This window comes from Hyperolius riggenbachi, chromosome 1, assembly GCF_040937935.1.
Source record: "Hyperolius riggenbachi isolate aHypRig1 chromosome 1, aHypRig1.pri, whole genome shotgun sequence".
NCBI classification, from domain to species: domain Eukaryota; kingdom Metazoa; phylum Chordata; class Amphibia; order Anura; family Hyperoliidae; genus Hyperolius; species Hyperolius riggenbachi.
The window spans coordinates 22,421,613-22,565,791 of NC_090646.1; the positions used below are offsets into that span (position 1 = coordinate 22,421,613).

The 144,179-nt window shown below is 47.7% G+C and overlaps 2 protein-coding genes across 4 annotated transcripts; one reads left to right on the forward strand and one right to left on the reverse strand.

The window, feature by feature from the left end:
* Positions 1-16,960: 16,960 nt before the first annotated feature.
* On the forward strand, positions 16,961-29,014 carry LOC137545171 (uncharacterized). Of its 2 annotated transcripts, none has more exons than XR_011026009.1 (3): positions 16,961-17,060; positions 26,530-26,710; positions 28,627-29,014. XR_011026009.1 is itself a non-coding variant. In XM_068266284.1 (3 exons), the coding sequence occupies exons 1-3, from the start codon at positions 21,104-21,106 to the stop codon at positions 28,822-28,824; spliced, it is 624 nt and encodes a 207-aa protein (XP_068122385.1). In that variant the 5' UTR covers positions 21,055-21,103; the 3' UTR covers positions 28,825-29,014. The 2 variants fall into 2 exon arrangements, 1 of the variants encoding a protein (XP_068122385.1); XM_068266284.1 differs by lacking the exon at positions 16,961-17,060 and adding an exon at positions 21,055-21,348.
* Positions 29,015-30,378: 1,364 nt separating this feature from the next.
* Positions 30,379-113,066, reverse strand: ALMS1 (ALMS1 centrosome and basal body associated protein). Of its 2 annotated transcripts, none has more exons than XM_068274149.1 (18): positions 112,968-113,066; positions 93,169-93,352; positions 90,960-91,080; positions 83,323-85,342; positions 80,796-80,955; positions 75,223-76,443; positions 71,626-71,750; positions 58,700-60,257; positions 57,222-57,338; positions 55,444-55,620; positions 48,712-49,862; positions 46,189-46,294; positions 44,537-44,695; positions 42,471-42,709; positions 37,418-37,592; positions 34,628-34,691; positions 32,721-32,820; positions 30,379-30,691 (listed from the first exon to the last, which is right to left on the reverse strand). In XM_068274149.1, the coding sequence occupies exons 1-18, from the start codon at positions 112,986-112,988 to the stop codon at positions 30,647-30,649; spliced, it is 7,743 nt and encodes a 2,580-aa protein (XP_068130250.1). In that variant the 5' UTR covers positions 112,989-113,066; the 3' UTR covers positions 30,379-30,646. The 2 variants fall into 2 exon arrangements, with proteins under 2 accessions (XP_068130250.1, XP_068130241.1); XM_068274140.1 differs by having other exon boundaries at positions 46,189-46,297.
* Between the last annotated feature and the right edge of the window lie 31,113 nt (positions 113,067-144,179).

A 144,179-nucleotide genomic window follows, 5' to 3' on the forward strand; every position in this document is an offset into this window, starting at 1 on the left:
TTTTTAAATATGTATGCATACCTCCCAACTTTTTGAGATTAGAAAAAGGGACACTTAAGCCATTCCCTTGTTACACCCCTGGCCACGCCCCACCATACCCCTACGCATACCATAAAGATTTCATTAGAAAAATATGTTGTTTTATAATTCAAACCACACTGGTCTTTTCTATCCTGGTTCATTTTCCTTCATAGTAACATTTTAAAATTAGTATTATATCAATTTAAAGGATGGGAATAAAGTTTAGAGTCAATCAAACCCATTTTTAGTATAGAAATACATATATTTACATAGAAAGAGGGACAAAATCCTGAAAGAGGGACAAATGAGCAGGAAGGAGGGACAGGGCTTCCAAAAAGGGACTGTCCCTCCGAAAGAGGGACAGTTGGGAGCTATGATATGCCAGGTGGGTGTATTCCTGTTATGTTAGGGTGTGCAAATATTGATAAGAGTACAATGAGAAAACAAAAAAACAAATAAAATGTTTTACCATACATAAATGTTGTAATAACCAGGACAAATGGGCAGTTTAAATGTGTGGGTTTTATCTTCGGAAGCACTTTTTATTTTAAAGAAAACCTGTAATGAGAAAAACATCCTCTGGGGGGTATTCACCTCGGGTGGGGGAAGCCTCCAGATCCTATTGAGGCTTCCCCCGTCCTCCTCGGTCCCACGGCAGCGGAGAAAATGCTCCCGGAATAGCGGGGATGTAAATATTTACCTCCTGGGCTCCAGTGCAGGCGCAGTATCGGCTCTCCGCCTCGGAGATAAGCGAAAATAGCCGATCGCTGTCGGGCCGCTCTACTGTGCAGGCGCAAGTCTCCTGCGCCTGCGCAGTAGAGTGGACCCGACGGAGATTGGCTATTTTCGCCTAACCCCGTGCAGAGAGCCGCAACAGCCCCCCCCCCCCCCCCCCCCCCCCCCCGGAGCCAGGGAAGTTAAATAAATCAGCGCTTGTCAGAGTTGTCGAGGGAGGATTCTGGGACACTTTGGGGGAGCCAGCGCTGGACTGCCTGCAGCTATAGTGGAAGGGGAAGCCTCATTGGGACCCTGAGGCTTACCCCTACCGAGGTGAGTACCCCCTGGGGACTTTTTTTGTTATAGGGTCTCTTTTAAGAGAGCCCGAAGTGGGCTAAAAAAATGAGAAAAAAAGTAGGCTACCTCATCTAGGGGGCTGAGCGGAACAGGTAGCCGGAAAAACTGTGCCCCCCCACTCCCGTGGGCTGCACTGGCCCACTTTCAGTTTGGTGACCTCTGGGTCACAACGATGCACAGAGAGACTGTGTGTCTCTCACAGTGTGCAGGGAGGCGGGGAGTGGCAGGAGGCGTGGCCAGGGAGAGAGAGCAGCTCTGGAGACCCTGCAGAACACCCCTGGTGGGTGTTTTGAACAGGGAATTCCTCTCTCCTGTGTTTACTTCAGAGGCCATCTGCCCCTGTAGCAGATCTGACCAGGCTCAGCTATTTCCACTGGAGCCCATTGGGAAGCCACTACTGTGCAAGCCCTTGGCGGCAAATTCTAGAAGGGTGTAGGGAGGAACGGGAGTTCCGGCACTGGAAAGGATGGACAGAGGGGGACGGGGGAAGCCTCTTGGGTCAAGTATTCCATTAAAGCGGACCTGAACTCAGTACCCCCTCTATGCTCTAAAAGATATGCAGCAGCATAATGAGAGGAGCGTGAGCTCAGAGCATGCAATGCTGCGGTAGTGCAGCGTAGTGTGCGCTGCTAACTTACTCCCGCTCCTTCTAAGTGCTCCACAGAACCACTCCACTATACCTGCCCTGAGCCCTGGTGGGTCTAGTGGCTTTAATGCACTTTGATTGGCTCAATAGGCTGCCTGTCACTTAATGAACCCAATAACCTTTAAAGAAAAAAACATTTCTTTGTTACAGCTGATACAAATCCTGCAATAAATCTGTGGCATGTCTACATCCTGCTTTAATGGAAGCAGACGTATTGTTAACTTCCAATGCTTTCAAATGAGCAAATGACACAGGGGAGAGATCAAATTACAACAAGACACAAATGAGGAGGGGATTTGGTTAAACTCTCTAAATACATACAGGGTGCATTTCTCTGTTTACCTTCTGTCCTGTGCAAGAGTTCAGCTCCACTTTAATGACCCTACAATAGTCATTGTAACTTATGTTGTCTACCATGTTTATATTATGCACCAATGGCCACAATGCAGTAAGATCATGCTGGTGATAATAAGGCAGGTGAACACTTATCACCACACATCAATCAGTATTTTAAGTGTTAATTCACTAAAGAAGCTTGCTTTATTAACATGCAGTGATAAGCTTTCACAGTAAAGGTGGCCATACACTGGTCGATTTGCCATCAGATTCGACCAACAGATAGAGCCCTCTCTGATCGAATCTGATTAGAGAGGGATCGTATGGCCACCTCACTGCAAACAGATTGTGAACCGATTTCAGCCTGAAACCGACTCACAATCTATGGTGGTGGTGGTGCTGCCGCCGCTCCCGCGCTGTCACTGCTGTCTTCTCCGCTCTGGTCTGGTCTCCGGCATGCTTCACTTCTTCCTGCCCGGCAGGAAGTTTAAACAGTAGAGGGCGCTCTACTGTTTAAACTCCCTGCCGGGCAGGAAGAAGTGAAGCATGCCGGGGCCGGAGACCAGACCAGAGCGGAGAAGACAGCAGTGACATCGGGGACTCGCGCCGGCGGAGCAGGTAATGTATACCCGCTGTATTGCGTCGGTCGTCGGACATTCGAACGCCGCTATCGACGCACTCCCGACCCGCCGGCGATCAAGAAAAATCTTCCGCACGGACGGATCGACCGGAACGATTGATTTCGGACAGAAATCGATCGTTCTGTCAGCGGTGTGCGCGGTGATTTCACAGTCGATTCGATCACTGTGATCGAATCGGCTGTATATCGGCGGGAAAATCGTTAGGTGTATGGGCCCCTTAAAGGGACCCTGAGCAGACGCTATGGGTGGCTATGCATATAAGCATATCCACGGCTATTTGGTTAAAGAGAACCCGAGGTGGGATTTAATTATGCTAGTGGGGCACAGAGGCTGGTTATGCACACTAACACCAGCCTCTGTTGCCCCATGGTGTGCCTCCAGGACCCCCCTGCCCACCGCTATACCCCCTGCAGTGCTGGCGACACACAGCGTGTCGCCAGCACAATGTTTACCTATGCTGTGTCTGTCAGCGCCGCTCCCCCGCCTCCTCCGTATCGGCGCTACCCGCCCGCGTCCCTTCCCTACGATCAACAGAAGGGAAGGGACACGGGCGGGTAGCGCCGATATGGAGGAGGCGGGGGAGCGGCGCTGACAGACACAGCATAGGTAAACATTGTGCTGGCGACACGCTGTGTGTCGCTAGCACTGCGGAGGGGATAGCGGCGCGCAGGGGGGTCCTGGAGGCACACCATGGGGCAACAGAGGCTGGGGATAGTGTGCACAACCAGCCTCTGTGCCCCACGAACATAATTAAATCCCACTTCGGGTTCTCTTTAAGAGGAGACACCAAAACCCCCATTGACAATGCATTGCATGCTGCCTCTGAAGACCCCATATCCCATCTTCGAACTATTGCTAGTGGAAAGACATTGTTACATTCTCTAAATAAAAAAGGACACCCCTGCAGGGCCGGTTTTAGCAACCATGGGGCCCCAGGGCAAAATAAACCTGGGGGCCCCCCAACAGATACCCTAGAACAAAAATCAGAATTAAGGGGCCTTTTTGCAGCTGGTATAGTCAGGGTGTGAAGCCCCAATCGGTCGGAGCTCCACATTCTTGCTATCCCAGCCTGCATGGGGGACGAGGGGTTACAAAGTTTCAGGAGGGGGGACCCCACATCATTTAAAAAAAAAACAATTTCCCACATTCTAAACAAAAAAAAAAATAATTGGGAAAATAGGAAAAAAAGCGCTGCGGCTGCGGAGGGGTTTCCAGGAGGTCCATACGTACTGCGTATGGACCCCCTGGAAACCCCGTCAGGAAATGTATTGCTCTTTCTTTTGATACATGTAAAATTACACTACCGTTAGGTTTGCTACTAAAAGTGACATTTACCGCATTTAAAAGTATACTTTTTTCCTTCGAAACTTTAAAATCGATTTTCTCAAAAACTATAAGGTCTTCTTGAAAAATAGATTTTTCCTCTTATTTCCAATGATCTCCTTAACATGTCCTACAAATTTAGGGTTTCTAGCATTTAAAGTGGATTTGCTATTAACTGTTAAAGTCGGCAGGTTTTTTAAATGTGTATTTTATTTCCTTTGAAACTTTAAAATCGATTTTCTCAAAAACTATAAGGTCTTTTTGAAAAAATGTTTTTCCTCTTGTAGCCACTGGGGTCCCCTACAGGCTCTGGGGCCCTGGGGCAATTGCCTCCTTTGCCTCTATGGTAGAGCCGGCCTGCACCCCGTTAAAGTTTTCTGCAATCTAACCACAGAACTGACACTCTTTAAAATCTACAAACACTTATTAAAGCACTCGGGGAAAAAACTTCATAAAAACTAGTTCTTAACGGAAAAGGCCCCTAAACAACGCACTAAGATATTACTTTTATTAGGTTTTTAAAAACGAAGGGGCAACAAAACGTATATAGTAGTAGAGAATTGGGTGCAACTGCCAATGGTCCCAGCAATAATACCCTCTATATTGCGTGTAGGACCCCAAGTGTACAGTCGTATGAATGGGCTATATACAGTAGAAGTAAGGAGGATGGGGACAACCGCAGTGTTAGGATCTTCACTCACAAATGTAGCCCCAACTGGCAGATTATCCATTTTTCCCTCTGCACCCTACATTACTGTTTGTACATTAAGTGGCACTATTTGCAGACATTGGGATGACACCCTTCACACATGACACCCTTCACATATACATAAAACAAAAATTCAACATGTTTCACCCGAAAAGGGCTTCATCAGAGGTACAAATCATATATATATAGGCAGTGCATGGCGTAAGAAAACAAAAATCAAAAACATCCTCCCACTAAACATATAGAGAGACTGTCAGAAAATTGCAGGATTTGTATCAGCTGTAACAAAGAAATGTTTTTCTTTAAAGGTTATTATGCTGTTGCTTATCTTTTAGAACATCGAGGATGTTCTGAGTTTAGGTCCACTTCCACTGCATGCTTGTCAGGTAGTTCAGCCCCCAGTTGCCATCCACAAGAGTCTTTCAGCTGTGATTTTGTGCATCCGCATGGCGGTGTAACGTAACAACAGAAAACCTCCAATTCACAAAAGAATCGCACGCACAGCGTGCACATAACATCTGCCACACTAAGCCTCCGCCCACACTAAGCCTCCGCCCACACTAAGCCGCCACCCACACTGAGCCGCCACCCACACTGAGCCGCCACCAACAATAAGCCATCGCCCACACTAAGCCTCCGCCCACACTAAGCCTCCGCCCACACTAAGCCTCCGCCAACACTAAGCCATCGCCCACACTAAGCCATCGCCCACACTAAGCCGCCACCCACACTAAGCCAGCGCCCACACTAAGCCAGCGCCCACACTAAGCCTCCGCCCACACTAAGCCTCCGCCCACAGGTGCATCCATGCACACTAAATTAAAAATCCTGCAGCCTGTCTGTAAAAGAAGGTTATAGTTACCTGCGCTATCTTGTCCCATGAAGCTGTCCCAAAGACCCTGCATCACCCGGCTTCTGGCGCATGGCTCCGCCTCCCTGTAAATAGTTTGGCGTCTTACTCCGGGGAGAGAAGTCGGTGATGCCGATTCTTTGGGACGGCTTTGCGGGTCAGATAGCACAGGTAACTATAACTTTCTTTTACAGAGAGGCTGCAGGATCTTTAATTTAGTGTTGCTATCCGCTCTAAGTGATACACGGACGCACCAGCAGCTGCACACAAACACTACAACTGCCGTGCAGAAGTGACCAGACCAGGAAGGACAGGCCCATCAGTTGTTAAATGAAGGCGGGATCTCCTGGCCACCGGGACACAATAAAACAAGTTGTGCCAGAGAACTGCTGCCTATCGGGAAGGATCTACGGCTGGTGAGGGATTGTTATTTGGTTCTACTATTTAGCTTTAGCATTTAGCCGGCCTCAACTCTGTCCCCCCTCCCCCGACACTTATGATAGAATAACAGCATTTATTTTAGGATAAAGGGGGAGTTTTTAATAGAAAGATTCCAGGGCCGGATTTAGGCAAAGGCCGATAGGCCATGGCCTAGGGCACCACAAGAGAAAGGGCACCAAAGCAGCAAGCTTAACTGGTGCAGCATTTGCAAGCTTGCAAATGCTGCAATGCAGGGACGAGTGCCTGACCGCGGTACTCTGCTGCTAGCCGCCTGTGCAGCAGCCACCTTGCTCTCTGTGCACGTTTGCATTGTGGCCGGTGGCTATGGACTTGGGCAGCATTGGAGACAGAAAGGAAGAGGAAGCTTCTGCACTGGAGACGAGTGGAGAAATGAGTGACACTGACGGCTGCTGCGGTGTGAAGGCGAGCTGGCTGCCTATACTGAAAGGTGAGGGGGAGGAGGGATTGAGGGAGTCATCTGGCTACCTATACTGGAGGGAAAGGGGGAGGAGTCATCTGGCTACCTATACTGGAGGCAAAGGGGGGGGGGGGTCATCTGGCTACCTATACAGGGGGGGAGGGGTCATCAGGCTACCTATACTGAAGGGGGGCGGCTGGTGACAGTGGCCTAGGGCGGTAAAGAGTACAAATGCGGCCCTGAAAGATTCTGTCTATTAGCTAACAAATTACATTCAGGATAGGTGCACGGTGGCTTAGTGGTTAGTGCTCTCCTCCTGCAGCGCTGGGTCCCTGGTTCAAATCCCAGCTATGGCACTATCTGCATAGAGGTTATATGTTCTCCCATGTCTGACAGTGAGGGTCCCCCCCCCCCCCACATCCCAAAAACATACAGATAGGTTAATTGGCTTCCCCTAAATGGGCCCTAGACTACGCACACATCAGATTTGATCTGACAGGAATGTATCTGATTGTCTCTAAGTGTTTGGCCTGCCAGTGCTGAGGGTAATTACACGGTCTCATGCTCTCTACACAATGGCGTGATGCCGGACACACCCCTCTCAGTATCCTGCAGTGGGATAATGCTGGTCATGCACTGGCTGTAGGGCGCAGTGACCTGTTGCCTCATGATAGGGGGTGTAACTTCAGTTAACTATTGCTGGTTATGTGCTAAACTGATGATGTCACTGTTGTATTTTATTACTGAACACACTTGGAGGCCAGGCTGTGTATGAGGAGCCACCCTGACAGGGGCGTTTCTAGCCTTTTCGTCACTCCAGGAAAGAAGTCCTGTGTCACTTCCCCCCCCCATCCCTCCAATAAAGAAAAAAAAAAAAAACACCCCACCCACACACTAGAGATTATAAGCCGTGTGCCATATGGGATGGATGCATAAAAAAGGGAGACCCTGAGATACAAACAACCGACCGATCTTGTCACATTTCATTGAACACCCCCCCCCCCTCCCTTCTACTCCAGTTTAGGTCATCAAGTGTGGGCCCAAAGTCGTTGGTTGCCTAGGGCACCATTTCACTTTAACCAGCTTAGCGGTATGGATGAGCTCAGCTCGGCTATGACCGCCGCGCTGGATTGCTCAGGCCCTGGTGGGCCGAATTTCACAATTTTGTTTTAAAACACGCAGCTAGCACTTTGCTAGCTGCGTGTTGTTATCGATCGCCGCCGCTCATCGCTGATGCGCCGCTACCCGCCACGTTACAGGGCCCCCCCAGAGACCCCTGCGCAGCCTGGCCAATAAGCGCCAGACATCGCTAAGGGGTGGATCGGGACTTCCTCCGACGCCAACGCCATGACATGGATGACATCATCCCGATCGTCGCCATGGCGATGGGGAAGCCAAACAGGAAATCCCGTTCTGAACGGGATTTCCTGTTTGCTCTGATCGCCGGAGGGGGAAGAGGTGGCACAGAGGAACTGAAGGTGGCACAAAGGGAGACAGAAGGAGGCACAGGGGGACAAAGGGACACATGGGGGGCAGAGGTGCCACTGGGGACTGAAGGAGGCACAAGGAGACAGAAGGAAGCACAAAGGGGGACAGAACTAGGCACAAACACTCATGTGGGTGTGGCTTCATTCGGAAGGTGGGACTTAGTTCAGGGGTGGGGCTTAATAAGGGCATGGTGCCCCCCAGGACCAATGGCACTCGAGGCAGTGGCTTGGAATGCCTATGCTTAAAAATGCCCCTGCGCCCTAAGCATATATGGAGTTCTGCTCCATCAGAGATGGACAGAGGGCTGGTGCACACCGAGCGGCTTTTTGGGCGTTTTCAGATCCGCTTGCGGCTGCGGATCTGCTTGGTCAATGTATCTCAATGGGGTGGTGCACACCAGAGCGGGAGGCGTTTTGCAGAAACGAAAAATGCCTGGGTGAGGCATTTTTTGGATTGCGGATGCGTTTCTGCCTCAATGTTAAGTATAGGAAAAACGCAAACCGCTCTGAAAAACGGCACTTCAGAGCGGTTTGCCAGGCGTTTTTGTTACAGAAGCTGTTCAGTAACAGCTTTACTGTAACAATATATGAAATCTACTATACTGAAAACAGCAGCAGCAATCCGCAAAACGCTAGCAAAACGCCTCATAAAAATAAAAAAAAGCGTTTAAAAATCTGCTAGCATTTTGCGGATCTGCTAGCGGGTTTTGGTGTGCACCAGCCCAGAGTGAGTGCAATAAGCTGAGGCTGTGATTACACTCGTCTGTCGGTTTTCTGTATGTGTTTTCTGCACACCATGTGTGTCTGTATGTGTGAAAACATGCACGTTTTATCACAGAAGCTGATGTAATTGATAGAGAAAATGTGTTCAGTGTTTCACCGCTATCTGCATGGGGGAAACACATTCAAGTGTGCATTAGCCAATTGAATAACATTGGTTCTCAGTTTACCTTCCGGTCCCCCACTGCCGAGTGCAGACCACCGCCCCATAGGAATCCGACAAGTAAGATTCCAAGCTCACAACCGCTCTCCCCTTCAAGCACCAGCGCAGCCGTACTGTGTCCGCGCAATGCACGCCAGCACCTTCGGCACAATACGCATGAGGATCCCAGCAGGGGCGGAGGTATGGAGGATGGCATGGGAAGCGACTGGAGGATCCATAGCCTTAGGTCAGTATCTGATATTTAACTTGTGGTCAGGGCCGGATTACCGACCAGGCAACAAAAGCAATCGCTTGGGGCCCCATTCAGAGTCAAAGGGGCCCCATCAGCACATAAACCAGCCCTAGCCATCCTGTCAGCGGTGGCTGGATGGTATAATGGTTAAAGGGACTCTGAGCAGTGCAGTAACTATGGAAAGATGCATATCATTTTAAAGCTCTCTTTCTCCTCTTTCCAATGATATATAAACCGCCGCCCTATGCTTTTTAGTTTTCGCTATTTTCGCGATCGAAATCGCGGCCACTGCAATTTCGATCACGAAAATAGCGAAAACTAAAAGGTGTAGGGTGGCAGTTTATCTATCATTGGAAAGAGGAGAAAGAGAGCTTCAAAATGATATGCATCTTTTCACAGTTACATTGTATTACACGGGACGACTTTTCTCCAAAGTCGGCAGCTCGATTCAGCACAATGCAATGAAATATAAGGAACCCAGGGGTGATATAATTACAAACATCATGCTGGTAGGTGTGAGGATGTAATTAATTAGTTGTGGGTATGCTTAAAGGGATACTTAAGTCAAGGGGCAAAAATGAGTTTAAAGAGAATCTGTATTGTTAAAATCGCACAAAAGTAAACATACCAGTGCGTTAGGGGACATCTCCTATTACCCTCTGTCACAATTTCGCCGCTCCCCGCCGCATTAAAAGTGGTTAAAAACAGATTTAAAAAGTTTGTTTATAAACAAACAAAATGGCCACCAAAACAGGAAGTAGGTTGATGTACAGTATGTCCACACATAGAAAATACATCCATACACAAGCAGGCTGTATACAGCTTTCCTTTTGAATCTCAAGAGATCATTTGTGTGTTTCTTTCCCCCTGCATCTCTCATGCACTGAAGTTTCAGGCTGCTCTTTTCTTCCTGCAAACAGCTTTGTCCTTGTCTGTAATTCTTCAGTATGTGAAAGCCCAGCCAGCTCAGAGGACGATTTATCCAGCTTGTAAAAGATAAGAGAGAAGAGAGAAGCTGCTCTAATCCTAAATAACACACAGGCAGTGTGCATACAGGGGCCTGGAAGGGGGAGTTCATAGCAGAACCACAACACTGAAGAACTTGGCAGCCTTCCAGACACAGGCTGACAAGTCTGACAGGGGAAAGATACATTGATTTATTACAGAGACTGTGATAGCAGAAAGTGCTGCAGTAAGTCAGAACACATTAGAATAGCTTTGGGAACTTGTAGGATGATAAAAAACCGGATGCAATTTTTGTTACGGAGTCTCTTTAACTCACCTGGGGCTTTCCTCAGCCCCCTGCAGCCGATCGGTGCCCTCGCAGCCCCGCTCTGATGCTCCTGGACCCGTCGGCGGCGACTTCCGGTTTCGCCGTCACCGGCCGACAGGCATGGGAACGCGAGTGATTTTCCGCGTTCCCAGCCATAATATCGCCCCCTATGCTGCTATTGCGGCCTCCTGCTACTTTGCGCTCTGCCGCTGCCCACTCCTCCCTCCCTTCCCACAGAGAACCACAGCTGCAGCAAGAATTATAGCAGCAGATGGCAAACGCTCACTCACCTATCCATGATCCAAGCGATAGAGATCCCGTCATCTGAAACCCATCTGTCTCTTCTACAGTGCAGCCGCTCGCTCTGAACTTCCTGATTCTCAGATCAGACAGGAAGTAGGAAGTAGTAATAGTAGTAGTAACAGAGTGGCAGCACTCCAGAGGAGACAGATGGGCTCCGGATGACGGGACCTCTATTGCTTGGATCGCAATAGGTGAATGTGAGTCATCTGGTGCTGTCATTCTCTCCCGCTGCGGCTGCCTTCTCTGCTGGACTATCGTATTCACTGGGATGGAGGCTGCATGGTGGCTGTCTAGTTTGGGAGGAAATCAGTTGTTCGGTGGTGGGGGTGGTTATGTAATTCTGTCTGGGGAACGGCTTCCGGTTTGGCGGTGTCCAGAGCTTTCTGCTATTGCCAGGCTGGAGAAGCAGGAGGAAAGTGCTGCTGCTGTGATTTCAGGCGCCCTCTTCACAGGGGTGCCCCAGCCCCTGAGTGCAAATGTCCCAGCCATTCATCTCTCACTCTGCATTTTGCCGCTGCTATTCCCTGCATTGTGCACCCACAGAGGAAAGCGGGCTGTTGTCCATAGCAACCAGTAGCTCGGCTCCCCTGGTGTGTGCGGCATGTTGCTGTGCAGCTGCATCTTCTGATTCTATTACGACAGGATAGGGGGGCACAAATCAGTTACTTTGCTTAGGGCCCCATTTAGCCTTAACCACTTCCCGACCGTCGTATATACAATTGGCGGCCGGGAAGTGGACCCCGCAAGGACCGCCGTATTGACAAATGGCGGCGGTCCTTGTAGGGGCATGGGCGGAGCGATCGCGTCATCAGTGACGCGAACCTCCGCCTCGCGCCGCTCACCTGCCGCAACATCCCGCCGGCCATACGGAAGCGCCGGCGGGATGTTAACCCGACGATCGCCGCATACAAAGTGTATAATACACTTTGTAATGTTTACAAAGTGTATTATACAGGCTGCCTCCTGCCCTGGTGGTCCCAGTGTCCGAGGGACCACCAGGGCAGGCTGCAGCCACCCTAGTCTGCACCAAGCACACTGATTTTCCCCCCCCCCTGCCCCAGATCGCCCACAGCACCCATCAGACCCCCCCTGCCCACCCCCCAGACCCCAGTTTGCACCCAATCACCCCCCTAATCACCCATCAATCACTCCCTGTCACTATCTGTCAACGCTATTTTTTTTATCCCCCCCCTGCCCCCTCCTGATCACCCCCCACCCCTCAGATTCTCCCCAGACCCCCCCCTAGACCTTCCCACCCCATGTACTGTATGCATCTATCCCCCCTGATCACCTGTCAATCACCTGTCAATCACCCATCAATCACCCCCTGTCACTGCCACCCATCAATCAGCCCCTAACCTGCCCCTTGCGGGCAATCTGATCACCCACCCACACCAATAGATCGCCCGCATCGTCCGACATCAGATCACCACCCAAGCGCAGCGTTTACATCTATTCTCTCCTCTAAACACCCACTAATTACCCATTAATCACCCATCAATCACCCCCTATCACCACCTGTCACTGTTACCCATCAGATCAGACCCTAATCTGCCCCTTGCGGGCACCCAATCACCCGCCTACACGCTCAGATTGCCCTCAGACCCCCCCTTATCAATTCGCCAGGGCATTATTTACATCTGTCCTTCCCTGTAATAATCCACTGATCACCTGTCAATCACCCATCAATCACCCCCTGTCACTGCCACCCATCAATCACCCCCTGTCACTGCCACCCATCAATCAGCCCCTAACCTGCCCCTTGCGGGCAATCTGATCACCCACCCACACCAATAGATCGCCCGCAGATCCGACATCAGATCACCACCCAAGCGCAGCGTTTACATCTATTCTCTCCTCTAAACACCCACTAATTACCCATTAATCACCCATCAATCACCCCCTATCACCACCTGTCACTGTTACCCATCAGATCAGACCCTAATCTGCCCCTTGCGGGCACCCAATCACCCGCCTACACGCTCAGATTGCCCTCAGACCCCCCCTTATCAATTCGCCAGGGCATTATTTACATCTGTCCTTCCCTGTAATAATCCACTGATCACCTGTCAATCACCCATCAATCACCCCCTGTCACTGCCACCCATCAATCACCCCCTGTCACTGCCACCCATCAATCAGCCCCTAACCTGCCCCTTGCGGGCAATCTGATCACCCACCCACACCAATAGATCGCCCGCAGATCCGACATCAGATCACCACCCAAGCGCAGCGTTTACATCTATTCTCTCCTCTAAACACCCACTAATTACCCATCAATCACCCATCAATCACCACCTGTCACTGTTACCCATCAGATCCTGATCCCCCCCCACCCCTCAGATTCTCCCCAGACCCCCCCCCCCCCCCAAGAACCCCCTTGTGTACTGTATGCATCTATCCCCCCTGATCAACTGTCAGTCACCTGTCAATCACCCATCAATCACCCCCTGTCACTGCCACCCATCAATCAGCCCCTAACCTGCCCCTTGCGGGCAATCTGATCACCCACCCACACCAATAGATCGCCCGCAGATCCGACGTCCGATCACCTCCCAAGTGCAGTGTTTACATCTGTTCTCTACCCTAAACACCCACTAATTACCCATCAATCACCCCCTGTCACTGCTACCTATCCGATTAGACCCCTATCTGCCCCTAGGGCACTCAATTTCCCGTCCACACCCTCAGAATGCTCTCAGACCCCAGCCCTGATCACCTCGCCAGTGCATTGCTTGCATCTATTCCCCCCTCTAATCACACCTTAAGACACCCATCAATCACCTCCTGTCACCCCCTAACACACCTACCCATCAGATCAGGCCCTAATTTTCCCCGTGTGGGCTCCTGATCACTCGGCCAAACCCTCAGATTCCCCTCAGACCCCCTTCCGATCACCTCCCCAGTGCATTGATTGCATCTATTTTCCCCTCTAACCACCCCCTGAGACACCCATCAATCACCTCCTGTCACCCCCCTAGCACTCCTATCCATCAGATCAGGCCCAATACAACCTGTCATCTAAAAGGCCACCCTGCTTATGACCGGTTCCACAAAATTCGCCCCCTCATAGACCACCTGTCATCAAAATTTGCAGATGTTTATACCCCTGAACAGTCATTTTGAGACATTTGGTTTCCAGACTACTCACGGTTTTGGGCCCATAAAATGCCAGGGCGGTATAGGAACCCCACAAGTGACCCCATTTTAGAAAAAAAGACACCCCAAGGTATTCTGTTAGGTGTATGACGAGTTCATAGAAGATTTTATTTTATTGTCAAAAGTTAGCGGATATTGATTTTTATTGATTTTTTTTCACAAAGTGTCATTTTTCACTAACTTGTGACAAAAAATAAAATCTTCTATGAACTCGCCATACACCTAACGGAATACCTTGGGGTGTCTTCTTTCTAAAATGGGGTCACTTGTGGGGTTCCTATACTGCCCTGGCATTTTAGGGGCCCTAAACCGTGAGGAGTAGTCTAGAAAACAAATGCCTCAAAATGACCTGTGAATAGGACGTTGGGCCCCTTAGCGCACCTAGGCTGCAAAAAAGTGTCACACATGTGGTACCGTCGTACTCAGGAAAAGTAGTATAATGTGTTTTGGGGTGTATTTTTACACATACCCATGCTGGGTGGGAGAAATTTCTATGTAAATGGACAATTGAGTGTAAAAAACATCAAACAATTGTCATTTACAGAGATATTTCTCCCACTTAGCATGGGTATGTGTAAAAATACACCCCAAAACACATTATACTACTTCTCCTGAGTACGGCGGTACCACATGTGAGGCACTTTTTTACACCCTAAGTACGCTAAGGGGCCCAAAGTCCAATGAGTACCTTTAGGATTTCACAGGTCATTTTGCAACATTTGGTTTTAAAGACTACTCCTCACGGTTTAGGGCCCCTACAATGCCAGGGCAGTATAGGAACCCCACAAATGACCCCATTCTAGAAAGAAGACACCCAAAGGTATTTCGTTAGGAGTATGGTGAGTTCATAGAAGATTTTATTTTTTGTCCCAAGTTAGCGGAAAATGACACTTTGTGAAAAAACACAATTAAAATCAATTTCCGCTAACTTGTGACAAAAAAATAAAAACTTCTATGAACTCACCATACTCCTAACGGAATACCTTGGGGTGTCTTCTTTCGAAAATGGGGTCATTAGTGGGATTCCTATACTGCCCTGGCATTTTAGGGGCCCTAAACCGTGAGGAGTAGTCTTGAAACAAAAATGACCTGTGAAATCCTAAAGGTACTCATTGGACTTTGGGCCCCTTAGCGCAGTTAAGGTGCAAAAAAGTGCCACACATGTGGTATCGCCGTACTCGGGAGAAGTAGTACAATGTGTTTTGGGGTGTATTTTTAGACATACCCATGCTGGATGGGAGAAATACCGCTGTAAATGGACAATTGTGTGTAAAAAAATCAAAAGATTGTCATTCACAGAGGTATTTCTCCCACCCAGCATGGGTATGTGTAAAAATACACCCCAAAACACGTTGTACTACTTCTCCCGAGTATGGCGATACCACATGTGTGGCACTTTTTTGCACCCTAACTGCGCTAAAGGGCCCAAAGTCCAATGAGTACCTTTAGGATTTCACAGGTCATTTTGAGAAATTTCGTTTCAAGACTACTCCTCACGGTTTAGGGCCCCTAAAATGCCAGGACAGTATAGGAACCCCACAAATGACCCCATTTTAGAAAGAAGACACCCCAAGGTATTCCGTTAGGAGTATGGCGAGTTCATAGAAGATTTTATTTTTTGTCACAAGTTAGCGGAAATTGATTTTAATTGTGTTTTTTCACAAAGTGTCATTTTCCGCTAACTTTTGACAAAAAATAAAATCTTCTATGAACTCACCATACTCCTAACGGAATACCTTGGGGTGTCTTCTTTCTAAAATGGGATCATTTGTGGGGTTCCTATACTGCCCTGGCATTTTAGGGGCCCTAAACCGTGAGGAGTAGTCTTGAAACGAAATTTCTCAAAATGACCTGTGAAATCCTAAAGGTACTCATTGGACTTTGGGCCCTTTAGCGCAGTTAGGGTGCAAAAAAGTGCCACACATGTGGTATCCCCGTACTCAGGAGAAGTAGTATAATGTGTTTTGGGGTGTATTTTTACACATACCCATGCTGAGTGGGAGAAAGATCTGTGTGTAAAAAAAATTAACAATTTGTCATTTACAGAGATATTTCTCCCACCCAGCATGGGTATGTGTAAAAATACACCCCAAAACACATTATACTACTTCTCCTGAGTACGGCAATACCACATGTGTGGCATTTTTTTGCAGCCTAACTGCGCTAAGGGGTCCAAAGTCCAATGAGCACCTTTAGGCTTTACAGGGGTGCTTACAATTTAACACCCCCCAAAATGTCAGGACAGTAAACAAACCCCACAAATAACCTCATTTTGGAAAGTAGACCCTTCAAGGTATTCAGAGAGGGGCATAGTGAGTCCGTGGCAGATTTCATTTTTTTTTGTCGCAAGTTAGAAGAAATGGAAACTTTTTTTTTTCTCACAAAGTGTCATTTTCCGCTTACTTGTGATAAAAAATAATATCTTCTATGAACTCATTATGCCTCTCAGTGAATACTTTGGGATGTCTTCTTTCCAAAATGGGGTCATTTGGGGGGTATTTATACTATCCTGGAATTCTAGCCCCTCATGAAACATGACAGGGGGTCAGAAAAGTCATAGATGCTTGAAAATGAGAAAATTCACTTTTTGCACCATAGTTTGTAAACGCTATAACTTTTACCCAAACCAATAAATATACACTGAATGGATTTTTTTTATCAAAAACATGTTTGTCCACATTTTTCGCGCTGCATGTATACAGAAATTTTACTTTATTTGAAAAATGTCAGCACAGAAAGTTAAAAAAATCATTTTTTTGCCAAAATTCATGTCTTTTTTGATGAATATAATAAAAAGTAAAAATCGCAGGAGCAATCAAATAGCACCAAAAGAAAGTTTTATTAGTGACAAGAAAAGGAGCCAAAATTCATTTAGGTGGTAGGTTGTATGAGCGAGCAATAAACCGTGAAAGCTGCAGTGGTCTGAATGGAAAAAAAGTGGCCGGTCCTTATGGGGTAGAAAACCCTAGGTCCTCAAGTGGTTAATCCGGCTCTGCTTGAGGTCCACCTTGGATTCTCTTTAAACATAAAACAACCAAAAACTTTGTTTGGGTTTGGGAAACTTTTGTATTAATGCTCTCCAATTTCCTTCTATTTAGTGAGGTGAGGAAAACATTGAGCAGCAGACATTCCGGTGTCATCATCTGCCTACAGGAGAGACTCTCTGCAGCCGCAGGAGACACCGAACCCGCCTGACCATGTCTAGTAAGTACTGCAGCATTCTGCCTCTTCTCCTCATCAGCCTCAGTGCTTCTGTCACCATCATTTCCTGCTGGGCTCTTGTTTCTTGTTCCTGGGCCCATGATATGTCAGAGGCCGCTTGTTGCTTCTGTGCGCAGCAATGTACTCACCTCACAACTTTTTCAGATGAGAAAGATGCATACTTTAAGACACGCCCCTGTCACACCTCAAATCACGCCCCCGACCACACCCCTAGGCTCACCTAACACAAGAAATTAATTAGCAAAACGTAATTTTAGATTTTAAACCACACTGGTCCTATCTACTGTATAATCACTAGTTTTTCTTCATATTAACATTTGAAATTAAAAAATATATCAGTTTAAAGGGAAGGTTCAGGGAGGGGATTCAAAAAATAAAAATAAATTTCCACTTACCTGGGGCTTCCTCCAGCCCGTGGCAGGCAGGAGGTGCCCTCGCCGCCGCTCCGCAGGCTCCCGGTGGTCTCCGGTGCCCGACCCGACCTGGCCAGGCCGGCTGCCAGGTCGGGCTCCTCTGCGCTCCATTTCCTGGGACTTCTGCGTCCCACGACGGCGCGCTGACGTCATCGGACGTCCGCCAGGCTGTACTGCGCATGCGCAGTAGTTCTGCGCATGCGCAGTACAGCCCGGCGGACGTCCGGACGTCCGCCAGGCTGTACTGCGCATGCGCAGTAGTTCTGCGCATGCGCAGTACAGCCCGGCGGACGTCCGATGACGTCAGCGCGCCGTCGTGGGACGCAGAAGTCCCAGGAAATGGAGCGCAGAGGAGCCCGACCTGGCAGCCGGCCTGGCCAGGTCGGGTCGGGCACCGGAGACCACCGGGAGCCTGCGGAGCGGCGGCGAGGGCACCTCCTGCCTGCCACGGGCTGGAGGAAGCCCCAGGTAAGTGGAAATTTATTTTTATTTTTTGAATCCCCTCCCTGAACCTTCCCTTTAAATGATGGGTATAAGGTCTCTCTCAGCCCCGCTCAATATAATAATACGGTAGGACATCAGACTATGACTATGGTAGGATTAGATTGTGAGCTCCTTTGAGGACAGTCAATGACTGACTACATAGTCATGTCATTGACTGTCCTCAAAGGAGCTCACAATCTCTGTAAAGTGCTGCAGAGGATGGCAGTGCTGTATAAGTCCTATACTACTAATCCTACTATACTAATATTATAAATGGGAACGTTCGGATGTTTGTTACTCGATCACGCAAAAATGGCTGAACGGATTTGAATGAAATTTGGCACACACATAGTACATTACCTGGAATAACATATACGATACTTTTTATTCCCATAATCAAAAAGTGGGCGGAGACAAATACTAATTTAACTGGGAAAATGCAAACTGCAGCCATTTTTACACTGTTAATGGTAGGGTTCTCAAACTTAGCACAGTTGGTCGCTGGGTGACTGGGATTAATATTCAGAAAATTGGGTGGAGCCTACAAAAGCCAATCAAAATTCACCTATTGATTTTCAAGGGGAATATGTAATTGCTGCTATTCTTGCACTGTTAATAACACAAGCCTCAAACTTGGTACAGTTGGTCTTTGGGTGACTAGAGTTCAAAATCAGAAAAGGAGGTGGAGCCACAAACAGCCAATCAGATTTGTTTCATTTCAATGAAAATTATTGATGCCAAAGACTGCAAAGCTGCCAAACTCGGTCATTGAGTAATTGTGTGTTAGGGTTAGAAAAAGCGGACGCAGCCAACACCAGCCAAATACATAAGCGGGCAATGGCGGGTCATCAGTGGGCGGAGACAAATACAAATTTCACTGGGAAAATGTAAACTGCAGCCATTCTTACACTGTTAATGGTAGGGTTCTCAAACTTTGCACAGCTGGTCACTGGGTGACTGGGATTAGTATTTCAGGAAAGTGGGTGGAGCCTACAAAAGCCATTCAAAATTCACTTATTGATTTTGAAGGGGAAAATGTCATTGCTGCCATTTTTTCACTGTAAATGGCACAAGCCCCAAACCTGGTACAGTTGGTCATTGGGTGACTAGAGTTCAAATTCAGAAAAGGGGGTGGAGCCACAAACAGCCAATCAGATTTGTTTCATTGCAATGCAAATTATTGATGCTAAAGACCGCCAAGCTCACAAACTAGGTCATTGAGTAATTGTGTGTTAGGGTTACAAAAAGTAGGCGCAGCCAACACCAGCCAAATAAAACGTTTATTCAACATGGCAACCGCAAACACAGAAAAGCAGCTTTGGCCACAGAATACAAGGCAACACGTCTCCACAGGATTGTCTACTTCCAAACAGCGTCAGCGTACCTCCAGGGGCTGCCCCAGAATGAGTAACAATGTGACGAAACATGTAGGAGGGGCCTGGAGGTCCAGAAGTAGGCAAGCCTGTGGAAACGTGTTGCTCTGCGTTCCGTGGCCAGGGCTGCCATTCTGCGTAAAGCCCATAACCACGATTTTCCCAACGATTTTTCCAAAGACCGGTGATTTTTTGAGCGAAAAGCGGTCGTTTCTGCGATCTTGCAATGTGGGTATAGGCGCACGATCACGCAAACAACATTTAGCGACGCATGCCGATAATGACCGTCACGGTGGAATGGATCTTTAAGATCCCCAACGACTCCTCACAAAGTAACACGATCGCTTGACTTCCCATTTGCGCCTGTTGTGTCGTCGTGTAACTTTGTGTGACGTTGTGAGCAGGAAGGGTAATTGCTGAGCGCTCTTCGTCAAGGAGGCGTCACTGGACCCGTTGGTGGTTGGTGAGCATTCAGCTTAATCGGTTGCCGTGGTGAAATGTTGAGAGGAGTCATTTCCATCTGCAGGAACTTTTACATACAAACAAGCTGTTTTTGACTAATTAAATGTAAAAATAATATCAATAAACTTGAGACAATTAGCACTAAACATGTTACATTTTTAAGAGACTAGTGATTATAGCCGGAATGTGGTTTATGAATGGGGGAGGAAGGAGTCCTTTCATTGGTCACCCAAGTCTATGCTTAAAGGATACATCCGAGCTAAAAAAACCAAGATCTACTTACTTTCCTCCAGCCCCTGGCAGCATATCTATCCCTCTCCGCAGCTCCCGGGATCTCCTCTGTTACAGATGGTCCTGACAGTTCTTCTGTCTGTGAACCTCGTTGCATTGTGGGAAATAATGACTTTTTCCAACAGCCATGCAATCAATATCTACCTCTGTGCATAGATCTCTCAGTAACAAACATTCTGTACAGATCACCTGGCAGAACTAAAGTGGTTGTGATGCCCCACCATACAATCATCTGCAGAGGAGACACACTTTACCCTCTTCTGCTTTCCTCCCTCTGCTCTGGTGACTGTGCCACTTACAGCTGGATATGATACAACAGGATGTTTGTGTGTGTGAGTGTGTGTGTCTGTGACGAGAAAGAGATTACACACCCACCATCTTCTGATATATGATGAAATTGATTTTTTTTTCTAGACTTCCTACTGTTGGTCATTTTTAATGGTCAAATTCTCGTTGGATTGCCTCCTTCCAATTCTTCTGATAACTTTCATGCCCGATCTATGAGACTTGGGAGGATTGACAATGCAAAGCTTGTGGCCTACAGCCCAGACGGGCTGCTCTACCTCGTACGTGGTGCTGATCTCTACCGAGGACCTGTGCCTGCAAGCTTTAAGCAGAACTGGTTTGATGAAGCTCAACAAGTCTGACAAAATGACTGGAATAAGTTCAAATCTATCTTTTTCCACCCAAATGGTCATCTCTATGCTGTGACCTTGCAGGGGGAATTGTACGAAGGCCCACCGCCAACCAACAAGAAAGAACCCTGGAACACCCAAAAAATTGGTGCTGCTGCATGGGAAACATTTAGCGCTTTGTTTTTTGATGGGAACGGGATCCTCTATGCGGCCGATGAAAGTTACTTTGTGAAAAAAGAGCCACCTAAGACAGCAGATGAGCCATGGACCCAAACCAGCACCACCATAGGCTCTGGGAACTGGAGAGTCATTTCATGGCATTTGATCCTGATGGCAACCTCTGGTGTGTCTCCAAAGAGGGTGGAAGGATGTATATGGGCCGCCCCCCAATGAATACCACCGTTAATACCTGGATTCAGGGAGTGAAGAGCCTGGGGGTAGACTACCACAACTATGCAGCGTTGATGTTTATTCAGGACCGCACAATTCAGAGAATTGCCAGTCTGGAGTTCCTGGCTGACCGCGGCAGAGTTCTATTAGCCAGCAATGAGGTGGCGGCAGAGAGGGCCTACAATAACAAGGGGAGCAGCAGTGACCTGAAGACCACCTATGTGTAAGTAGACAGACAATGCCAAAACCTTCAGTACTGTCCGTAGACAGAGAGCCCTGAGGGTGGATAAATCACCACTGGACACCATGGAACTGTATATTGGTGGCAGGGAGGCACCTGCTAGATTTGGTGATGGGTAAAGTTGTGGCAGTGGACAGGCTTAAAGAGACTCTGTAACATGAAAAAGATCCCCTGGGGGGTACTCACCTCGGGTGGGGGAAGCCTCCGGATCCTAATGAGGCTTCCCACGCCGTCCTCTGTCCCACGGGGGTCTCGCTGCAGCCCTCTGAACAGCCGGCGACAGGCCCAACTGTAATTTCAATATTTACCTTTGCTGGCTCCAGCGGGGGCGCTGTGGCTGCTTTCCTCTCCAAACTACACGGATATACCCGATCTCAGTCGGGTCCGCTCTACTGCGCAGGCGCCGGAAACTTGCGCCTGCGCAGTAGAGCAGACCCGACGGCGATCGGGTATTTCCGTGTAGTTCGGAGCCGACAGCCGTCAGAGCGCCTGCGCAGGAGCCAGGAAGGTAAATATTACGTCACGGCTGCACGGAGGGCTGCAGCGAGACCCCCGTGGGACAGAGGACGGCGTGGGAAGCCTCATTAGGATCCGGAGGCTTCCCCCACCCGAGGTGAGTACCCCCCAGGGGATTTTTTGAGGTTACAGATCCTCTTTAAGGGGCCCATACACTCAGCCGATTTTCTGGCCGACCGATCGATCCCGATCGATTGAAAATCGGTTGGCCAATCGACCGATCGATGGCCGATTTCGATCGATTTTGATGGATTTCCATCGAACTGGCAGGGTGGAAAATTTAGGTCGATCTGATGAGATTGCTTATCAGTTTGCATTGGCCTTAATGGAAATCTGATGGCAAAAAAATGCCAACAGATCGAATTTCAATAGACTGAAATCTATTGGAATTCGATCCTGGTAAAAAAATGTTCTAAAACGCATCAGATAGATCATCAGATGCATTTCTTATCTATCTGCTGCCAATCTGACGAGTGTATGGGCACCTTTAGTGTCCCTTTTTCCTGGCTTTAAAAGTTGGGAGGTACGGCAATCATAAATCCAGGAGAGTGAACAAGACCTTTATTATTATTTTTATGCAGTATTTATATAGCGCCAACATGTTCCGCAGCGCGGTACAGAGTATATTATATTGCCACTAACTGTTCCTCAGAGGGGCTCACAATCCCTACCATAGTCATATGTCTATGTATGTATTGTGTAGTGTATAGGTAGCCATACATCTAGCGATTTTGCTGTGTGATCGAGCATTCAATTTGATCATTTTATCGAGAGTGTTCCAGAATTCCCAATCGATGAAAAGAGGCTGAGATCATGTCGAATCGACCAGCTTAGTTGATCAAGCAAGATGCAAGATATCAGTCGATCGCACAGGAATCAGCTACTGTTTACGCATCATTTGATCGACTCAAAATCGATTTTTGCAATCTGAGCATGGAGACACAACATCAGCAGAACCACGTCATCTGCGCAATCATACAAAATGCGCACCAAATATGATCTGGAGTACCCCTTTAAATTCCTTAGCCTGCTTTTAGAAGAATCAGTGCTCTTCCAGCTCACCACCCCTGCACTGGGGGATGTGGGTGTTTCTTACTCTTCCTGAGAGCCCCAATAAAATCCTAAAACCAGAGCCATTCGCATAGTTTTGCTATCTCTAGCGAGGTTGTCAAATTAACCTTTTTTGGTTAATGTGGCACTGAGTCTGGCACCCTATGCTTATCGGGAGCCCTGGGCGCTAAAATTACCCCTCAATGCTGCTATTTAAATGGGTGCCTATGGTACTGCTCGAGAAATTAGGTTTTGGGAGGATTTTTTGTGATGATTGGTAGCGGGGGGGGGGGGCAGCAATTAGGTCCAGGTGGTGGTTTAAGTTAGGTGTGTGTGTGTGTGTGTGTGTGTGTGGGGGGGGGGGGGGGTGGTTAGGGATATCGATGAAAAAAATTGAGACGTGTATGCTCCACATCAGGAATCACCGATGCTCCGGCCCCGCCTCTGGTTCACCTCTGGAATTTTAGACTTTAAAGTCTGAAAACCACTGTGCCTGCGTTGCTGTGTCCTCCATCCCGCTGATGTCACCAGGAGCGTACTGCGCAGGCACAGACCATACTGGGCTTGTGCTATACACTCCAGGTGACATCAGCGGGAGCGAGGACACGGAAACGCAGGCGCAGTGGTTTTCAGACTTTAAAGTCTAAAATTCCAGAAGTGAGCCAGAGGCGGGGCCGGAGCATTGGTAAGCGGCTGCGCGGGCACAGGATGTCTGCAGGGGACATTAGAAACCCTGGGTAACTTCAACTCATTTTCCCCCGACCCCCCTACAGTGTCCCTTTAATGCCTGCTTTACTGTTGTAGACCCCACAAAAATGATTAATATTTTTATCTGAGGGTCTGAAGGCCACCACTGGTTAAAAGTTTAAGAACTACTGGATTAGAGCAGCAGTGGACTAAAATACATGAGTTGCTCTTTTCCACCACTGGTTATGGGACTCTGGAAGGTCCAGCGCACACCAAATCCGCTAGCAGATGTGCAAAACGCCAGAGGTTTTTGAAGCAGTTCACTGCCTTGCTGAACAGGCGCCCCCCATGGAGTTCCATCTGAGTACAGTGGTTGCCATGCTTAGATGCATCATGAAACACCTTTTCACTGCCGGGTGCCACACGTGACACATGCGTTGTTACCAAATGCTTCTATCCAGCTGCATGTAATTGCACCTGAATGGCACTTGTGGCCGACAGCCAGGCAGCTAAACTGATCTACAAACTATCAATTACCTGGAAAAGAGGCCTGACTGTTGTGATTAGAGATGTTGCGAACCTCCGATTTTTGGTTCGCGAACTTTCACGGAAAGTTCGGTTCATGCGAACTTTCCTGAACCGCAATAGACTTCAATGGGGAGGCGAACTTAAAAATTTTGAAAAATTTCTGCTGACTTGAAAAATGATAGAAAATATGTTTTAAGGGTCTAATACCTGGAGGAAGACATGGTTGAGTGAAATACACATCAAATGTCCCAGAAAAAATCTCATTGAATGTTCAATTGCAGGCCTACACTGCTTTACAACATCAGGAAGTTTATTCCTTCCCTCTCCTTCCCTTGTCTTCCAGGGAATTGTAGTATTTCAAAAGCCAGCTTACATACCTTGGCCGGGAATTGAACCCAGGTCTGAGTGCGTGGTAGGTAGCTCACTTCACCACTATACCAACACTACATGCTGAAGCCAGCCTAGCATGTACCATTATGATATATCCAAGAGAAAAATGAGCTTGCTTAAGGATTTGTAGTATGTCAAAAGCCAGCTTGCATACCTTGGCCAGGAATTGAACCCAGGTCTGAGTGTGTGGTAGGTAGCTCACTTCACCACTATACCACCACCAACACTACATGCTGAAGCCAGCCTAGCATGTACCATTATGATATATCCAAGAGAAAAATGAGCTTGCTTAAGGATTTGTAGTATGTCAAAAGCAAGCTTGCATTGGCCAGGAATATAACCCAGGCCTATTGCGTGGTAGGCTTCTATCCTAACCATTATACCACCAACACAACACACTACAATACTACATGCTGAAGCCAGCCTAGCATGCACCATTATGATATATCCAAGAGAAAACTGCTTGAGGATTTGTAGTATGTCAAAAGCCAACTCACATTGGCCAGGAATCGAACCCAGGCCTACCGCGTGGTAGGCTGCTATCCTAAACCAATTATACCACCAACACAACACACTACAATGCTACATGCTGAAGCCAGCCTAGCATGTACCATTGTGATATACCCAAGAGAAAAATGAGCTCTCTCTCTCTCTCTAGGACTTGATGCCATTGAAGTGAATTTTCAGCTTAAAACCATCAACGGATACCAGCAGAATTTCACAGGCAATTTTGGAATTCTGCCGGATTGAAAAAGCAATTCCGTTCCGACCAAACAGAATGGAATGACTAATTCCCGCCCCAAATTGCGGAAAATACAATTCCGCGGAAAGCGGTGACGATCCCTACTAGAGAGAGAGAGAGAGAGAAGAATCTACATGACTATCTGGGGTTCTCTTCGGACAACTGTTGAACACAAAAGGCAAGGCCATGCCTAGGTGGGCTTGAACGACCAACCTTTCAGTTAACAGCCAAACACGCTAACCAACTGTGCCACAGAGACTGTGTACCACAAAGACTGTGCATGCAGTTGCTGTTGAATGATTTTATGGGGATGTAGGTGTGTCTTATGGAGGGAGGAAGTAAGTCTGCTCCAAGAAGTTTCAGCATGTAGTGTTGGTGGTATAATGTTTAGGATAGCAGCCTACAGAGCGGTAGGCCTGGGTTCTATTCCTGGCCAATGTGAGTTGGCTTTTGACATACTACAAATCCTTAAGCAAGCTCATTTTTCTCTTGGATATATCATAATGGTACATGCTAGGCTGGCTTCAGCATGTAGTGTTGGTGGTGTTATAGTGGTGAAATGAGCTACCTACCACGCACTCAGACCTGGGTTCTATTCCTGGCCAAGGTATGTAAGCTGGCTTTTGACATACTACAAATCCTTAAGCAAGTTCATTTTTCTTTTGGATATATCATAATGGTACATGCTAGGCTGGCTTCAGCATGTAGTGTTGGTGGTGTTATAGTGGTGAAGTGAGCTACCTACCACACACTCAGACCTGGGTTCAATTCCCGGCCAAGGTATGTAAGCTGGCTTTTGAAATACTACAATTACCTGGAAGACAAGACCCTCCTCCCTCCGGGAGGGGAGTAATATAAGGAATAACAATCAGCTAGAAACAAGCTTACAAGAGCTTAACTAAACCCTCCCTAGCCGAGTCTATCAGCAGCTGTACCTTAACTAATTACTGTAGGCAGACGAGTGAGTAAAACGACAGGAGAACCTTGCCTTTTATAAGGGGGGTGGGGCTCCAGGAGTGAGTGTAGTTTGATTGGCGACAATGTGCCTGCTGACTGTGATGTAGAGGGTCAAAGTTCTGCTCAATCGAGCATTATGAGGGTGAATCGAACTTCCGGGAAAGTTTGCCTTCGCCGGCGAAGGCGAACCAGCCAAAGTTCGCCTGGAACCGTTCGGACCATCTCTAGTTGTGCTTTGTAAGGCCGATCAATCATTAGCATTGTTGTTTTGATCAGAGTCGCTCTTTCTCCAGGGTGAAGAAGACATACGAGGTCACCAGCTCCTTCTCTTTAGATGACAACTTCATATTTGATGCGGGAGCCGTGGCAGTTGTAAAAGGTGCAGTTCCAGTTATCACCTCCAGATCTAAGGAGTTTGGTATTGACCGCAGCACCACTTACACCTGGGATCTGACCAAGACCAATACACACAAGGTATCGTGTCTCAATGCTGGGAGTCCTGTGCTTGTGTCCCCGGCTCTGCCATGAGGGTGGTAACAGATCGAGAACTATGATGGGGAGATGTCACAGCTGGAGGCCACATAGAATAATCATGCTGGTGGATTCTCAGAGGTGGAACTCAAAACTATGGTGTCCCCTAGCAAGATGTTTATCCTCGCCACTCTTCCTATACAAATAATCACATCCCCACCTGTTTTACCATGGAAGAAGATGAGGATACAAGGACTAGACTAGACTGTGCTACTTATGTATCATTTCATGTGTAGGGCAGCAAAGCTGGAGGTTAAATTATGGTGCCTGCTATTTATCGGATGCTATAATTTAACCTCCATGCCATTTTTATAGACGCTTGTCCTGCACCATTTTTATCTGCAACCGCAATGTTTCATAGTGGAAAAGGACCGGTAGGTGGGGCAGCGCAGCACAGCATACCCCTGAACAGCTATTGCTCTTAAAGGATACATTAGGTGACCTAAAAAGAAACATTTTACTCACCCCGGTCTTCTTCCAGCCCTTAGAAGTCTATTGAGTGCCACGCTGAAGTTCTGCTCTTCTGCAGGCCACTGCTGTCCCCATCGTAAGATCGCAGCCAGGCACACGGCTCTCGAGGTCATGTGCTCTTCAGGCCTGTGTGCACTGTGCAAACCCAGAGCGCTCCCAGCCAGGCAGGAGAGTGTGATCATGAGTGGAGCGCATGTGCGACCACAACCTGGACACAATCTCACAGAGAGGCCTTGACAAAGGGGACCCTGTGTGGCCCCGAAACGATCACTGGCAATACGGTTAGAATGCTGTGTGCAATTCTTTGTAATTATTTACGGTGGGGACAGTGGCGGCCTGGAGCAAAGCGGAACTAAAGAAAGGGCCTAAATAGACTTCTAGGGGATGGGAGAAGCCCCAGGAGAGTAAATAGTTTCTTTTTTTAGATCACCTCATATATCCTCTAAAGCATAGTTCCCCAACCGTCCTCAAGGTCCACCAACAGTACGTTTTGCAGGAAATCGCACACAATCACAGGTGAGGTAATTAGTGCCTCAGCAGAGCTGATTAACTACCTCTGTGGATTTCCACAAAACATGCACTGTTGGTGGGCCTTGAGGACAGGGTTGGGGAACACTGCTCTAAAGGACAACTGTAGTGAGAGGGATATGGAGGCTGCCATATTTATTTCCTTTTAAGCAATCCCAGTTGCCTGGCTATACTGTTGATCCTCTGCCTCTAATACTTTTAGTCATAGACCCTATAATTACTGTCAGATCTGACAAGATTAGCTGCATGCTAGTTTCTGGTGTTATTCAGACACTTCTGAGTCTAAATAGATCAGCAGGGCCGCCAGGCAACTGGTATTGTTTAAAACGGAATAAATACGGCAGCCTCCCTTTATTTCTTACTACAATTGTCCTTTAAGCATTCAGACTTTTTCCTAGATTCTGAGCTAGAAGTGGCGCTGTATCTAATCCATATTATGCAGCAGGTTTGGATAATCGGGGCTGAGCGGTATTTGTCTCTCTAAAAGTGCGCTTTCCTACAAAACCCACCTGCTCATTTGGACTTCAACACAGGGAAGGGTTGGGAGGCAAGTATGGAGCCTGCCTGGGATTATAATCCTCCTTCAGTTCACTCTAATGGGCCAATTAGAATCCTAAGTGGCAAATTTAAAGATGAGGAACAAGAATAACCAATACAGGAGATCAGTGGGGGCATTTTATGGCTATTGGCACTCTTACTTTATGTTAAAAATCTAGTAATTATAATTACATCATAAAAATAAATAATAATTACGTACTCTAGAGATGTATATGTATTGAAAACTTACAGTAGCTATTTTTACTGTTCTATCCTGACTCTGTCTTGCAGTGGCCCTTAATTATCGCTTTCTGGTGTTCCAGGTGGAATTGTCCAAACAGTTCTCGATACAGGTTCCCCCTCGAAAATCGGTGAAGGAAACGTTTATTGTGCAGAAAGCCGTGGTGGAGGTTCCTTATCGTGCCAATGTCACCACACACTTCAATTTCACCACTACGATATCCGGGGTGTGGAAAGGGGTTTGCTATTTTGACCTACATGTGGAAACGGTTGATGTCTGATTGGATGGAGCTGTCCAGTCCCCTGGCTCCTCCCCCATGAGGCATACTGGATTTACCAGTTAGGGGACACGAGCGCCTGATGGTCTGACTGCGAGATGGGACCTCAGGATGAATATTTGACTTGTGCCCTTTGTTTTTGCTTTAGTTTATGGCGTTTGTTTGCATTATCCTAAATGTGGTAAAGTTATTTTAATTATGGTGCTCCTTGCTTTCCTTCTGTATTCCATTTAAGATTTGCTGCGTTAATCTTCCTTATTTTCCTCCTGTGTTTAACTCCTTTATTTTATTGTATTGCAAGAGGCACATTCTTCCTTTATGTTAGACCCTCCCTTTTAGGGCGTGTGTATGAGCCCCTTGTCAGTGGGGGTGTGGCTGTTTGCTTTATGTAGAACACACTCTGCACAGCCCACCCCATACCTACCAACTTTTTGAGATGAGAAAGAGGGACACTTAAGACACACCCCTGATCACGCATACCATACAGATTTTATAAGACAAATATGTTGTTCAAACCACACTGGTCCTCTTTATCCTGGTTCATTTTTCTTTATATTAACATTTTAAAAATAGTAATATATCAATTTAAAGGATGGGAATAAAGTTTAGAGTCAACCAAACACATCTTGTAGTAGAGAAATATATACATTTACATAGAAAGAGGGGCAAAGTCCTGAAAGAGTGACACATGAGGAGGAAAGAGGGACAGGGCTTCCAAAGAGGGGCTGTCCCTCTTAAACAGGGACAGTTGGGAGCTATGCACACCCTACACCATTGTGCGTCCAAAACATGTCAGCATGATGGGGTTTTAGACCTTATTCAATAAAGAATATTTGATATTTAGGTCAGTTTCTAGGCTAAAAAGCTTTCAGGGTGTGTGTGAGTGTAAATTACTCCAACTCCACCACGCCTGAGGTAGGTAGCCCCCCTGTAGTTGGTAGCCAAAGGGGCCTCCATTATAAGTAGCCAGAAGTGCCCCCAGTACTATGTAGCAGCCAGTATAGGTAGCCAGAGGTACTCCCAGTACTATGTAGTAGCCATTTTATATCTGTGGTGATTTCCCCGAGGGTGCTTGCAGTCCACTCTTGTCATGGTAAGTTGGAAGGCACATTCCTAGCCTATCCACTTGGCCTTTATAATATCAAACCACTAGGGAGGGGTCTTGAGGCAGAGGAAATATCATATGCTAATTTTTTTTGTACGTTGAGCGTAGTCAGGGACAACCTGTACATCACTGATTACACGTGTTTGTCAACCACAGCGGTTGTTGGTTCGGAAAAATGCATGCACGTCTATTCCGGGGGTCAGCACCAAGTGCATGCTGAACGAATGTGGTTGCACGCTACGGCATCGCGGCTGATGGCATTTGCGAAGAGTTTACCTCTGCCCCACCCCTGTAGACAGACACTTCACACAACTGCATGATGGGAACGAGGCGGTCAGCGACTGATTGGAGGCAGCTGAGCAGCAGTAATTGCTGCCGACCGACCATCTAAACAGGGCCGTACTGGGATAACGTGCCAATTACCTAACATACAGCTTACACAATGAAAAAAGTAAAAAAAAATTGTTTATTAAAACAAAGTTTGTAATAATTATTTCAATAAATGTGAATTAAATCTGAAACGTTAAAAAGGTACAAAAAAATAACTTCCTCTATTTCTTAGAAAAGAAACACACAGCGTATTAAATACATGTACAAGCTACGCAGGAATAAGTTACACAGACACACCACAGACAAGGGATGAGGATGACGGGGAGAAGATTGTGCTGACGGGATTCACATAAGTGGGATTAAGGCTGCGATTTCCGGAGCGCGGCTGCGTCAGTTCCAGGGCGTCTTCCTGCCCAGAATGTGATTGGTCACTTTCTGTAAAGGAAGGAGGAGACGTAAGACGAAGCTGATAACATGGAGATCCATGTATTATATCCCCTTATCCCGCACCCTTCCTAACATCTAACTATTCTACTACTTCCCCTCAATGGCCTCAATTCACAAAGCAGGTGGGTAATATACGGCATTCAGTATTTTAGATTATTATCGAATCGGATGAAAATCTGTGCAGCCAAGCGCATGCCTGATCAACGATGTGACCAATTTCGGGCCGAGCACATGGGTCAGACATGCTGCAAGATGACGGGCTGCATACATGAGCCCCAGTGCGCATTTATCCCACCCGCTGAAGTCACTCCATTCTTCCCCTTGCTGTCATCCTCTCTCCCCTCTTTATAAGCAAAGCAACACGTCTGTACAACCCTGGCCTCCCGCAGTGCTGTACCCTGGATCCTGATGGGTGACACTGATGGTTATTGTGTACACATATCGTTTATCCTAACCTTACCTAAAGCTAATCTTCAGCTATATCGCCTAACCTTGATCCTTCCAACGGGTGTCTGACAATAAACGATAGTTATAACGTTCTCTTGTCCTCCTTGACTTTAGTCTCTAATCCACAATTCTCCTGCCAGTAGCGGTTTCCGTGAATACGCAGAAAGGTTTGCGCACTGGGGCCCACATGCAATTCACTTTTTCTCCTAGGAGATTATTTATCACCTATTTAAAATAACTTTCTTGCACTTTCCAACTGAGAAAGTAACAAGTTTAAAAATATCACCAAGGAGAAAACGCAGGAGAAAAAGTTGCATATGGGCCGAGGCGTCTAAATGTTATACTTAATCTCACTGTGATCATTTAATCTGCCATCACATCATCAGTAACTGTCTGGTTCAGCTCATGCTCTGTACAGGAGGGGGTGAGGCTGCAGCGCATCATCATCATCTGATCGGCAGAATGAATCACTGGCTGCAGCTCACCTTCCCTGCAGGATCTTTATGCTAGCAGGTGCAGAAAGAGAGCGACTAAGATTGCCTCTGACACCTCTCACTCTATCTTCATTTGGGGCCATCGGCATAGTTCCAGTCCTCTCCGGAGTCCTGCCGGCAGCCTGTAAGGATCGCCGACCCCGCGCAAGTACGCCCCCTGGTCACCAGGAGTGTACTGCGAAGACACAGTAGTACTGCCGGCACAGTACTCTGCTGATAACATGGACACATTTATGCCCGCATGCGCAGAAGGCACTGACCCATCGGGCTGCCAGCGGGACACCAGGGAGGACTGGAGCTACACTTATCTTTTTTTGGCTTCGTGAGTCCTTTAAAGAGACTCTGTAACAAGAAAAAGTTCCCCTGGGGGGTACTCACCTCGGGAGGGGGAAGCCCCAGGGTTCCAATGAGGTTTCCCCCTCCCCTACAGCTGCAGGCAATCCAGCGCTGGCTCCCCCCGAACCATCCCGCAATCCTCCCTCGACAAGCTTGACAAGCGCTGATTTACTTATCTCTCCTGGCTCCAGCGGAGGCACTGTTGCGGATTTCCGCACGGAGATAGGCGAAAATATCCGATCTCTGTCGGGTCCACTCTACTGCTCAGGAGACTTGCGCCTGCCCAGTAGAGCGGCCCGACAGCGATCGGCTATTTCCGCCTATCTCCGAGCGGAGAGCCGATACTGCACCTGCGCTGGAGCCCGGGAGGTAAATATTTGGATTTTCGCCGCCGCCGTGGGACCGAGGAGGACGGGGGAAGCCTCAATAGAATCCGGAGGCTTCCCCCATCCGAGGTGAGTACCCCCCAGGGGAGGTTTTCTTCCTTACAGGGTTTCTTTAATGCAGAACCAGGCTAATTCTGAAACTGTTAGGACATTATTGTCCTGGACTGGAAAATGAACGCTCCATTCTGTTTTCCAATGATTTTAATTTCTATACTGTCCTTATCTGTGATTATCTACTCTATAGTGCCTGTCCTTGTTTCAGATTGTCTGTGTCTTTCTTCTTTATTAACCAAGAGGGGGAGAAACACTGCCATCTAGTGCTGTGTTCGGATATTACATGACACTGGAACACACCTTTCGGAAGAGCTGTGCTTTCAGGCGGTATGCTTCATACTCCTCCCTCCTCTTCTCTTCCTCCCGCCTCTTCCTTATTTCTGGAAGCTGCTCGTATATCCTGTATGACAGAGAGAGAATAATCAGCATCACCTGAAGGAATGACAGAAATGCACCTTCTTACAACAGAAGGTATTTGCAATAATTAAGATTGGAGTGAGCATATGATGTCTCCACAATGCTTCACTGCTGAGTATGCAAATCATCATTTGTTGTCCCTGTAAGCTAGCCACACCTCCAGAAGTGCTGGAATGCAATGATGTGTCAGCGTGTTATTTGTACAGAGCCATAATAATCCAACATGCATACAGACTGTTTCAGATTGGTTGATCCTCATCAGTGCATGGCATGGATTAATGTGGCTCTGTACAGTTAACAAGCAGACACATCACTGCATTCCAGCGGTTCTGAGGTGTGTTTAACTTTCAGGGACAACAAAGGGACGATTTGCATTATTATTTATATAGCGCTGATATCTTCCGCAGTGCTGTACAGAGTATATTGTCTTGTCACTAACTGTCCCTCAGAGGAGCTCACAATCTAGTCCCTATCGTAGTCCTATGTCTATGTATGTATTGTGTAGTGTATGTATTGTGTAGTGCAAGTATCATAGTCTAGGGCCAATTTAGGGGGAAGCCAATTAACTTATCTGTATGTTTTTGGGATGTGGGAGGAAACCAGAGTGCCCGGAGGAAACCCACACAAGGAGAACATACAAACTCTGCGCAGAGATCGCTAACCACTACACCACTGTGCTGTCCATATTCAGCAGTGATGCATTGTGGAAGACATCATATACACTCCAACCTGACTATTTGCAAATACCTTCTGTTTAAGAAGGCACACTTTTGTTTTCCATGGCATTTTAGTAAGAGGGCTTTTTGGTCCATTGAAGCCCCTCACACACTCCTGGGAGTTCCGGTCCACCATGAGCTTGCTGGGCAATCTGTAAGCATGAAGGAATAACGTGTCACTCTGCTTAGGCAACTTTCCCTGTGGGGTACTTACCTCAGGAGGGAGGAGCCTCTGCATCCTAATGAGGTTTCCCCCTCCTGCTAAGCCTCAGGTATCCAGCGCACACATGAATATTTACCATCTGCGCTCCTGTGCAGTAGCAGCTGTCTGATGGGTTGCTGTGGAAATAGCGGAGCCCAGTCGTGTCCTCCATACTGGGCAGGTGACTTGGGCTTGTGCGGTAGAGCAGACCTGATTGGGCTCAGCTATTTCCACCGGAGCCCATCAGAAAGCTGCTACTGAGCAGGAGCGCAGATGGTAAATATTGCCGCATGCTGCAGCCACTACTGCGCTTGTGTCGGCTGATTTTTCTGGGGAGCCAGCACTGGATCCAAAGGCTTACCCCTCCCGAGGTAAGGACCCCCCCCCCCGGGACTCTTTTTTCTTACAGATACCCTTTTAATATCTGAAGTAAATGGTGTCACTTCTAGAACAGCTTTTACTACCTGGGGTGTCACTTTGTCCTGTTATCTCATTGTGTTGTCTTATGAACTTCACCTCAGTGTCAGTGGCCTGGGACTAAAAGCCAGAGGCATATGGAGGCTGCCATATTTATTTCACTCTGAATCTCACACCTGTAACAAGCATGTGGCTAATCTAGTCAGACTACAGTCAGAGACACCTGATCTGCTGCATGCTTGTTCAGGGGCTATGGCTAAAAGTATTAGAGGCAGAGGATCAGCAGGACAGCCAGGCAATCTGTATTTTTTAGAAGGGATTACACGTCAGCCTCCATATCCCGATCGCTTCAGGTTTACTTTATAGCTCATTGAAGGTCTGGTGTCCTGGTATTTATTACTAATGCAGCAAGATGGCTGACGGTCCAGCCTTCAGCATGAGAAGCAGCAGCTCACCTCTTGGACCGCTGCACCATCTCTCTCCGGGGGACGCTCCTCATCTTCTGCCACTTCCTGGACTCTATTAAGTAACAACAATAACAAAATAAGTCATGCTGTGTCACCAGTATGCAGGAAGCCCTTCTTGTACCAATAACGTTAAACCAGCAGGTGGCACTCTGAACAAATATCGCATTTCCAATGGTGATTGTAATATTTTCCCTACTAAAAAAAAATAAATTAAGAAAACATTCAAAACATACACATAACTTTCATTAAATGGACTGTCCAAGCACCTAAAAAACATCTACTTACCCGGGGCTTCCTCCAGCCCCTTGCAGCTGACATGTCCCACTCTGCAGCTCCACTCCCAGTTGCCGGCCCGGGGACCCCACCAGTGCAGAGACCAACCTCGCGAGGTCTACCTCTACTGCACCTGCGCCGCTGTCAATCAAGTTCACATTGCCTGGAGTGTACTTCGCAGGCTGGAGGAGGCCCCGGGTAAGTAGATTTTTTTTTTTTTTTTTTTTTTAGTTGCTCGGATTTTCCCTTTCAAGTACCTCTTAAAGGGGTTCACTTGCACCTTTTAAAAAACAAAAACTGCCACTTACCTGGGGCTTCTATCGGCTCCCTGCAGCTGGAATGTCCTGCGCCGTCCTCCCCCGATGCTCCGCTCCCCGCCGCCGGCACCGATGTAATTATTCACCTAACTAGACAAATAGAACTGCGGCTGCGCGGCCGTGAACGTGCTCGCTCCCACGCGCCGACCAGCAACAGTTCTATTCGTCTAGCTAGACGAATAATTACACTGGTGCCGACGGCGGGGAGTGGAGCATCGCGGGAGGACGGCGCAGGACATTCCAGCTGGAGGGGGCCGATAGAACCCCCAGGTAAGTGGCAATTTTTGTTTTTTAAAAGGTGCAAGAGAACCCCTTTAACCGTGGCAAAATCCATTACATGAAGCCCATGGTGGGCTAGATTACCATTTAAGAAGTATCCTGACAGTGCTAGTTGTCATTAAGGGTTCTCCCCGTTCTCCATCGCCTCCCAGAAGTTCCTCCGAGCGACACAGAGCTATTCCGAAGTGCGCGAGTTTCAAGCTGTTCCTGTCTTGTGAATGTGCGCTTGCTTTAAACACTAGTATAATGTACAAAGGCGTCAATACAAGAATAAAATGAGAAAAAAAACTACTAAATTAAAAAGGGAGGTAGTGGTGGACTCTGACAGGAGAGTTGACTCCGACAGGGGAGAAGGACTCCGACAGGGGAGAAGGACTCCGACAGGGGAGAAGGACTCCGACAGGGGAGAAGGACTCCGACAGGGGAGAAGGACTCCGACAGGGGAGAAGGACTCTGACAAGGGAAATGGACTCCGTCAAGGGAAATGGACTCCGACAGGGGTGGTGGACTCCGACCAGGGCATATTTTATTTACTCCTTTTTTTGCTTGATGAAGCAGGATATCGCCTGCGAAACGTGTTGCCTTGCGGAGTATATAAATACAGAGAATTGTTGATCAAAATCAACAGGTTCATGTCCACTCATTGGGGTGGTAAGTCTACCACTGCCTCCCTCTTTAAACTTTTTTTTTTAGCTCATTTTATTCTTGTATCGTCGCCACTGTACATTATACCAGCGTTCACTCTAGTCCACCCTTGGTGGGGGGTGTTATCCCTATTCTCTTCCTGTATACAGAGAGTGATTTCTTATGCCTGAGTGGGGTCAGGTCTAATCTTCCCCACCTGCTTATACAGTGGTAGGCTGAGTGGTAACACCCTTGTTTGTGAGTATTACTACTTACCACACACGTTCATTTGCCACAAATAACGTACTACACTATTGTGAGCTCTCAGTCTCCCTTTTTGTCTCCTTGTACAAATGCGCTTGTGCTGTCTTCGCTCACGTGGTTTGAAATTTGTGCCTGCGCAGTTCTGATTCAAACATTGTCACTAGGGAGAGCTATCAACTTTCATATTTGACTGGAGTATTCCGTTGTATATAAAGACCACCGGGACCGGAAACGGGGGGGATCCTGACAACAACGAGCGCTGCCAGAATAGTTCTTAAATGGTAATATAGCTCACCATAGTCATTTTTGTTATCCCAGTTCAGGGGTGCGCGAAATCTGAACAGTAGGAAGGCCGCTGCGCACACGTAGGTAAAATACAGAATATGACACGTGTCTTATCTGCCTAAAGATATGCCATCCTCTCCGCCCAACTACATGACTCAACCAGGCAGCCAGCAACCTGCAGAGCTCAGGACTACAGTGGTCCATGGGGTGAAAATAAATACAGAGAGGGGGGGGGCACGCACTGCAGGAGGGAGATTAGATTTACTTACCTGGGCTTCTTCCAGCCCCTAGCAGTCTATCAGGCCCCTCTCTGTAGCTCCACTGCCCCGCAGGGTGCAGTTACCTCTCCCAGCTAAAGCTGTGGTCGTGGGGCTACTGCACATGCGCCTCTCTCAATTGTGCTCTTGTAGCTACAGGAGCGTTTTGCGCTAGCGCAGTTTAAGTCTTTGTGAACTGCGCAAGCACAGAACTCTACCTGCTATGGAGGCTATCAAGAGAGATGTGTGGACTCGCCTGACCACAGCTGTGGCTGGGTCTCTCTTGGGGGGACAGCAGCACTCTGGAGGGCAGCAGAACTACAGCGAGACTGCTAGGGGCTGGAAGAAGACCCAGGTAAGTGAATATAATTTCCCCCTTATCCTTTAATATAGTTTTGTATCAGGAAATGTTTATGCACAATAACAGAACAGCTGGTCTCTGGTCCGGGCACAGCAGTCAGCTTCGATTGCCACGTCACCTTTATAGGCGTGGTGGTGGGCGTCTCCCTCTCGTCTCATTGGCTGGTTGAACAGGGCCTCCCTCTCGCTCTGGAAGATGTTCTGTAGTTTCCTCTCCTTGCTGAGAAGCTGCAGTCGCTTCACTCTCTCCCCTGAGCGGAAGATGAAGTCTGGACGGTGAGCCTTCAGGGACTCCTGACACATAACAAGATGGAGGACAGTCAGACCATTAGTAAGGGGACAGGAAGTGAGGTGGACATTACTGACAGCTCTCCCCTGCCTCTACCACTACATCCTGACACACAAGATGGAGGATTGTCAGAGCATTAGCAAGGGAACAGGAAGTGAGGGGGACACTGAGGGGGACATTACTGACAGCTGTCCCCTGCCTCTACCACTACATCCTGACACACAACAAGATGGAGGACATTCAGACCATTTATTTATTGTATTTATAAAGCGCCAACATATTACGCAGCGCTGAGGGGACAGGAAGTGAGGTGGACATTACTGACAGCTGTCCTCTGCCTCTACCACTACATCCTGACACAACAAGATGGAGGATGGTCAGATCATTAGTAAGGGGACAGAAAGTGAGGAGAACACTGAGGGGGACATTACTGACAGCTGTGCTCTGCCTCTACATCCTGACACACAACAAGGTGGAGGATGGTCAGATCATTAGTAAGGATACAGGAAGTGAGGAGGACAGTGAGGAGACATTACTGACAGCTGTCCTCTGCCACTACATCCTGACACACAAGATGGAGGATGGTCAGAGCATTAGTAAGGGGACAGGAAGTGAGGAGGACACTGAGGAGACATTACTGACAGCTGTCCTCTGCCTCTACCACTACATCCTGACACACAACAAGATGGAGGATAGTCAGATCATTAGTAAGGGGACAGGAAGTGAGGAGGACACTGAGGGGGACATTACTGACAGCTGTCCTCTACCTCTACCACTACATCCTGACACACAACAAGATGGAGGATGGTCAGAGCATTAGTAAGGGGACAGGAAGTGAGGGGAACACTACTGACAGCTGTCCTCTACCACTACATCCTGACACACAACAAGATGGAGGATGGTCAGATCATTAGTAAGGTGACAGGAAGTGAGGAGGACACTGAGGGGGACATTACTGACAGCTGTCCTCTACCTCTACCACTACATCCTGACACACAACAAGATGGAGGATGGTCAGAGCATTAGTAAGGGGACAGGAAGTGAGGGGAACACTACTGACAGCTGTCCTCTACCACTACATCCTGACACACAACAAGATGGAGGATGGTCAGATCATTAGTAAGGTGACAGGAAGTGAGGAGGACACTGAGGGGGACATTACTGACAGCTGTCCTCTACCTCTACCACTACATCCTGACACACAACAAGATGGAGGATGGTCAGAGCATTAGTAAGGGGACAGGAAGTGAGGGGAACACTACTGACAGCTGTCCTCTGCCTCTACCACTACATCCTGACACACAACAAGATGGAGGACGGTCAGATCATTAGTAAGGGGACAGGAAGTGAGGACACTGAGGGGGACATTACTGACAGCTGTCCTCTGCCTCTACCACTACATCCTGACACACAAGATGGAGGACGGTCAGACCATTAGCAAGGGGACAGGAAGTGAGGAGGACACTGAGGGGGACATTACTGACCGCTGTCCTCTGCCTCTACCACTACATCCTGACACACAACAAGATGGAGGATGGTCAGATTATTAGTAAGGGGACAGGAAGTGAGGAGGACACTGAGGGGGACATTACTGACAGCTGTCCTCTACCTCTACCACTACATCCTGACACACAACAAGATGGAGGATGGTCAGAGCATTAGTAAGGGGACAGGAAGTGAGGGGAACACTACTGACAGCTGTCCTCTACCTCTACCACTACATCCTGACACACAACAAGATGGAGGATGGTCAGACCATTAGTAAGGGGACAGGAAGTGAGGGGAACACTGAGGGAGACATTACTGACAGCTGTCCCCTGCCTCTACCACTACATCCTGACACACAACAAGATGGAGGACGGTCAGACCATTAGTAAGGGGACAGGAAGTGAGGAGGACACTGATGGGGACATTACTGACAGCTGTCCTCTGCCTCTACCACTACATCCTGACACAACAAGATGGAGGATGGTCAGATCATTAGTAAGGGGACAGGAAGTGAGGACACTGAGGGGGACATTACTGACAGCTGTCCTCTGCCTCTACCACTACATCCTGACACAACAATAAGGAGGACGGTCAGATCATTAGTAAGGGGACAGGAAGTGAGGAGGACACTGAGGGGGACATTGCTGACAGCTGTCCCCTGCCTCTACCACTACATCCTGACACAACAATAAGGAGGACGGTCAGATCATTAGTAAGGGGACAGGAAGTGAGGACGCTGAGGGGGACATTACTGACAGCTGTCCTCTGCCTCTACCACTACATCCTGACACAACAAGATGGAGGACGGTCAGACCATTAGCAAGGGGACAGGAAGTGAGAAGGACACTGAGGAGACATTACTGACAGCTGTCCTCTGCCTCTACCACTACATCCTGGCTGACGGGACAAGAACCACTATACAGATCTGCTATTCTGGGCTGCATGCTTGTTCCAGGTTTGTAGGTTACACACTACTGTCCCCAACAGACTAACGGGGCAGCTGGTCTTCTATACTAAGTAAGGCAACCTCCATACTTTACTGAAGCTATATCGACATGCTAGATCATACAGGTCAAACTCTGCTCCATGGGCCAAATCTGGCCTGTGGAGCCATGACATTTAGCCTGCAAGTGGTTTCCCCAGTTTGCATTATATTTGGCCCTATCTAGACTACCAGGGAAGCTTTGAGGCAGAGCCGGGACAAATTCCTCCAGCATCCAAGGCTGAGACACCAAAGTGCCCCCCCTCCACCCCCTCCCACCCCACCCGTCACCCCTCCATCCCTCCCACCCCACCCGACTAAGAGGAGCCCTAGGACCCCCAACACCTTAATCTCTAGTTATCTGGCTTGCAGTCACTGCCATGTATCACCTTTACTTATTTCCCTCTGCAAACACAATAGGTGAATGATAGCCGAGTGAGTTGTGCACCCCCCTCCTACACTGCGCCCTGAGGCTGGAGCCTCTCTCGCCTCGCCCCAGCCCTGCGCCCCCTCCTACACTGCGCCCTGAGGCTGGAGCCTCTCTCGCCTCGGCCCAGCCCTGCGCCCCCTCCTACACTGCGCCCTGAGGCTGGAGCCTCTCTCGCCTCAGCCCAGCCCTGCGCCCCCTCCTACACTGCTCCCTGAGGCTGGAGCCTCTCTCGCCTCGCCTCAGCCTTGCGCCCCCTCCTACACTGCGCCCTGAGGCTGGAGCCTCTCTCGCCTCGCCCCAGCCCTGCGCCCCCTCATACACTGTGCCCTGAGGCTGGAGCCTCTCTCGCCTCGCCCCAGCCCTGCGCCCCCTTCTACACTGCGCCCTGAGGCTGGAGCCTCTCTCGCCTCACCTCGGCCCAGCCCTGCGCCCCCTCCTACACTGCGCCCTGAGGCTGGAGCCTCTCTCGCCTCACCTCGGCCCAGCCCTGCGCCCCCTCCTACACTGCGCCCTGAGGCTGGAGCCTCTCTCGCCTCTGCCTTGCTTTGAGAATGCTGGTGTGGCTGGAGTCTATGGTGGCCTGACACATTTTGCCGACACCCTCACCTTGCATTGGATCACCACTTTTCCCTTGGGAGATATCGGCCATAGGAGTCCCTCTGGATCTGTTGTCCGATACTGGAAATTGCATCATTCTCTGCCATCATTTTCTGACTGGAATGTATTTAGATTTGCCTCTTACAGTTTGACTACCCCTCACAGGACTCTCACTGGATCCATCAGCATGTGATGTGGCTAACGAAACTATCAGCAAGACTGTATGCCTTTTATCCAAACTTTCACATAATGGGGCGGACCCTCACCCGCAGGGACACATGGCACGGTGGAGCCACACCTGCAGGAATACATGATGGGGCGGAGCATCACCTGCAGGGACACACAATGGGGCGGAGCCTCACCTGCAGGGTCACATGATGGGGCGGAGCCTCACCCTCAGGGACACATGGCAGGGTGGAGCCACACCTGCAGGGATACATGACGGGGCGGAGCCTCACCTGCAGGGTTACATAAAGGGGCAGAGCCTCACCTGCAGGGACACACAATGGGGCGGACCCTCACCCGCAGGGACACATGGCAGGGTGGAGCCACAGCTGCAGGGTTACATAAAGGGGCAGAGCCTCAATCTGCAGGGACACACAATGGGGCAGAGCCTCATCTGCAGGGTCACATGATGGGGCGGAGCCTCACCGGCAGGAACACATAATGGGGCGGAGCCTCACCTGCAGGGGCACATGATGGGGCGGAGCCTCACCTGCAGGGACACATGGTGGGGCGGAGCCTCACCTGCAGGGTCAAATGGCAGGGCAGAGCCTCACCTGCAGGGACACATGACAGGGCAGAGCCTCACCTGCAGGGACACATGACAGGGCAGAGCCTCACCTGCAGGGACACATGACAGGGCAGAGCCTCACCTGCAGGGACACATGACAGGGCAGAGCCTCACCTGCAGGGACACATGACAAGGCGGAGCCTCACCTGCAGGGATACATGAAGGGGGGAGCCTCACGTGCAGGGACACACAATGGGGCGGAGCCTCATCTGCAGGGTTACATGATGGGGTGGACCCTCACCTGCAGGCACACACAATGGGGCAGAGCCTCACCTGCAGGGTTACATGATGGGGTGGAGCCTCACCTGCAGGGACACACAATAGGGTGGAGCCTCACCTGCAGGGTTACATGATGGGGCGGAGCCTCACCTGCAGGCACACACAATGGGGCAGAGCCTCACCTGCAGGGTTACATGATGGGGTGGAGCCTCACCTGCAGGGTCACACAATGGAGCAGAGCCTCACCTACAGGGACACATGATGGGACGGAGCCTCACCTGCAGGGTCACATGATGGGGTGGGGCCTCACTTGCAGGGTAACATGATGGGGCGGGGGCTCAACTGCAGGGTCACATGATGGGGTGGAGCCTCACCTGCAGAGTGACTCTGACGAATTGCCTGACGGTTTTGCTTGCTGCATCGGTGGGCAGTTCTGGTGCTTCTCTCCCCATAGCCGGGTCCTGCTGGTTCCTCTCCCGCAGGGGTTCTCTCCAGGGCTTGGTGGTGGTCATCGGCTCGTACCAGGCTGGAGCAGGACCCGCCCTCACGCTAGGTCTATTCTCCTTCCGAGAGTCGCCTTTCATGTTATCCGCCGGGACAAACCAGCTGAGCCCTGCCGATGTCACACAACAGACGAGGTAAGAGTGTTATCATCAGCCAGTAACTAACGAGAAGTCCATCCACTAACTACTGATGTCAGTGTACCACCACTCACAGTATACCGGTGCTCAAACTAAAGGTATCAAAATACAAAGGTGCCCATACATTACTCAATTTTGCTGGTTAATCAACCAGTTTGATGTTAGCGAATTGGCAGAAAATCTGCAACATGGATGCCCGATTGATTTCAGGCCACAAGGGGTAGAGCGGGTGTGCGATGGTAATGGCGTGTGATATTGCGATGACCGTTGTGAACGACAGACCTCTCCAGTCTCCCTCCCCCACCCCCTGTGTGTCTGTGTTACCTCATGCCTGTGTGTGGTGTATAAAAGCTGACCTCTCCGCCAGCACAACTCCTGGACTCCCCCGGGGTGTCCGCCATCACCAAGAGCGCCACAGTGCCACGGGACACGGCATATGTTGTGAGGTCACACAAATCAGTATTTACCAGCAGGTCCAAATGACTGAGAACATTATCAATCTACATAGATCGGACCGCAGAAGAGTTTGCTTCCAACCGCTTTCCACTTAAAGGAACGCTATCACAAACAATTGTAAAATACATACATATAAAATGTGCTTTTCTCCCAGAGTAAAATGCATGACTTTTTCCTATGTTGCTGTCACAGTACGTAGTACATATCTGACAGATCTGGCACTAGTCCATCTCCTCATGGGAGATTTTCAGTATTACTTTCTATACAACTTGTACCGTCACTCTCCATTCCCTGGAAAGCATGGATATACAGATGTCAGCCAGCCTTCCTACTCTCTAACACACTATTCTGGCAGTTGGACTGAGCAACTGTTGTTCAGTAAGGGTCTGAGCCCAATGACGCAGTTGTGTCCGCTTTTCAGTTACTCAGCAATGTTACAGATGCTGAAAAGTGGACAAAAGCGGGCACAACTTCGTTAGTGGGCTCAGGGCCTTAGAGCTTCTAAAATAAAGAAATCCATGAGAATCCCCCATGAGGAGATGGACTAGTCCAAAATTTGACTGAGCTTTTTTCCCCCCGCAAACTAATGTGGCAGCAACATAGGGAAAAAGGTAATTTATAGTGCATTTGACTCTGGGAAAAATATGTGCATTTTATATGTAATTTTAATTTCAAAAATATTTCCATATAGTTGTCCTTTAAGATGTGTAATATTTTACCATGTGAAGTAGTTATGACAACTTCTATTCTTTCACTTAAAGTGGACCTGAACTCAGAGCTTCCTCTCTGATCTAAAAAATAAGCAATCGCAGAAAAAACATTTCTTTGTTACAGCTGTTACAAACCCTGCAATAAATCAGAAGTGTTTCTACTTCCTGCTTTCATGGAAGCAGACATATTGTTAACATCCTGTGTTTACAAATTAGCTGCTCTGCTGTGACAGAGGAGATTCCTGAGGTGACACAGCTGAGAGATCAAATTATAGTTGTGATTACTCACAGATGAGGGGGGATTAGACAGGCTAAACTCTCTAAATACATACAGGGTGCATTTCTCTCTGTTTTCCTTCTGTCCTGTGCAAGAGTTTAGGTCCACCTTAATATAGGGCGGGCTGCTTTCCTTACATTGATGGGCATTCACGTCTATACAGTGCTGGGGAGCTGGGAAGGTGGAGCCCTGATCCAGTCAGGAGATCGTTTCTGTCCTTGTTGCTTTTCTGTCCTCTAGGTTGAGGAGTGGTGAGGCTAATCTCCCCCCCATAGAGGATTATGTATGGGTGTGGCCTGTGAATACTGCCCAGGAATGACATAAGACCGCCCTGACTCCCCTCACAGCTTGCTCACCAGGCGGTATGTACGGCTTGCTCTTTGGTGCCGCCACACTGGATGTGCCCCGCCCCGGATCCATCGGGGTCTTCCCTGCATCTCCTCGTGGTGATGGGAAGGTGAGGCCGACGTCTCTGGTACCCCTCCTGGTGGCGCTGTTCACTATTTCCAGATTACCTGCAAGGGGGGGCGGAGATACGCAAATATACGTCAGAACCAGCCTGCTCCAAATACATTCTACAGAGGCCTGAACACCCTGTCAGCCTTGTCCAGTATATCAACATCCTGTGTTTCCAGCAAGCCCTAATACTAGATTTATTTATTTATTATATTTATAAAGCGGCAACATATTACGCAGCGCTGATACTAGATCATGGGAACCCGATTTTAGGATCCCATTGAGGACAGTGATGCAGTCATAAAATGGAGATTTGGTAGCCACTAATGATACAATCTGCAGAACAATCGTTTACAAATGATTATTCGTACGAACAAATGCCCGCGCCGTGACCAACTGATCCTCCGGTCCCCCGCAGCAACCCACGTTCATCTCCGGCGGTCTCAGCCAGTCGATGGCCATTGTGCCTGCATGACCCTGGCCATGCACGTCCTTAATCGCACTACCATCGCTGGGAGCATCCTGCGCATGCGCAGTACGAGATGTAGTAGCCCCAGGTAAATAAACTGCCTAACGGCTGCTCCACCCCAATTGGCGTGAGCAGCGCGGCAGCCCCATACCGCTCCACGCTGATTGGCGTTAATGGCTGGGAGTGGTGATTACAGGGGATCGCGCGCATCCCTGCTTGAATGACGGAGCGGAGCACGGCTGTCCCCTCTAGAGGCAGGGAAGTGATCCGCTGTCGTAGACTGAAGCCTATGACAGCCGATCACGCTGATTGGCTGGCAGGGGAAGGGAGGGGGGATTCAAAAAATAAAAAGTAAAATAGGAAAATGTATTAAAAAAAAATATTTATTAAAAAATAAAGATTGGGGGATCAATCTGTTGGTGGACATAAAGGGGGGGGAGAGAATCACTTGTGTGCTGAGTTGTACTGCCATGCAGCGAGCCCTTAAAGCTGCAGTGGCCTATTTTGGTAAAAATGGCCTGGACACTAGGGGGGGAGGGGGGGGGGAGGGGTTTAAGAGGTCCTCAAGAGGTTAAACTGGCTCATAATGAATTGCTTTAGGTTTCCTTTAAATTAGAAAAGTTATGTCAGACTTTAGAAAACTTATTTTAAATGTGTTTTTGCTTAAAAGATACTTGAAGTAGGAGGGATAAGGAGGCTGCCATATTTATTTCCTTTTAAACAATGCAGATTGCCTGGGTGTCTAATACTTTTAGCCATAGACCCTGAAAAATGCAGGTCAGCTGCTCTGACTGAAGTGTGACTGAATTAGCTGCATGCTTGTTTCTGGTGTGATCCAGACACTACTGCTGCATGAAAGATCAGCAGGACTGCCAGGTAATTGGTATTGTTTAAAAGCCAGTGCCTCCCTGTCAGCAGAGATCACGTGACTAAGCCCACCTCGCTCTGATAGTATTTCTGGCTCAGCAGTGCAGTTACAGGAGAGTCCAATAACAAGAACCCACTGTAGCTACAGTTATGGCCACAATCAATTCATCTCTGATCAGCAGAGGGAGGAGGCGGGTGAGGCTGAAGACCACCTACCTGCCTGGATGCCTTTGTTCCGCATTTTGCTGCTCTTTTTGCTCCTCAGGGCTGGGCTGGGCTCCCAGGAAGTGGTTGATGAGGAGGCGGAGTCTATGTCAGCCATCTTCTATAGAGAGAGAGAAACCGAGAGTGACGGACAGTCTCTATTACAGAACACAGCAGGAGGTCAGACACTCGTTATCACAACATTCAGTCATCTGCATTCCACCGGAAGCTAATCCAAAACTTTTACTGCCGTTTTGAACAAAGTAAGGAGCGATTAAAATCACTGTATGGGTTTTATTTTCGCCTGTATCCTGCTTGGGGGGAATTTTCCTTACGTTTTGCTAAAATTAAAGAGTACTGTAGTAATATATCCGACTTCCTGCTACCCTACAAGTCATTTAAAGGGAAGGTCTGAGCACTTTAAAAATAAAAAAATCCACTTACCTCAGGCTTCCTCCAGCCCCTGGCAGCCGACCTATGCCCTTGCCACAGCTCTGGTGGCTCTCGGTTCCCTCCGTGCAGATGCCTCGCCAGGTCGGCTTCTCCTGCGCTCCAGCGTGCGCTCACTGGTTACGCTGACGACATCCGGACTGTACAGTGCAGGCGCAGAACTACTGTCCCTGCACAGCACAGTCCGGATGATGTCAGTGTGGCTCTGAAAGCCGCTCACACAGGCACAGTGGACAACCCGCACCGGAGGAGACCCCGGGCCACCGGCTGGAAGCGGAACTGTGGCGAGGGCACAGGACGGCTGGCAGGGGCTGGAGGAAGCCCGAGGCAAGTGGATTTTTTTTATTTTACTAGAGCTCAGATGTGTCTTTTAAGTACAGCAGCAGAAACATTTTTCTGCAGAAATGTCCATTAATGGCATATCCCCCAAACGATCGATCGGGTACCTTTAATGGGGTGGACTGGTGATGAACATTTGTTCTATTGAGCGGTTCTTGAATCATAATTTTTGAACATTTCTTTTAGTCTGATTGAATTGCTTAAAGCAGCAGGGACAGTCATACTATCCCAGGAAAAAAAAAACACATATATAAGTAGATAAATACTTGATCTATTTACATTACATTTGTATTGCCCTGTCCATGTTTTGATTTCAGTGAATTTTATATTTTTATATAGTAAAATAAGAGAAAACTGTTTTAGGCATTTTCCATCTTTACTTCCTCTGACTAAAGCCAATCCTGATGTCATTTCCTCCCTTTCTCGTTTTTTCTCCAAGAGACTGTACTGTCCTAGCTAGCTTGCATTGTAAACATATGTGAGCACAGCATAGACTGGATTTCAGCAACTTCACACTGAACTGCCCTCAGTCAATGAGTGAGGAGCAGGAATGCAGGAGGAGAGATAACATGCTTCCCTCTCCCCGGCAATGTACCAAATAAAGCCAGGCTGACTGAGATAAGATTCATTACAGCAGACACTTTTATGATTATGTTGGAATGCTTGCAGACTGCATGTAGACCACATAATAAACACAGAGTAGTGGGGAAATGGAATGGGGGTGGGGAAATCTCAGGAGGGTGCTCCATGCTAATTTCGTTGGGAGGGGAGTGTCCCGTGGGTTATGCATGCTGGCTGTAACTGACAAAATTTCAATCAGAAACTCTCATCAGTGTGCTGTCGCTATTTTGTTGCTTACAATGGTGAAACTTTGAAGATCTCGAGGGCCACATAAAATGGCAAGGAGGGCCGCAATCATGCGAAGGGGTAGCAGAATATCTAAGCATTTGCAGTAGTGGTCTGTTACTGTCTGTATTGCTATTGGGGAAATTGACTTATTTCCTACTAATACTAGGAACAAGAAGGTAAACAAGGACATCAACAGGAAAACAACCTAATAAAGACGTTAAAGGAAAATCGCGAACATCTTAAGAATCCCCATGAGATGGGCTAGTCCAAAACCTGTCAGATTTCTACTACTTAATGTGACAGCAACATAGGAGAAAAGTAATTGATGGATTATTTTACTCTGGAAGAAGTGTACTTATCTGTATATGTTTACATATATTTTTTAAATTTTAAGATTTTCGAGACAGTGGTCCTTTAATTCTCTCCCACTAATAAAAATCCTAGCTATTATGTCCCAGCCATATGACGAGAAGCTCACCTATACTTCTGCCCTCTCCTCACCTTCCCCCCACACAGATGACCAGAAAAGCCAATGGTGGTGAACTCCTGAGACCCCACTATAGGATCACTAGTGGACATGCCTTCTGCCTGTGCTCCAGCAAGATTTACGCTCGTAGTCACCTATACCTACACTACGATATCTGATGTGAGACTAGAGAGGGACAGGGTCCACTTAGCAATTCTCTGTGGCAGGATAATGAATCACCCTACCCACCATTTTGGTTACTTTGGAACTAATAGCCTTGGTGGCAGACCTTGCTGGAGCCCCTGGAAGCTGCATAAGTAGGCCGCTGTCCCTCGATCTCCATATAGCTGCTGACTTTACTTCTGGGTGCAGAAGGATAGGTGAAGTTACATTCACACATTACCCATTCCTCTCTGTCATGCTTCATCTACCTTACGGAGACTCTTCTGAAGATCATCCATCTCCATTATGGAATGTCCTCGGCCTGCCGAGGTCCGACTGGCTTTCTTTGAGGTTTCAGAACGTTTCCTCTGAAGGTCGATACTATCGTAGAGGTGTGACAGTTTTGATGAAGGACAGACCCTCTCTGGGCCAAATGCATTGACAAGTCTGATGGTGTCTATGGTGGAAACAGAACTGGTCGTGCCCACTGTAGATCCACTATCTGTCTGAATGGCAGCCTCTGAGCTAACGGCGCTCTCAGTTGTACTGCTCTTTACCTCAGATGAGAAATCGGAATACAAGGACCCACCACTGCCAACATTCTCAGAAGAGGCGCTCTCCAACAGTCGGCTTACAGAGATATCTCCATTGTCCATTTTATGCTTCCTTGAAGTCCTGTTTACTGAGAGAGGATCCACTCCAAGTTTCTTCTGGTATAACTTTTCCCTTTCTATTCTCCTGGCTTGCAGTCTGTGTTCATGATCTTGCTTGTTGACCTTTGAGGTCTCATCTTTTCCATCTGATGAAACAAACAATGAATAAGGTGCTGGATTCTGTAGAAGTCTGGCAAGGCGGTCCAGCCGCTCCACCAATGACGTCTCCAGCTTGCTGTTCGATTCGGACATCTGGCTTTTCTGTCGTTCAGTATATCGAGCCCATAGGTCATCTAAGCTGTGACTGGAGGTTACGCTTTGAGTTACGGAAGCCTCTGTTCTTTGTAAACTCTTGCGGAGATCACTGAGGCGATCACTAGAGAAGGCAAGGTCATCACGTTTCTCATGTGCGTCGAGCCTGGAATCCCGACTTCCAATGGGTGACTTGGGAGGACTGTGACTTGTCTGATCCGATCTGTGTTTTCTTTGAGGATCTTCTCTGCTCTTGGAACCAGCGTCAATGAAGTTTGTTTTGTCAGTCTGCGTCAAGACAGATGTCACCTCTGAGGATCTGTACCTAGAGGGCAAGTCCATACCAAACCGCGGCTCCTGAGAATGGTCAATTTCTGGCTGCAGTGGGAAAAACTCGTCATCTTCAGCTACGGGTTGGAGGCTCGTCTTCTTATGATCATATTTAGATGCTGGCTCAGGATAGGAGGCTCTGTGTTGGAGACTAAAATACGATGTCTTGTCTTCTTGAATAGATTCTTAAAAAGGATACAAAAAGGTTTTGTCAGCTAACAATTATACAAAGAGTTGTATCATAAAAAATAAATAAAACCTTAAAGTGGATCCGAGATGAAAAACGAACTATGACAAGTAACTTGTTTATATAGCTTATCTAAAGTTTAGATAGTTTACACAGCAAATCTATCTGCACACAGCTTCAACAGTTTATGATTATTTATTCCTGTGATACAATGACAGCGGCCAGTATTAAAACAAAAAAGTATTTGGCTTGAGGAATGCCCTATAAACTATATGTAAGGAACACAATTATGCAATGAGCAAAAGTTTATCTCGGATCCACTTTGAAGTCTACCTGTAATGAACAAAAGTGCTCCTATGGTTTACTCACCCCGGAGGGGGCAAGCCTCTGGATACTAAAGAGGCTTCCCTGTCCTCCTCCCTCCCAGCTCTGGGACCCCTAAAATTCTGCTTGTCTGCACCTTGCGCAGTAGATTTGGCCCGCTCGTCTTTCTCCGGCAAAGCAGGGCTAGATCGGGTCCGCATCACTGCTAAGATGCAAGCCATATGTGCTGTAGCACGGACCCGCTCAAGCTCGGCTATTTCCGCTAGAGCCTGAGTGGGACGGAGCTAGCGTGGATGCACACTGAGGCCATGCTGTGGGGGTCCCAGCACAGGATGCAGATGACGGTGGAGGATGGGGGAAGCCTCTTTTGGATGCAAAGGGGTGGGGGAAGGATAGCAATATAATGGAGCACAGATCATGTGACTAGCCGTTATACTGCTACTGGCAACTTTCCCACTTAGTACTACATACGTATTCAGCAGTGGGTGAGGGTAGCAGCCTTTAAAGGGAAACTAAGGGCCCGTTTCCACCAGTGCCGAATTCAGCACAAATCTCCATTTCCCTGCAGGTAAACGCTGCCTAGCTTTTCAATGGCTTTGCCCGACTACAGCGCACTGCTGTGTTACTCTGCACGGCATGCTGCAGATTTATGCAGCACGCAGACTAATCTCTATCGCTTTGCATGGCTCAGCTAAGCTATTCATGCTGCTGCTACGCAGAGCTATGGGAGCCGCGGCCGAATCAGAAACGGCCATCTTCTCTGTAGCTCTGCAATAGAAGAAGCTAGCTCTTTTTTCCCCCAAAAAAATCTTTATTGAACAAGCCTAACACTTAACATGAACACCAGCCAACACTGTACAGGAGTATCGCGGCATTACACTGCAGGATTCAGGTTAGGTGAGTGGCAGACTATAATGTGAGAATTCGCAAAATCAGGCCTTAGGCCTTTTACCCACTTAACTTGATTACAGACGCGTTCTGGAGAAACATGATGCAACACGATCTGCAGGGAGATCAGAAGGGCTGCACTGCCCGAGGCCCACATCTATGCTTTGAGATCAGATCTAGGGCTCTTTAAGGCCTTATTCACATAAATCACAAGTGCGGATCGATTTATGGAGCGATTTTCTAAGCTCTTTTTTCCACTTCCTGATGTCAGTCAGGAAGTGAACTCTGCCCTGGAAATGAATGAATACAATGTATTTATTCATTCAAAGCACTCAGGAAATCGGTGTACAAAGCGCTCTTTCAAGCACTTTGCGATTTCCCTATACTTTCTATGGAAGCGCAAACTCTCTGAAAATGGTGCAAGAAAATGGCGTCTGCGATTGGATAGAAAGCTCATCTCTTATGTGAGAACACTCACATAAGCTGACATTGCACAAGCGCTTTTAAGGCGATTTTTAAAATCCCCAGTGCTGAAAAATAAGCGAAAACGCTTAGGGTTCGTTCACATCACATCTAATCGCGCGAGTCCCGCTAACCGCAAACCGCTAGGTTTTTAAACCCATTTTAGTCCTATTGTACTCTATGGCAGTGTTCTCACTGCCGCAATCGTGGGCGTTTTGCGATTAGCAATAATCGCAAACGCGTTACCTGTAGCATTTTGGCGGCGATTCTGGAGCAATTAGTATTTACAAAACCGCTAATCACGATCGCTCCCAAAACACTACTTTGTCCAGTGATTTTTTTTGCGTTAATAATGGAAAAATCACTCCGCAAAACGCTAGCGGTAATCGCTAGTGTTTTGCGATTTCAAGTGTGGACGAGGCCTTATAATGTGAACAAAGCTTTACACTACATGTGATTCGGATTTCTGATTTGACATGCGATTCCGATTGTTGATGTGATTAAAAAAAAAGTCCTGCAGGCTGCGTTTTCTTCTTGTGTTGTTCGCATCCAGCGAAAAATTGCATATCGGAATTGCGTTTTGCAGTGTAAAAAAGCCTCAATGTGAAATTGCAAAACATGGTTGCCGAAGAATTCCCGCAAATGCATTGCGATTTTCATTCGCTGTAATGAATGGAAAGCAAAACCGCATCAGGAAGAATCGCATGGAAACGCAAGTACCGTACGTTGTGACAGCACTTGCATTTCCCAATTACCCCCTCACATGGATTCTCGCTGCACAGTCACTGTGCCGCAGGTGTCAGTTACTATTCCACTATTCATAGCAACTCAGTGGGAGAAGTATTTTGGGGTCCAGTGAACGTCACTGCTGCATAACGTTATGTCTATGGCGGGGCCCGGGTCAGGCGCAGCGTGAGGAAGATCACGCGTCGAAATGACCTACCTCGCCTTAACACCACTGATTCAGCGCTGTAAGAGCTTGTTGGATATTTTCACCTGTTGGCGCATCCATACAAGTACTGCACATGTGCGATTACAGAGGCACCTGCTCTTCATGCTACCGTGCAGGTACAGCTGTACCGCGCATGTTGTCATGACAATGGCCGAGTCACTTCTGCAGAGGAGGGATGAGGAGCAGAATGAAGACACAGGCAGAGAGTATATCCTGGACTGCAACAATTACATTTGCTTAATAACGGAGATTATCAGAGCAGTATAAACTTTTCCTGCTCTCTGCATTAAAAAAACATTTTTACACACAGGGAATGCTTGCAAATGTTCTTTTATTTGCCTGAGAATAGGTACTTCAATTTTAGTTTAGGGAGTTTAATATCACGTTTAGGTGGCCATACTTGGTTCAATTTTTTTAAAAAACGTTTTTTTTTTTTCACTGAAAAATCGTGATCGATTTTGTTGATCAATCGTACTGTTTGAAAAAAGATCTCAATACATTTTCTGAAAAATCGACCAGAATTTTCTACAATGGCAAAATAAATGATTATTGAAAAATCTGAGAATCCCATTCAATAATAAAATAATTTTTACATACAATCGTTCAGTACATTACTGAGCAACTTTTGGCAGACTTAGCATACATATTTTATAAGCAGGTTACTCCTGTAATGTGGAGTACTTCTGCATACCTGCTGCTTGCACCTCTCTGCGCTCCCCTGGCCTATAATGTGGAGTATTTCTGCATACCTGCTGCTCGCACCTTTCTGCGCTCCCCTGGCCTGTAATGTGGAGTATTTCTGCATACCTGCTGCTTGCACCTCTCTGCGCTCCCCTGGACTGTAATGTGGAGTACTTCTGCATACCTGCTGCTTGCGCCTTTCTGCATTCCCCTGGCCTGTAATGTTGAGTATTTCTGCATACCTGCTGCTTGCACCTCTCTGCGCTCCCCTGGCCTGTAATGTGGAGTACTTCTGCATACCTGCTGCTTGCACCTTTCTGCGCTCCCCTGGCCTGTAATGTGGAGTATTTCTGCATACCTGCTGCTTGCACCTCTCTGCGCTCCCCTGGCCTATAATGTGGAGTATTTCTGCATACCTGCTGCTCGCACCTTTCTGCGCTCCCCTGGCCTGTAATGTGGAGTATTTCTGCATACCTGCTGCTTGCACCTCTCTGCGCTCCCCTGGACTGTAATGTGGAGTACTTCTGCATACCTGCTGCTTGCACCTTTCTGCGCTCCCCTGGCCTGTAATGTGGAGTATTTCTGCATACCTGCTGCTTGCGCCTTTCTGCATTCCCCTGGCCTGTAATGTTGAGTATTTCTGCATACCTGCTGCTTGCACCTTTCTGCGCTCCTCTGGCCTGTAATGTGGAGTATTTCTGCATACCTGCTGCTTGCGCCTTTCTGCATTCCCCTGGCCTGTAATGTTGAGTATTTCTGCATACCTGCTGCTTGCACCTTTCTGCGCTCCCCTGGCCTGTAATGTGGAGTACTTCTGCATACCTGCTGCTTGCACCTCTCTGCGCTCCCCTGGCCTATAATGTGGAGTATTTCTGCATACCTGCTGCTCGCACCTTTCTGCGCTCCCCTGGCCTGTAATGTGGAGTATTTCTGCATACCTGCTGCTTGCACCTTTCTGCGCTCCCCTGGCCTGTAATGTGGAGTATTTCTGCATACCTGCTGCTTGCGCCTTTCTGCATTCCCCTGGCCTGTAATGTTGAGTATTTCTGCATACCTGCTGCTTGCACCTTTCTGCGCTCCTCTGGCCTGTAATGTGGAGTATTTCTGCATACCTGCTGCTTGCGCCTTTCTGCATTCCCCTGGCCTGTAATGTTGAGTATTTCTGCATACCTGCTGCTTGCGCCTTTCTGCATTCTCCTGGCCTGTAATGCCGAGTATTTCTGCATACCTGCTGCTTGCACCTCTCTGCGCTCCCCTGGACTGTAATGTGGAGTACTTCTGCATACCTGCTGCTTGCACCTTTCTGCGCTCCCCTGGCCTGTAATGTGGAGTATTTCTGCATACCTGCTGCTTGCACCTCTCTGCGCTCCCCTGGCCTATAATGTGGAGTATTTCTGCATACCTGCTGCTTGCACCTTTCTGCGCTCCTCTGGCCTGTAATGCCGAGTATTTCTGCATACCTGCTGCTCGCACCTTTCTGCGCTCCCCTGGCCTGTAATGTGGAGTATTTCTGCATACCTGCTGCTTGCACCTTTCTGCGCTCCCCTGGCCTGTAATGTGGAGTATTTCTGCATACCTGCTGCTTGCGCCTTTCTGCATTCCCCTGGCCTGTAATGTTGAGTATTTCTGCATACCTGCTGCTTGCACCTTTCTGCGCTCCTCTGGCCTGTAATGCCGAGTATTTCTGCATACCTGCTGCTTGCGCCTTTCTGCATTCCCCTGGCCTGTAATGTTGAGTATTTCTGCATACCTGCTGCTTGCGCCTTTCTGCATTCTCCTGGCCTGTAATGTTGAGTATTTCTGCATACCTGCTGCTTGCGCCTTTCTGCATTCCCCTGGCCTGTAATGTGGAGTATTTCTGCATACCTGCTGCTTGCGCCTTTCTGCATTCCCCTGGCCTGTAATGTGGAGTATTTCTGCATACCTGCTGCTTGCGCCTTTCTGCATTCTCCTGGCCTGTAATGTTGAGTATTTCTGCATACCTGCTGCTTGCGCCTTTCTGCATTCCCCTGGCCTGTAATGTGGAGTATTTCTGCATACCTGCTGCTTGCGCCTTTCTGCATTCCCCTGGCCTGTAATGTGGAGTATTTCTACATACCTGCTGCTTGCGCCTTTCTGCATTCTCCTGGCCTGTAATGTTGAGTATTTCTGCATACCTGCTGCTTGCGCCTTTCTGCATTCCCCTGGCCTGTAATGTGGAGTATTTCTGCATACCTGCTGCTTGCGCCTTTCTGCATTCCCCTGGCCTGTAATGTGGAGTATTTCCGCATACCTGCTGCTTGCGCCTTTCTGCGCTCCCGTGGACCTCTCTCTGCGGCACCCGTCTTTGGGCTCTGATCCTGGCTGTAGATGCCCTCCTTGTGTCGGGGAATAGAGGCATCAGGGTGCTTGTCTGTAGCAGAGCCCAAAACTTCAGCTGAGAATTTTGGTGAAATGGCGTCATTGGAACCTGCGGGAGGAGAGAGCGGTCTATGACATCAGAGACAACAGGCCTGGTTATACAGATGACCGTTTAATAAACTTGTTGAGAAGCAAGGCAACAACCTGGCTGACTGCAAAACAGATACCCAGAATTCCACTCTCTTCATTCGTCTCATTGATTTTGAAGCCTGCACAAAGCAGGAAGTCAATCTTCCTGCCTCCATTCCCACCCAGATTGCTTCACATGGCTTAGTGCATGCATAGATTCATTCCATAGGAAGGGAGGAGACTTCTCATCTGTAGGGATGCTGGCTCTCCGTATAATGCATTAGGAGTAATCACTCTAATTTTACTAACAGCTGAGAGCAGCACAAGGCAGCTTTCACAATTAAGCATGAAGAGCTACTGACTGGAAACACCAGAGTTATCATCCCAACTTGAACTTGAACACCTGAACTACATAGAAGTGATTTTAAAAGGGTTGTTTTGACTTTGGGAGAGATGGGATATACTTTAATGACCACTCTTCAAACACCGGCACAAGATAAACAGCTCACATTTTCTATAAATAATTCCTTTTTCCAGACTCCAGTGAACCTGTTTCATTGGCTCCTGACCATGTGATCACTGTAAGCCAATCACAATGATCACAGAATAAAAATAAAAAGAATGATCTGAAAAGAAAAACTATTTTTATTTACCAGGGGCTCCTTCCAGCCCTTACAAGCCACACGTATCCCTTACCACAGCTCCGGTCTACCTCCGTCTCTTCCCGACAGCCTTTGAGGCTTGCCGACCCCGGATGAGTTGGCGTCTTCTGTGCATGCACGGGTTTGCGCCCGTGCCGCACACAAGTTAACAGGTGTGTACTGCGCCTGCACAGTACACTCCTGATGATGCTGGCGCACGCCCACGCATGCGCAGATGTCGACTCATCCGGGGTCGGAGATCTTCAGAGGCTGTCAGGAAGAGACGGAGGTAGACCGCAGCTGTTGCGAGGGATACGTGTGACTTGTAGGGGCTGGAAGATGCCCAAGATAAATAAAAAGTTTTTATTACTCGGCTTGTGAGTCCATTAAAAACAAAAGAGAGTTAGATAATTACCTCAGTAGAAGCCTCTGGATGGTCCCTAGGCTTCCCCCATCCTCATCCACCCCTCCCACACTGTGACCCTCTAAACAATCTTTGGCGTTAATGTGGAACACTGGTCTCAGCCGCGCCCCTCTCTATGTACAAGCGGGACACACTGCACTGTAGCACAGAGGGCCTTAGCAGTAGGAAAGCCTTTTTTTCTCTGAGCTTCAGCGGTTTTGCGACACTGCAAAGAAGCAACCCCTTCCGGCGCCTGCGCAGTGCAGCCAAACTTGTAGACGGAGGGAAGAGCTGGGAAGAAGCTGAAGAGGGTCCTGGCCAGCAGCAGAGCGGTCATGGAGGATCTGGGAAGACTCTCCAGCATCCAGTGGCTTTTTTCCTACTGAGGTAAGTATGAAACTTTTTGTTCTTAAAGTTACACGTGCACTTTAGGGGCCAGAGGCCGCAGTGCTTGAGATGCTAAAAGTCCCCTCCATGTTTTGGTTCTTCTTTTTGAACAATACTTGAGTATTATAATATACAATTGCTGTGCTATACCTGGGTGGGAGCTCTCGACGGTGCTGACCGGAGACATCCGAGACCCGCCTTCCATAAACGGGATGTAGAATAGTTCGGGGCTCCCGGGGGGTCTGTATGGCAGCAGCAGGGGCTGATCTACACAAAGCAGAACACAATACAACATAGGCACCTGCACCATAAACCCTGCACAAGTACGGTAACGGCACTGAACCTGGATGTAATACATCTGCACTCACGCACTAGCGTGCAATTTTTGCAGGGCTGTGGAGTCGGTACTAAAATCTTCCGACTCCAACTCCTCCAGTTTATGAAACCACCGATCCGGGTACCCAAAATTGCTCTGACTCTGAGACTCCATAGTCTAATACTCATCAGGGCTGTGGATTTTCTACAAAAATCTTCAGACTCCCGACTCCTCAGTTTATGAAATCACAGACTCCGACTCCGGGTACCCAAAATTGCACAGACTCCGACTCCGCAGTCCTGAATTTTTGTTACATTTGTAAAGTCGTGTTCTGTGGTACTGACTGGGACATAAAAGCAATCGCACCATGAATGCGGCATGCAGTGTATGATTAGGCCCGTGTTATGTCTCTGCTTATTCTAACAGCACAGAGCAAGTCAGCACTATGTGTCTTTACACAAAGCACCTTGTTAACCATAATGCTATCACTAGCCTTAGATCAGAACTCCAGATTGTGTTACAGCACACTGGAAGTGAGAGTGATATGGAGGATGCCCTATGTATTCTCTTTTAAACAATTCCTATTACCTGGCTGTCCTCGTGATCCTCTGCCTCTGATACTTGTAGCCATAGACCTGGAACAAGCATGCAGATCAGATGTTTAACTGCATTAACCACATGCTTGTTTCATGTGTGTGATTCAGACACTACTGATGCATGAAAGATCAGCAGGATGTCAGGCAACTGGTATTATTTAAAAGTAAATAAATATGGGTGACTCCATATCTCTCTCAGGTCAGTTTTTTTTTTAAAGCAGAAAGCTTCTGTGTGCAATCTACACTGATTGTAAGCAGCACACTGCCATTTTTTTGACTGCCAAGCTTTCTGATTGAACTGGATATTACATTATTATGCAAGATGGCTGCTTCCAGACGTAGCCAACTGTTACAGTGGGGAATTTAGACTTTCACATAGACAACATTATGTTGAACCAAAGGCAGGTAAGATTAAAGCCTGTCGCAAACGTACAAGGCATGTCACCTTGGCCGAGAGGGGTCAGGGGCTGCTATAAACACACGCTGGAGTCTCGGCAGAGTCGGGGTCGCTATCGACTGCTTTGGTCTAGTTTCATCTAGTGTTCACGGAGCTTTACTATATACACCACAGGGATAAATAATATTATGCTAATAATGCCAAGTTGCTGCATAGATCTGCATTACATTTGCTTCAACTTAAAATTATTAGGATCTCATTGACCACACCTACTATGCAATAATGGACTATATAGAAGACACATAAAGTACTTGCTTACCAGTAGCCCTGGACAGGGAAGAGAAGGAAATGCGTGATGACGACTGTCTCTCCGGAGTGTAGTGCTCCTTGACGGTGGAAGAACTGGAGTCTTCTTTTAACGAGCTGTCAATGTAAATTTCAGCCGAGAAGGTCGTTCTCTCAGGACTCTCTGTTGTTATCTGAGTCGTAGCATCAGACAGCAGCAACCTCCTTCTTTCATCTGTGGTTATGTCTGGGTGATTATCCTTGTCTGCCCTTCGGGCAATGTCTTCGCTGCTGGTTTTATTGTCTCCCTGGGTTGTTCTTGGAGGAGAATGGAGGAAATAAGGACTGCGTGGTGAGACAGATGACAAGCCATGGCTTGTGAGGATTTCTGTACTCTTGGATAGGTTCTCTGAAGCTAATCCAGATGATGACCCAATAGTCTGCACATGGTAACTGGTATCTGAAGCCATTAAATTAGGGGACATTTCAGGGGCTTTCAGGTCTCCTTTTGGAGATATGGTCACCCGGAGGCAAGAGAGGGCCTTCCTAGTTGGAGAAGAAGGAGTGAATGGTTCTGTTCTGAGTTCTTGTGAAGATGAGCTATAGCCATCATCTCTACGCATCTTCTCAGAATGTACCCGTTCCGGATAAGATTGCCAGCCCCCAACATTAACATCTGGCATTTGTTGATGTAGTTCTCTAACTCCTGACCTTTCTATGTTTAAGGCATCATGGCTAAAACCAGTAATTTCCTCCTCAAGACGTGAAGACTTGCTAGATCTCTCAATGGTCACAGCAAATCTGTCTTCATGCAGAGGATAGTTTCTGCTGGCCATCCAGGACAGGTCAGATCTCTGGTGGCTTCTATCTATATCAGACTGGTTTTCATCTACAAAAGCAGCAGTTTTGGTTTGGTAGAAACCTCCATCTTGCTCCATGGGAAATGATATGGAGGCATCTTGATGACTAAGGTGAGCAGCATCTGCTCTGGTGGTTTCAGAAGGTTGGTGGTCTTTATTGTGCAGGTCAGTAAGTGATTTGTCAGCATCGTGCATGTCAGTAAGTGGTTTTCCTTCATAATATGGGTCGGTAAGTGACTTATTGTAGCCATAGCTTCTTGTAGTAGAAGAAGTTCCAACAGTTTCAGGGCTGACGGAGGTAGATAGAGGTGAGGTCCGTTTTCGTGATGCAAACGTTATGGAAGATATCGGCTTTGTGGGCTCTTCAAGAAGTTTTACAGGAGATGCTGCTCTTCTGTCTGAATGTGGAGTAACCTGTTCAGATACTGGAGTGTGGACATCTGTCAATGGATCTTCCTGGTGCTGACTGGAGATTATGGGTGGCCGGTCAGACAATGAAGCTACAGTGGCCATTGCTTTGATATTTCCAACAGTCATGGAGCTGGGTGAGACATCAGAAGCTCCACTGCTAGCAGGAGAGCTTAGTGGACGTTCCCCATTATCAAGTGAGTCTTGATCACTAGTGACTTGGAACTGGTCAAGGAGAGGCGATGGAGTCAGCTGCAACCTGAACTTCTGACCACCTCTGGCAGGCCGGAGCGCCTCAGATTCAATGCTGGAGTGTTTGTAACCCTGTGAACGACAAATCATTAATCATGAGATAAATAAGAATAATCTTTATACCTAGAAAAACACAACCAAGCACTCCCATGCTTTGCAGGCTATGCCATCAGAGAGAACGAACACCAAACACTGCAAACCAGAAGGCTGTCAAAGGGAAGAACTAACTAAAAGATGCTCTACAGGATCCAGCCATCTAGTGATCTCCCAACTTTTAAAAGATCGATCTAAAAGGGCACGCCATTTTTGTTGTAAAAAAACCCCGCCTGCTGTCCATCGATATGCGAATTGTAGTGTGAATGCATATCGACCACAATAGAAACACTGCCTTAGAACTTATTATTATCCTCTATAATAATCCCCTACTGTCGCTGCGTCCAGCAGCTGTCCTTGTGTCCCTGTTATTTTGTTACTGCGCATGTAACGAACAGCTGGACGGGACCAGGGAGCGAGGTGGGTGGGCGGGCTGTTGTGTGCGCGCGGTGGGCGGGCTGTTGTGTGCGCACTGCGGGTGCGCGCATGCGCAGTGACTGGCGGGGGTGGTAAAAAAAGACCTAGAGAGTGGTACCTAATGATACAGACAACGCTATACATCAAATATGGACACTGGTACAAAATACAGAGCTGGTGGCTACAATGACAGATGAAACATGATGAATAAAATGTATAACAGAGTGCAAGCTAAGAAATAAATACATTCCAAAACAAAAAAGTATGAGAGAGCCCTGCCCTTGTGAGCTTACAATCTACATGAATTAAATGAATGGGGGGGGGGGGGGGGGTTGAAAAAGGTGGGGAAGTATACAGTATACATACAGGAGTACAACTTGACGCAAGGTTGAAGGGGGAATTGACTAAGTTAGAGAATGTGCTTGTCGGAAAAGGTGAGTTTTGAGGGAGCGTTTAAAGATTTCAAAAGGTGAGAGAGTGACGGATGCGCTGTGGAAGGGCATCTCAAAGGAGGGGTGAGGCACGTAAGAAGTCTTGTATAGGTGAATGCGAGGAGGTAATTCCAGAGGAGGATAAAATATGATCATGTGCAGATCTAAGATTGCAGGAACTGCAGCCATAAGGGAGCGTTCACACTGCACGCGTTTCCAGCCGCGTTTTGGAAACGCGTGCAGGTGGCCGATACGCACGACATCAGACATTGCATAGAGTGCAATGTCTGATGTTCACACTGCATGCGTTCCGGACCTGTGCGGTCCGGGAACGCATGCTGCATGCAGATTTTACTAAAACGCGTGGCTGTCCCATTCACTTTTCAGTGATGGGATCAGCCACGCAACGCACACAAACGCGGATGGCCATGCGTTCGTACGCGTTGCGGTCCGCACGCGTTCCGCACGCATGGCCATCCGCATTTGTGATCTGAACAGGCCCTTAAGGTTTTAAAGTTTTCCAAACAGGGAAAAATAGAATATGGTGTATTTGGAATGAGGCAGACAAAAAGGGCTCCGGACATTTTGGCGCCGCCACAGGCCGTAATGTGAATTACAGCTATAGTGGCACTCGGAAGGTAATTTGGGCATCGACAAAAGATGGAGCCCAAAATTCCAAGAAAAAACCCCCCAGTGCAATTCAGCCTTTCCCCTCGGTGACCTAGAGCGGGAATGATAATAAATGCCGCCGGGACTTTTGCAGGAACAGGGTAAGCGGTTTTTCGGTTTCACCCTGTGCCATTTTTGGGTTTATGCATTTGGGACACTACAATGCAAGGCAACTGCAGATCAACTAAAACTCAAAACACAGAAAATGATTAAAGATTAAATGGGGCCTTCGCTTTCTCCTACACTATTTTTGGTAAGTTGAGGCGGGATAATGGTCAGAGAAAGTGGAAGCTGGGCCCTTTGATGGCCATTTGGCCCCAGGCAGTTGCCTAGGTTGCCTTGTGGATGATCCTGCTCTGCAGTCAAACTAGCCATGAACACAAGCCACTGGAGTGTTTGAACGATTGGACCCCAGAGAAACTGGAGCTCTGACTTTCAGTTACAGTATAAAGCCTTGAAATGACTAACAAAGCACATAAGAAAAACACAACAAACATATGAGGTATGGAAGCTACACCAGAGCCAGGCAAGTCCAGAAGGAAGTCCTCAGCGTAATCTTCCATATTTGCCCAAGTTCCCTTTTACTCTGATAAAGAGGAAGTCCCACCCTGTTAGTTAGGTCAGGTCGCCTGTTACCACACAGGAAGTGCCTCCTTATCAGAATAGATCCTGTTTGGCGGGATTCTGAGGTTGGACCTCCGATTGGCTGAGGGCTCCCTCTTGTCACACACAATACTGTTGCCTGGCTCGCGCCTACATGTCCAGCTCAATGCATAGAAAGCGTGTTACATTCCTGACCTTGTTTACTGCTTCCGCTAGCGTTCTCTGAAGGGTAGACCTTCATTCAGAAACATGGCTTCTCCGAAAACCGCCTACGCCGACTCCTACGCCGCAGGCCTTTATTCTCTGCGGCTGCTGGCGGTTTTCATGCTGGGTTATAAATATCATACAAGGAAAATAAGAAAGTACTTTGATACCGCTCTCGGCGTATAAAGAATAGCGCGGGAATAAAAGCGAGAGTAGTGAATGAAGGTGCTATAAATGAGACTTCCGGCGGCGAGGAGCGTTCTCGTCTATAGAAGAGATGGCCTGAAATAGATCATTGTTGTGGCAGAACGGCGTGGGACGTGCGGCCTTGAGCGGCGGCGGGCAGGCGGACTCAACTACCTTGATGGATACAAAGGCAGCATTGAACAGCGAGCTGAAAATATCAAGGTCACCTCAACCACAAAAGCAGAACACGACACGTGTGGTCGTTCTGCCGCTATGGCGGAAACTCTCTATTCAATATGAGTTCTTCCTGTATTGAAGCACATAAAGTTCTAAAACGTAAACCGCTGCAATACATCCGGGTGAAAGGTTTAATTCCAAACTAGATAAAATCTCACTGACCCGATAGCGAAGGATACTTAGACATTTCAGCCAGTAAATAACTTATTTTTCCCATCAATATCTGGCCGATTCGATCACTCTCATTGAATCTGCTAGAAAATCGATGCAGCAGGAGGCTGAGGACGGAATTTAAGGTACATCAGAACATGGGCAGATGCCTGGCGTTGAAAACTTTGCAAGCAGTTTAAAGGATTGGACGACCTTGGTTTGATCAGATCGGTCAAGAGGCAGATCCCTCTCTGATCGAATCTGATCAGAGCAATCTGTTGCCTGCTCATACATCGCTGGGCGAGGATTCCCAATCGATTTCAGCATGAAATATCTTGGGAATCGGCCTTGTGATGCTGCATCCGCCGATGTACCCCCTCTAGTGTAAAATGTGACAATCCCCCCCCCCCCCGGTGCCCTGTGCAGTATACGTTACCTGTCTTTGCCGCAGCCTGCGTCCCCCATTTACATAAACACGCCCCACATGGTTGCCGGTGTATACGTGGTAACGTGTGACGTCTGACGCATGCCCATGTATACACTGGCAATGATGTTGAACAAGTTTATGTAGTCGGAGGACGGAGCTTGCGGCAGACGCCGACAGGTGATGTTTACTGCACAGGGCACATTTTACACTACGGGGGAAGCTGTCGGGGGTTTTGCCGCTCGTCCTGACATCACATGCCGTACACTTATGCTAGGTACACACGATGCGGTTTTTTTCAGTCGACTTTCCACCACGCACCTCATCGAGCATCTCACTCCAACATCTTGCAGCATGTCCGAAATTGGTCACATTATCGATTGGACATGTTCTTGGCAGCACTGATTTTCAGCCGATCCCATTATAATAATCAAATCATACGGTCGATCGGCCACCAAGTCACATAATGTATGGCTACCTTTAACTACTTAAACCTTAATGATTGAAATCTACACCCTGTTTTGATGGCTACCTGGCTGTCAGGGCGTAGATTTCAATCCACCGACGCCACGCGTTCTCGCTGCTTTCATCGCTCCCGACAATCTGGCCGATGTCTCCCCACCGCAGCTCACTCCCTCTGCCGTTTCTATGACAGCAGAGCCCTGTTAGTGGGTCAGGAGCGAATTTCATTGGCTCCTGAACCTGCCTATCAACATAGGCAACTCCCATTGGTTTACTGATAGGCAGGGTCAGGAGACAATGGAAGCAGCTCCTGACCGGCTCACAGGAACTCTGCCGTCATAGAGACGGCAGAGTGGGTGGCCTGTGGTTCCCGACGAGCGGCGGTTGCAAGTATGTGCGGCGATTCGTTGGTATTCGTCCAGCGGCCTCTGGTCCTTAAAGGGAACCAGAGACGAAGCACCCTTGTGTATTTTACCATGTATATCAGTAAGAACATTAGAGAAAACACTTACCATGCTCTCTGTTTCACCCTCACTGCTAAAAGTGTCTGTTATCAGCAGTCACAAGAATCCCAGACTGAGCAATTAAATCTGGCTTTGCTGGGAATGATTATTGCTGAGTCATTATAGCAAAGCCACAAGGGGGCAGGCTTGGGCTTCAAATAACACCACAGAAGACAGACTTAGCTATAATCTTTCTGTAGCAAAGCTAGACGGAGCAGCCTGACTGTTCAGTCGGGGATTCTTATCAGAGGTGATTATAGTCAGATTACACAGAGAACAATGAAACAAAGGGCAGATTAGGTGTTTACTGTCATGTTCCCACTGATTTATAAGGTAAAATACAAGAGGGTGCTTCATCTCTGGTTCTCTTTAAGAGGGCAGAGACCGCTGGCACTTAAGTGGTTAATAATTGATTGGTGGTTGGTGGAGAGTTGCAGCAGATCAGCGGCACAGAGCGTAGCACCGGATCAAACAATGCAATGCTGTGGATCAATTGATCTAAAGGTCGAATCAGGTGGACATCTATAATGTTAGGTACACACCATACAATTTTGTGCTAAATAGATGGTTCGACAGATAATTTCCGTCATGTTAAAAATCTTATTTTTGATCATTTTTCTGGTCGATATCGCATAGAAGTGAATGGAAATTGATAAGGAAAGGGAATCGAGTGGGAAATCGACCGCAAAAACAAATGGAAAATCGGAAAAAACGCATCGTGTGTACCTAGCATAAGTATATGGCCTCCATTAGTGTTTGTGCTGCTCATGTTTCTAAACATTGCCAGCTGGCTCCAGGATTGGTCAGACTGTTTCACCAATGTGCATCTCTAAAGCAGCACACTCTATGGATGTAAGCTCAATTCGATTGTGGACTCCTATGAGGGACGTTCAGTGACAAGACTGTGTACTCTATACAGTGCTGTGAATGATGACAGTGCTATAAATATACGAAATAAAAATAATGATCTGTTATAACGTAACGCATTAACATACGCCACCGCACTGCCCATGCTGTTCAATGGGTGTGATCACATATTAAACAATGGATTCTATCATTAGGATATCATTAGGATACACTGGCTTCAAGTCACCTACACACCTGTGAGATTGATGTCGTCCATCGAGGAGCAGGAACTGATCCCTTGGGCCACATTGCTGGGCTGTACAGACACATGTCCGCTGTGTAGCCGACGACATGTACTGTAGCTATTCAGGGGGCGGAGGGATGACGGTCGGGCATGTGTGATGTCACACAGTGGGGCGGCATCTTCAAACAAGTTGGCCATCAATCGGGTGGGTAGATCTGCAGGGCGGATCACTTGGGGGTTGCCATACAAAGGCTTGTTTGTCGGCTGAAGGGTTGTTTATCAGCCGCCTCAGCCAACTTTAGTCAAGCATGTGTACAAGGCTTAAAGTGTAACTGTCGGGCATAAAATAAAAAATGAATTCTTTATTTTTATCTGGTAAACAAGTAATAAGGATGCTAATCAGGCAATCCAAAAGTTAAAAATCAATACTACCTTTCTTGTTGATAAATGATCATTCCCCAATCTACCTGACTCTTTTTTGGTACATTGCCACACATAGGAAGTTGCAGGGCATGCTGGATTGCCTTTTTTTGCTTCTTTACTTTCCTCTCAGACTTATCTAATGCAGCCTGATTGGCTGAAGCCTCTTTCCCTCCTGTTTCCCCCTCCCACACTTCTGTTCCTCTCTGATTGGCCAATATTTTTCATGCTGAGACAATGCACTTTCTATTGCAGAGCTGGGTGGGAGTGCGTGAAGACTGAGGGAAGGGCGGGCAATGCATACACAATCAGGCAGAGGAGAGTAAGGGAGGAAATGACATTAGGATTGGCTTCAAGATAGGGACAGTTAAAATGGAGAATCCTAAGAAGGATTTTCTTCTCTTTTTTTTACTATAGAAAAATTAGTAAAATCAAAATGTGGGCAGTGCAATACATATGTTATGCAAGTAGAGCAAGTATTTACGTGTGTGTGTGTGTGTATGTGTATGTGTATGTGTATGTGTGTGTGTGTGTGTGTGTGTGTGTGTGTGTGTGTGTGTGTGTGTGTGTGTGTGTGTGTGTGTGTGTGTGTGTGTGTGTGTGTGTGTGTGTGTGTGTGTGTGTGTGTGTGTGTGTGTGTGTGTGTGTGTGTGTGTGTGTGTGTGTGTGTGTGGTGAGTGTGTGTGTGTGTGTGTGGTGAGTGTGTGGTGAGTGTGTGGTGAGTGTGTGGTGAGTGTGTGAGTGTGTGTTTTTCCCTAAGATAGTATGGCTGACAGCTCCTCTTTAAGACACATTTGGTAAAAATGGTAGGCAATTCAGGTGCAGCCTGGTTTTAGGAGTGCTGCCAATTCTTCCCTGTCATCTAAAAAAAATGTGTAAATCATTTTATGGCCAGCTGCCCCCATGTAATTATAGGTTAGGGCCCCTTCCATAATGGACTGCTGGTGTATACCAAGGCTATAGCTTTAAATTTTACACAGCCACATCAACTGTCAACATCACATCAACATGCAGCCAGTCTGTTGGGTTGATGTGGGTCTGTAAAATTTAAAGCTATAGGCATGTTTTTCACTAGTGGTTCTGGATGTAAGTCTGGCTTCAGGGGCATAAAGAGATAATTTGCATATTCAGCAGTGATGCATTGTGGGAGACCACAGTTGCTCACATAAAGCTGAATTATAGCAAATGCCTTCTGTTTTAAGAAGGAAAATCACACTAAGCATTGCTTTTTTAGTAGGAGTGCTTCTCGGTCTCTTTTAGTCCCCTATTCTTTCCTAGTGGTTTTGGGTCACCTCGAGCTGCTTGGGTATTCTGTTGTTCCATGAAGGATGACCTCATTGCCGTCGAAGGGTCTAGTACGGAACATTCTGTGTGCAAACTGTTTTTGGAAGCGAACATCCTCCATTATGTTAATTTTGGTGCTTCTGTTTTGAACGTGACTTGTGTACTTGGCTCTGCACATCTATTTTAGAGTACTTTTCCAAAGTCACTAAGCTTTTCACACATGTGGCAGGTAATAGTTCACAACAGAAAAACTGCATGACAATTCACTAAGATTTGTACCTCATGCGGTCTCATGTGGTATTTCATGTGGTATTTGATGGATTGTTGCAGTACAGGGAACATGGATGACAGATGTGATACAGACATCATAGATTTTATACTGACAAGTCCAAGCTGTGTAATATTAACAATAAATTTGTATCTGCTCAAAACTGTTAGTAACTTATTAACCATGTTTAATGACTACATAGACTATTGTGGAATTAGGGAAATCTGTTTTTCTTATATTACTGAATAGTTTGTCACCTTTACTGTGCTGTTTCCTCCCTTCTGTATCCTAGAATGGATAAACTAATAGGAATAAGTCATTTATAATTCATTTTACTCTGGGACAAATGTATAATTTATCTGTATGTTTGTATGCACATGCATTTTAGAACGTTTACAGTTTATAACAATAGTGCTCCTTTATGTGTTCTTGCAACAGGTTCCTACGCATAATACTCAATCGGTTATCCTATACAAACCTGTTTCCGGGAGACACTGCGTAACGTCAACAAAAAACAGAACGAGACTACCTGCTTATTATTTAAACCCTACGCCTACAAAAACAATATAGAGACAACATATCAAGTATTGAAACTGAGAAATGTTAGTTCTTTGAAAAACATTTAACCATTTTGAATTTTATGCCAGCAACAGACTCCACAGGGGGAAAGAAAGATTGAGAAAATTGTGCAATGCCAGGAATACAAAAAACTACTATATAGTTAAGGTTTATTGGCAACAGGTCTGTAATATGATTGGGTTGAAAAAGAGCACCTCAGAGAGGCGCAGTCTCTCAGAAGTAAAGGTGGGAAGGGGTGCACCACTCAGACACCACAGGGGCAAATAGAGTAACAATTTATGGACAGCATAAAGTTGCAATTGATTTGGTGATATAATCCTCTACAGTAAATAAAAACATCATCCACAGTATACATAGAACACTATAAGTACTGTGGCAGCACGGTGGCGTAGTGGTTAGCGCTCTCGCCTTGCAGTGCTGGGTTTCCAGTTCAAATGCCAGCCATCTGCACGGAGTTTGTATGTTCTCCCCGTGTCTGTGTGGGTTTCCTCCAGGCACTCCGGTTTCCTCCCACATCAAAAACATACAGAAAAGTTTATTAGCTTCCCCCTATATTGGCCTTAGACTACGATACATACACTACAGGATACATACATAGACATATGACTATGGGAGGGATTAGATTGTGAGCTCCTCCGAGGGACAGTTATGTGACAAGACAATATACTCTGTACAGCGCTGGGGAAGATGTTGCTGATTTATAAATAATAATAATACTAAGCAAGAGACAAAGCAAATAATTATTGATCCCAGATTTTACAGAGAAGAAGAACTCCGTTTTCTGAAAGCATGAGATCTCTTTTCAGAGAATTAAATGACCCACAGACAGGATTTCTCACAAGTCTTTCTAATCCTCTGGAACTCCCTCCCAAAAATTTCAACCGCAAAAACAAAACCTCACCTCTTCAGGCAACCACAGAATCCAGCCTAGAACATTGTAGCCAGCTCGCCGGTTTCCTCAATGCTGTGCAATAAGGCACAAATCACCACTTTACGCGCAGTTCACTGACTCCTTACCTCTATTCCTCTCACACAGCAAGCTGAAATGGGCAGGGCTCTTTTCCCCATTGTCCCTTTGTAGTGTTGTATATGCTTTACTATCTTATGCATGTGTACATTTTACTATGTCTGTGTCTTATCTATACTACCCAGGCTTGTCCAAGGCAGGGCAGCGCTCTCTCCCCTATTGTATTCTAGCATTGGTGTATACCTATCTGTATTACCTATGTTTGTCCACGTAACTGTGCAACATTGTTTGCTAATCACGTGATTTAAAGAGGACCTGTAGTGAAAATAACAGAATGAATAAAATTGCTTATTGTTTACAATATTCATTTATAGATTATTTAGTCAGTGTTCGCCCATGGTAAAATCTTTCCTCTCCCTGATTTACATTCTTAAAATGTATCACTGGTGGTGAAATCTTTAGTCCTGCCAGGTGATCTGTACGAAATGTTCATCACTAAGAGTTCTACGCACAGAGGGAGATACTGCTTGCTTGGCAGTTGGAGACAGCCTTAGTTATGGTACAAAACACACTGCAGACACACTACATGCAGAATACAGGTGACCATTAATGATCCAATTTCCAGAACGATTAATCGACTGCAATCGATCAGAAACCATCGTTCAGGCCCACCAATCGGGGCGAAACTGATAAGCAACCCGATCGGATAAAAAGAATTGTTCCAAAACTCGGTTTGATGGAATGATCGGTAGAGCTATCGGCACCCTTAACAGCACCAGATTCGATTTGTATGTTCAATCGGTCAGAAACTTGTACCGTTTATGGGCAGCTTTAAACAGACTTATCAGGCCTCGTGAGGAACTCAGTCATCAGGAGACTGAAGAGTAATTTGTTCTACAGGGTGGTGCAGAAAGGCCCTGCATACTTGTGCTCCTGACAGACAGCCGCTCTTCTGTGCACCACCTTGTACAATCACATGGTGGGAGGCGTTTCCTTAGCTTGAGCAGTACTTGGCCTGTTAATAGGGATATATCCTTATACTACTGATCTCAGCTCCACCAATATCAGAGGAAAACGCAAGTCAGGAAGTGACATCACACAGGAAGTGACATCACACAAGTGATGTGTTCCATAAACAGGCCTCCTGTGAAATCACACATTATAAGAGAGGCATGCAATCACGTCATACCAGGACTTACCTGTCTTCAGCCACGACTACCACGCTGCTTGCACCAATCAGAAACACAATGTCAGCCACACGCCACAAAGCCACGTGTGCGTATAAAGGCAGCACTAGAGAGAACCACTGAGGTGCTCATTTCACTCACATATGAAGCATGGCATTTTATTAGTAATAATTCAGCAAAGTGACCTGAGGTCTACACAGTGAATTCTATCCCACCGCCAGCCCCCCCCCCCCCCCCCCCCCCCCGATGCACAGCCTGTGACATAATGACACACCCCTCTAAAATCAACCCAACAGTCACATCTGACCAATCAGAGCTACTCCCCTTCTCATCAGTCCTTCCACAGGCCCTCTCTGCCACACCCCAACATCATATCCTAGGCAAAGCATCTGCCTTTACAACTGAACTGGCCAGTTTCAGTCCCCCTCTTGGCCAGTTAGATCTACACTTTGCACTTAAACTAGTTAGAGCCATGCCCTTTTGACTCATACCCAAAGCTGACAGGACTTTGCCAACACGTCCTACCACTGTCCAGAGTTATGTTCTCCACATGTAAAATGGTAAAACCCCTCCCCTGAGGAACTAGATCCTTGCTGATCCCTCATACGCTTTACCTCGGCCTGGGGCATGCCTACCTTCTCAGCTTCTTTAGCCCCAACTAACAACCCCGTTTTCATCTGTGATCCCCTCCAACCACTGTCCAGAGTGATATTCTCCACACATGAACTGGTAAACCCCTCCCCTGAGCAGCTGGAACCTTGCTGATCCCTCATAAGCTTCATGTAGGCCTGGGACGTTCTTACATTCTCAGCCTCAACTAGCAGGTCTCTTTTCGTCTGGGACACATCATGTCCAGTGATATGGTCTTAATATGTGAAATGATAAAATCCCTCCCCTGAGTACCTGGATCTTTGCTGATCCCTCCCACGCTTCACCTAGGCTTAGGACACACCCACCTCCATAGCATCCTTGCCCTCGGCCAGCAACTCTCTTTTCATCTGAGATATCCTCCAACCACTGTCCAGTGTTAATTACTCCACACGTGAACTGGTAAACACCTCCCCTGAGCAGCAAGATCCTTGCTTATCCCTCCCATGCTTCACCTAGGCCTGGGACATGCCTACCTTCTCAGCCCCAACTAGCAGCTCTCTTTTCATCTGCGATACTCTCCATCCAGAGCTATGGGAAATGGTAAAACCCCTCCCCTGAGAACCTGAATCTTTGCTGATCCCTCCCACACTTCACTTAGACCGGGGACACACCCACCTTCACAGCCTCTTGGGCCTCGACCAGCAGCTCTCTTTTGATTTCCTCTATCCGTCGGCGGTCCTCTTCACTGAGGTCCGTGTCCGCTGGAAGGGACTGAGCAGTGAGCTTCAGCTTCACAGATCCTGTGTACACAATGGATAGATGACAGATTTTAATCCTGTAATCTTGAGAATCAGCAGCGCACAAAGAGGAGACTGCTTTGTTCAGCCACTAAACATTCCTCAGTGGTATTCTGAGAAAACAGAATCGTTTAGATGTGAAACCTGTTCCCAACGGTAACTCTTACTACAAAGATACATAACTTATATCACCACTACACCAGTCACTTAGGGCCCTTTCATACGGGCAGTTGATAGGCAGTGAAAAGACTGAGGAACTCCTAACAACTGCTTGCTGCTGCCTGGTAACTGCTCGCTGCTGCTTGGTAACTTCTCACTGCTGCATGGCAACTGCCTGGTTACTACACAGTTCAACTGCCCATGTGAAAGGGCCCACAGTAACTAAATGCCATGAAAAAAAGTATCTTTGATCTTTTCTCTTTTGTGTTAGTAAACTTTCTTGAAACCATGACAACAGTGTACAGCTTGGTGTAAAGGCAGGGCTGTGGAGTCGTACAAAAATCTTCCGACTCCAACTCCGACTCCTAAGTTTCTGAAACCACGACTGACTCCAACTCCGACTCCGGGCACCCAAAATGGCTCCGACTCAGACTCCTCGACTCCGACTCCTTAGTCTAATACCTAACAGACCTGTGGATTTTGTACAAAAATCATCCGACTCCGACTCCTGACTCCGACTCCTCAGTTTATGAAATCAACGACTCCGACTCCAACTCCGACTCCAGGTGCCCAAAATAGCCCCGACTCCGACTCCTCGACTCCGACTCCACAGCCCTGTGTAAAGGATACCTTCATAAGTCTTTACAAAGCAGGAGAAAATATGTACTCCTTTTGCACCCTGAATGATTCACTGGTTTACTACGACACGTTCATTCCATATGGATGAGGAACGCTACACATTCAAAGGTATGCTGGCTCCGCGTATGCAGCAGAATCACTTCCATCAGAGTAACAATTGAGAGTAAAGTGAGGCAGGTTTCACAGTCCAGCATATGCAGAGGTCCAAAGCGGTGTCCTGGGAAACAACCAGAGTGGTCACAGACACATCAGTGTAGAGCTGGGCATACGGGATGGTCAATGAGAAACTAATAGCTCCAGTTACCATGCAAGTCTAACGCCAACTGTAGCGGGCTTGGAACGAGGACAATCAGAACCAGCAGGAAATAAAATCGATTGGCTCAGGTCACAACAGCGTACAATTTGCATGAAATCTGCATTCAAGTCAATGACCATCCCTAGCACACTCTATCCAAGCTTTCTTTTTAAAACAGATTTTAAGTTACAATCAATTAATGAAAATCTATTAAAAACAAAGATCCCCTCAATCTGATCTAATATGAAGCGGAGCAGGGTGGCAATCGGGCCAACGATGGATATCTGGTAATGATTGCTCACCTGATCAGATAGTGTGTGGCTGACTTAAGTCTGCTAAAATACTTGGAATACGTGGATGAGAGTGGACGAAGGCTGTTTCTGCTTTACGGAAGGGATTATACACTCAGTTATAAGGTGGCCATACATGCCAACATCAACCATGGATTCAGGTAATACCTCTAAAGACTAAATGAACACGGCTTACTTCAAGCTTTCCAAACATTACATCCCTTCTTCTGGCATGATACAGAGACTTGTATAGGATTCCACAGGCCTGAATCAACATTTGTTGAAGTCAGCATATCTGCTCTACATCTAACAGCAGACCATACTTCACTTGCTTAAAGGACAACCGAGGTGACATGATGAGATAGACGTGTATGTACAGTGGCTAGCACACAAATAACTAGGCTGTGTTCCTTTTTTCCTTTCTCTGTCTGAAAGAGTTAAAGTGAACCTAAAGTCAAACCAAAAAAATGAGTTTTACTCACCTGGGGCTTCCAATAGCCCCCTGCAGCTGTCCAGTGCCCTCGTCGTGTCCCTCCGATCCTCCTGTCCCCGCTGGCAGCCACTTTCGGTTTCGCCGTCAGGAGCCGACAGGCTGGGAGCGCGAGTGATTCTTTACGTTCCCAGCCACAATATCGCCCTCTAAAGTGGCTGCCGGCAGGGACAGGAGGATCGGAGGGACACGGCGAGGGCACCGGACAGCAGCAGGGGGCTATTGGAAGCCCCAGGTGAGTAAAACTCATTTTTTTGGTTTGACTTTAGGATCACTTTAAGCATGCAAGTGACAGTTTCTGTCCGGGTCGGGACTGGGTCAGACTATAGAATAATCCTCACTGATAAGTAAATACAGCCATAAAACACTTTCCTGTGAGTAAATGGCTTCCTGGAGCAGGAAAGAGATAGAAAGCTCAATAATTTATAGACTTGAGCTCTGGTATACTTTAATGAAGGTGTCATTGAGCAGAGATAATGCAACAGTAAAAACTAGATTTAAATATAAAATAAAACTGGGCTATCTTAAACGGTGTAATAACCGGGACAAATGGGCAAATAAATTCCATGGGTTTTAATTACAGTAGCATGCATTATTTAAAAACTATAATGGCCGAAAACTGAAAAATAATGATTTTTTCCCCACATTTTTTCCTATTTTCCCATTAAAACACATTTAGAATAAGATAATTCTTGGCATTACTGTCCCACCTAAAGAAAGCCTAATTGGTGACGAAAAAAACAAGATATAGTTCGTTTCATTGCGATAAGTAATGATAAAGTTGGCCTTGGAGTCTTATGGAGAAGTGTGCGGATAAATCAACTCAGTGACCTGATGGACTCTGAAAAATGTCCCACCACCCACTGAGAATGTTACAACCTCACGGTGGTCTCGTGTTTTGGTGAGCTCCATTCTTGTTGAGTGGTGACACTCGCAGTGACACCGATGCATAAGAGGTGGATGAGGTAACCAGGAGTCAACAGCACAAAAAGAGAGGGGAGGGTTCTGGGAAATAAAGAGTACACATCTGTATAGCGTTGTTATGGTTTGCACAAAGTTTAGTTTGAAAAGTAATAGCCACTGCAGACCTAAATAGATGGGTAGCAAGTAGAGATGGCAATGCTAGGGGAACTCATGGAGAAGCATGTGATCAGTTTGATCAGCTGATAGATCTGTAAGGCTCTGATTTGCTGTAATGACTCATTTGGATTCACGCATGATCATGACCAGCAAATCGGGGCCTTACAAATCTATCAGCTAATCAAACTGATCACATGCTTCTCCATAAGTTCTTCTAAGCATAACCATCCCTAGTAGCAAGTCTTCAATGGATAGCAGAAAACAGCTTGAGGGATGTTACGTTCTGTAGGGCAAATTTCTTTCAAAAAAAAAAAAAAGAAGGTATAAATTGCTTTAACAAAACCATAAGCTCTGAAACTTAACAACTGTATGGTCTAAAACGACACACAAATATTAACCCTTCAACTGCAGCAAAGCTTGAGGAAAATGAGGGTCTTTATAGAGTTAAAGAATACAGAGTTGAAGGTGATGATCCGTGAAAAGCTGAAGTTTGAGAATGAATGGATCAGAATATAGTCCTACCTCGACTTTTTCTGTCTTCGTACTCTGGCAGTCCGACCCTTGGCGTCTGGGATAAAGTATTACTCTTCAGAAGACTGGTGACTCGAGCAGCCAGAGAATCACCACTGCTGGCATCGCTCTCTTCTCCTGTCACTCTCTGATGACCAGACCATGTCTCATCTACAGCGTGCTTCAGGCCACCGACGGCTCTGGAAACACTGCTCAAAAGTTGCTCGCTGGATTGTAATACACCTTCTGCCCTCGTATGGTTATCCTGGAAGTGGACACTAGATGGAAGCACCAATCTGTTTGCAGTTGCTTCGCTTGAACCTTCTGGTTCTGAGCGACTGTGTTTGTGAAAGCCTAACATAGGTGAAGGCAGGTGGTGTCTATTTTCAGAAAGTTCTCTCAAGTTAGAGCTGTCTCTGGCTGAAGCAAAGCTGGTAACATGATGGTCTTTCCACAGCAAGTCAGTCTTTGTAGACAATTCATTCCTTAGAAAACCATCACTCCTCAAACTACTGTTAAAGGAAGTATCCCATGAGAGGTTATCCAGTTGAAGATCCAGTGGGCTTGCTGACCTGCTGTTGGAAGCATTTGACTTCAGAGAATCTTGTAAACCATTGTTCACAACTGGAGAGGAGATGTATGAATCCTTCAGTGAATATTTCGGGTCTATGTCTGAGGAGGTCTTGTCAAGGTTTACATCATCTGCTTCAGCCAAAAGTTTTCGAATCTCTTTGAGAGTTTTAGACCCAACAAAGGAGTCATTTGTAGAGTCCACATGATGAGGCATCTTCCAAGAACTTGCAAGGGAAGAAAGGTTTGCCTGGTTTAGATGATCCTGATCTGCATCAACACCACCAGACTCAAACTGGTCAACCAGCTGTTTAACATATGATGGATCTTCAGCTATGTTGTCAAGGTTTGGCAAAACCCCTGGTACGGCATGACTGAAGCTGAGGTCGCTGGACATCTTAACAGCAGGTGGTACCTCCTTCCTTCCTCCATCAGATATCTGGGAAGAAAAGGCTTCTGGGATACTTCCTACGTCCCTTGTGGCGGTATCATCCTGGCTTATGGGTCTGTCACTCGTAGACCTGGAGCTAAACTGAGGAGACAGTTCAGTGGGAAGAGGGGATTCTTGACCAGCCTCGGAACCCAATGGAATAGATACGCTCGTTGTGGATGCGGTGGAATAAAGACTGGACTGTGAGATGTTTGCTGCATTTAGAGAGTCACCTGAACAAAATGAAACATTTATCATCATTACATTCTGCACCGAAATATAACATAATAACGTAACGGTCAAACATAAGAGATGCTGAGGACTTCGGGAACTGGATGTGAAGAAAAAGCAAATAAGTAGGGAGCCAATGATGGGGTTAGGTTTAGGGGTACAGTGAAAAGTTCTAGCTAACCTCATACTTAGGGTTAGATCTTTTTGATTAGTCTAAGGTTTAATTTGCAGATCAGAGCCAGGTGTAAGGAGTAATTTAAGAACTAGGATTGAAGCATGGTCTAAAGGTTAGACAGACATCTAAGGTTAGGTTTGGGGATTAAACTGACAGTTTAGGGGGGGGGGGGGGAGTTAAAGAAAAACTCCAGTGAAAATAATGTAATAAAAAAGTGTTTTTTTTTTGCAATAATTATGTATAAATGATTTAGTCAGCGGTTTCCCATTGTAAAATATTTCCCCTTTCTAATTTACATTCTAACATTTATCACATGGTGACATTTTTCCTGCTGGTGATGTCAGTGGAAGGAGATGCTGCTTGGTTTTTTTGGCTGTTTGAAACCGCTGTAAACAGCTGTTATTTCCCATAATGCAACAAGGCTCCCACGGTGTGATGTCAGAACCATGGTCCTGACATCACACTGTGGGAGGGGTTTCACCACAATATCAGCCATACAGAAATACAATTTTGGTTACGGTTTCTCTTTTTAAGGGTTAAGGCTAAGGAGTCAATGTAGAGTTAAGATGCTTAAAGCCGAGATGAAAATAAGGTTAGGGGTAGGCTCCATGGTTGCGTTACATTTATGCTCGGGTTACATCAGGTGGTTTGGCTTCAGGGATTGGTTATAGGGAACGTGAAGTGAGAAGAATATGAAGGCTGCCATCTTCATTCTCTTCTAAACAATGCCGGTTGCCTGAATTCTGTGCTGAGGCTCCGCCTCTAATACTATGAGTCACTGGCCTGGAATGAGCAGCAGATCAGATGATGTGACTGCGCTGGCTGCATGCTTGTTGCAGGTGTGACTCCAAAACAACTAAAGCCAAAAGCTCAGCATGACAAAAGCTCAGCATACCAGCCCAGCAACTGGCGTTGTTTATAAGCGAATAAAGATGGCAGCCTCCAAATTCCTGTCACTTCAGTTCCCCTTTAATCACTTCAGCCTACAGGCCATTTTACCCTAACGCCAAAAGCCATTTTTACCTGTCAGTGCTCCTCCCATTCACTTGGCCATAACTTTATCACTGCTTCTCACACTTCAATGATCTATAGCTTTTTTTTTTCTTGCCACAAATTAAGCCTATCGTTGGCCATACTTGTTTTTAGTAGTTACTTTGTTTTCTATGCATTTTATAGGCAAATACAAGAAAAAAAAATAATGAAAAAATATACTATTTCTCCAATGCCATCCCCTATAGTATTAAAATAAGCAATGCTATTGTAAATAAAACCCACCTATTTAATTTGCCCATTAGTCCCCGCTATCACATTTCAATGATGTCCCTAGTACAATGTATGGCGGCAATATATTATTTGGAAATAAAGGTATATTTTCTCTGTTTGGGGCATCAATTGCAAGCCATTATGCACTAAATTCACAGTAATATAACCTCATGACATGCAGCTTAAAATAGCCAAATAGCCAAGTCCCTAAGGCAACTATTTATGGATTTTCTCTTTACTTTTTTTTTTTTGGGGGGGTCAAGGGGGTCTTGCTAACGTTTCTGAAAGTCTGTGGTGTGTGTAATTCAACTTTTCACCACTAAATGGCGGTATTAACACAGTCTTGATTTACCAGGAAGTGTTTTTTTTTTTTTACTTTTGTTTCATTATTATGAATGTACATGGCCCCTGATTGGGGTCATGTCCATTTATTACAGGCACAGCGATTGGTTTGGGAAAGCCTTGCATCCCTTCCCCAATCGCCGACACGGAAATTGCGCCAGGTACAAGCAGGGGTCGCATACCCACCTGTCGCTTAAACACTGGATGCATATATGTGTCCAGTTAGACTTAAGCAGGGCCTTTCTGGACGACTATAGTTGCCCAGATAGGCTGAAGTGGTTAAGTTGAAGTTTAAGGTCAGGCTGAGAGGGTTCAGGGTCACCTTAGGGAGCTAGGTATTAGGGATGGTCAATGAGATTCAAATAATTCTGAGTTCATGCACCAATCTAATCCTGCAGAGGTAAAATTTGATTGGTCCATTTTCAAACTGCATACATTTGTATACACAATTTGCATAATCTTGCATCAACTTGAAATTATTTGCATCTCATTGACCATCCCTACTAGGTATCAGGATTAGGAGCTAGGTTAAAGGTTTAGGTTAGGGAGCCAGGTTTCTGAGTTAGATTAAGACGCTAGGTTAAAGATTGGGTTAAGGAGCTAGGTTTCAAAGTTAGGCCTGAAACACACCAGAGGAGTTTTTCTGAGCGTTTTGAGTTTTTAAATCTGCTGCTAAGGTTATCCTATGTGTCTGTGCACACTGGAGCAATGAGGTTTTGTAAAAAAAACCCATAGCATTACATTGGGAAGAGGTTTTGAAACCTCTAAAAGCTCTTCCCAATGTAATGCTATGGGTTTTTTTTACAAAACCTCATTGCTCCAGTGTGCACAGACACATAGGATAACATTAGCAGCAGATTTAAAAACTCAAAACGCTCAGAAAAACTCCTCTGGTGTGTTTCAGGCCTTAGGCTTGGAACCCACAAGCAGCTCTTTTTTAAAGGGAAGGTTCAGGGACGCCTTGAAAAAAATAAAAATCCATATCCACTTACCTGGGGCTTCCTCCAGCCCGTGGCAGGCAGGAGGTGCCCTCGCCGCCGCTCCAGAGGCTCCTGGTCGTCTTCGGTGGCCGACCCGACCTGGCCAGGCCGGCTGCCAGGTCGGGCTCTTCTGCGCTCCAAGGACGGGCTCTTCTGCGTCCCACGCGGGCGCGCTGACGTCATCGGACGTCCTCCGGGCTGTACTGCGCAGGCGCAGTAGTTCTGCGCCTGCGCAATACAGCCCGGCGGACGTCCGATGACGTCAGCGCGCCCGCGTGGGACGCAGAAGAGCCCGTCCTTGGAGCGCAGAAGAGCCCGACCTGGCAGCCGGCCTGGCCAGGTCGGGTCGGCCACCGAAGTCGACCAGGAGCCTCTGGAGCGGCGGCGAGGGCACCTCCTGCCTGCCACGGGCTGGAGGAAGCCCCAGGTAAGTGGATATGGATTTTTATTTTTTTCAAGGCGTCCCTGAACCTTCCATTTAAGCCTTGTGCAAGCACTTGTGATTTAAAAAAAGCTCTTGCTAATGTAATGCTATGGGTGTGATCCCACTTGAGAGATGTGATTAAACCCTCCTGGCGGTCTATTAAAAACCGCCAGGGGCAGCAGAGCAGTGTTTTTTTTTAAATCATGTAGCATGATTCATGTACATGATAGCCGCTGTGCAGCGGCAGCCCCCCACCCTCTTCGATCGATCTCTGATCAGGAAATCTCGTTCAAAGGACGGGATTTCCTGGAGGGCTTCCCCCGTCGCCATGATGTCACCGACGTCGTGATGTCATTGGGAGTCCCGATCTACCCCTCAGCGCTGCCTGGCACTGATTGGCCAGGCAGCGCATGGGGTCTGGGAGGAAGGGCGGCGCGGCGATCAGAATGCAAACGCAGCTAGCAAAGTGCTAGCTGTGTGTTGCAAACAAAAAAAATCATGCAAATCGGCCCAGCAGGGCCTGAGAAATGCTCCTGCACGGCATAGCCCATGCTCAGCACGGGCTTACCGCCAGGGAGGTTAAAAAAAAAATCTTCCATAGCATTGCATTAGCAAGAGCTTTTTTTAAACACAAGCGATTTGAAAAGCGCTGATAGTGGGTCCCATACCTTAGGGCTTGGAAGCTAGGTTTCAGAGTTACTGTAGGTTAAGACTCGGTTCAGGATCAGGTCAGGTCGCTAGGTTTCAGTGTTAGGTCTGGGAGCTAGGTTTCAGAGTCCGGGAACTAGGTTTCAGAGTCAGGTTGAGGAGCTAGGTTTCAGAGTCAGGTCAGGGAGCTAGGTTTTAGAGTCAGGTCAGGGAGCTAGGTTTTAGAGTCAGGTTGGGGAGCTAGGTTTCAGAGTCAGGTCGGGGAGCTAGGTTTCAGAGTCAGGTCGGGGAGCTAGGTTTCAGAGTCAGGTCGGGGAGCTAGGTTTCAGAGTCAGGTCGGGGAGCCAGGTTACAAAGTCAGGCCAGGAAGCTTGGTTTCAGAGTCAGGTCTGGGAGTTGGGTTTCAGAGCTCTTTCCATGTCATGATGTAACATGTGCAGCCCCCTCACACAAATTACACACATTCTAGTTCACCAGGGGTCACATGCACATGCCTCTCACACACACAGTCTCTCTATTTACCTTCGGAGAGCTTCATGCTCTGGCTGGGAGTTGCGGTGGAACCCTTGATAGTCCTCAGCTCTGTGGGGGAGAACTCAGGCTCTCTGATTGGCCCTTTGGGAGTGAAGGGTGCCAGAATGGTGGACGGTGACTGATCAATGCCCAGGTTCCGCAAATAGGTCTAAAAACATCACAAAGTAACAGCACAGCATTTTTTGGCCAGTTCTGATTATTTTCAATATTTTCTTTTTTAAAAATTGCACACTAAAAAGTAATTTAACTGATAAAAATCAAAAAATTAGCTCCAAAATGCATTAAGATTAAACACGTTTTATCAGGTATTGTAATTCACTTTTGAACAAAACCTTTGGATAATTTTGCTTGGTTTCTCAGGGCCCGTAAGTATTACTGTACTTTCAGCTTTAATTCAGTGGGGTGAACAAAACAACTGCATAAAAATGTGAGGCAACTAAAACTTTTTTTTAACATACTGCCTTCATTTCCAGGGCTCACAAGTAATGGGACAATTGCCTCAAAGGCAATTTTCATGGGCAGGTGAGGGCAAGTCCGTTGTTATGCCTTTATCAATTAAAGTTACTCTATACAGTAACTAAAATAAAAAATTTCACTTACCTTTGGCCTCCTCCAGCCCACAAGGTTCCCCGGTGTCCTCCTGGCTCCTGTCCGTGTCCCTCCGGTGGCTCCCATTACCGGCGACACCCGGGCCGGGTGTCAGGCAACTCTTCCTGGATCTTCACGCTGATCGTCATCGAGGCGGCCGGCGTGACAGGTTTGCGCATGCGCGGTTTAGAGATAGAAAACCGCGCATGCGCAGACCTGTCACGCCGGCCGCCTCGATGACGTGTAGTGGCCGGCGTGATAATCCAGGAAGAGTCGTCCGACACCCGGCCCGGGAGGTCGACGGAGGGACACGGACAGGAGGACGCCGGGGGACCGCGCGGCCTACGGTGGGCTGGAGGAGGCCCAAGGTAAGTGAATTTTTTTATTTTAGTTACTGTTCAGAGTCACTTTAAAGTCAATGGGAATTAAACCTTTACAAAAATCAGCCAGATACTTACCTAAGGAGAGGGAAGGTTCTGGGTCTTTTAGAGCCTTCCCGCTCCTCTCTCGGCCCTCATTCCAGCAATGGCTCCCGGTAGCAGTTCAACCAATATGGTCAAATATTGTTCTCTCTGCAGCCGAAGGAGGCTTCGGATGTGTTTGGGAGCCCGGGTGCTCCAGAAGATGGGCGGCTCTGTACTGCGCCTGCGCCAGCACGCTCTCTCGCAGGCACAGTACAGAGCCGCCTGTCTTCAGGAGGACTTGGCTCCCAAAGAGATCCGAAGTCTCCTCCAGCAGGGGATACAAATGGAGAGGCTAGAGTTGCAACGAGGGGACCGGGAAGGCTCAATAGGACCCAGAGACACTTAAAATTTGGGGGACAGCGTCAGCGGTTCGTCGGTCGTCCCAAAACTGCATGCCGTTACCGGCACACACCCAAATGAGCAAGTTGGCCCAACATCTTGCAGCCTGTGCAATCAACTTATGCGACTAATTTCGTCCTGAAATTGGTCGGATTGTCACTCGGGCATACACTTGGCGGCACCAATTTTCATCCAATTTGATTATAATAATCAAATCGGTTGGTCGATCGGCCGCCAAGTCGCCTGATGTATGGCTACTTTTAATTAACGGATTCTGAAAGGTACACAGGAGGCGGCCCTACAGGAAGCCGTGGTACACTTTGGGTGACGGCCGTAATGTTTTTAAGTATAAATTATAATCATGGGGTTCTGAGGCAACCAGCTGAGCTGCCCAGCATTCTTCTGTAAAGTCCCCCACTTCCATGAAGTGAAACTGAACCAACATTGCTCACAGTCCATGTCCAGCTCTTGACATGCCCATGCACCACGTAAGTGGTGTGTGTTTTTTCAGGAGGAAATCGGTAGAAGGGATTAATCTGACATGGTGGAAAATTTCAGAAGCTCGCGGTGACACCCAAAACTGGAGGGTGCTAGGATTCACTCCAGTGTGACAAGCGCGCCTTCAGCCCTGTACACAGGGGGAGGTGGGAGGAAGTGGGGGAAGGAAGAACGACACACACACACTTGGTGTGGTGGTGGCACGATGATTTGGTGTGAATCGGTGTGCATTGACTGGGCAGGCAATAGATCCCTCTCTGATCAGAGAGGGATCTAATGGACTAACTGGTGGAAGATAGACAGGTGCATGAGCACCTCAATTTCCAGGTATGGAGTTTTAAAAATATGTGTATGTTCTGTGGGCAGGGCTCTTGCTTAGCTGTGTATTATTGAGGAAGAGGCAGGGAACAGACTAGGTTGTGTACATAAATTGCAGGCCGAGCTCTGGGGTCTGCCATGCAGGAAAAAGATGCTACAAACCAGTTAATAAACTCGTTTATTGGACATTGACTAAAACTGCTTCTACAGAGAAGAAGTCAAGTTCTGCCACTGAGTGCTCTACAGATCTTAAAGAAAGAACATTTAAGCCTAGAGTTGGTCTTTGAAAAAAATATTAATCTACTTACAGGGATCCTTTCTTCAATGTTGAACTCGTCCTGCTCCGGTGTTTTTTCTGCCCTTGACCAGTCCTCTAGAAAAGGCTTCATATGGCGGTGGGATGGCTCAAATATGGACGATGCAGCAGAATCCTGGAGGACATCTCTGGTGTGGTCACTTGTGTGAGAACTTCCTGAGAAGTCTTGATCGAGAGAGACATCGCTGAAATGTTCCAAGGTGATAATGTTCTTCTTCACACTCACACTAGACCCATCAGGCTTAGTAGCCTCTTTAGTGCTTTGCTCATCCACACTTTCAGTGTTATCAGTGGCTGCATGAGCTGGGTCAACGTTTGTTTGGCTTGATGCCCCATTATGGTGTTGAGTCACATTGTTCAAATGGTTCTGACTTGGTACAGAGGAGGTTCCAAGGACCTCAGAGCTCTGCACAGAGTCAGAGTTGGCTGAATCGTTGTCTCCTTCTTCAGCCACAGGGACAATAGATACCTCTGTTTTCTTTTCAGTAGCGTTATCAGCAGATACGGTTATGACAGAGTTATAAGACTGCGACCGAGTCAACTGGGAAACGCTGGTTGACTCTTTATCTGCTACGTTTAGGTTGGTCATAGAAGATGTGCCTTTAAATGAGGTGGCTATTCCTTTCTTTTTGGTGGTGTCACTACTGTTTTGCCTGGAAAACAAACGATTCAAGGAATCTGCTACTGCATCGTAAGCCATCTTTTTAGGAGACACACCAGTTATGCCACGAAGGACAAGCGCATCAAATGACTGGTTAGTGTTCCAAGTTCCGACCTTTTCGATATAGTTCAAGCTGGGCAACGACTGGATCCTTTGTCTTTGAGGAGACAATGATCCTTGAGAGTCACTGCTTTCAGGGTTACCTTGGCTGCTCTGAGCTGACCTGGGCACTCCAATGCCGACAGCCACATTAGGCTGAGAAGAGCTGCTGGTTGGCTCTTCATTGAGAGACATGTTGGAACCAGTAAGCTTAGCTTTAATTTGCTGGATCCTGCCAGAGAGTTGCTTCCGACCCATGGAAAATGTCCCAGGTGTCGACTGGGAGATTGGATGAGCTAATCGTCCTATAAAGGATGCCTCATCTACAGGGGTATTCCCAGACTGTGATATCTCTGTCTCTTTATGTCCACGTTCTATGCTGTAATGAGAGGACACGGTCAACTCATCTTTTGGCCGGTCCTCAATTGTATTCTCTCTGTTATCTGGGATGTTGCCATGGAGAACAGAGGCATTCTGAGAAGATGATTGGCTATGAAATCTGCCCTTTGGAGTCTTTGACATCTCTCTTTTCTTTCCGTTTTTCTGGATCTCGGCACACAGCTGATTCTGTAGTTCATCTTGAAAAACTTGAGTAGACTTACGATTTGATTGGCGTAAGGTAATTCCAGATTGTTCTAACTGGTGGGATGCATCAAAATAGCCTTCATAATCTTCAAAATGTATTTCACTGGAATCTCTGAACGATTCTTCTTCTAATAAATTTACAACAGGACGGGTGGCAGGTTGGCTTTGGAGGTCAGAAATATTAACCTTGCATTGTGCATGTTCTTGTGGTGGGACATCAACGTTATCGATCTCTGTGGCAGACGCAGTCTGTGAAGAACGCCGAGAAGAGGTGCCACTGCCAACTGACATACCGACTTCCTTCTCCAGCAGCTCCAACAACACAGGTGCCGGGACATTACTATCCAGAAATGAGCCATCTTCTGACAGGAGGTCTTCGATGGAACGATGGGTGGTTTCCTTGGATGTTCTGGAATTAGAACCAATGGTTTCCATAATGGTATCACCTACTTTGCCTCTGTGACTCACAGACAATGGGTGTTGTGACAGGGAATGAACACCACTGAGGTCAACAGCTCCATCTTGGCTCTCTCTATAAGGTTGTGCCAGAAATAGGTCACTTTCTTCCTGGTCCATCTGCACCTCTCTACTTGCCAGCCAAACCGCATCCGTCATTTCTAAAGACTTCGAGGCCGGCCCGGGAAACTCCGACGTATCCAAGGAAGCCCTGGTGGAAGAATGCAAATATGTCACAAGTAAAGTGATAGACATCTGTTTAGTATATAAAACGTTACCTTTCTCGCTTAACAAGCCTTAGGTTGCGTACACACATCACATCTTGATTGGCCAATTTTACCCATTCGGCGTAAAATGAGAGCAAACAGGTTTTGAATACTTTGAACAGATGTAGCCAAGCTCTCATATTACATGGAAGTGGAAAAACTGTTCAGCCAAGATAGTGATGTGTGTATGCACCCTTAGACTCCATTCATACTGGCATAAATATCATTCTGCATAGCAGAGTGCAACAGACCAGAAGCAAACGGATCCTATGTTAAGGAAATACCGAGGTGACATGTGACAAGACGAGATAGACATGTGTATGTACAGTGCCTAGCACACAAATAACTAGGCTGTGTTCCTTTTTTCTTTCTCTGCCTGAAAGAGTTAAACATCAGATATGCAAGTTTCTGTCCAGTTGGAACCTGGTCAGAATATAGCGTAACCCTCCCTGACAGCCATAAAACACATTCCTGGCAGAAAATGGCTTCTGAGAGCAGGAAAGAGATAAAAAGAGTCAATAATTCACAGAGCTCTGACATACTTCAATGAATGTGTCATTTTTAGAAGGTGGAGGATAGATAAAGTTGTTTATTTCACCAGTTTATTTTCACCTCGATATTTCTTTAAAGTGTAGCAGAGATCTAAACTAAAGATTTGATCTTACCCGGGGCTTCCTCCAGCCCCATAAACACGTCTGTGCCCCACGCCGTCCGCCCGCGGTCTGCTGTTAAGCCGCGATTAGCCCCGGTAACAGCTCAGTTGCGTCAATCAGTGTCTACTGTGCATGCGCAGCAAAAGACCCAGACTGGATCCAACTGAGCCAGTTACCGGAGAACGATGAGGGACACAGATGCGTTTATGGGGCGGGAGGAAGCCCCGAATAAGTATCAAATCTTTCGTTTACAAGATCTCTGCTACACTTTAAGCAATAGGATCCGTTTACATCAGTCCGTTCACAATGGATCCAGTCGGTGTGTTCGGGCAAGCAGAACATATTGATGGGTCCCGCATGATTTTTCCAGACGCAACCACCCCAGCTTAGCCTGCCGCTCCCTCTGCCCTGCCCCCATTACCATTATTTACCTATATGTGATGTGAACCCCACATCTGTGATCTCTCTACATATAGTGCTGAGCAGCACTCTCTGTAATCCACTGACTTCTGTCTGCGCTTAGTCAGACCTAACATGCAGACAGCCGATCACAGATGTGCTTAGTCAGACCCAACATGCAGACAGCCGATCACAGTCGTGCTTAGTCAGACCCAACATGCAGACAGCCGATCACAGATGTGCTTAGTCAGACCCAACATGCAGACAGCCGATCACAGATGTGCTTAGTCAGACCCAACATGCAGACAGCCGATCACAGTTGTGTTTAGTCAGACCCAACATGCAGACAGCCGATCACAGTTGTGCTTAGTCAGACCCAACATGCAATGCAGACAGCCGATCACAGTCGTGCTTAGTCAGACCCAACATGCAGGCAACCGATCACAGATGTGCTTAGTCAGACCCAACATGCAGGCAGCCGATCACAGATGTGCTTAGTCAGACCCAACATGCAGACAGCCGATCACAGATGTGCTTAGTCAGACCCAACATGCAGACAGCCGATCACAGATGTGCTTAGTCAGACCCAACATGCAGACAGCCGATCACAGTCGTGCTTAGTCAGACCCAACATGCAGACAGCCGATCACAGTTGTGCTTAGTCAGACCCAACATGCAGACAGCCGATCACAGATGTGCTTAGTCAGACCCAACATGCAGACAGCCGATCACAGTTGTACTTAGTCAGACCTAACATGCAGACAGACGATCACAGTTGTGCTTAGTCAGACCCAACATGCAGACAGCCGATCACAGTCGTGCTTAGTCAGACCTAACATGCAGACAGTCGATCACAGTTGTGCTTAGTCAGACCCAACATGCAGACAGCCGATCAGTTGTGCTTAGTCAGACCCAACATGCAGATAGCCGATCACAGTTGTGCTTAGTCAGACCCAACATGCAGACAGCCGATCACAGTTGTGCTTAGTCAGACCCAACATGCAGACAGCCGATCACAGTTGTGCTTAGTCAGACCTAACATGCAGACAGCCGATCACAGTTGTGCTTAGTCAGACCCAACATGCAGACAGCCGATCACAGTTGTGCTTAGTCAGACCCAACATGCAGGCAGCCGATCACAGATGTGCTTAGTCAGACCCAACATGCAGACAGCCGATCACAGTTGTGCTTAGTCAGACCCAACATGCAGACAGCCGATCACAGTTGTGCTTAGTCAGACCCAACATGCAGACAGCCGATCACAGATGTGCTTAGTCAGACCCAACATGCAGGCAGCCGATCACAGATGTGCTTAGTCAGACCCAACATGCAGACAGCCGATCACAGTTGTGCTTAGTCAGACCCAACATGCAGACAGCCGATCACAGTTGTGCTTAGTCAGACCCAACATGCAGACAGCCGATCACAGATGTGCTTAGTCAGACCTAACATGCAGACAGCCGATCACAGATGTGCTTAGTCAGACCTAACATGCAGGCAACCGATCACAGATGTGCTTAGTCAGACCTAACGTGCAGACAGCCGATCACAGTTGTGCTTAGTCAGACCCAACATGCAGACAGCCGATCACAGATGTGCTTAGTCAGACCTAACATGCAGACAGCCGATCACAGATGTGCTTAGTCAGACCCAACATGCAGACAGCCGATCACAGATGTGCTTAGTCAGACCTAACATGCAGACAGCCGATCACAGATGTAAGACACAAATTACAGACATGAAATACTTACACAAGTACCCAGTGTGTGTGTGTGTGGGGGGGGGGGGGGATAGGGGGACATATAAAGCAGGGTAAGCTGAAAGTCACAGCACAGCATATGGTATGATGCTCCAGGGGCTTTCCACATCCTCCTCCTGCCCACCGTCACTTCCCAGCACCCTTTTCTGCTTTGTGGGAATGCTCCTGTCTGTGGACAAGCTCATCTGTACTGCGTGTGTTTGAGTACAGTCTGCACATGCCCAGTAAAACAGGCAGCCAGCTAAAATAGCTGAGAGATCAAATTACACTGGTGATTAGTCACAGATGAGGGGGAATTAAACAGGCTAAACTCTATAAATACATACAGAGCGTATTTCTCTCGTACTGTGCAGGAGTTCTGGTCCACTGTAACGGGATGGATTTCACCATCACCAGCAAAGGTCCAGCATGGCTCCTTTAAAATCCTCTTTATTAGAGGACTATAAAATTCCCATGCTAATGCAGGCATCGGTAATGCTGTAACGTGGCTGCAGCCAGTGGTCTCTCCATGCCACACAGCCGAATGCCTCCATACACACAGCACATATATTGAGATAGGGTTATCACACACACTCTATATACTGCATGTAGATATTTTGTCTAGTTCGGGGTGTGATTTGAAATAGCCTAGTACAGTGTATGGGTGGCGCTTATGTGTTATGCCACTTTCTCCACCTATCACAGTTCCCCATCAGGTCTTCTTATTCTCATAAGCTGTGATGATTGGTCAGACTGTTGATGTGTGTGTACGTCTATACAGGCAGTCTCTGGTTAACAAACGAGATAGGGACTGTAGGTTCTTAACCTGAATCTGTTCTTAAGTCGGAACATTGTGCCATCTCTGTCCCCTGTACCTCTCCTCTGTGCCTCCAGTGTCCCCCTCTGTCCCCTGTACCTGCTTATGCAAGTTTGAAAGCCATTTTTTCTTTGAAATAGTTTTTTTAAATGGATTTTCTCAAGAACCACAAGTTCAATTTGAATTTTTTTTTACTTGTTCCAAAGGAAACACAGAATCCATGTCGTTCATATCAGCGGGTCGTTTGTTAGTCGGGGACTACCTGTATATGTATATATAGATCTCTGCATGTGTGGAGGCATTAGGCTGTGTGACCTGACCAATGAAATTCTTGCTATTCCATGCTGATCCTCTCCATTTGGCTAATGGGATGGGTGGCTTTGCTGACCAATGGTGAACCCCAGGATCTCAGCTGACCAATGGGGAGGCCGGGATCTCAGCTGACCAATGGGGAAGCCCGGGATCTCAGCCGACCAATGGGGAAGCCCGGGATCTCAGCCGACCAATGGGGAAGCCCGGGATCTCAGCCGACCAATGGGCAAGCTCGGGATCTCAGCCGACCAATGGGCAAGCTCGGGATCTCAGCCGACCAATGTGGAAGCCCGGGATCTCAGCTGACCAATGGGGAAGCCCGGGATCTCAGCTGACCAATGGGGAAGCCCGGGATCTCAGCTGACCAATGGGGAAGACCAGGATCTCAGCTGACCAATGGGGAAGCCCAGGATCTCAGCTGACCAATGGAGAAGCCCAGGATCTCAGCTGACCAATGGGCAAGCCCAAGATCTCAGCTGACCAATGGGTAAACCCGGGATCTCAGCTGACCAATGGGGAAGCCCCGGATCTCAGCTGACCAATGGGCAAGCCCGGGATCTCAGCTGACCAATGGGCAAGCCCAGGATCTCAGCTGACCAATGGGCAAGCCCAGGATCTCAGCTGACCAATGGGCAAGCCCAGGATCTCAGCTGACCAATGGGCAAGCCCAGGATCTCAGCTGACCAATGGGCAAGCCCAAGATCTCAGCTGACCAATGGGTAAACCCGGGATCTCAGCTGACCAATGGGGAAGCCCCGGATCTCAGCTGACCAATGGGCAAGCCCAGGATCTCAGCTGACCAATGGGCAAGCCCAGGATCTCAGCTGACCAATGGGCAAGCCCAGGATCTCAGCTGACCAATGGGCAAGCCCAGGATCTCAGCTGACCAATGGGCAAGCCCAGGATCTCAGCCAACCAATGGGCAAGCCCAGGATCTCAGCCGACCAATGGGCAAGCCCAGGATCTCAGCTGACCAATGGGCAAGCCCAGGATCTCAGCTGACCAATGGGCAAGCCCAGGATCTCAGCTGACCAATGGGCAAGCCCAGGATCTCAGCTGACAATTGGGAAACCCAGGATCTCAGCTGACCAATGGGGAAGCCCGGGATCTCAGCTGACCAATGGGCAAGCCCGGGATCTTAGCTGGATCAATGGGGAAGCCCAGGATCTTAGCTGACCAATGGGTAAACCCGGGATCTCAGCTGACCAATGGGGAAGCCCGGGATCTCAGCTGACCAATGGGGAAGCCCAGGATCTTAGCTGGACCAATGGGGAAGCCCAGGATCTCAGCTGACCAATGGGAAAGCCCAAGATCTCAGCTGGATCACGTCCCTCTCAGGTCTAGTTACATACTAGCTGGGTTGTGATCTAAAATCGCATGCGATTTTTCATGAATATAAAAAAAGAAACTGCATCGGACCACTGTGTACAGTTCCCCGCGATTTGCTTTATTTTCATGAAAGCTTTGCATGCAATTCTAAAATCGCAGCACAACACAGCCAGTGTGTACAGGCCCTACACACAGATGATTGAGGAACGGAGAGATCGGTTTCACTCTCTGGTGATTCCACCAGCTGTAGAGCCAAAACAATACAGTCTAGCCAGAGACTCTCCTGTCTTCATGGAGAAGGATGGCGTTCCTACCGAAGCGGGGCAAACTCAGTCTCTGTCTGCTGGAATACGGTATCGTCAAAGAGCTTGTGTGCCTGGGAGGAGTCGGAGGCTAGGAGAGGGAGGCACGGGGATAGGCGGCTGTCCTGGAGACCTGGGATGGAGACAAGAGGACATGTTATAAGAAGATGGAGTAATGCTTGGATCACATGTTTAACCATTTGAGCCCGTGGGTTGTTTTAACCTTCTGGACGTGAGGAATGTTTACATTTCAGCACTCCTCCCTTTCATTCCCCAATACCTTAATCATTACTTATCACAACAAAATAATGTATACATTGTTTTCCACCACCAATTAAGCTTTCTTTGGGTGGTACTTTTTACTAATAATTATTTTATTCGAAATGCATTTTAATGGGAATAATAAGAACAAAAATGTAAAAATAAAAAAAAATCATTATTTCTCAGGTTTAAAGCGCTATAGTTTTAAAATAAAATGTGGTACTGTGGATAAAAGTGGCTTGCTATACACCAGCGGATCTTGATGGGAGCCTGGCTTCAAGGGCAAAAGAAATAATCAGCATATTAAGCAGTGATGTATTGTGGGAGACCAGTCGCTCACTTAGAGTTGAATTATTGCAAATACCTACTGTATTAAGAAGGCAAATTACACTGAAAGTACAATCTGTGATTCAACAAATAATGCTTTCTCTCTGCCCCGCCCCCTCTTGAAATCTGACCAATGTGATAATGCTGGGCCTAGTAGCAGCTCCACCCACAGGGCCTGGGGAAAATATGGGCGGCGTTTTACATTCAAAACCAAAATGTCTTTTGCAGCAATATAGATCAGATCCTGGGGCAAGAGCACCGATTGAAAGCACAGTACCATGTGTTACCGCTGATTAACGGATAGAGTAGGTTTAGCCTTTCCCTAGGGTTCCCCTTAATGGTGAATTGTGCTACCCTCACCACATTGCTGTTATACTGGGAACAGGGTGGGGGCAGCCTGGCATCACATAACAGGTGGCCTGTGACAACTATCAGTGATGTCACTCACCTATGGAAGCAACGAGGGGGGCGGTACACCCGCTGTACTACACATCCGTTATTCCTGCCTCCCCTGCAGCAAACCTGAAGAGGAAAAACCCCTTATAATATAATGAATTGTATGTGTAGTACGGATAATTAATAGAACATCAGTAGCAACGAAAAGAGCCTCATTTTTATTTTTAGTTATATGGCTTTATTTATAACACTGCTTCATTCTGTCATATTTGCAGTTTAGAAACCACACTCTGGTCTTTTAAGCTATAAAACAAAGCAGAAAATGACTCTTTGATCTTTCCTCCAGTAAAACCTTATCTGAAGCCGTCTCTTGCTGTTTCTTGGCTGTTTACGTGCTTCAGAAAACAGGATTGTATTGACACAGAGGGTTGAATAGCTCAGAGAAGCTCTTTTGCAAAGATAGCGGTTTCTTAACTCTTCCTGTACCGGAAAACAATACGAGACTCATTTCTTTGCTACTAATGTTCACATACAATTCAATATCTCATCAGCTTATTTTCACATCCGAGTCCCTGCTGCTTATATAGACTGGAGTTTGGGGTCTTGATTGGTTTGACAGGGCAGCAAATGCCTCATGACACATCTCCCTGTGCTGGAAGGGGGTATGAAGCAACATTTACCATGAACGGGCAAATATAACAGTACTGTACTGGTGCAGGCGCAGTTTCCTGACCGGAGGCAAAGCTACATAAGAAAAGCACAGAGGTTCATCCTGGATCCACACACCTCTGGGCATTGTGCGTTGCTCTCCTCGGTCCCCCCGTTCCCCACAATCACTGCCTGAAAAATGAGGCTTTTGACTAAAGTCAAATTTTCAGACAGGAAGAGGCGGGCTTGTGGCAACGTTCCCTTCCATATCCTCCTCTTAACAGGAGTGAATGGGGTGGGGAAGCGGAAAACGAGGGAACATTCCAGGAAGCCCGCCTCTTCCTGTCTGAATATTTGAACTTAACTAAAAGTCTGATTTTTCAAGCAGGGATTATGGGGACTGGGGGAACGAGGGGAGGAACGGACAATGCACAGAGGTGTGTGGATCCAGCTTGTACAAACCCCTGGGCTTACCTTAGGTAGCTTTGCTTAGGGTCAGGTGTCCTTTAAGGTCCAATACACAAGCAAAGAGCTTTCCACCTTTATAAATATGACCTTAAAAATCTCTAGCAGAAGAATATGTCCGTACCGAGGTGCATGGAGTGTGTGGGGACACCAGGAAACCCCGCCCCCAGATCCACCTCTGATTGGATGGTGCCTTCCTCTATGCTGGTGAGGTTGGTCTTCTCTGCCAGGGATCCCGCCTCCATCAGGGTGGAGACAAAGCCGCTGGCATCCACCTCCGCCGGGAGCTGGTACCATGACTGCGCCGCCTGGAATACACAGAGGATTACGTGACTACATGCTGATATCAATAAAGACAGGTTCACTTTCACTGAGAGAAACTAACACACAGCAAGCTTCACTGCACAATCACACCCGTCTCTCCTGCACAAGTCTGTTTATTTCAGTAATGCAAAACAAAAAACTCTGCAGCAGCACGGGGGTAGATAAAGCTCTTTATTGAAGACTTAAAGATGAGCTGATTACCCAGCGTTGCCCGGGTATGTATTGTTTGCCTGGCTGTTTGCTCCGCCCACTTTTCCTAACCCTAACACACAATTACTCAATGACCAAGTGTGTGAGCTTTGCGGTCTTTGGCATCAATAATTCGCATTGATATGAAACAAATCTGATTGGCTGTTTGTGTCTCCACCTCCTTTTCTGAATTTGAATCCGTCACCCAATGATCAACTGTACCAGGTTTGAGGCTTGTGCCATTAACAGTGCAAGAATGGTAGCAATTACATATTCCCCTTAAAAATAAATAGGTGAATTTTGATTGGCCTTTGTAGGCTCCACCCACCTTTCTGAATATTAATCCCAGTCATCCAGCGACCAACTGTGCAAAGTTTGGGAACGCTACCATTAACAGTGTAAGAATGGCTGCAGTTTACATTTTCCCAGTGAAATTTGTATTTGTCTCCGCCCACTTTTTGGTTATGGGAATAAAAAGTATCCTATACTTTATTCCAGGTAATGTACTATGTGTGTGCCAAATTTCATTCACATCCGTTCAGCCATTTTTGCGTGATCGAGTAACAAACATCCAAACATCCGAACGTTCCCATTTATTATATTAGTAGGATATTAGTGTGATAAAACAGGGAGGTAGCTACTAACAGCAGCAGACGCGGTTTCGGACACTAGGATCTGTTTCAAGCGGCGTTAGGCTCTCTCCTAAGAGGAGGCCACTTCCATGCAGTACGAGAGCTTACCTGCAAAACCTGTTCATAGTATTCAAAAGCTGTTAGCCGTCATACTACATGGAGGTGGTAAAATTGGTCAATGATTGGCCAAACACACCTGGGGCTTGATTCACAAAGCGGTGCTAACTGTTAGCACGCCTGTGAAAACCCCCTTAGCACGTCTAAACAAGCTTTACGCGCATAAAACTTTACGCGCGCAAAACTTTATGCGCATAAAACTTTACGCGCGTACTGCACAGAGCGCAGGGCGCACCGCGCGAAGTGCCCATTAAAGCCTATAGGACTTAGCGCGCGTAAAACTTTGCGCGCGTAAAACTTTATGCGCGCAAACTTAGCGCGCGATCTGATTGAGAAATCCGGTGATAACCTACTTAGCACCCTGGTTAGCGCATCTAAAGACTTTAGACGTGCTAAGTAGGTTAGCACCGCTTTGTGAATCGAGCCCCTGGATGTGTGTATGCACCCTTACACTCTGCATCAAGTGTTGGAGGTGCCCAAAAAAAGGGTTATTCCAATACTTTGATTTACATTGAAGGACCGATATCGCGAAAAATGTAGGCAGTTAAAATCTGACAGAACTGACAGGTTTTGGGCCAGTCCATCTCCTCATGGGGGATTATCAGGGTGTTCTTTGTTTTCAACAGCATTTCCTGAACAGCAGTTTAAGTGCCATAATAGTAAGATACCAGCCAGCCTCCCTAGTCACTTGCATACTATTCTGTCAGACTTTGCAACTGCTGTTCAGGAAATGCTGCTGAAAACAAAGAAAACCCTGAGAATCCCCCATGAGGAGATGAACTAGCCCAAAACCTGTCGGTTCTGTCAGATTTTAACGGACTACTTTTTTTTAGTGATAGTGGTCTTTTAATGTAAATAAAAGTATTGGAATACCCCTTGTTTTGGGCACCTCTAAACACTTGATAAAGATTGTAAGGGTGCATACACACATCCAGTTTTGTTTGGCCAATCATTGACCAATTTTACCTCCTCTTACCTATTTTAATGACCTCTTACCACTAAGAGGTCATTTGTGCTTAATGTAAACAAAAGTTTTGGAATACCCCCCCCCCCTCCGAGTTATCCTTTTGTTCACAAATCACAGGACTTTCATACCTCTGAAATATTGATTTACCTTTTGGGCACCTCCAACACTTGATCTGGTTTGTCCTTTGCACCTTATATTAGTGGGGTTCTCACCACGCAAGTCCTTTTGCAGGGTGAACATATGTTTTTGGAGCCGCAACCAAAATCTCTTTTGAAAGGCAGAGTGTGGACGGCACTTCCTGTGGTTGCCTCAGAAGACAACCCACCCTTGTGAGTATATCTTCACTTGTGTATTATACTATCTCCACCAAGCAAAATTACACCAGATCGGGCTGCCGGTGTCTGTGTGCCCTTTTTTGTCTCTATTACTATTTTACACCCTTACAATGTTACATTAGATAGGGGATTAGCCTGAAACCGTTTTTGTATCCTGGACTTGAAGTTCAGAATACTGCAGAGGAGGACCAGGCACCATTGGCTGCTCAAGTATTTACTGGTCGTCCGCCAGCTGACAATAGGACACAGAGGTACATATTGGACGGTTATAATTAGGTATCATTAATGATGGCTGGGGGTAGAGAAAGGTTATTTTTATTGGTTAGTGAAAGAAGGTCTGGGCTACACATCATTTAGGGTTAGCATCAGAAAGTAAAGCAACAGGAAGTAAAGTACTTAGGCCAAAGTGAGAAACACCAACACTGCAGTCAGGAGTAACCAGACCTAAGCTACAGACAGGAAGTGGAACTATCTGGGAGGGAGAAATACCAACACTACGGTCAGGAGTGACCAGACCTAAGCTACAGACAGGAAGTAGAACTATCTGGGAGGGAGAAACACCAACACTACGGTCAGGAGTGACTAGACCTAAGCTACAGACAGGAAGTGGAACTATCTGGGAGGGAGAAATACCAACACTGCAGTCAGGAGTGACCAGACCTAAGCTACAGACAGGAAGTGGAACTATCTGGGAGGGAGAAACACCAACACTGCAGTCTGGAGTGACCAATCCTAAGCTACAGACAGGAAGTAGAACTATCTGGGAGGGAGAAACACCAACACTGCAGTCAGGAGTAACCAGACCTAAGCTACAGACAGGAAGTGGAACTATCTGGGAGGGAGAAATACCAACACTGCAGTCAGGAGTGACCAGACCTAAGCTACAGACAGGAAGTGGAACTATCTGGGAGGGAGAAATACCAACACTGCAGTCAGGAGTGACCAGACCTAAGCTACAGACAGGAAGTGGAACTATCTGGGAGGGAGAAACACCAACACTGCAGTCTGGAGTGACCAGTCCTAAGCTACAGACAGGAAGTAGAACTATCTGTGAGGGAGAAACACCAACACTGCAGTCAGCAGTGACCAGTGCTAAGCTACCGACAGGAAGTAGAACTATCTGGGATGGAGAAATACCAACACTGCAGTCAGCAGTGATCAGCCGTAAGCTACCGACAGGAAGTATAACTATCTGGGAGGGAGAAAAACCAACACTGCAGTCAGGAGTGTCCAGTCCAAAGCTACAGACTGGAAGCAGAACTATTTGGGAGGGAGAAACACCAACACTGCAGTCAGGAGTGTCCAGTCCAAAGCTACAGACAGGAAGTAGAACTATCTGGGAGGGAGAAACACCAACACTGCAGTCAGGAGTGTCCAGTCCAAAGCTACAGACAGGAAGTAGAACTATTTGGGAGGGAGAAACACCAACACTACAGAGAGAAGCGTGTTTTATCGCTTCTGGACCGAGTTAACTGAAATGTACACACCATTTAATGCCCGGTATTCCTGCCAGGGCGTAGCTCTCCATCACTCTCACCGTTCCCATCGCCCAGCTGTCTAAAACATGGCTGAGCTCCGTGTGCCAGTCAGAGGCAGATGTCTCTGGTCCGGTAACCATTTAAAAGAAAAAGCCAGATAGTCACTTAAGGGGAAGGAGGGCTATAGAGGCCGTAGAGCCTTCCCACTCCTCTCTGCCTCCCCTCATTCCACCACCGGGCCCCTGTTCAAATCTCCCACCGGCTGCATCTTCAGGTATCTAAATACTTCCAAAGATGAACAGCTCTGTACTGCGCTCGAGTGAGTTGGTGCTCACATATGCACAGTATGGAGCTGCTCGGCTATGGAAGTGCTCAGAGATCCGAGTACTTCCGAGGAGACCTGAAGGCCTCTTCCACATTAAAGACTAAGAATGGAATGGGGGCCTGGAAATGGACAGAGGGGATTTAGAGAGGAACGGGAAGGGTCTAAGGGATCCTGAGCCTTCCCTCTTCTTCGGTGAAAAGGTAACTGTTTTTTTAAAGGTTTACAGTTGTCCTTTAAGGGGCCAGAGACTGTGGGTACGGAGAGAGTTAAGCCAAAGGGAGAAATGCCAAAACTACAGACAGGAAGTAAGCCTAAGCTGGAGGGAGAAACGCCAAAACTACAGACAGGAAGTAGACCTAAGCTGGAGGGAGAAACACAAACTACAAATAGGAAGTAGACCTAAGCTGGGGGAAGAAACCAGGGCTTTGGAGTCGGTACAAAAATCTTCCGACTCCAACTCCTCAGGTTATGAAACCATCGACTCCGACTCCGGGTACCCAAAATGGCTCCGACTCCTTAGTCTAATACTTGCCAGGGCTGTGGATTTTGTACAAAAATCATCCGATTCCTCAATTTATGAAATCACCGACTCCAACTCCAGGTACCCAAAACTGCTCCGACTCCTCGACTCTGCCAAAACTACAGACGACAGGAAGTAGGCCTAAGCTGGAGGGAGATAAACCAAAGCCTCAGACAAGAATTAAAGTTCTTAGGCCAAAACTAGACATAGAAACAACACTACAGACAACAGTGCTGTGGAACAAAGACCTGGTATGAAACCTACTTGTGTCCCTCACCTAAATCACACCCTCATCAGCAGCAGTAGAAAGAGGTGAAATAATTGTATATATATATATATTTTTTTACAGCCAGGTTCTGAAAGCCATGACAGGAAACCTCTACAGTGGTGCAGGCAATGCTAAGAGCACCCCCTTCCCCCCACCTCATGATTCAAGCCTAGCCTATGCTACTTGTCAGAGTTGGACTCTGACGGACTGAAGTAACGTAACGAGGAACACTTCACATCTGCATAACCAATCCCACACACCTACCTGCGTAACAGGTAAACAAAGACCACCCCCCCTCCGCAAACACGTCAATTCTGAACAGACGAAAAACTTGATTATGGTGTAAAGAGGACAGGAAGGAGCGCGTGTATATTTACCCTCCGGAAACAGCGTATTGATTATAAACCATTCAACGGCATCGCCGCTGAGTTATATAAAACAAAAATATCAAAAAGTAGAGACAAAAGCCTCGGAAAAAAGTCATTTATGACTCTTTCTCTAAACTTCCTCGCCAATTAAAATCCTTTCTATACTTTTATTATGCGGTTATTTACCTCCACACAAGTGCTCTGCCTCTTCCGAGTTGGAGTCGGGATTGGCGCTCCGCGAGGCTATTTTTAGCCGTTCGTTAGCGTAAGGAGCGAAAGAAGGGGGCGCCGCTTTGTTCTGCCCCATTATGTAACCACGATTTCTCTGGAAGGAAAACAAAGCTCCGCTGGCAGCGATCTTTTAATTAAATGTTGATAATGAGTCATTAGGAAAAATAGAGGAGGCAGGGAACGCAGCGTGCCGCTAATGTCACAGAGTAAAGCATTAACAGCTTGTTTTCTTCATGCGAGTTTACCAGGCGGCCTTCATCACCGCAGACGGGGAGATGTCATACCGGATGTTGGCCGGACAAAGAGGAGGCAAGCCAGGCATCTCCATGACCCCTTATCAGCGCTGTGGGGTTGGTACAAAAACCACCGGACTCCTATGAAACCACTGACACCAGGTACCCAAAAATGCTCCCACCTCAAAAATGCTCCCACTCTACAACTTCCGACTCCACCCTCACAGCCCTTGCAGGGCTCTGGAGTCAGTACAAAAATCACCCAACTCTTCAGTTTATGAAACCGACTCCAGGTACCCAAAACTGTTCCGACTCCTCAACTCCCACGCCAACTCCCTCGCAAGGCTATGGAGGCGGTACAAAAATTATCCAACTCTAACTCAGACGCCTCAGTTTATGAAACCACCAACCCCAGGTACCCAAAACTGCTCCGACTCCATAGCCTAGCAGAGCTATGGAGTTCGTACAAAAAAAATCATCCGACTCCAACTTCGCAGTTTATGAAACCACTGACTACGACTCCAGGTACCCAAAATTGCTCCGACTCCTCAACTTCACAGACCTGCCTCTTATTCATATCACAAAACACATACATTTATCAATTACAATACATTTTTAAATAACTTCCACCCTTTTCTTTACAACTTGCTTGGAAAAAAAATCATAACAATTGGCCACAATGGCATTCCTAGATAGGTGCAGTGACTTAAGTCACAGAATTTATTATCTACCTATAATTAGCCGGTATCAAATAAATAAAAGTCTCTGGTCAGGATCCCAGACACTGGCCACTTCCTGTCCCACAGACCATCGTAGCTATGCACTACAATCTTCTCAGAGAGATTCAGTCTGTGCCCTGCCCCCTTGCAGGCTAAATAGAAGGGTGGTGCAATCGAAGCCCCACCCACAATGCCTCCAATTGACTCTCTATACTTGATGCTTGTAGTGTTCCAGAGTGGATCTTTTGCTGCAGATGCCTCATTTTATACAATGAGATAACATCTGAACTTTGTGATTAGTAATCTGTCAGGCCGCATTTATAAATCTAGACAGGGCTTTAATATGAACTATTTCAGCCAATGGTAGTCTGACTGTTGTTCAGTGCTGTGTATCCATGGGGATTATATTGGCCTTAAAGCACGCCTGAACTAATTCCTATACCTGGGGGTTCTTCAAAGCCTCCATTAAAGTAGACCTGATCTCTTGCACAGGGCAGAAGGAAAACAGAGAATGCACCCTGTATGTATTTAGAGAGTTTAGCTTGTTTAATTCCCCCTCAACTGTGACTAGTCACCACTGTAATTTGATCTCTCAGCTGTGCCAGGTGACTGCCATTGCAGAGAGCTCATTTGTAAACACAGGATGTTAACAATATGTCTGCTTCCATGAAAGCAGGAAGTAGACACACTGCAGATCTATTACAGGAGGTCTATCAGCTGTAACAAAGAAATGTTTTTTTTCTGTAAAGGTTATTATGCTGGTGCTCATCTTTTCGAGCAGAGAGGAAGTTCTGAGTTCAGGTGCGCTGTAACGGTGCAGAGATATTCATGCACAGCCTGGTAGCTAAGACAATAACACGTTGCCGGGACACGGCATGAACAGATGGCAAAGCCCTGAGAGGAAGGCACAGCCAGCAATCTATAAATCCCTGCTGGTTAATTACCAGGCCAGAGAGATAAACAGCTACATCACAAGGCAAACACTCCGCTGCACTACAACACCCAGCAGTACTGAGCAATGGCTGCAGCCCAGTACAGTGCTTGTGGCTTATACACCTGTCTCCTGACTTATGACTAATACTGTAGTGAAACCCCTCCCACAGTGTGATGTCATGACCATGGCCCTGACAGTTTGAGCCTCATTGCATTGTGGGAAATAACAGCTTTTTCCAAGTGCCAAGCAAGCAGTATCTCCCTCTGTGCATAAAACGCTCAGTAACGAACATTCCGTACAGATCACCTGGCAGGACTAAAGATGTCACCACCAGTGATAAATGTCTGAATGTAAATCGGGGAGAGGAAAGATTTTGCAATGGGCCAAACACTGACTAAATAATCTGTAAATTAATATTGTAAACAATAAGCAATTTTATTCATTACTAGCTATTTAGCCCACCCATTAAATAACAGGCGCTAGGGCTGTGACACGACCCCAGGGCACACGGGCGCGTTCCATGCCGCATGCACGCCCGGCCGCGCTCCCTGCCGCGTGCACCAACGGCCACCCGCCGCCTCCTGTCCCATGGCTACACATGCGCTGTAGCCAGAACACACGGACACAAGGACAGGAGGATGACGCAGGGACAGAGGGGTTTTATTATATACAATGTTGTTTTCACTACAGTTCCTCTTTAATGTCTTCATGAGGTTCTGTATCACATAGAAGGTGTTTTTCCCACTCCCAATTCATCTTATTTGTGTACAGCAACCAAGACCTTAGCAACGGGCAGCTGCTGCCAAGTGGGACTGAGTGGTACAAACAGCAGAAAGAACATTCTTCCTTACCATGCAGGACAGATCAGGCATGTGCAGTGTATTCAGCAGTGCAATCCTCCTGCACAGTGCAGTGCTGTATACATCTGTCTCCTGACTTCTACACAGACACCGGCACAATCAGCTACCCCTTTACACACTCACATGCAAATGCTGGTACAGTGCTTGTGCTGTATACATCTGTCTCCTGACTTCTATACAGAGACCGGCACAATCAGCTACCCCTTTACACACTCACATGCAAATGCTGGTACAGTGCTTGTGCTGTATACATCTGTCTCCTGACTTCTACACAGACACCGGCACAATCAGTTACCCCTTTACACACTCACATGCAAATGCTGGTACAGTGCTTGTGCTGCAAAATTGATCAGAAATCTGCTCGTGCCTGTTGGGAAATTATCGATGCGACCAGTCGATCTGCCGGGAAATTGCATGGTGTTTACCAGGCATACAAAACAGTCGAGTGACCAATGGATCTATTTTCAATTGTTTATAGTCACAAGAAGAGAGAACACTCCCTGGCAAAGGAACAGCACTCACTGCTGGGTACAGAAGTGTCCCACCCACAGATTAACTCTTGTGGCCAGCACTGCAGCTACAGCAGATTCCTAGTATTAGGAGGCTCTGCTGTAGCTGCAGTGGTGACCACAAGCACTAAATCTCTAGCCAGCAGCAGGATTGGAGGAGGGGGGTGCTGTGTCAGGTGATCTGTGTGTACAGAGAGAGACTGCTTTGTGTCCTTTCCTAGCTCCTCCCTAAAAGGATAGGGGGAGGAGCCTGGACTCCTTTCTGTGCTGTAAAATTGCCTTTCGTTCCCTTTACAATATGTCACTGCTTGCCTTGTATAGTATAATGTAGAATGCTTATGAAAGTCAAGTACGGTAATCGGCATAACGTGTGCAATGTCTTGCTGTAGATAAGAAGAGCGTAATGTAATAAAGGTAATGCAGCATACACACATTATTCTAGTTTAAGGCACACAATGATAATATCGGGCGTAATGTATTTGTAAACCGTGTGCAACAGGTTCAAACACTCCTAACTGAGGCATGGGTTAAATCACTATTTGTGTGTTACATGCCTAATCTCCAATATGCCCTCATCTGTGACTAATTATAACTGTAATTTGATCTCTCAGCTGAGTCAGCTGGATGCCACAGCATAGCAGCTAATTTGTTAACAAAGGATGTTAAAGGACAACTGAAGAGAGAAGGATATGGATGCTGCCATGTTTATTTCCTTTTAAGCAATACCAGTTGCCTGGCAGCCCTGCTGATCCCCTGCCTCTAATACTCATAGCCATAGCCCCTGGACAAGCCTGCAGCAGATCAGGTGTTTCTGACATGATTGTCAGAGCTGACAAGATTAGGTACATGCTTGTTTCTGGTGTGATTCAGACACTGCTGCAGCCAAATAGACCAGCAGGGCTGCCAGGCAACTGGTATTGTTTAAGAGGAAATAAATATGGCAGCCTCCATATACCTCGTTTCAGTTGCCCTTTAAAGAGAACCCGAGGTGGGATTTTATTATGCTAGTGGGGCACAGAGGCTGGTTGTGCACACTAACACCAGCCTCTGTTGCCCCATGGTGTGCCTCCAGCCTCCAGGACCCCCTGTGCGCCGCTATACCCTCCGCAGTGCTGGCGACACACAGCGTGTCGCCAGCTCAATGTTTACCTATGCACTGTCTGTCAGCACCGCTCCTCCGCCTCCTCCGTATCGGCACTACCCACCCGCGTCACTTTCCTCCAATCAGTGGGAGGGAAGGGACACAGGCGGGTAGCGCCGATAAGGAGGAGGCGGGGGAGGGGCGCTGACAGACAGCGCTTAGGTAAACATTGTGCTGGCGACACGCTGTGTGTCGCCAGCACTGCGGGGGGTAAAACGGCGCGCAGGGGGTCCTGGAGGCACACCATGGGGCAACAGAGGCTGGTGTTAGTGTGCACAACCAGCCTCTGTGCCCCACTAGCATAATAAAATCCCACCTCGGGTTCTCTTTAAAGAGACTCTAAAGTCTCCAAAAAATATCAGCTTTTTATTGCAAAAACCTGTTCAACATTATTGCCCTAACTAAAATGCTGCATCCCCGCGGCTGAAATCTAACTAAGCCCCCCTGAACTCCCCGGGACACACTGCGGGCAGCGCTTCCGTGAGAGGCAGAGCTTTCAGCTGCAGCTCTGCCTCTCAGCGCGTCTGTCAGCCCGGATCGCCACCTCTGCCCGCCCCTCTCAGTCGTCCTTCACTGAGAGGGGCGGAGGGAGAGGCGGAGATACGCACTGATAAACACGTGTGAGGCAGAGCTGCAGCCGAAAGCTCTGCCTCCCGGGGCAGCAAAATCCACGAACACGAAAGGCGTGGATTTTGCGAGGGGAGTTTGGGGGGATTCAGTTAGATTTCAGCCGCTGGGATGCGGAGTTTTAGTTAGGGCAATTGAACAGGTTTTTGCAATAAAAAGCTGAATTTTCGGAGACTTCAGTGTTTCTTTAACCCTATGTCTGCTTTCATGAAAGCAGGAAGAAGACACACTGCAGATTTTTTGCAGGATTTATATCAGCTGTAACAAAGAAATGTTTTTCTTTAAAGGTAATTATGCTGTTTCTTTTTAGAGCAGAGAGGAAGTTCTAAGTTCTGAGTTCAGGTCCGCTTTAACTGCAGTTTAGTGAATATGCCCCTACGTCCCCTGTAGGCGATTGGCTACCGGAAGGCACGGCCTGCTGACCTGTGTGTGGGCTCTGAGCAACCACTCTGATACTTATTCCCTGAGGTCGGGGGTTCCACGAGGGAACACTTTCTTCAGTTCCTTTCTCTGTTAGGCTGGGTCCACACTAGACACAGTTGCAGGATGGACACTGCAGTCCGGATCCGGGGAAGATTAGGGGAAGTACCACCGTACTGCAAACTGATGAAAGTGCATCAGTTTTGCATCAGTTTTGTATCAGTTTCCCTTCAGGTTTTTCCCTGACAGAAAACGTCTCCATCATTAGGAAGGAGTGGGAGGATTTTTTGGGCCAATCATAAAGCTCAGGCTATGTGTTTTCACATCCGTTTTTTGCCTGTGGAGCTGGAGATGCGTTTTCTCATTGCTTTCACTACCCCTGCGTGTATCCGTGGTCCTGATCCGTTGCGTGAAAATGCAGCAGGTCCGGACCTTCCGTTCAGGTTTTCAAAACGGGTCCCCGGAAACGCAGACGGATCCGTTTTTTACTTGGGTGAGGCTGGCTGCTATTTATAACATTAGTATCCGGGACTCCGTTTGTCATCAGGTTTGAAAAACGCAGCCACGGATACGTTTCCGGACCTAGTGTGGACTGGCTCTTATGGCCACACAGCATACAATTTTTTACATATCTGCTCAATTCAAGAATAGCAATCAATTTTTCTGACTGATTGTAACAATTCAAAAATGTGACCAATGAACCACACACCCGTGTTCAATTTTACCCCAATCTATATATATATAAAATCGGATGTATGTATGTGTGTGTGTGTGTGTGTGTGTGTATGTGTGTGTGTATGTGCCGCGATCACTCGAAAACGGCTTGACCGATTTGAACGAAACTTGGTATGCAGATCCCTTACTACCTGGGATGATATGTTCTGGGGGTCTCGCGGCCCCCCTGCACATGTGGGCGGAGCTACAAACAGTCAATCAGATTCCACCCATTCAAGTCAATGGAAAAAATGTAAAAGGCTGCCATTCTGCCAGTAGTCAAGCCAGAGTCCCCACACTTGGCACAGTTGGTCACTTGGTGACCGAGGTTACAAATCCAGGAAAAGTGGGTGGAGCATAAAACAGCCAATCAAATTTCAGCCGTTCATTTTAAATGGGAAAATGTAAACTGCAGCCATTCTTAGACTGTTAATCACAGGGGTTTCAAACTTGCCACACTTGGTCACTGGGTGAATACGATTAAGATTCAAGAAAATGGGTGGAGCCTACAACATCCAATCAAAATTCACCTATTGATTTTCAAGGGGGAATATTGAAACTACTGCTATTCTTACACTTTTAATGGCAGAGGCTTCAAACTTGCTACAGTCGGTTATTGGGTGACTGGGGTCCAAATTCACATTGAGTGACTGTGTGTCCAGGTTACAAAAAGTGGGCGGAGCCAAAAACCACTTTTACTGGGAAAATATAAACTGCAGCCATTCTTACACCGTTAATGGCAGAGTTCTCAAACTTTGCACAGTTGGTCATTGGGTGACTGAGATTAAGATTTTGGAAGGTGGGTGGAGCCTACAACAGCCAATAAAAAAATCACCTTTTGATTTTCAAAGGGAATATTTAAAGAGAATCTGTATTGTTAAAATCGCTCAAAAGTAAACATACCAGTGCGTTAGGGGACATCTCCTATTACCCTCTGTCACAATTTCGCCGCTCCTCGCCGCATTAAAAGTGGTTAAAAACAGTTTTAAAAAGTTTGTTTGTAAACAAACAAAATGGCCACCAAAACAGGAAGTAGGTTGATGTACAGTATGTCCACACATAGAAAATACATCCATACACAAGCAGGCTGTATACAGCTTTCCTTTTGAATCTCAAGAGATCATTTGTATGTTTCTTTCCCCCATGCACTGAAGTTTCAGGCTGCTCTTTTCTTCTTGCAAACAGCTTTGCCCTTGTTTGTAATTCCTCAGTATGTGAAAGCCCAGCCAGCTCAGAGGACGATTTATCCAGCTGATTAGAGCAGCTTCTCTCTTCTCTCTTATCTAAATAACACACAGGCAGTGTGCATAGAGGGGCCAGAAAGGGTGAGTTCATAGCAGAACCACAACACTGAAGAACTTGGCAGCCTTCCAGACACAGGCCGACAAGTCTGACAGGGGAAAGATACATTGATTTATTACAGAGACTGTGATAGTAGAAAGTGCTGCAGTAAGCCAGAACACATTAGAATAGCTTTTGGAACTTGTAGGATGATAAAAAACAGGATGCAATTTTTGTTACGGAGTCTCTTTAAGCTGCTACCATTCTCTTATACTGTTAAAAGCAGATGCCTCAAACCTGGTACAGTTGGTCACTGGGTGACTAGGGTCCAAATTCAGGAAGGGGGCGGAGCCACAACAGCCAGATTTGTTTATTTTTCAATGGGAATATACAAAGTATTGATACCAAGGACCCCAAAGCTGATAAACTTGATAACTAAGTGACTGCATGTCAAAGGTGGAAAAAGTGGGCGGTGCCAACAACTTCATTTTTTACATGGCAGGGTTTCCAAACTTTATACAATTGGCCACTGGGTGACTGGGATTATTATTCAGAAATGTGGGTGGAGCCTACAACAGCCAATCAAAATTTACCTCTTGATTTTCAAGGGGAATATTTACATTGCTACCATTCTTACACTGTTAATGGCAGAGGCCTCAAACCTGATACAGTCAGTCATTGGGTGACTGGGGTCCAAATTCACTAAAGGGGTGGAGCCACAAACAGCCAATCAGATTTGTTAGATTGATTTCAGCCATTCTGTTATTGGCAGGGTTCTCAAACATGACACAGTTGGCCACTGGATGACTGGGACTAATATTCAGGAAAGTGGGTGGAGCCTACAGCAGCCAATCAAAATTCACCTTTTGATTTTCAAGGGGAATATTTACATTGCTGCCATTCTTACACTCTTAATGGCAGAGGCCTAACATCTGCTACAGTCAGTCACTGGGAGACTGGGGTTTAAATTCTGAAGGGAGCGGGCCAAAAACAGCCAATCAGATTTGTTTAATTTCAAAGGTAAAATGCAACTTATTGATGCCAACGACCCTAAACCTCATAAACTTGGTCATTAAGTGACTGTATGTCAAAATTAGAAATAGTGGGCGGAGCCAAAAACAACTAACTTTTTACATGGGAAAACTGCAGCTTTTCTTACACTGTTAATGACAGGGTTCTCAAACTTCACACAGTTGGTCACTGGGTGACTAGGATTAATATTCGGAAAAGTGGGTGGAGCCTACAAGAGCCAATCAAAATTCACCTATTGATTTTCAAGGGGAATATTGAAACTGCAGCCATTCTTACACTGTTAACGGCAGAGGCTCAAACCTGCTACAGTCGGTCGTTAAGTGTCTGGGGTTCAAATTCAGTAAAGGGGCGGAGCCAAAAAGAACCAGATTTCTTTGCTGGATAAACTGCTTCCATTAGCACAATTTTGATGCCAGGAACCCAAAAGCTCACAAACTTGGTCATTGAGTAGTGACTGTGTGTCCAGGTTACAAAAACTGGGTGGAGTTAAAAACAGATTTTTCTGGGAAATTGTAAACTGCAGCCCTTTTTCACTTTTAATGACAGGGTTCTCAAACTTAGCATAGCTGGTTACTGGGTGACTGGGATTAATATGCAGAAAAGTTGGTGGAGCCTAAAAATGCCAATCAAAAATCACATGTAGCTTTTCAAGGAGAATATTAAAATTGCTGCCATTCTTGCCCTGTTAATGGCACAAGCCTCAAACCTGGTACAGTTGGTCATTGGGTCACTGAGGTTCAAATTCAGAAAAGGGGACAGAGCCACAAACAGTGAATCAGATTTGTTTCATTTCATGGGAAAATACAAATTATTGATGCCAAGGACCCCAAAGCTCACAAACTTGGTCATTGAGTAGTGACTTTGTGTCCAGGTTACAAAAAGTGGGCGGAGCCAAAAACAAATTTCACTGGGAAAGTGTAAACTGCAGCCCTTCTTACACTGTTTATGGCAGGGTTCCCAAACTTTGCCCAGATGGTCACTGAGTGACTAAGATTAATATTCAGGGAAGTGGGTGGAGCCTATAATAGCCAATCACAATTCACCTGTTGATTTTCAAGTTGAATATTTAAATTGCTGCTTTTTTTACACTGTTAATAGCAAATGCCTCAAACCTGCTACAGTTGGTCATTGGGTGACTGGGGTTCAAATGCTGGAGAGGGGGTGAAGCCACAAACAGCCAATCTGATTTGTTTAATTTCTATGGGAATATACAAATTATTGTTGCCAAGGACCCCACAGCTCACAAACTTGGTCATTGAATGTTTGTGCGTTAGGGTTAGAAAGTGGGCGGAGGCAACACCAGCAATTCCTACAGTGTTAATGGCAAGGTTTTTAAACTTTGCACAGTTGGTCACTGGGTGACTGGGATTAATATTCAGAAAAGTGGGTGGAGCGTACAAAAGTGAATCAAACTTCACCTATTGCTTTTCAAGGGGAATATTTAATTGCTACCATTCTTACACTGTTAATGGCACAGGCCTCAAACCTGGTACAGTTGGTTATTGGGTGACTGGGGTTCAAATTTGGAAAAGGGGGTGGAGCCACAAACAACCAATCAGATTTTTTCATTTCAATGCAAATTATTGATACCAAAGACAGCAAAGCTCACAAACTTGGTCATTGAGTAATTGTGTGTTAGGGTTAGAAAAAGTAGATGGAGCCGACACCAGCCAGATACATACCCGGGCAACGCCGGGCAATCAGCTAGTCATGAATAAAATAATTGAAAGCTCAGAAAAAAATGATTGGAACTGTACATCAATTAATTGACAAGCCATCACATACCATACAATTCTTGCTAAAAAAGTCAGACAATAGATGGTGAAAAAAGCTGGTATTTTTTATTAGAAACTCCACATGCCAAAGTGCAATAAAACCACAGGTTCAACTAATGATAAAGTTGGTCTGAAATTTCAAACATGTCCAATCTCCAAAAATCGAGAAAAACAGGAAATTCGATCGGATTTATCAATCGAAAACAAAGAAAAGCTCTTGATTTTTTTCGGGACAACTGATCGAAAATGATTGAATTGGTGAAAAGTTGGATCTTTTAAATTGTATGGTGTGTGTGGCCACCTTCAGTCTATACTGACCTCTGCATACACTGTGCAGCCAACAACATACGCCATATACACACACTGACAACAGGAAGTAGAAAACACTACATACACCCAGGGATGGTGCTAGGCCTGAACGATAAATCGAGTTTAAATTGAAATCGTGGTCACCAAGCTCACAATTTCGGAATCGTCAAAGTGGCAATTTCTGTGATGACGTTATTTCCACATGGGGAGGTCTGAGGAAGCTTCAAACTTCTCCCAAATCCCAGCGCGTGCGGCCCGCAGCATCGACCGTGTTGGACATACCTTCTGAAAGGAGTCGAACGCTTTCCATCCTCTCTCGCCATCTGCCGGTGTAATGTCTGATTGCGCTGCCCGGAAGCTCCTCCCACACTGAGTAGCACGCATGCTCAGTGTAAAGTTAATAATGCTGCTGGTGGTAAAATACTAAATATCTCCGCTCCCACACCTCTTACACTCCCCAAATTTTCAGGGTAGAGAGGGGACCCCCCGAACTACCTCTATGCCAAATTGCAGCCCCCGAGACATGCTGGTTCAGGAGATAGATTAGAGAAATCTATCTCGGGAACCAGCGGGGCTCGGGGGCTGCAATTAGGTATAGAGGGAGTTCGGGGGGTCCCCTCTCTACCCTGAAAATTTGGGGAGTGTCAGAGGTGCGGGAGCGGAGATATTTAGTATTGTAGCAGCAGCAGCATCATTCAATAGGTAATGTGGCCGCATAGTCTCCTACTGCGCATGCGGGGCAGTGCAAATCCACAGGCAGCGTAATCAGACACAACACCGGCTCTTGTGCACGGCATACTTCCTGGTTCCTGTATGTCACATGACATACAGGAAGTATGCCGTGTATTAGAGCCTGCAGGAGGTTAAGTGGATAGACGGGCATCGCTGGACTCTTGCTAGCAGGTATGTCCAGCACAGCTGCAGCTTGGGGGACAGAGGGGGCGCAGAGATGCAGAGTGGGCACATTGAGAGAGAGAGAGGCACACAGGAAGAACAAAGCTTGATTTGAAGGAAATCGTAAATTGAATCAAAATTGTGATTTTGGATAGAAATCGCTCAATTCATTTTTTTCCTAAAATCGTTCAGGCCTAGTTGGTGATACCATAAAGGGCAACCTGGGCAATAGCTCAAGGGCCCTGAGCAGGTCTTGCCATCCCCCCCCCCCCCCCCCCAGGTCTCCCCTGCACAGTATTCGGCAGTGTGGCGTCTCACCTGTCCGGCTGGCACGCTCCTGCGTTAGTCCCTGACTCTGTGCGTTCCCGTCTTCACCCCCGCTGACTGCACCTTCTCACCCAGCACCATATCATGGAATAACATGCAGCAGGACATGGAGGAGAGGGACTCCTGCGGGGATGGAGATGGGAATTCCCCGTGCCATGGACTAAAGAAGGAGCGCGTCCGCCAGGACAGGTGAGTGACTACACTGCCAGAAACTCTGCGGTGCCCCCTTTCTTTGGGCTGGTAACTTGGGTTGCAATGTTAGTGGGCACCCAGCAGGAAACCTCGTAGGGAACAGTTCTCTAATTACAGTAGAGAATCCTTACAGCACAAAGTGATGTGATTGGCTGAATAATGTGGGAGTAGTTTAGTACAACCTATTGGAAACCTGGCAGATGGAGAGTGTGCCGTCCACCCAATCACGTTAGCTGAATTTCCCTATGAGGATTCCTGCTGGGTCCCCTACACTAGACTAGCGCCCCTCAGTGCTGCTGGTGGGCATGATGGGGATCATTTATGGGCTTCAGTACTCTGCACATGCTCAGTAACATTTGTATGCCATTCTGATGGGCTGGAATGAAATAATGGAACAATCCTGGGGAGCACAATACAGTCAGGGGGGCTGCAGCTGGCTCAGGGGCCCTGGAGAGAATTGGAAGCAAAAAAGGGATCCCTAATGCCACTGTACCATGGGGAGGGGGGGGGTGACGTCTGTCAGGGGTATCCATTGTAACTGCCCTGCATAGAGCATACATCATACACACTGCATCACAGCAGTGCACTGACCAGCATACAGTGATCCCTGTAGTCACCATCTACATACAGCTTCCTGCTAAATGTCATCCATACACTGACCTCTGTATACACCATTACTGTCTGCTTACATAGGGCCCTATATACCTGACATACACCATTACTGTACATACCCTATCCACTGACACTGTCCCATGTACTGATCCCCATACACACACTGACACCTACACTGTGCCATGTACTGACCCCCATCCACTGACACATACACTGACCTCTGTACACACCATTACTGTCTGCTTACATAGTGTCCTATATACCTGACATATACCATTACTGTACATACCCCATCCACCAACACATACTATGCACTGACACTGTGCCATGTACTGATCCCCATACACCATATACACACTGACACCTACACTGTGCCATGTACTGATCCCCATCCACTGACACCTACACTGTGCCATGTACTGACCCCCATACACCATATACACACTGACACATACACTGTGCCATGTACTGACCCCCATACACCATATACACACTGACACCTACACTGTGCCATGTACTGACCCCCATACACATACTGACACATACACTGACCTCTGTACACACCATTACTGCCTGCTTACATAGTGCCCTATACACCTGACATACACCACTACTGTACATACCCTATCCACTGACACATACACTGACACCTACACTGTGCCATGTACTGACCCCCATCCACTGACACTGCCATGTACTGATCCCCATACACATACTGACACATACACTGACCTCTGTACACACCATTACTGCCTGCTTACATAGTGCCCTATACACCTGACATACACCACTACTGTACATACCCTATCCACTGACACATACACTGACACCTACACTGTGCCATGTACTGACCCCCATACACTGACACCTACACTGTGCCATGTACTGACCCCCATACACTGACACCTACACTGTGCCATGTACTGACCCCCATACACTGACACCTACACTGTGCCATGTACTGACCCCCATACACTGACACCTACACTGTGCCATGTACTGACCCCCATACACTGACACCTACACTGTGCCATGTACTGACCCCCATACACCATATACACACTGACACCTACACTGTGCCATGTACTGACCTCCATACACACACTGACACCTACACTGTGCCATGTACTGATCCCCATACACACACTGACACATACACTGACATCTGTACACACCATTACTGTCTGCTTACATAGTGTCCTATATACCTGACATATACCATTACTGTACTTACCCACTGATCCTATCCACCAACACATACTCTGCACTGACACTGTGCCACGTACTGATCCCCATACACCATATACACACATAGTGCTATATATACCTGCCCTCCCCATACACCATATACACACTGACACTGTGCCATGTACTGACCCCCATACACCATATACACACATAGTGCTATATATACCTGCCCTCCCCATACACCATATACACACTGACACTGTGCCATGTACTGACCCCCATACACACACAGTGCTATGTATACCTGCCCTCCACATACACCATCACTGATCCCCACACACACAGTGCTAGCCATATACACACACTGATCTCTGTATACAATGCACAGCCAGCGTCTCTCACCTCTCCTCCCGCCGCCTCCATCTCCAGCTATCCCGGCTCCCCTGCGCCTGCGCACTGCTGCCCGGCTCCTTCCCCGCCTCTCCCACCGCTGCCCGTAACCAGGGACGCTGCCGGGGCTGAGCGGGAAGCGGGGAGGGAGGAGGAGCGCCACCTGCCGGACAGCAGCGTCACATACCAGCGCTGGTATACAGTCTACACACTGACACTACACCGGACAGCTGCCAAATCCTCATCTGCCAGCGCTGCCACCTGCTGGAGACCTAGCATACTGCGGCCACTGTAATTTCTGCTGGAGACCCGACATACTGAAGCCACAGCGCCACCTGGTGGAGACCTGACATACTGCAGCCACAGTAACATTCAAGCTGATATACAGTACTGTAGAAAGTAATCTGCCACAGATGGGGATCAGCCAGATAGATGTACCCACACATATATCGGCCAAGAGACGGATGGAATCTGATCAGAGGGAGATCTGTTGGCCGCCAGAAACAGCATTTCGATTCTTGAAGGATTTGGGCAGCACAGTGGCGTAGTGGTTAGCTCTCTCGCCTTGCAGCGCTGGGTCCCTGGTTCGAATTCCAGCCAGGGCAATATCTGCAAAGAGTTTGTATGTTCTCTCCGTGTCTGCATGGGTTTCCTCTGGGTACTCTGGTTTCCTCCCACATTCCAAAAACATACGGATAAGTTAATTGGCTCCCCCTAAAATTGGCCCTAGACTACAGTACTTACACTACATAATATAGACATATGGCAATGGTAGGGATTAGATTGTGAGCTTCTTTGAGGGACAGTTAGTGACAAGATATATATATATATATATATATATATACACTGTACAGCGCTGCGTAATATGTTGGCGCTATATAAATACTAAATAATAATAATAATTTCAGAATGAAATCTTCTGGTAATTGGCCTTATATGACGCCTCATCCACCCCCTCCAGCTGCTGTCCCCCTAATGTTTTATGCCCACTCCCACTGCCCCATTCAGTATTTTACCTGCTGTCACTGTCTTTGTACGTCCGCATTTGTGCACCCAAGTGGCATAGCTTCCAACTGTCCCTCTTTGGGAGCCCTGTCCCTCTCTCCCTCTTTCCTCCTCATTTGTCCCTCTTTCAGGACCTTGTCCCTCTTTCTATGGAAATATTTGTATTTCTTTACTAAAAATGTGTTGGATTGACTCTAAACTTTTTTCCCATCCTTTAAATTGATATATTACTCATTCTAAAATGTTAATATGAAGGAAAATGAACCAGGATAGAAAGGACCAGTGTGGTTTGAGTTATAAAACAACATATGTTTCTTATTAAATCTTTACCGTATGCGTGACTAGGGGCATGTCGGGGGTGTGATTATGGGTGTGGCAGGGGTGTGGCTTAAGTGTCCCTCTTTCTCATTTCAAAATGTTGGGAGGTATGATGTGGTGTCTGGCGTTATAGCATAGTGTGACCTCACGCAGGTGCCCCTTGTGCTGTATGTGGCGGTAGTGACCGGCGGTGCAAATGCAGAAGTACGAGGATGGCAGCAGCTAAAGTATAACTGCACGGGGCACCCGGGGAGACATAAAACATTCAGGGAATAGTGTCCTGGGTTTTCCATCACAATCGTCCTCACGATTATCGAAGACCGTTTCTGCCGCGTACCTGAATCGGACACTTCCAGCGCAACACGACAGGGTAAGTGTGCTAGGCCCCATAGAAAGGTCCTTGCTGTGGCGTTACCCTGCGTGCCAACATAATGAAAGCGCCATAGTGTAAAAGGGGCCTTATTGAAACTTGAGAATTCTTAAAGCGGACCTGAACTCAGAACTTCATCTCAGCTCTAAAACATAAGCAACAGCATAATAACCTTTAAACAAACAATATTTTTTTGTTACAGCTGATACAAATCTGCAGTGTGTCTGAAGTTTATCTACTTCCTGATTCATGGAAGCAGACATTGTCAACAGCCTGTGCTTTCAAATGAGCTTTTCTGCCATCTCTGCCATAGGCAGTTATGTGACACAGGGGAGAGATCAAATTACAACTTAGTCACAGATGAGGGGTTGGGCTGAAATTGCGCATCGAAATTCGCAATTGCGCATCGTAATCGCAATGGAAAATTTCAGGCAAAATTGTAATTAGTTTAGTATGTAATGGTAATATGTGCAACATTTTGTGTAATTTTTAGCGAAAATTTCGCCTAATTTTGTGCCGAATATAGCAGTGAATAGCAAAGCTCCCCATATTGCTACATACAGTGGCTTGCAAAAGTATTCGGCCCCCTTGAAGTTTTCCACATTTTGTCACATTACTGCCACAAACATGCATCAATTTTATTGGAATTCCACGTGAAAGACCAACACAAAGTGGTGTACATGTGAGAAGTGGAACGAAAATCATACATGATTCCAAACATTTTTTGCAAATAAATAACTGCAAAGTGGGGTGTGCGTAATTATTCAGCCCCCTGAGTCAATACTTTGTAGAACCACCTTTTGCTGCAATTACAGCTGCCAGTCTTTTAGGGTATGTCTCTACCAGCTTTGCACATCTAGAGACTGAAATCCTTGCCCATTCTTCTTTGCAAAACAGCTCCAGCTCAGTCAGATTAGATGGACAGCGTTTGTGAACAGCAGATTTCAGATCTTGCCACAGATTCTCGATTGGTTTTAGATCTGGACTTTGACTGGGCCATTCTAACACATGGATATGTTTTGTTTTAAACCATTCCATTGTTACCCTGGCTTTATGTTTAGGGTCATTGTCCTGCTGGAGGGTGAACCTCCGCCCCAGTCTCAAGTCTTTTACAGACTCCAAGAGGTTTTCTTCCAAGATTGCCCTGTATTTGGCTTCATCCATCTTCCCATCAACTCAGAACAGCCTCCCTGTCCCTGCTGAAGAGATGCACCCCCCGAGCATGATGCTGCCACCACCATATTTGACAGTGGGGATGGTGTGTTCAGAGTGATGTGCAGTGTTAGTTTTCCGCCACACATAGCGTTTTGCATTTTGACCAAAAAGTTCCATTTTGGTCTCATCTGACCAGAGCACCTTCTTCCACATGGTTGCTGTGTCCCCCACATGGCTTGTGGCAAACTGCAAACGGGACTTCTTATGCTTTTTTGTTACCAATGCCTTTCTTCTTGCCACTCTTCCATAAAGGCCAACTTTGTGCAGTGCACGAATAATAGTTGTCCTATGGACAGATTCCCCCACCTGAGCTGTAGATCTCTGCAGCTCGTCCAGAGTCACCATGGGCCTCCTGACTGCATTTCTGATCAGCGCTCTCCTTGTTCGGCCTGTGAGTTTAGGTAGACGGCCTTGTCTTGGTAGGTTTACAGTTCTGCCATACTCCTTCCATTTCTGAATGATCGCTTGAACAGTGCTCCGTGGGATGTTCAAGGCTTTGGAAGTCTTTTTGTAGCCTAAGCCTGCTTTAAATTTCTCAATAAATGTATCCCTGACCTGTCTGGTGTGTTCTTTGGACTTCATGGTGTTGTTGCTCCCAATATTCTCTTAGACAACATCTGAGGCCGTCACAGAGCAGCTGTATTTGTACTGACATTAGATTACATGCAGGTGCACTCTATTTAGTCATTAGCACTCATCAGGCAATGTCTATAGGCAACTGACTGCACTCAGATCAAAGGGGGCCAAATAATTACGCACACCCCACTTTGCAGTTATTTATTTGTAAAAAATGTTTGGAATGATGTATGATTTCCATCCCACTTCTCACATGTACACCACTTTGTTTTGGTCTTTCATGTGGAATTCCAATAAAATTGATGCATATTTGTGGCAGTAATGTGACAAAATGTGGAAAACTTCAAGGGGGCCGAATACTTTTGCAACCCACTGTATGTTAAGAAGCATATTTGGAAAACTCTTTTTTTTTGGCTTGTACCCAATATTCTCCTTAACATATGTACAACTGTCTATACAAAATCAAATAAATGTACAGTATAAATCGTAATTACGTATATGAGAAATTGCGAAAATTAAAACTTTTTTTTGCGTAATTGTAGTTATCTGATTACTATAATCACTATTCCGAATTAGACAGGCTAAACTCTCTAAATACACACAGGGTGCGTCTCTCTAGGTTTTCCTTCTGTCCTGCGCAAGAGTTCAGCTCCACTTGAAAGTGTCCTGAACAAACTGCGTTATTCTGATAAGTGTCTGGGCTGCGTAATTACAGCGTTTTAATTCCTCAAATCCCTCTTTGGTGGCAGCTCGTCAGATGAGTCACTCATATTGTAATCTCAGCACTTACATCTGTAACGCTCCCTCCTCTATTGTGGCAATAATTAGCCTCGATGAATATTTATCAAAGCTCTCCGACTTTTCAGCGAGAGTTCCTGTTCTTCGCGCCGCACGTCTCCGAATAGCGGGGAGGCAAAGTACGCACTCCTCCTTCTCGCTTTGTCTAATCATTAAATAACACAAATCCGACACAAAGAATGACATAAAGCAGGCCTGTGATTGTTACCTAATAATCCCATTATTGCAATAAATGTGTGACACAAATTATACTTTACGGCCTTAAGGATGAATATAAATAGTATTCTCAATGAAGTACTGAGTCCAGCAGGCTGAGCGTTCCTCCTCCTGGCCAGTGGCCACCAGTCACCACGCTACTGATACCTGAGAGTGCTGCCCTCTACTGATACCTGAGAGTGCTGCCCTCTACTGACACCTGAGAGTGCTGCAGCCCCTCTACTGATACCTGAGAGTGCTGCCCTCTACATATACCTGACACTGCTGCCCTCTACTGACACCTGAGAGTGCTGCAGCCCCTCTACTGACACCTGACACTGCTGCCCTCTACTGATACCTGAGACTGCTGCCCTCTACTGACACCTGAGAGTGCTGCAGCCTCTCTACTGATACCTGACACTGCTGCCCTCTACTGACACCTGAGAGTGCTGCCCTCTACTGACACCTGAGAGTGCTGCAGCCCCTCTACTGACACCTGACACTGCTGCCCTCTACTGATACCTGACACTGCTGCCCTCTACTGACACCTGAGAGTGCTGCAGCCCCTCTACTGATACCTGAGAGTGCTGCCCTCTACTTATACCTGACACTGCTGCCCTCTACTGACACCTGAGAGTGCTGCAGCCCCTCTACTGATACCTGAGACTGCTGACCTCTACTGACACCTGAGAGTGCTGCCCTCTACTGACACCTGAGAGTCAGGGGCGTAGCAATAAGGGGTGCAGAGGTAGCGACCGCATCGGGGCCCTTGGGCCAGAGGGGCCCCGAATGGGTCCACCCTCTATCACAGTATTAGCTCTCTATTGGTCCTGTGCTGGTAATAATCACTTCTATAGATGCTTTGAATAGTAGTAATCCTTAACACACTGTTCCCCAACCCCTTCTTGCACCTCTGACACTGGGGTTGTCCTTGGCAGGTTTTGGTGCGCCGTATCAATTGTTATGTATAGAGTGCTTGGGGGGGCCCCATGTAAAACTTGCACCGGGGCCCACAGCTCTTTAGCTACGCCACTGCTGAGAGTGCTGCAGCCCCTCTACTGATACCTGAGACTGCTGCCCTCTACTGACACCTGACACTGCTGCCCTCTACTGACACCTGAGAGTGCTGCAGCCCCTCTACTGATACCTGAGACTGCTGCAGCCCCTCTACTGATACCTGAGAGTGCTGCCCTCTACTTATACCTGACACTGCTGCCCTCTACTGACACCTGAGAGTGCTGCAGCCCCTCTACTGATACCTGAGAGTGCTGCCCTCTACATATACCTGACACTGCTGCCCTCTACTGACACCTGAGAGTGCTGCAGCCCCTCTACTGATACCTGAGAGTGCTGCAGCCCCTCTACTGACACCTGAGAGTGCTGCAGCCCCTCTACTGATACCTGACACTGCTGCCCTCTACTGATACCTGAGACTGCTGCCCTCTACTGACACCTGAGAGTGCTGCAGCCTCTCTACTGATACCTGACACTGCTGCCCTCTACTGACACCTGAGAGTGCTGCAGCCCCTCTACTGATACCTGACACTGCTGCCCTCTACTGATACCTGAGACTGCTGCCCTCTACTGACACCTGAGAGTGCTGCAGCCTCTCTACTGATACCTGACACTGCTGCCCTCTACTGACACCTGAGAGTGCTGCCCTCTACTGACACCTGAGAGTGCTGCAGCCCCTCTACTGACACCTGACACTGCTGCCCTCTACTGATACCTGACACTGCTGCCCTCTACTGACACCTGAGAGTGCTGCAGCCCCTCTACTGACACCTGACACTGCTGCCCTCTACTGACACCTGACACTGCTGCCCTCTACTGACACCTGACACTGCTGCCCTCTAGTGACACCTGAGAGTGCTGCAGCCTCTTTACTGATGCCCAAGAGTGCTGCCCTCTACTTATGCCTGACACTGCTGCCCTCTACTTATGCCTGACACTGCTGCCCTCTACTGACACCTGAGAGTGCTGCCTGCAGACCCTCTACTGATACCCGAGAGTGCTGCAGCCCCTCTACTGATACCCGAGAGTGCTGCAGCCCCTCTACTGATACCCGAGAGTGCTGCCCTCTACTTATACCTGACACTGCTGCCCTCTACTGACACCTGAGAGTGCTGCAGCCTCTCTACTGATGCCCAAGAGTGCTGCCCTCTACTTATACCTGACACTGCTGCCCTCTACTGACACCTGAGAGTGCTGCAGCCCCTCTACTGATACCCAAGAGTGCTGCCCTCTACTGATACCTGACACTGCTGCCTCCTATCGACCGCAGTCTAGGCCTGGAATGCCAGTGGTCCTGGGGGGTGCCATGCCCCTGTATTAAGCCTGCCCTGGAATAAAGCCATGCCCCTGACTAAGCCCCACCCCTAATATTGGAGGCCCCTCTAACTACCAACTACTAGATGTTAATAATGAGGGGCTCCTGTGGCTACCTAATACTGGGGTCCCTTCCGCCTATTAACTACTGGGGTGCTACCCAGGGCCAGCCCTGCCATGAAGCCACCTGGGTCATTGGAAACATGTTTAGGTGGCACTGTCGGCGACATGTGACTACCTCGTCCAGTGCTGGTGCCTCTCCAGCTCTGCACTGCATCCTATCACTGTACAGCGCAGTCTCCCTGTAGACTCCTGATGTCATGTGACTACCTCGTCCAGTGCTGGTGCCTCTCCAGCTCTGCACTGCATCCTATCACTGTACAGCGCAGTCTCCCTGTAGACTCCTGATGTCATGTGACTATGTCGTCCAGTGCTGGTGCCTCTCCAGCTCTGCACTGCAGCCTATCACTGTACAGCGCAGTCTCCCTGTAGACTTCTGATGTCATGTGACATGCATGGGAGCCTATTGGGGGACGCTTGTGCACAGTGATAGGCGGCAGTGCAGAAGAGGACCCGGCTCTGGACCAGGTACTTCTGCTAGGGTTGTACAGAGACACATTAAGGTGAAATGGGGCCCTAGGCAAGTAACAATTTTGGGCCCGCCCTTCATGGCTATCTGGCTTTTTTAGCTAGATTTGGTGGGGTCTAGCATCCTCCAGGCCCCTAGTCTCACCCCAGGCCCTAGGCAACTGCCTATATGCCTTGTGGATGATCCAGCTCTGGGGTGGAAGATAGAGAGACAGAGGATGGAAGAGCTTACACTCTGTTACAGTGTAAGGCGGAAGTACAGGAGGCAGAAGAGCTTACACTCCACCTCTCTCGATATATTCATACAACCATAACCTGCCTTAGTCAGGCTGTGGGTGAGAAATATATATATATATTCCGGCCTGGATCTGATTAGCATTAGTTAAGAACAGCATACCTCACAATTTTTTGAAATAAGAAAGATGGACACTTAAGCCACGCCCCTGCCACACCCCAACACACCCCTAGTCATGCATACCATACAGATTTCATTAAAAGATATGTTGTTTTATAATTCTACACTGGTCCTTTCTATCAGGGGTCAGTTTCCTTCACATTAACACTTAAAAATAAGAAATACGGCATATCAATTTAAAGGATGGAAATAACATTTACGGCCTTTTCCCACTGCACAGCTGAATCGCAAAATCACAAATCGCTACTGATTTTTAAATCGCTAGGGTTGCTACTTGATGGGCTGGTGCACCCCAGAGCGGTTCTGGAGCGTTTTTTAAAACGCTTGCAGGGGGGAAACCGCTTGGCTAATGAAAGTGAATGGGATGGTGCACACCAGAGCGGCTCGTTTTTTCCAGAAACGCAAACTCGGGGGCTGCAGCATTTTTTAGATTTCTGAGGCCTTTCTGCCTCAATGTTAAAGTATAGGAAAGTGGAAAACCGCTCTGAAAAACGATAGACCAGAGCGGTTTTCCAGGCGTTTTTGTTACAGAAGCTGCTCAGCATAGCTCCCAACTGTCGCTTTTTCGGAGGGACAGTCCCTTTTTGGGAGCCCTGTCCCTCTTTCCCTCTTATTTGTCCCTCTTTCAGGACTTTGTCCCTCTTTCTATATAAATATGTATATTTCTCTACTAAAAATGTGTTTGATTGACTCTAAACTTTATTCACATCCTTTAAATTGATATATTACTAATTTTAAAATGTTACTATGAAGGAAAATAAACCAGGACAGAAAGGACCAGTGTGGTTTGAATGATAAAACAACATATTTTTCTTATGAAATCTTTATGGTATGCATGACTAGGTACGCGCGTGGGGGCGTGACCAGGGGTCTGGCAGGGGCGTGGCTTAAGTGTCCCTTTTTCTCATCTCAAAAAGTTGGGAGGTATGTGTTCAGTAACAGCTTTTACTGTAACAATATATGAAATCTGCAACAGAAAACCGCTCCAAAAACCACTAGGCATGTGTAGAAAACGTCTCTAACCATGCCTAGAAATCTGTTTCAAAATCATCTAGCGTTTTGCAGATCTGCTAGAGGGTTTTGGCACTGGGCCTATCATAGAAATTATGAGAAGTATTTTCCACTATAGTGATTCGATTTGAAAATCGCAATCGCTTTCTGGAGCGATTTTAAGAGAGATAATACAATGCAAATGAGCAATCGCATAACAGAATTGATGAAAAATCGCAATCGCTGGCATTTGTGATTGGGATTGCTAGTGGAAAAGGGCCCTAATGCTGGATGCAGAAACGAATGGAATTTGGTCATAAAATCGCACAAAAAATCGTTCCATTCTCAGATCGGACATGCTGGAAATAATCTATTGGGCAGGTAAATCTGCCGAAAAATTGTATGGTGTGGATCCAGCATTGGTGTCAGTTAGACACATTTTTTCAGTAGAAAAATCCATATATTTACACAAATCTGTACATCAGTCCTGAAAGAGGGACAAATAAGGAGGAAAGAGGGACAGAGGCCCCAAAGAGGGACTGTTCCTACAAAAGAGAGACAGTTGGGAGCAGGGCCGGGTTTTTGCCCAACGGGGCACCTGAACATAAAAGAGGAGATGCTAAATAGAAAAAAGGAGGCTGTAAATGGAGAGCAACAAATGGATAAAGGGAAACTGATGACCAAGGGAGGCGGAGCTGTTCATGAAAGAGAGGGGCTGCTGTACATGGATGATACACATGGAAGAGGGGGCTGTACATGGAATGGGAGGGGCTGCTGTACATGGATGATACACATGGAAGAGGGGGCTGTACATGGAATGGGAGGGGCTGCTGTACATGGATGATACACATGGAAGAGGGGGCTGCACATGGAATGGGAGGGGATGCTGTACATGAATGATACACATGGAAGAGGAGGCTGCACATGGAATGGGAGGAGGCTGCTGTACATGGATGATACACGTGGAAGAGGGGGCTGTATATGGAATGGGATGGGGGCTGCTGTACATGGATGTTACACATGGAAGAAAGAGGGCTGCACATGGAATGGGAGGGACTGCTGTACATGGATGATACACATGGAAGAGGGGGCTGTATATGGAATGGGATGGGGGCTGCTGTACATGGATGTTACACATGGAAGAAAGAGGGCTGCACATGGAATGGGAGGGACTGCTGTACATGGATGATACACATGGAAGAGGGGGCTGCACATGGAATGGGAGGGGATGCTGTACATGGATGATACACATGGAAGAGGGGGCTGCAAATGGAATGGGAGGGGGCTGCTGTACATGGATGTTACACATGAAAGAGGAGGCTGCACATGGAATGGGAGGAGGCTGCTGTACATGGATGATACACATGGAAGAGGGGGCTGCAAATGGAATGGGAGGGGGCTGCTGTACATGGATGTTACACATGAAAGAGGAGGCTGCACATGGAATGGGAGGAGGCTGCTGTACATGGATGATACACATGGAAGAGGGGGCTGCAAATGGAATGGGAGGGGGCTGCTGTACATGGATGTTACACATGAAAGAGGAGGCTGCACATGGAATGGGAGGGGGCTGCTGTACATGGATGATACATGTGGAAGAGGGGGCTGCACATGGAATGGGAGGGGGCTGCTGTACATGGATGATACACATGGAAGAGAGGGGCTGCACATGGAATGGGAGGGGGCTGCTGTACATGGATGTTACACATGTAAGAGGGGGCTGCACATGGAATGGGAGGGGCTGCTGTGCATGGATGTTACACATGGAAGAGGGGGCTGTGCATGGAATGGGAGGGGGGTGCTGTACATGGATGTTACACATGGAAGAGAGGGGCTGCACATGGAATGGGAGGGGGCTGCTGTACATGAATGTTACACATGGAAGAGGGGGCTGCACATGGAATGGGAGGGGCTGCTGTGCATGGATGTTACACATGGAAGAGAAGGCTGCACATGGAATGGGAGGAGGGCTGTTGTACATGGATGATACACATGGAAGAAGAGGCTGTATATGGAATGGGAGGGGGCTGCTGTACATGGATGTTACACATGGAAGAAAGAGGGCTGCACATGGAATGGGAGGGGGCTGCTGTACATGAATGATACACACGGAAGAGGGGGCTGTATATGGAATGGGAGGGGGCTGCTGTACATGGATGTTACACATGGAAGAGGGAGCTGCACATGGAATGGGAGGGGCTGCTGTGCATGGATGTTACACATGGAAGAGGAGGCTGCACATGGAATGGGAGGAGGGCTGTTGTACATGGATGATACACATGGAAGAGGAGGCTGTATATGGAATGGGAGGGGGCTGCTGTACATGGATGTTACACATGGAAGAAAGAGGGCTGCACATGGAATGGGAGGGGCTGCTGTACATGGATGATACACATGGAAGAGGAGGCTGCACATGGAATGGGAGGAGGCTGCTGTACATGGATGATACACGTGGAAGAGGGGGCTGTATATGGAATGGGAGGGGGCTGCTGTACATGGATGATACACATGGAAGAAAGAGGGCTGCACATGGAATGGGAGGGGCTGCTGTACATGGATGATACACATGGAAGAGCAGGCTGCACATGGAATGGGAGGGGCTTCTGTACATGGATGATACACATGGAAGAGGAGGTTGCACATGGAATGGGAGGGACTGCTGTACATGGATGATACACATGGAAGAGGGGGCTGCACATGGAATGGGAGGGGATGCTGTACATGGATGATACACATGGAAGAGGGGGATGCACATGGAATGGGAGGGGGCTGCTGTACATGGATGTTACACATGAAAGAGGAGGCTGCACATGGAATGGGAGGGGCTGCTGTACATGGATGATACACATGGAAGAGGGGGCTGCACATGGAATGGGAGGGGATGCTGTACATGGATGATAACACATGGAAGAGGGGGCTGCACATGGAATGGGAGGGACTGATGTACATTGATGATACACATGGAAGAGGGGGCTGCACATGGAATGGGAGGGGATGCTGTACATGGATGATACACGTGGAAGAGGGGGCTGCGCATGGAATGGGAGGGGATGCTGTACATGGATGGTACACGTGGAAGAGGGGGCTGCGCATGGAATGGGCACTGCTGCACAAGTAAGAGGAGCCACAACATACTTGGCCCAGGGGCACAAAAAGTATAAATCCGGCCTGGGTTGGGAGCTACAGATTGGTGTGGTTGGGTTACAATTAGAGATAGCCCGAACGGTTCACCGGCAAACAGGAACCGGCGGCAAACTTCCGGGGTTCTCGATCGCGGAGAACCGCAAACTTTTCCGGAAGTTCAATTCGCCCCCGTAGTACATCATTAGGGTCAACTTCGCTACATCACAGTCAGCAGGCACATTGTAGCCAATCAGGCTACACTCCCTCCTGGAGCCCCCCCCCCCCCCCCCCCCTTATGAAAGGCAGGCAGCGTCAGGCTTTTCACTCACTCATGTGCCTGCAGTAATTAGAGAAGTGAGAGCTGCTGCAGAGAGAGGTATAGGGAAAGCTTAGTTAGGCTCTTGTAGGCTTGTTAGCTTGCTTCTTGCTGATTCTTATTGCTAAAAAAAACACCCCTCAACAGCTCTTTTGAGAGCTAATCTTGTTCTTGAGATCTATTTTTTTTTTTTGTGGCCCACTTACATTATATACAGCCCAGTCAGTCACAGCTGGCCTTTGGCCCCTTGGTGGTAATTCCTACTGTGCCACTGCCAGGCCCAGCACATTCAGTGACTACCTGTGTGTGTGACAGGCAGCTGCACATTTGTAATCCCAATCACTGCACCTGTTCACTGTTCAGTGCACCTACCTACCTATACCTACGTGAGTGCACACATTGTTAATACCACCAGTCATTGCACCTGTTCCCGGTACCTGTGTGTGTGTGTGTGTGTGTGTGTGTGTGTGTGTGTGTGTGTGTGTGTGTGTGTGTGTGTGTGTGTGTGTGTGTGTGTGTGTGTGTGTGTGTGTGTGTGACAGGCAGCTGCACATTTGTAATTCCAATCACTGCAGTGCATACCTGTAACCTGTTCAGTGCACCTACGTGAGTGCAAGCAGTGTAATATACCACCAGTCATTGCACCTGTTCACGGTACCTGTGTGTGACAGCTGCACGTTTGTAATACCAATCCCTGCATACCTGTTAACTGCACCTGTGTGACAGCTGCACATTGTATTGTAATACCAGTCACTGCTACCTTTCACTGCACCTGTGAGACCGCTCGCTGTTTACTATACCAGTCCGTGCATACCTGTCAACTGCACCTGTGTGACAGCTGCACATTGTATTGTAATACCAGTCACTTCTACTTTTCACTGCACCTGTGTGACTGCACATTGTATTAGTGAAGTCAGTGCATACCTTTCACTTCATCCCCCCCCCCCCCCTGATATGGACAAAACAACAGGCAGAGGCAAAGGCAGACAACCCAGAGGCAGGCCAACCGGCAGGTCTGTTCGAGGTCGCGCTGTTGTGATTTTAGGCGGCTCTCGACCAAAGTACAGTGTTCAGAAGAAGGCACGTGTCATCAACCCCCAATATTGTCAGGACTTAGTTGACTATTTAAAGGATACCACAACCGAACGGTTGTGGTAAAATTGATTGCCGCACTGTGTAGGGGGTAATGAGCGCATACCTGCATTAGCATGTGACGCTCGGTGTAATGGTGCACACACGCAGCAAAAAGGGGACAGCGTACTTCTGAGCCTGGCACTATGCGCCGGCCAGAAGCGAAGGGGGAAGGACATACTGCGCACACAGGGCGCAGTATGTCCGGGGTAAAGTTCAGTAAAGTCACCAGACACCGGCATGGATAATCTAAGAATGGCGTCAGACGAAGGGGGCTGGAGGAAATGCAGGTATGTGCTCATTACCCTCTACACAGTGCGGCAATCAATTTTACCACAACCGTTCGGTTGTGGTATCCTTTGACACAGAACACCTCATCTTTCTCAGCTTCCACATGGAAGCGTGACATATCTTCCTCCTCCTGCTCTGATTCTGGCACCCCACTTAACACTCCGTCGGCACGTCGGCAACCATTACCAAAGTGCCATCATCACAGGGCTCAGCGGTGTGGACGTTTTTGTGTGTGTCTGCCTCAGAAGAGAGCAATGCCATCTGTACTCTCTGCCACCGAAAATTGAGCCGTGAAAAGACCAAGACCCGCGTAGGGACAACTACCTTACGAAGGCACATGATTACAAAGCACAAACTGCAATGGGATTACCACCTGAGGAAAAGCAGCTCACAAAAGCAAAGCCACACACCGTAGTGGAAGATACCAGGCCGCAATTATTTCGCAAAAAAGGCGATACCTAAACTGTACCGTGATGTTGAAAGGCAAGTGGTGATATCTCTGGCACACAGCGTTGGGTCAAGGGTCCATCTGACCACGAATGCCTGGTCTGCAAAGCACGCTCAGGTCTGCCGGAACACACACACAGCATCTCTGCCTGCACGCCGCTTGACTGCCTTCTCTGCCACCACCAACAGGGTCCAGGACTCCAGACAGATTCCTGCTAGCAGCGGCCGCTATAGTAATTTTTTCTGGTGCGTGTACATGCCTGCCTAATTTTTCTGGCTCTAATGCAGCTGCAACAACAAAACAAAAGGCATGTACATGTGTCAATTCCTCTTCGTGATCGTTACCTTGCCGCGGTGAAGGGGCTTGCGTATCACAATGAAGCAATGACCGCCGGCTATATGAGTGTGTTGGGGTTGGGGGGCACACCTGACCCAAGAAGATAGATAATAAGGTCGTTGCTTCATTGTGGACAGACCAAATTCGATCAGCTGGACACTCAGTCACTGTTGTTCTGTCATTCAACTACCTCAGCCCGACCATATAGGCTTGACACCGCCATGGCCTGCACTCTCGTCATGGTGCGCACCAGTCCAGCATGGCCGTCACAACACAAACAGCTGTTTGCGGTGCGTTACAGAGTGAGTTTTGGTCTGTCAGTGTGAAGCAGTATGCTAATTACACTACCTGATTGATGTATACACATGCAAGATGTTTTAAAGCACTTTAGGCCTCCAATTTAGCATTCAATATGATTTCTGCCCTTAAAACGCTGCTTTGCGTCAAATCCAGATTTGTCCCCGGGACTTTTGGCGTGTATCCCACTCCTCCATGCAAAAACTCAGATGTTAGACCCCTTGAAACATCTTTTCCATCACTTTTGTGGCCAGCATAAATGCTTCTAGTTTTCAAAGTTCGCCTCCCCATTGAAGTCTATTGCGGTACGCGGAAGTTTGCATGTTCGCGAACGTTTGCGGAGGTTCGCGAACTGAAAATCGGAGGTTTGGGCCATCTCTAGTTACAATCAAATGCAAGGGAAAAGATCATTCCACACAGCCCTTTATATATTTTCACACACTTTACGCACAGCCTGTATTTTTTAGCAGCTGTCTATAAATGTCTGACCCGCCAGCAGCCTTCGGGAGGGTGTGCGTTTCGGTAGTCGGTGAAACATCACAGATCGCCTAGTTGCCTAGGCAAGCAGAGCTATTTGCAGGTGTTGTGCAGACATGAATGACTGTGAATACTGAATAGGCTGATGACACAGAACACTAAATATAGTCCTATTCCTGGCCTAAGAAAAATGTTTGTGCCATTTCTCTGTCTCCACGGAAACAGAACATCACCTGACACATGACAGTCTTAGGAAGTTGTGGAGATTGTGTGTGATTGGGATACCGGAACATGTTAGGGATCGGAGATTATCAGTCTTATGTAACAGAGCAAGGTGTGGGAGCAGCCAATCAGAAAACATTCTATTGTGCTATATCCATTGTGCACGGTTTTCAATAAAGGTTGGACTTTTATGGATTGGTCGAGCGGATCCTTTTCTTCTTCTCAAATCCTAAAATGTACCTGAATTAAAATTTGGCAGGACTACCGACCAGCGTTGCAAGCAGTCTGCAGCTCACGGTCTTCTGACATATGACCAAGATGGAGTGATTGGTCATGTGCTGGACTGGATCACTACGAAGCTGTGCATGGCTATTGGCTAGCTGAATTTCTGAATATTAATAGAATGAAAAAATTGTGAAAAAAGAAAGGAGCAGTGGTACATCTTCATCATGAATTTTTCTTGGTCTGCATGACTGGTGGTGGTCGGAGGGTTCAATATATTTTTGTGATACAAACCATTCTTCTTTCTCATCTTAGCATTTCTATGTTGGATGAACATGGACCCCAAGGCAAATATCAGGTATTTCCTCTGGACCAGTACTCCATACCCCTATCACCCTCCCCAGTACTGATTCCCCAAAGTCTTGCCCCGCTCCCACTAAGGAGTTCCTTCTAAGTTCTTCCCCCTCTTCAGTGCTGACCCCCCCCCATGTTCTCCCCTGGACTCAGTATGAAGTCTCTTTCAAGTTCTTCCCACCTCGCCAGAACAGGTTCCCTCTACAGTTCCTAGTTCAGAGCCCCTCCTCCATGGTGGACAGGTGGACAGTTATGGAGCACAGGTGGACAGTGATGGAGCACAGGTGGGCAGTTACGGAGCACAGGTGGTCAGTTATTGAGCACAGGTGGACAGGTATGGAGCACAGGTGGGCAGTTATGGAGCACAGGTGGACAGTGATGGAGCACAGGTGGACAGTGATGGAGCACAGGTGGACAGTGATGGAGCACAGGTGGACAGTGATGGAGCACAGGTGGACAGTACTGAAGCACAGGTGGACAGTGATGGAGCACAGGTGGGCAGTTATGGAGCACAGGAGGACAGTTATGGAGCACAGGTGGGCAGTTATGGAGCACAGGTGGACAGTTGGGGAGCACAGGTGGACAGTTATGGTGGAACAAGAGACATCTATAGGACTACCTATGAGCGGTGTATATCGCCTGTGCTCTGTACGTGAAGGAATTAAGTCACGTGTCACCGGTAGCAGTCACGTCTCTGGTACAGATCCTCCGGATGGCTCCGTGTCACCGGTAGCAGTCACGACTCTGGTACAGATCCTCCGGGTGGGTCCGTGTCACCGGTAGCAGTCACGTCTCTGGTACAGATCCTCCGGATGGGTCCGTGTCACCGGTAGCAGTCATGTCTCTGGTACACATCCTCCGGATGAATCCGTGTCACCGGTAGCAGTCACGTCTCTGGTGCAGATCCTCCAGATGGGTCCGTGTCACCGGTAGCAGTCACCGGTACAGATCCTCTGGATGGGTCCGTGTCACCGGTAGCAGTCACGTCTCTGGTACAGATCCTCCGGATGGGTCCGTGTCACCGGTAGCAGTCACGTCTCTGGTACAGATCCCCTGGATGGGTCCGTGTCACTGGTAGCAGTCACGTCTCTGGTACAGATCCTCCGGATGGGTCCGTGTCACCGGTAGCAGTCACGTCTCTGGTACAGATCCCCTGGATGGGTCCGTGTCACTGGTAGCAGTCACGTCTCTGGTACCCATCCTCCGGATTAATTCATGTCACCGGTAGCAGTCACGTCTCTGGTACAGTACAGATCCTCCGGAGGGATCCGTGTCACTGGTAGCAGTCACCGGTACAGATCCTCCGGATGGGTCCGTGTCACCGGTAGCAGTCACGTCTCTGGTACAGATCCTCTGGATGGGTCCGTGTCACCGGTAGCAGTCACGTGTCACCAGTAGCAGTCACGTCTCTGGTACAGATCCTCCGGATGGGTCCGTGTCACCGGTAGCAGTTACGTGTTACCGGTAGCAGTCACGTCTCTGGTACAGATCCTCCGGATGGGTCCGTGTCACTGGTAGCAGTCACGTCTCTGGTACAGATCCTCTGGATGGGTCCGTGTCACTGGTAGCAGTCACGTGTCACCGGTAGCAGTCACGTCTCTGGTACAGATCCTCTGGATGGGTCCGTGTCACCGGTAGCAGTCACGTCTCCGGTACAGATCCTCCGGATGGGTCCGTGTCACCGATAGCAGTCACGTCTCTGGTACAGATCCTCCGTGTGGGTCGGTGTCACCGGTAGCAGTCACGTGTCACCGGTAGCAGTCACGTCTCTGGTACAGATCCTCTGGATGGGTCCGTGTCACCGGTAGCAGTCACGTGTCACCAGTAGCAGTCACGTCTCTGGTACAGATTCTGGATGGGTCAGTGTCACCGGTAGCAGTCACGTGTCACCGGTAGCAGTCACGTCTCCAGTACAGATCCTCTGAATGGGTCAGTGTCACAGGTAGCAGTCACGTGTCACCGGTAGCAGTCACGTCTATGGTACAGATCCTCCAGATGGGTCCATGTCACCGGTAGCAGTCACGTCTCCGGTACAGATCCTCCGGATGGGTCCGTGTCACCAGTAGCAGTCACGTGTCACCGGTAGCAGTCATGTCTCTGGTACAGATCCTCCGGATGGGTCGGTGTCACCGATAGCAGTCACGTCTCTGGTACAGATCCTCCGGGTGGGTCCGTGTCACCAGTAGCAGTCACGTGTCACCGGTAGCAGTCACCTCTCTGGTACAGATCCTCGGGATGGGTCAGTGTCACCGGTAGCAGTCACGTGTCACCGATAGCAGTCACATCTCTGGTACAGATCCTCCGGATGGGTCCGTGTCACCGGTAACAGTCACGTCTCTGGCACAGATCCTCCGGGTGGGTCCGTGTCACCAGTAGCAGTCACGTCTCTAGTACAGATCCTCCAGGTGGGTCCGTGTCACCAGTAGCAGTCACGTGTCACCGGTAACAGTCACGTGTCACCGGTAGCAGTCACCTCTCTGGTACAGATCCTCCGGATGGGTCCGTGTCACTGGTAGCAGTCACGTCTCTGGTACAGATCCTCCGGATGGGTCCGTGTCACCGGTAGCAGTCACGTGTCACCGGTAGCAGTCACGTCTCTGGTACAGATCCTCCGGATGGGTCCGTGTCACCGGTAGCAGTCACGTGTCACCGGTAGCAGTCACGTCTTTGGTACAGATCCTCCGGATGGGTCCGTGTCACCGGTAGCAGTCACGTGTCACCGGTAGCAGTCACGTCTCTGGTACAGATCCTCTGGATGGGTCTGTGTCACCAGTAGCAGTCACGTGTCACTGGTAGCAGTCATGTCTCTGGTACAGATCCTCCGGGTGGGTCCGTGTCACCGGTAGCAGTCACGTGTCACCGGTAGCAGTCACGTCTCTGGTACAGATCCTCCGGATGGGTCCTTGTCACCGGTAGCAGTCACGTGTCACCGGTAGCAGTCATGTCTCTGGTACAGATCCTCCAGATGGGTCCGTGTCACCGGTAGCAGTCACGTCTCTGGTACAGATCCTCCGGATGGGTCCGTGTCAGTGGTAGCAGTCACGTCTCTGGTACAGATCCTCCGGGTGGGTCCGTGTCACCAGTAGCAGTCACGTGTCACCGGTAGCAGTCACCTCTCTGGTACAGATCCTCCGGATGGGTCCGTGTCACCGGTAGCAGTCACGTGGCACCAATAGCAGTCACGTCTCTGGTACAGATCCTCCGGATGGGTCCGTGTCACTGGTAGCAGTCACGTCTCTGGCACAGATCCTCCGGGTGGGTCCGTGTCACCAGTAGCAGTCACGTCTCTGGTACAGATCCTCCAGGTGGGTCCGTGTCACCAGTAGCAGTCACGTGTCACCGGTAACAGTCACGTGTCACCGGTAGCAGTCACCTTTCTGGTACAGATCCTCAGGATGGGTCCGTGTCACTGGTAGCAGTCACGTCTCTGGTACAGATCCTCCGGATGGGTCCGTGTCACCGGTAGCAGTCACGTGTCACCGGTAGCAGTCACGTCTTTGGTACAGATCCTCCAGATGGGTCCGTGTCACCGGTAGCAGTCACGTGTCACCGGTAGCAGTCATGTCTCTGGTACAGATCCTCCGGATGGGTCCGTGTCACCGGTAGCAGTCACGTGTCACCAGTAGCAGTCACATCTTTGGTACAGATCCTCCGGATGGGTCCGTGTCACTGGTAGCAGTCACGTGTCACCGGTAGCAGTCACGTCTCTGGTACAGATCCTCTGGATGGGTCCGTGTCACCGGTAGCAGTCACGTATCACCGGTAGCAGTCATGTCTCTGGTACAGATCCTCCGGATGGGTCCGTGTCACCAGTAGCAGTCACGTGTCACCGGTAGCAATCACGTCTCTGGTACAGATCCTCCGGATGGGTCTGTGTCACCGGTAGCAGTCACGTCTCTGGTACAGATCCTCCGGGTGGGTCCGTGTCACCGGTAGCAGTCACGTGTCACCGGTAGCAGTCACGTCTTTGGTACAGATCCTCCGGATGGGTCCGTGTCACCGGTAGCAGTTACCGGTAGCAGTCACGTCTCTGGTACAGATCCTCCAGGTGGGTCCGTGTCACCGGTAGCAGTCACGTATCACCGGTATCAGTCACGTCTCTGGTACAGATCCTCTGGATGGGTCCGTGTCACCGGTAGCAGTCACGTGTCACTGGTAGCAGTCACGTCTCTGGTACAGATCCTCCAGATGGGTCCTTGTCACTGGTAGCAGTCACGTGTCACCGGTAGCAGTCACGTCTCTGGTACAGATCCTCCAGATGGGTCCTTGTCACTGGTAGCAGTCACGTGTCACCGGTAGCAGTCACGTCTCTGGTACAGATCCCCCAGATGGGTCTGTGTCACTGGTAGCAGTCACGTCTCTGGTACAGATCCTCCAGGTGGGTCCGTGTCACCAGTAGCAGTCACGTGTCACCGGTAACAGTCACGTGTCACCGGTAGCAGTCACCTTTCTGGTACAGATCCTCAGGATGGGTCCGTGTCACTGGTAGCAGTCACGTCTCTGGTACAGATCCTCCGGATGGGTCCGTGTCACCGGTAGCAGTCACGTGTCACCGGTAGCAGTCACGTCTTTGGTACAGATCCTCCAGATAGGTCCGTGTCACCGGTAGCAGCCACGTGTCACCGGTAGCAGTCATGTCTCTGGTACAGATCCTCCGGATGGGTCCGTGTCACCGGTAGCAGTCACGTCTCTGGTACAGATCCTCAGGATGGGTCCGTGTCACCGGTAGCAGTCACGTGTCACCGGTAGCAGTCACGTCTTTGGTACAGATCCTCCGGATGGGTCCGTGTCACCGGTAGCAGTCACGTGTCACCGGTAGCAGTCACATCTCTGGTACAGATCCTCTGGATGGGTCCGTGTCACCGGTAGCAGTCACGTATCACCGGTAGCAGTCATGTCTCTGGTACAGATCCTCCGGATGGGTCCGTGTCACCAGTAGCAGTCACGTGTCATCGGTAGCAATCACGTCTCTGGTACAGATCCTCAGGATGGGTCTGTGTCACCGGTAGCAGTCACGTCTCTGGTACAGATCCTCCGGGTGGGTCCGTGTCACCGGTAGCAGTCACGTGTCACCGGTAGCAGTCACGTCTTTGGTACAGATCCTCCGGTTGGGTCCGTGTCACCGGTAGCAGTCACGTGTCACCGGTAGCAGTCACGTCTCTGGTACAGATCCTCCAGGTGGGTCCGTGTCACCGGTAGCAGTCACGTATCACCGGTATCAGTCACGTCTCTGGTACAGATCCTCTGGATGGGTCCGTGTCACCGGTAGCAGTCACGTATCACCGGTATCAGTCACGTCTCTGGTACAGATCCTCTGGATGGGTCCGTGTCACCGGTAGCAGTCACGTGTCACTGGTAGCAGTCACGTCTCTGGTACAGATCCTCCGGATGGGTCCTTGTCACTGGTAGCAGTCACGTGTCACCGGTAGCAGTCACGTCTCTGGTACAGATCCTCCGGATGGGTCCATGTCACCGGTAGCAGTCACGTCTCTGGTACAGATCCTCCGGATGGGTCCTCAGGAATCCTTGGTTGACATGCAGCAGTGTGTTCATGATGGAGTCAGTTAATGAGACAGGAGGCTGCTCTGCCGTATCATTGCTGTGGATATAGAGGCGGCAGCACCTACACACACGCTCTCACTATATATATATCTATCTATCTACATGCTTTACTTTATAAAGATGGGGACATATTATTATTACGGATGTCATGCAAACCTAAATCTGACTAGAATTGTTTAATATATAAATATTGCAGTATACTCACCTAACCTGAATCCCCTCTTCCTGCCTGCAGAGCAGTGCTGGGCATTCCAGGTTGTGTTGCCAACGGATGGGGAGTGATGATTGGCTAGTGGAAGAAAGTGTAGTTTCAGTCCAGCTTTGGAATGTAGGAAGACAGGACAGCCTATCCTCTTAAAGTGTAAGTCTGATAATACTGAAATGTGCTTAAAATAAACGAATTGGGGTTCTTATCATCACTTGGTGCAGCTTTATAGTCTTTAAGAAGTGGCAAGTGTAAGCAGATGTGGTCTTTCTGAAGATTGCACAGAGGTCTCCAAAAGGCAACTAGGAAAAAAAGACTTTACTTGTGCATCACCATGAAATCACTGCTACACAGCAATTAGACATGTCACAAGGTGAAAAAAACAACTAGATCACTACAATAGAGGGGAGTAACACAACAGCACATAACACTGAAAATGCACATTCATGTAACAGACAGGGCCATCTTGTGGCCTTTTAACCTGCACATTAGTTATGCATGAAGCTGTTGCCTAAACATATTTCAGCAAAATGGTAGTTTATGCATCAACCAAGGAAGTTTACGTTCTTCTAGTGATAAATACCTAATGGTAGAGCTTTAGACCCACAGAGTTTCCCCTGCTGTCACAATGATGCTGTCTGGAGCCTGAAGAAGAGGAGCGCTGGGGGCCAGCAGGGGCCATCCTGGTAAGGTAAGTATATGTTAATTTCAAGATTAAAGGGAACCTAAACTTAGAAGGATGTGGATTTTTCCTTTTAAAATAATACCAGTTGCCTGACTCTCCTGCTGATTCTGTGTTTTCAATGCTTTCAGCCACAGCTCCTCAACAAGCATGCAGATCAGGTGCTCTGACTGAAGACAGACTGGATTAGCTGCATGCTTGTTTCAGGTGTGTGATTCAGCCCCTACTGCAGCCAAAGAGATCAGCAGAACTGACATATTTATTGCTTTGTGTCTATAGTCTCCTAAGCGTGGCCCCAATATACTGTAAATGTCCCCCACTAGAGTAGTGTTTCCCCATCACTCTACTATACACTGGCTGGCTTCTTTAGTGCTTTCCTTTTGCTGTGCTGTTCTCTGTAGTGCAATGCTCTCAAAACCTGTTAGAAGCTCCTGTATTCTGGGCTCCATAACCTGTTAGAAACCTATTTGAAACTAGCTCCTTAGTGTGCAGCAATATTAAAGCCAACAGAGCCATTAGCCATTGTGCCACAAACCGGCCCCCTTCCCCCCAGCTCGAGAACATTATTTGTGACTAGCTAGGGGCCCGATGTTGCCCGGGTATGTATTTGACCAGTGTTGGCTCCGCCCATTTTTCCTAACCCTAACAAACAATTACTCAATGACTTAATGACCAAGTGTGTGAGCTTTGCGGTCTTTGGCATCAATAATTTGCATTCAAATAAAGTAAATCTGATTGGCTGTGGCTCCACCCCTTTTCTGAATTTGATCCCCAATCACCCAATGGCCAACTGTACCAGGTATAGGTGATTAACAGTGCAAGAGGCCTGTGCCATTAACAGTGCAAGAATGGCAGCAATTAAATATTCCCCCTTGAAAATCAATAGGTGGATTTTGATTGGCTTTTGTAGGCTCCACCCACTTTTATAAATAGTAACCCCAGTCACCCAGTGACCAACTGTGCAAAGTTTGAGAACCCTACCATTAACAGTGTAAGAATGGCTGCAGTTTACATTTTCCCAGTAAAATTTGTATTTGTCTCCACCCACTGATTTCCTGACATTACTTAAGTATGTATTTGACCGGTGTTGGCTCCGCCCACTTTTTCTAACCCTAACACACAATTACTCAATGACCAAGTTTGTGAGCTTTGCGGTCTTTGGCATCAATAATTTGTATTAAAATGAAAGAAATCTGATTGGCTGTTTGTGGCTCCACCTCTTTCTGAATTTGGACCCCAGTAACCCAATGACCAACTGTACCAGGTTTGAGACTTGTGCCATTAACAGTGCAAGAATGGCAGCAATTACATATCCCCCTTGAAAATCAATAGGTGAATTTTGATTGGCTTTTGTAGGCTCCACCCACTTTTCTGAATATTGATCCCAGTCACCCAGTGATCAACTGTGCAAAGTTTGACAGCCCTACCATTATCAGTGTAAGAATGGCTGCAGTTTGCAGTTTATTAGTGAAATTTGTATTTGTCTCCATCCACTGATGACCCAGTATTGCCCGATTATGTATTTGGCTGGTGTTGGCTGCCCCCACTTTTCCTAACCCTAACACACAATTACTGAATAACTCAATGACCAAGTTTGTGAGCTTTGCGGTCTTTGGCACCAATAACTTGCATTAAAATGAAACAAATCAGATTGGCTGTTTGTGGCTCCACCCCCTTTAATTAATGTAAACCCCAGTCACCCAATGACCAACTGTACCAAGTTTAAGGCTTGTGCCATTAACAGTGCAAGAATGGCAACAATGAAATATTCCCCTTAAAAATCAATACAGGTAGTCCCCGGGTTACGAATGCCCGACTTACGAACGACCCGCCGATACGAACGCCGCGACCATAGCTCCGCCCCAATTAGGAAGAGCTGCCACTAGGGGGCTCTTCCTGATTACGTCATTATGCGCCGCATGTGAAGCCAGGAGCCGCCGGGGAACAATGGAGGAAGCGAGAGGACGAGCTGCGGACCTTCCGGGCACCACAAGGGGACCTTCTACCGCCGAGGATCAGGTGAGTAGGCCTATATTTACCTTCCGCTACCCATATTCTTCTTTTTCAGCGGGCCAGAACAGGTAGTCCCGACTTACGGACAGATTCAGGTTAAGAACGAGTGGGCAGTCCCTATCTCGTTCGTTAACCGAGGACTACCTGTAGGTGAATTTTGATTGGCTTTTTTAGGCTCCACCTACTTTTCTGAATATTAATCCCAGTCACCCAGTATTCAACTGTGCAAAGTTTGAGAACTCTACCATTAACAGTGTAAGAATGGCTGCAGTTTACATTTTCCCAGTAAAATTTGTATTTATCTCCGCCCACTTTTTGGTTATGGGAATAAAAATGATCCTATACTTTATTCCAGGTAATGTACTATGAGTGTGCCAAATTTCACTCAAATCCGTTCAGCCATTTTTGTGTGATCGAGTAACAAACATCCAAACATCCGAACTGTCCCATTTATTATATTAGTAGGATGAGGTATTTAGCCATCCAGTATAGGTAGCCAGCTATAGGTGCCCCAGTAGAGGTATCCAGGTATAGGTGCCCCAAATATAGGTATCCAGACATACGTGCCCCAATATAGGTATCCAGAAAGAGGTGCCCCCAGAATAGGTAGCCAGGTATGGGTGCCCCAGTATAGGTAGCCAGGCATAGGTGCCCCAGTATAGGTAGCCAGGTATGGGTGCCCCAGTATAGGTAGCCAGGTATGGGTGCCCCAGTATAGGTAGCCAGGTATGGGTGCCCCAGTATAGGTAGCCAGGTATGGGTGCCCCAGTATAGGTAGCCAGGTATAGGTGCCCCCAGTATAGGTAGCCAGGTGTAGTTGCCCTAGTATACGTAGCCAGGTATGGGCGCACCAGTATAGGTAGCCAGGTATGGGTGCCCCAGTATAGGTAGCCAGGTATGGGTGCCCCAGTATAGGTAGCCAGGTATGGCTGCCCCAGTATAGGTAGCCAGGTATGGGTGCCCCAGTATACGTAGCCAGGTATGGGCATCTTAGTATAGGTAACCAGGTATGGGTGCCCCAGTATAGGTAGCCAGGTATGGGTGCCCCAGTATAGGTAGCCAGGTATGGGTGCCCCAGTATAGGTAGCCAGGTATGGGTGCCCCAGTATAGGTAGCCAGGTATGGGTGCCCCAGTATAGGTAGCTATTACAGGCAAAATTCCCTCTGCAGGTGAAAAAAAAATAAGCAGCCTCTGTAACAATTTTCCGTGTGGTTTAGGTGTTTATGCGTATGCGTTTTTGCGTGCGTAGGTCAATAGTGATGAATGGCGACGGGAAAATGAAAAAAAAAAAACACTTACGCATGCAAATTTGCAGAAATACACGAATTTGCATACGCATGCAAATTCATATGCGTTTTTTTCTACGTGGATCGTCTAGGTATAGTGGAAACGGGCCCTAAGTGCTATTATTTACATTATGAAGTGTACTCATGCATTCCCATGGCTATCTGCTTTGATACTGTGCCTGTATTATATGGCGATAATCACACACACGCTGAAATCACTGAAGCGGCGTTGCTGCTGTGTAATATTCTGCTAATGTCAGTAATGTTGACAATGACAGCCGGGTGACACTGAGCCCAGACACGGCCTCGTCTACTTCCTGTTTGCAGCTCGGAGGGACGCTCTCACGTTCCTGGCTGCGGAGTGATGTTTTCTCTAGGAAATGCTGTGCTTTCCATACATGGAGTGTGATGCGCTGTTTATCAGTATTCAGAGTGATATTTATATCAGCTGTGAATCACGCATCGTTCCGGGGAAAGGAGGAGAGCCGAGGCAGATGCCGGCTGTACCAGAGCCAGTACCAGAGGCTGCCGAGTGTCCCGGAGTGACTGCCGTGTGCCAAACCGTAATGAACGCGCCCCGCCCACTCTGCCACTAATCTCCCCGCTGTACAACTGCGCTAGGAAGACAAAACATATTTATGTCCCTCATCTATACAACCAGCCTTACGCCCATACTGAACGATTACCGTTCTGGTCACATGACCAGTCAGTGGCATAACTACAAACAGGGGCGTAACTAGAAATCACTGGGCCCCCCTGCTAAACTTTGGAGGGGGGCCCCAGACTCTTCAATCATCACTACAGTACATAGCACTTGGGGAAGGGTAGAGAGGCTGGGGGTAGAGCAGCGCTGCAAGACCCTGCTGAACACGGAATAGTGCCTGACTACAAATCTTTGTCTGCAAAACTTTGTATGATTCCTTATCAGTGGCTGAGCAGATGCAGTCATTATTACAATTGTGCAGAGAGCAGAAAGCTTTTTCTACCTGTGCCCATAGCTGTCAGTCTCTCGGGACAGGGAAAAGAAACATCTCCCCCCACGCCCCCATGCGGATGCATCCCTTGCAGGGTCTATTGTTACGCCCCTGACTACAAAGCATGCAGCCCCCCCAGCAAAACTTTGATGGGCTGTCCTCCCCATGTTCACACCCCTTCCCTTGCCTACCCCTGGTGACCCTCACAGCCTGGGGGCCCATCTTGTAAGCATCATAAAACAATGCAACAAAAGCAGGTTTTCCAGCACTGTAATATTCGGCAACCCTGGTTCATCTTCCCAGACATTTAACTCATTAGCAGCTTCAATAGAGTTATCTCGTTTGAGATCAGTGTGCTGCTTTTGGCCTCAGTCAGCAGAATTCGTTGTGCTGTAAATTCTTGGAATGCTTTGATGTCTCTCTGCTAGCAGAAAATATAGAAACTGAAAGCGGAATGTCCTCTGTTATTGTCTCACACTGCCCCCTAGTGACAAGTGTCCATAAATACACTTTACAGCAGAACTAATTAGAAGCAGGGAAATCTAACAAAGAGCACTTCCAAGCCTCTAAATAAATTGGCTGCTAAAGAGTCAATTGCTGGAGAACTACGTCATTACTCATACAGGTCTGCAGAGAAAGTCCCCTTGGAAAAATGTGTCTAGAAAGTTTGGCGCTGACAGTTTGTTGACGGTGAATATGAGATCCTAACAATTTTGAGTTGATGCAGATTGGGACTGGACCAAACAAAATAAACCAATTGGCTGCTGCATTTGATTATTCCCATTCCAAGCTGCCTAATGCTACATACACACTTGAAAGAATAATGAAAGATCACAGACCAATTTTACCCCCTTCCAGGTAGTATGAGAGTATACTCTACACAGTCTATTCTATTGAGCTGAACTCCCCATCAGATAAATATCTTTGCAAGATGCCGTACACAAAGATGCTGTACACATGCAAAAGATCCGTGTTGGAGGCAGAGCTATGAGCCGCAGCTCTGCCTCCTTACGCGTCAATCAGCCGCGTAATCAGCGCATATCTCCGCCTCTCCCCCGCCCCTCTCAGTGAAGGAAGTCTGAGAGGGGCGGGGGAGAGGCGGAGATCCGGGCTGACAGACGCGCTGAGAGGCAGAGCTGCAGCTCATAGCTCTGCCTCTCACGGAAGCGCTGCCCGGATTGCCCCCCGGGGAGTTTTGGGGGGATTTAGTTAGTGTACAGCGTCGGGGATGCGGCGGTTTAGGTAGGGCAAAGATGTTCAATACATTTTTTTATTAAAAACATGATTTTTATGAGACTTCAGAGTCTCTTTAAAGTGCACCCTGTATGTATTTAGAGAGTTTAGTCTAATTCCCCCTTGTCTGTGTCTAATCACAAGTTGTAAATTGATCTCTCAACTGTGTCTGCTGACTGTCTTGGCAGAGTAGCTAATTTGAAAGCACAGGATGTTAACAATATGCCTGCTTCCATGAAAGCAGGAAGTAGAAACACTGTAGATTTATTACAGGATGTGTATCAGCTGTAACAAAGAAATGTTTAGAAGGTTATTATGTTTATCTTTTAGAGCAGAGAGGAAGTTCTGAGTTCAGGTCCGCTTTAAAAGTTCCTTTATGGCAATGTATGTTACCCTGGATATGGGCGTGGCCTAATGACTGCCTCGGTGCCTACTGAGGGTCTGTAGCTGATACAGAACACTGGCAGAACAATGTGGGCATGTATTGGGGGGGAGCAAATCACCAGCCAGAAAAATATCAAAAACAATGTAAGTGTGCCAGTGTTATTATTAACATGATGGACATCTTTACTGTAGATCTGTTGACAGCCTGCGTGGTGTAATTAAATTATTATGTAATTTAAATTTGACTTCTCTCTTCATTTTGCTTGTTGGTTGTTGGAAAGATATCTGATTAGGCATCTCTTCAGACCCAGCCATAGATGCCTGACAAAAATACCACCAACCACTTCCCTGATCTCACAATCACCTACTGTCCTCACAACAAACCCCCCTCCCTGAAACAAACCCCCCTCCCTGATCCCACACTGACCTACTGTCCTCACAACAAACCCCCCTCCCTGATCCCACACTCACCTACTATCCTCACAACAAACCGCCCTCCCTGATCTCACACTCACCTACTGTCCTCACAACAAACCCCCTCCCTGATCCCACACTCACCTACTGTTCTCATAACAAACAGCCCTCCCTGATCTCACACTCACCTACTGTCCTCACAACAAACCCCCTCCCTGATCCCACACTCACCTACTATCCTCACAACAAACCGCCCTCCCTGATCTCACACTCACCTACTGTCCTCACAACAAACCCCCTCCCTGATCCCACACTCACCTACTGTCCTCACAACAAACCCCCCTCCCTGATCTCACACTCACCTACTGTCCTCACAACAAACCCCCCTCCCTGATCTCACACTCACCTACTGTCCTCACAATAAACCCTCTTCCCTGATCCCACACTCACCTACTGTCCTCACAACAAACCCCCCTCCCTGATCTCACACTCACCTACTGTCCTAACAATAAACCCTCTTCCCTGATCCCACACTCACCTACTGTCCTCACAATAAACCCCCCTTCCTGAAACAAACCCCCCTCCCTGATCTCACACTCACCTACTGTCCTCACAACAAACCACCCTCCCTGATCCCACACTCACTTACTGTCCTCACAACAAACCACCCTCCCTGATCTCACACTCACCTACTGTCCTCACAACAAACCACCCTCCCTGATCCCACACTCACTTACTGTCCTCACAACAAACCACCCTCCCTGATCTCACACTCACCTACTGTCCTCACAACAAACCACCCTCCCTGATCCCACACTCACTTACTGTCCTCACAACAAACCACCCTCCCTGATCTCACACTCACCTACTGTCCTCACAACAAACCACCCTCCCTGATCCCACACTCACTTACTGTCCTCACAACAAACCACCCTCCCTGATCTCACACTCACCTACTGTTCTCACAACAAACAGCCCTCCCTGATCTCACACTCACCTACTGTCTTCACAACAAACTGCCCTCCCTGATCTCACACTCACCTACTGTCCTCACAACAAACTGCCCTCCTTGATCTCACACTCACCTACTGTCCTCACAACAAACCGCCCTCCCTGATCTCACACTCACCTACTGTTCTCACAACAAACAGCCCTCCCTGATCTCACACTCACCTACTGTCCTCACAACAAACCGCTCTCCCTGATCTCACACTCACCTACTGTCCTCACAACAAACCCCCCTCCCTGAAACAAACCCCCCTCCCTGATCTCACACTCACCTACTGTCCTCACAACAAACCCCCCTCCCTGATCTCACACTCACCTACTGTCTTCACAACAAACCACCCTCCCTGATCTCACACTCACCTACTGTCCTCACAACAAACCGCCCTCCCTGATCTCACACTCACCTACTGTCCTCACAACAAACCACCCTCCCTGATCTCACACTCACCTACTGTCCTCACAACAAGCCGCCCTCCCTGATCTCACACTCACCTACTGTCCTCACAACAAGCCGCCCTCTCTGATCTCATACTCACCTACTGTCCTCACAACAAGCCGCCCTCCCTGATCCCACACTCACCTACTGCCCTCACAACAAACCGCCCTCCCTGATCTCACACTCACCTACTGTCCTCCCAACAAACCGCCCTCCCTAATCCCACACTCACCAACTGTCCTCACAAAAAACCACCCTCCCTGATCCCACACTCACCTACTGTCCTCACAACAACCCCCCCTTCCTGAAACAAACCGCCCTCCCTGATCTCACACTCACCTACTGTCCTCACAACAAACCACCCTCCCTGATCCCACACTCACCTACTGTCCTCACAACAAACCACCCTCCCTGATCTCACACTCACCTACTGTCCTCACAACAAACCACCCTCCCTGATCTCACACTCACCCACTGTTCTCACAACAAACCACCCTCCCTGATCTCACACTCACCTACTGTCCTCACAACAAACCGCCTTCCCTGATCTCACACTCACCTACTGTCCTCACAACAAACCACCTTCCCTGATCCCACACTCACCTACTGTCCACACAACAAACCACCCTCCCTGATCTCACACTCACCTACTGTCCTCACAACAAACCACCTTCCCTGATCCCACACTCACCTACTGTCCTCACAACAAACCACCCTCCCTGATCTCACACTCACCTACTGTCCTCACAACAAATCACCTTCCCTGATCCCACACTCACCTACTGTCCTCACAACAAACCACCCTCCCTGATCTCACACTCACCTACTGTCCTCACAACAAACCGCCCTCCCTGATCCCACACTCACCAACTGTCCTCACAACAAACCACCCTCCCTGATCCCTCACTCACCTACTCTCCTCACAACAAACCGCCCTCCTTGATCCCACACTCACCAACTGTCCTCACAACAAACCACCCTCCCTGATCCCTCACTCACCTACTGTCCTCA

Excerpts from the sequence above, each read along its gene's own strand:
- LOC137545171 (XM_068266284.1), top strand. The coding sequence starts at position 21,104 with ATGTATATGGGCCGCCCCCCAATGAATACCACCGTTAATACCTGGATT. Across the intron at positions 21,349-26,529 it reads GACCTGAAGACCACCTATGT|GGTGAAGAAGACATACGAGG; the intron begins GTAAGTAGACAG and ends CTCTTTCTCCAG. Across the intron at positions 26,711-28,626 it reads CCAAGACCAATACACACAAG|GTGGAATTGTCCAAACAGTT; the intron begins GTATCGTGTCTC and ends CTGGTGTTCCAG.
- ALMS1 (XM_068274140.1), bottom strand. The coding sequence starts at position 112,988 with ATGGAGGCGGCGGGAGGAGAG. Across the intron at positions 60,258-71,625 it reads AGGCCCAAGAGGCTGTGAAG|GGTTACAAACACTCCAGCAT; the intron begins GTGGGTGTGTCC and ends TGTCGTTCACAG. Across the intron at positions 46,298-48,711 it reads TTCAGAAGAGTCTCCGTAAG|AAGATGGCTGACATAGACTC; the intron begins GTAGATGAAGCA and ends CTCTCTCTATAG.